Source organism: Elgaria multicarinata, chromosome 7, assembly GCF_023053635.1.
Source record: "Elgaria multicarinata webbii isolate HBS135686 ecotype San Diego chromosome 7, rElgMul1.1.pri, whole genome shotgun sequence".
NCBI classification, from domain to species: Eukaryota; Metazoa; Chordata; class Lepidosauria; order Squamata; family Anguidae; genus Elgaria; species Elgaria multicarinata.
Genome location: NC_086177.1, coordinates 88,294,732 through 88,438,910, shown reverse-complemented (window position 1 = coordinate 88,438,910; position 144,179 = coordinate 88,294,732). Strand labels below are relative to the sequence as shown.

General features: G+C 42.6%; 1 protein-coding gene across 1 annotated transcript; it reads left to right on the top strand.

Annotated features, from left to right (window-relative positions):
• Positions 1–73,828: 73,828 nt before the first annotated feature.
• Positions 73,829–141,804, top strand: NCALD (neurocalcin delta). Its single transcript, XM_063131036.1, has 4 exons — positions 73,829–73,910; positions 130,604–131,000; positions 136,767–136,872; positions 140,250–141,804. Exons 2-4 carry the CDS (start codon positions 130,623–130,625, stop codon positions 140,345–140,347), a joined length of 582 nt encoding a protein of 193 aa, XP_062987106.1. The 5' UTR covers positions 73,829–73,910; positions 130,604–130,622; the 3' UTR covers positions 140,348–141,804.
• The last annotated feature ends 2,375 nt before the right edge of the window (positions 141,805–144,179 follow it).

The window sequence follows — 144,179 nt, the reverse complement described above, 5'->3', positions numbered from 1 at the left end:
ATTGGAAAAAAACTTCCTTAATATAGCAATATATTATTAAGTGTCATTTTCTACTCTGTGATTTATTTATCTTAATTCTTACAAGCAAATCTCAGGTCACCATGAGGGCTAGTAGTATGAGGATGATTGGATAAAGATATGTTGCAATTGGAACAATTTTACACTTTTAAAATAAATGTACTACAAATAAACAGGCAAAGGTGAAAAAATACATTCTTTTGCCATTTCTTGAGGCTGAAAATACATGACGTAAGATTTTGCTCCCTCTGCTCCCTCTGGTGTCCTATCGGCTCTTTCTCTTCCACTTCTCTTCCTGCTCCTCTATTTATCACCAACTGACTTTTCTTCAGACCCTTTCCCAACATTCTGTGTGTGTGTCCTTTCATTTGTCCAGAACTCCAAGAGCTCACAGGAGTAAGCATTATTATATGTACATGCACACACTGTTACATTGCATGCACAGTGTGGGGCATATGCCTCCCCCTCTGTTTCATTCCTCTCCCTTCTCCCTTCCCAAATTGCCCACTTTTTCAAAGTTTCAACATTTTCTGTGTGTCTACACTGATCAAGCTTCAGTTCAAAACAAAAATGAGCAAAAATTGAGCAACTAGAGAAACTTGGGATGCCTTTTATGTTGTCTTCAGTTGGTGCTAGCCAAGAGGGAAAGCTGCTTCCCAGCTTCCCTAATTCCTACATAACTTTGATATATTAATATAGAAATCCTTTACACATCCTTAGTACAAAGAAAGGAAGAGGACTCGTATTTAAGAATAAGGCAAGGATTTCCTTTCCTCTGTAACATCCCTCTGCACAAAATCACTTGTCCTTATCCCAAACAAAGAACAGAAGGGGAAAAGATAAACTGTTTCCAATGTCCAAGACTGACCTTTTCTTTCTTTCTTTCTTTCTTTCTTTCTTTCTTTCTTTCTTTCTTTCTTTCTTTCTTTCTTTCTTTCTGCTTAGTTCAGATGTCATACTAAGCCATGGTTAAAGCAGCTTAACCTGGGTTAGCTTTAACCAGCACTTCAGAAATGGAGACCATGACCAAAGATTTGCAAACTGTAACTATGATGTCTGACCTGATCTTACCAAACATCTTGCAATGAATGTGACCCTTCTTGCCTTCTGTGCTACCTCCAGTAACAGAGGCAGTAAGTCTATATACACCAGTTACTGGGGAACATGGGTGGGAGGGTGCTCTTGCACCGTGTCTTGCTGGTGGGTCCCTGGTCGACAGCTGGTTGGCCACTGTGTGAACAGAGTGCAGGACTAGATGGACACTTGGTCTGATCCAGCAGGGCTCTTCCTATTTCTTATGCCTTATTTTTAGGTTTGGCTAACTTAACCCAGAATCCCAGTTTTATAAGCCCCCACAAAACACACAAGCTTAATTGCTGATATGCATATATTTTATTTATTTATTTATTTGTTACATTTATATACCTCCCCATAGCCAAAGCTCTCTGGGCGGTTTACAAAAGCTGAGTTTCCTTCATGTGCTTCTAACTGACACCAAGTCAGCCAGGCCTATGTCCCTTTCCCCCCCATACATCCTTGTCAAAGAGAGATTTCTTGATTCTCCTGCCACTGCTAAGCAGGCATTTTCCCCAAGCTGTTGAAGAAGCCTACCATAAAGGAAGTACCTGTTTTCCTTCTTGCCTTTTCTCACTGGTTTGAAAGAGTTACACTGGCTACCAGTAATCTGATCCATCTGTAGCGGGTACCCACTAGGCAAGGTGGACCAGTGGTTGCAGCACCACGGAGAGCTCCGAGTGAGAAACTTTCTGCAACAAAACCTGGTGGTGAACAGAGGACTTGCAAGCCCCTCTGCTGAGTGTACCCACTTTCTAAGCTCCACCCCCACTGCCTGAAGAATGAGGATCCTTCCAGGGCCAAACATCTGGCCTGAAGGCGAGCACACATAACCTAGGGACACATTGGTGCTGCAATAGTCACATCCATATCCGCTCCATCGTTTTAAGGCAATAGTATCAGTAGAAATCTGCACACTCACAATACACCGTCAATACACAGCTAAACTAATCTTCCCAGCTGGTTGAATCATTTTTCTACATTGATCAGCATTGGCTTTGTGCTAGGCGATTGGTCAAAGAACCATTCTGAGCCTGAGGAACAGAACCCTATTTTGCTAGATAAAAGGCAAGTTATTGCTAATTAAATTTTACTCACAACAGGCTGCAAAAAAACCCAGACTGTTCAATTTGTTGCAGGAGTTCGCAGATCCATAACATTATGTTTGCACAGGGGTTGCGTAATAGGATTAACTGGAACTCTTCTCAATTACACTCTGTTATTCATACTGAAAATCTATACTACCACTGCAAAAATAGGACAAAGACTGTTTGTAGTGTTCTGAAATTCAGCTGAGGCTGTGTATCTTCAAAAATCAAAATTAGCCCTTCTGGAAGATTCATCGAACTCCTCCATTGGGCTCCTCCTTCAAACTATCACCAGGTAGCAGCCATTCTATCAAGCTGCAGCAGACTGAGTGATGGCAAGCAGAACCATTCCATCAGGTATGCTGAAAGACTGTCTCTGCACAAGCAATATATGGCACGCTCGTGACTAGCCACTCATGGAAGTTTGTGGGTCTTTTAGATGATGTCATCAACCTCCTTCATTTCTCCCATGCCTTCCTCCAATTATCACATTCTAACCTCCCCCCTCTGGATATCCTGATTCTCCTAAAATATTGTGGGATATCCTAACGTATGCAGCCGAAGTTGCATTACAAAACACCCACTATAGGGCACTGAAAGGAGGGGAGGTTTTCAATTACAGACCATGTGATCAGCAATTCAAACCATGTGATCGCCCCTCTCTTCCCATTACAATTATGCAAAAGAAGCAGGAAGCGCAAAGCCCTGGTAAGGCAACGCAATTTCCTCTTACTGTAGAGACTCCTCTGTCACGCTCCTCCTTTCCCTGAACCGTTTCCAGCTGGTCATTATATGAACTACTATTTTATTTTAAGAATTGGTGTCCAGGTTTGGTTTGTTCTTGGTGTCCAAGTTTGCTTTGTTCCCCTGCCCCTCCCTTTTCCCTTTTGTGCCAAGTCTTTTAGATTGTAAGCCTGTAGTCAGGAACTGTTTTATTTTACCAATCAAATGTGAATCACCCGAGGAGCCTTTTTGGCTAAGCAGGACACTATTCTCTCAACCTCAGTTTCTCCACCAGCAATATGAAGATGATAATATTTGTCTACCTCAGCACTGGTGTCAAGATTACTAAATGCAGTTTGTGTGAAATGCCTTGGACACTTGAAATCTGATACAGAAATGTGCTGTAGAAATGCTCAGCATTACATTATAGAAATGTGCTATAGAAATGCTCAGCATTACATTATTGTCATCATTATTAAATACAGACCTCACCTTACAATTGCATGCTAAGTTGCCCCCATCCAGACAAGCTGGTGGGTTAAATGGGAGGATATAAATATAGAAGATCATTATTTTTCTGAATATGGAAATGAGATGCCAGTCCAAAAATAATGTGTTGACACATAGAAAAATGGAGAATGCACCTTAACAAACTGTATAATCTTATATAAGAATGTAAAGCTTATTGCTACCAGATCTAACAGATGGATTTGTTTAAAGATTTAAAGGCACAATTCCTGCATGTTTAGAAAGAAAAAAGGCCTACAACTCCCAGCATGCCCCAGTTAGCCATGCTGGTTGGGGAATGCTGTATGTTGTGGGCCTTATTTCTTTCTAAACAAGCATAGGATTGTGTTTAAAGCAACACAAGACCCCAAATAGACATTGCACTCTTTTACTCTTGATTAAGAGCGTCATCAGACGGGTGGATTTTCATGTTTCCCTACTTTTTCTATGGCCTCCTGCTGCTGTCCCACAATAGCAATGGTCTCTTTAAACAGGGAGAGAAGGAGGAAGTAGCAGTGACCACATGGCCCATTTAGGGGGTGTATATATTGCACCGCTTTTCCTGCACACAGCAGGAAATGGTGGCACATTCCGTTTTTTAAAAAGAAGACGGATTAAAAGGGGTCTATTTTGCGGTGGAAAAATGAGCAGAAGGAGCAGGAGGTGCGAGGGAAACGGAGCCTATTGCCTAGAGGACGCGTGAACATCGTAAGTGGGTAGTATCAAATGTGCAATAAAACTCTCGTCTGATGATGCGCTAAGTGTAGGGGCTACCATCCAGATTGGGACACTAGGATGGAGGTAGGCTTTAAGCATCTCCCCACACTGTGGTCCCAGATCCAGATTGGGCCACCTATGCCTGCATCTTGAATTGCAGGTGTAGGACCACCACTCAAGACTGGGATCACAGTAGGAGGAGTGTTAAAAGCCTCCTATTCACAGATCTAGAGTCCCAATCCAGATCAGGATTCCTGAGCTTCCTCTAGAGTAAACAAACAAACAAAACAAAACCCACTGCTAGCTGCATCTTTAAAATAATGTATGCTTTGAGTCTAAGAGGGGAATGCAAGGACCTTGAAGATGCCTATGAACAATTAGCATCTAGACAGCAGACATATAGGTCACCTGGTCACAATATTTCCCACTATAGAAGGATAGATGAAATGGATTTCTATGTAAATTCTAGTAATTCTTTTCACATTTGCATCTTCACATATTAATCAGCACATGCAAATTTATGCCAACCTCTCTCCACTTTTGTCCTTTTTGGACAGTGTATATGTGGCCGCCATAGTAACGCCTTCTCCAAGCTGTAAAACACACAATTTGTAAGAATTCCTTGTTTGTGTCTGGAGGCCGGATCCTTGACTTCCTCTTTGGACGGTTGATCCCTGGAAACAAGCTTATGCTGCCAAAATTGTCCACCTTTTCCTGCAAGATCTAATATGAATAGCTTTAGCAGAATGTTTTGCCCATCTGTAATGCAGTTTAGTTTTCTAATGTTAGTCCTGGGACAAAACAAACTTGCATAACTTTCTAATATTTGGTTGAATTAACATGGACATTTAAAATCTCCTCCCCCCCCCCCCCAGTTGAAAATGTAGAAACATAGTAAGTGAGTCTAATGCAACAGCCTGGTCCTAAACATGATTTATTTATTTTTAAATCATGGTTAATAATAACAATAACAAATTATTATTATTCTCTCTTTTCTCACCCGTGGTTTTTCAAGACAGACATGATGGGCTTTTCCAAATCATGCTGTCTTTTAGTGATTTAGGAATTTCCTGACTATTGAGCATGTTTAAAATATGTCTGCTTTCTGGATGTTGGTGTGGATGTATTTAGGTAGTTTCTGAAGGTTTTCCATATAGTTTTTTGATGTGATACCACTGACTGATGTGACTAACGGAATAATTGTGTCCTTTTCGTGTTGCCATAGTTCTTTAACTTTCATAGCCAGTGGTGTGTGTATTATTATTATTATTATTATTATTATTATTATTATTATTATTATTATTATTATTGCCTCAGTGCACAATCCTATGCATATTTAGAAAGAAAAAGAAAAAAAAAGTTGTACAACTCCAAGCATTCTGCAGTCAGCCATGGCTAGCTGGGGAATGCTGGGAGTTGTAGGACTTTTTTCTGTCTAAACATGTATAGGATGGCATTTTAGGAGTGTAATCCTATGGGAGCCCTTTGTCTTTATAGCACCAGTCCCCTAGGATTGTGCTCTCAGGTAGTTCTAAGAAGGGATGGGGGAGAAATTTGTTCAGTTTGCATTTTAATTTGAACTTAGCTAATTCCATGCTTTTTAACCACTGTGTGAACCAAAATTCAGTTAACAGTCTTTCGTGCTTCTCTGAAGTTTGCCATGGAGTTCTCCAATAATAATTTAAAAAATGCATACAAAATGCATGTGTTAGGGCAATAATGTTCAAAAATGCATTGTATTTGGAAAGTTGCTTGTAGAAAATATGCATGTTAGGCAAAAATGCATGTATTATGAGAAATGTGCACAATAACGGTTATTAATGCCTATGAATTTCCATGCAAGCTTAATTCCCCCCTCCTCAAACTATGGGATGAATTGGACAAGATTGGAAAAAATGAAAAATGGAAACAAATGGAAAAGGACTGATTCATTTATCCCTACTCCTAAGCCCTGCTAGGCTGAGTGGGAGGCACAATGGTCTTGGATCTTGCAATTTTTACCAAATTGGCTTCTCAGTCCATCTAGCTTGCTTACCTTTCCAGGACAGGGATGAAAGCTGCAGGGCCTGGAAAGGTCTCTGCCCCCTCCGCTCCTTATCTGTGCCCCTCCCCCCCCACCATCACCCCTTATTTCCGCCTCCCCACATACAATTTGACAGTTCTGAGGTTCTATGGTCTTTACAAATTAACCATGTTTACGAAATTAACCATAACAGTTTCTGATGGTGCAGGCCCTTTTGCGCCTGCCTGTTCTGTCTCTGCAGTAACAGTCAAGATCAGCTGCTCTTGACCTAGCCCGCACAATGGAACAAATCACCTGTTAAAATTCAAGGGCCTTTGAGAAGGAGCTCAACACCTTTCCTCTGACTTATTAGATCTGTGTCTCCATTCTACAGCATTTTCGGTTTGTTTTGAACTAACACTTCACCGTGTCTCTGTGTAATAGGAAACGGGGGTTATTTTCCTAGAATTATTTGTTCCTTGTCATAGACTTCCTAAAGCTTAATTTATATTTCCCCCACCTCTCCTAGGCAGGGTTATGTTCTGTAGAGCTTTGAGATCTGGGTAAATGTTGTTGTGCAGTTTAATAACTATGTTTGAATTAGGCTGTACAAGCGGAACCTACAACAAAATGTTGCAGTGTATTCTTACCCCCTAATGGGAGTTTTCCCATTCAGGATTCTGGCTAGCCAGCCAATCATGCCCTCCTCCAAATCAGCATAAGCTGTAAATTTGTAAAATCCTCAGGCAGGCCAATTTACCCTCCCCGCTGATTTTCCATTTTTCTTTTCCAACTTTCAAAATTCCATGGCTGCTGTAGACTGCTGAGCACGCTTGGTCTTCGTTGGGTTATTTCAGGGAGTTTTCGCCAAGATTTTAAAAAGGATTTGTACTTCTGCATGCTTCGGTATTAACCCCAGCGTGCCAGTTCTCACTGGCCCTGTTTTAGCTCCAGTCCTGTTGGCACTGAACTACATGCATTTGCTATTAGAGGGGAAGAGGAGGAGGAGATTAATTGTTGCCTCTGAAAATAAGACTGAAGACTACTGTTCCAAGAGGTATGTTAGATAAGATTTTATCAATATTGCCAACCAACGTGTCAGGGTGTACTGCTGGTGATGTGTGAGTTACCAGCTATAAGCTGGACACATTCATAAATATATGTAGGGTCAGGCCATTAAGCTGACCGAATGCTGTGTGCTTTGAATGGGTTTTCTTTTGTCTCTCTGTTGTCTCAGGTAAGGGCCTTCCCCACTTGGGAAACATGGGGGATTGAACTTTGGGTTTCAGGGAATGTGGTTTAGCAGTAAATAGTGCCACAAACTAGAGTGAACATTCTAACTAGCTGGTGATAGGCAGGCGGGAGAAGAATTATGCCCTTTGTTACATGAAGTAATTCCAAAATGCTCCATTTGCCCTGGGGTAACTGTCCAATTACCTGGCTGAATCACAAAAGCACATCTTCTTCTGAATTAAGTATTTCACAACGGGAAAGTAAAATATTTATCTCTCTCTCTTCCATATTAGTTTGGCTTTGTGAACTATTCCTTTCCTTTCTCTGCATGCTGCTTTGAAGCAGTGCAATATTTCCCCCCTTGAGAGCCTGTCTAACACAGCGGGGTCTCGTTTTAATGGTCAGGGAGCCTTCATTCCCTGAGCTGATCGAGAGCAGGCTCAGCACCACGCAACGTGTACCCTGCAGCCTTTCAGGATGAAAAGTGGCATGGATCTGTCGGAAACGGTATCAGGGTGGCCATTTATGTGTCAATGAAAAAGAGGAAATGCATCAGTGGACAAAAGAGCAGATGATTTGCAAAAATATAAAATAAAAAAATTAAAAGTGCATGTTCTAATTTATATGTATAGATGCACATTTGGAAATAATTGCTGTAATTTGAATATAAACGCAATACGTCTTATTAGAGTGGGAGGACACACGATGTGCCCTTTCAGTCTGCTATCCAGGTACTAACTCTTGATGGACAGTGGCAAGGCCCATTCTTAAGATTCTTTAGATTTAAAATGGAGGATGTCTTCATGTCCCCCCCACCCCCTGCAGCTTACATGTGCTGTGAAGTCATTTGCGGCACATGACGTCATGACCAGCATGCTCCCAACCAGCCACTTCTTTCTGGAAAAGCTGCAGTATCAGAGCGTCCTTTTGCTATGTTCTTTTTAGTTAAAGCAGCTCCCAGGTGTTTGCTCTGCAGTGTGCCCCCATGTCTCTGCATTAAACCCTGGGCGTCCCCGTGACCTGTCTGTGACATGGGCTGCCTTTCCCCCATTTACTCCTTTCCTTAGCGTTCCCACTGTGATGTCTATGTGCTTCATTATTGCTGTGTTAATTCAGTTCTCTGATGTAGTGTTAACTCCAGAGCTACAAACAGGGAGCTGTGCTAATTCGCTTTTCTGATATGGTATTAGCTCTGAAGCTGTGCATTTCCAGATTTGGGAGCTGCATTAATTTGCTTCTCTGATGTGGTGTTTGGGGTAGTGCAATACTTTTTGGAGTGGGCCTTATTTGTGCTGGTGGGATGCTCTCATGGGGAGTCAGTATTCTGAGTTAGTTACTCCGCATTCCCATTCATAAAACTGTACTGGCAGGGGGAACCTGGAGACAACAAGCCTCTCTCCTTGATGACGTTGGTTATACTCCACCTCCACTCCAGAAGTATGTTTTCTCTGGCACTGAAAAGCCGGGTTTTAGGGACAGCTGGCTCCACCGTGTAACATGGACCAGAGCCAATTTCAACATACTGCTGAGATGGGGGCCTGGACTCCAACTGGAGTCCAGGCCCCCATCAAATAGAGCACAAAACAGAGGGCTGTCCTCTCACAGCCCTTAAAATAGAGGATTGCCCCCTCTAAAGTAGGACCCATGGCCAGCTGGGTGGGTCAGACACGGTGAGGAAAGGGTTTTCAAAGGGCCAGTTCACATCCCTATTAAACTATCATGCATTACTGGAAGGCAGCATTTGCCTGGGCAGGGAATTTTCAGGCTTGTTTCGGAAGGTCCAGGTAACCTCCAGCTATTGCTTCGTGATAGCTGGATGCTCCCAATAGCTAAGCGATTGCTAAATAAGTAAGCTCCCCTTGGCATCTGTTCTTAGGTAATTTGAAAAGTGTGATAACAGTTGCCTGTTATCACACAGGCAACACCAAAAAGAACTATTCAACTGACAGCTAATTACTGCCACTGATTGTTGTTTGGAGAGTGCTGCTTTAGCGATCTGTTTCCTTGAGAGCAGCTGGATTAGAAGCAAATACGCAAGGTGGTGTCTCCTCAACCTCTTGTCATAGGATATTACACACATAGCAGATATGCATGGCATCTATGTTCTTGTTCAAATCTTTGTTCCTTTTTTGTTGTCGCCAAATTAAATTAAAAAAAAAATCCTTCTGAAATATTGCAGCACCCACAATAAGGCATGTCAATGCTGATTTAAGAAGGCAGGCTCAGAGGGGCAGAAAATCATTATTTTTCCATGGATTGGGCTTGGTGCAGAGAATGATCACCTGTACTACAGCAGAGGTAGCCAGAAGATAGGCTGGGATCTGCCACGAGATCATTCCAGGAGGATTAGTGGTAGGGCTGTGCACACACACACCCGAACCGCTTTGGATCCTGATCCGGACCTTCCAGATCTGGCCTGAACCACTTCAGGCTGATCCAGACCTCCCCACTCCGCTCCAGAACTGGGCTTTGGAGGTCCGGATTGGCCCACTTCAGATATGGGGATGCGTAACGGAGCGGAGCACACCCCTAATTAGCAGTAGGCCAGCAAGGGCTTCTGTCTTCCAGCTGTTTAACAATAGGAATAACTAAAAGGCTTCATCTTACCAAGCTGGGTTGCTGAAACAAAGCATGCTAGTGGGCAGGTGGCAGTGGTGGAGCAGGGGGAACCACGTGTGGCTTTTTGTGTGAAAGGAGTGTGGGTTCAGGGAATGAATTCTTGACCTCAGCATGTGTTCAAGAGGCATGCTGTCCTTTACTTTTAACAGTGCAATCCTATACACGTGTACTCAGGAGTAAGTCCTACTATCTCAGAAGGCCAGGATAACATTCAAACTTACCTTGATAGAATGGAGAACTGAAACTAACAAAACAAAATGCAACAGACAAAGAGATCTGCATTTAGGACAAAAAACAAAATCAAGTCAAATGTACAGGTATAGGATGGGGGATACTTGGCTTGGCAATAGCACATGAAAATGGTACATGTAAAAAGGCTCTCGGGATTGTTGTTGAGGGCAAGCTGAACTTGAATCAGCTGTCTGATGCGGCTGCAATAAAATAAAATAAAATGTTGATGTGATTTTAAGCTGCATTAATAGAACCATAGTTTCGAAGTCATTGGGAGTAACTGGTCCACTTTATTCTGCACTAGTCAGACCTACTGTGTCCAGTTCCAGATGCTCCAATTTAAGAAGGCTGTAGGCAAAATAGGTTCCAAAGGAGTGCAGTACACAATCATAAAAATACAATAAATATGCAATTGAAAATGTTAAAAGCTTAAGAATGCAACATAAAATCAGATAAATTACAGTCCCGGAAAAGCCTGTGTGAAGAGGTATGTTTTTTGGGGAGCGTTAAAAGATGTTCCAGATTCCTCCTCTTGAACTGCATGTGGGAGAGTGTTCTAGAGGGTGGGTGCAGCTCACATGACCTAGTGAGTGCCCAATGAGCACAGGCTAGTCCACCCATCCCTAATTAATACCCAAACAACCTGTAGAACTCTCAAGGGGGGGGGGAGAGTTAAAGGCACATGTTGCTTTTGTTGCTCTAGCTCACTGCAGACAGAACACCCAACAAACACTGGGTTACCAAGCTCTGTGCCCCGTTCAGCTTGGTGCTCTGAGTTGAGCACCCAGCTTCCCCACTGATATGATCGGCTCTGTCTAAGTGTACATCCATTATGCTGAACTCTTCATTTGCACCTAGCTTGGGCAGTAGAGGATGGGGGCTCCGATGCCAGTGGGGAGGTGAATCCGCTCCAGGTTTCAGTCAGAACCAGTCAGAATTCTAAAGGAGCTTGTTTACAGGTCTGATTGAAATGTGGAATAGATTCATTGTGTGAAGTACCTTGTGAGGACCTTGGAGAGCGCCTTCAGATTTAGGTCTGAAACCCAGAGTGGATTCACCGCTCCACTGACATCAGAGGCACCAGCTGATGGGCTGATGAACTTCAGGATTCTAGTAAAAATCCAAAGTAGATCCCTCAGGCTTGAGGCCTGCCTGCCTGCCCCTGTTCTACAGCTGCCTGAAAGATCAAAAAGGGGAGAAAACAAGTCAAATGAATGACTCAAAATCTTCACATTGCAATTGCTATTGTCAAGTGCAAATTGCAAATAGAATTATTTGAGATTGGTTTAATATTCACTTCCTAACCTGTCACGCAGATTTAATTCTCCAGGTTCCAGGCGTCTTTCTGAAAATAATAATTTCCCCTGCTGATTAGTCTCTTGCTTCAACTTGTCTAATTTCTTGCTCTGATGAAGAAGAAAATTGGTGGAACCATTTATTGCCTCGTCAATCTGGTGTAACTAAAACAATTAACATAGAAGTGATTGAGTTAATTTTCTCACTAATGCAAAAAAGGCACAGTCATACCTTGCCTGTGGTGTCCACTTCTTTCTCTACCACTCTCCCAGTCTCATTTAAATTACATTTATGGGGATGAAAGACCAAGAAGTTGGAAATATTATTGGCTCTGGGTGAGGTCTGTTGGGGGGGGGAATTAATGAGTAGAGCCATCTGCTGTGTGAGAAGTCTTGTTGCACTAGGGTCTCACAGGAATGAATGAGCTTCTACAAATGTTGATGGAGAAGACAGTGCTTTCACTTTTGAGGGCTCATTGGGCTTTTCAAAGTTTAAGGCTAATTATTTTTCTCTGATAAATACCATAGAAGGGGCAGGACTGCTGACACTATACAAGTTGGATCATAGTTCTGCTCTGAGACATGGTAATAAGAAAAGCTTTTACTGAGAAATATTGGCTCATTACTGGGCAGGTTAGCTGAGAGAGGAGCAGTTAGTGCTTATAGAAAGCCCAAATTAGCACAACATGAAGTTCGCCAAGGTGGACATAGCCTACCACTTGTTGTCTGGTTCGGGGCTGGCCCTAGGATAAATAGTGCCCTGGGTGAGGAGTGCCTTTGCTGCCTCCCCCCCCAGAGGGTTTATGAGGCCTGGTGCAAGTGTGACGTCCCACAAAAACGACATTGCTCAAAACTTTGACCTTTCAGCCACTGTGCTAGTTTTCACAAGTCAAAATTTTAAAAAGCCACATTCTGAGCAGTGCTAATGCACTTTGCAAACAGCAGAACTATCAATGGTTTTACTTATATTTATATTTTTTTTAGTTTTGTATTTTGGTAAGCATTCTTTATTTTGGAATATCCATTATTTTATCTTTAAAAATAATAAAGCGAAAGTTATAAATGAAAAGGGTATCCAGCGGACCTCATACAGGTCACGTCTTTATTTTTATTATTATTTATAGAATGCTTATAGAATTTACAGCATTTGAAGTGCTGAGTGTTCGGTAACGTTACCTCAAAGGAAAGCTGTGTTCTGGTGATTTTTTACCTGTTGCAAATGACATCAAAGGGGAAATGGAAAATGAGACCTGCATTAAAGCAATTTGAAGGAAGAGCATTTTTGTAGTTAGCACCCAAACAACCTGTCGAACCTTGAGAGAAAGGTTACGGGGATTTGTTTTTTGCCACCCTAGCTCACTGCAGATAGTACATTAAAAAAAAACCAGAGCCTCTGAGCCCCCTCTCAGCTCAGCTTGGTGGCCCCCTCAGCTCTGTACCAACTCGCCCACCCCTAAGGCTGGCCCTGGTCTGACTGGTGCTCAGCAACACCCTCTTCCTCTGTTTTCTCCAGTTCTAGGTAGAGATAATTGAGAAATTCACTCTGTCAAGGTTTTTTTAAAAATGGATTCACCCAATTTGCACATTCGAAACCTTTAAGAAGTTGAGATAGAAATCTGCCTTTTAACAGGTTTTACAGTGTCCGTTGTATCAGGGGGAAATGCACAAAATTGTACAAATTAGAGAAAAGTCCTCATTATTATTTTTTTATTTATTGCATTTATATCCCACCTTTTTTCCTCCAAGGAACCAAGGCAGCATATATATTCTTCCTCCTTTCTATTTTATCTTCACAACAACAACCCTGTGAGGTAGGTTGAGCTGAGAGTCTGTGACTGGCTCAGTCATCCAGTGAGTTTCCATGGCCGAGTGGGGACTAGAACCCGGATCCCTTGACTCCTAGTCCAACACTTTAGCCACTACACTACACTGGCTCTCCATTAAATGTTTACATTTGGGGAAGTCTGCACAAAATGCATTATATTCATTATTTTATTTTATTTAAACCATTTCTTGTCCTTTCAGGGCAGAAGCCCTCACGAGGTGACTTACAATATTCATGTAAAAGTGTACAATAATGTATACATTAGGGGAAATATATAGAAAAAAGTACAAATTTCCATAGAGATGTCTTTTTAAAATAAATAAATAAATCACAAGCTTATGAGGAAATCAGAAGACATGAGCTTGACTGTAACAATCTGGCAATGTTGGTGAGACTATGGCAAGATCTACACCTTGTGTTGAATCATTAGGATCCCAACATGGTAACGCTAAGTCCGTCTTGTGCATTTATACCTTGCAGGACACACAACTACATATGTTGCGGTAGTTTGGATAATGTGGAATAAAAAGCGGGAAATAACACTATCGGCTCCTTCAGAATTGTGTTTCCTTCACGTCGCTCTGCTTCCTCCTTCTCTTCCGCAATAGGAACGAGCAGAATCACACAGGGAAGAAAGGGAAAGAGAGCAGTGACCACGTGGCCCATTCAGTATAGTGGGACAGCACCCTTGAACCGCCTTTTTATAGAGTGACTTTTCTTGAACACAGCAGGAAATAGAGACAAATATCGTTATAGTTTAGAATATTCGGGTTTTCAGAGTCGTATTTTGTAACAACAACAAAACAACAACAGCAGGAGTGGGAGATACACAGGAGGATCACTGTGTTGTCAAAATGACCCGAGAACATCCATGAGTCAAGAGTGTGCTATAAAACGCTTGTCTAGAGAAGCTCTATGAAAACGGTATATGGAATGTGTAATGTGTCCAACAGTTATCAGTGCACTTCAATACCGCTATAAAGCAGTAGTGTAGACCTAGCCTAAGATTGACAGGCCTGTCCCAGGTGGGTCACCATACATGACTGATGAGCCACCAGTCAAGCAGGCCTGCATTTACAGCAAGACTTGGCCTTGTTTGTTAGAATGCACACACAATTACAGGGCTGCTTTATTGCTTTAATACAGGCTCATAGGGCACTCTCTCATGCGGGCCTTTGATGTTTTAATCTAATTCCCATCCATCTTTTATTTAGAGTTCAGAGCAGCAGACGTCAGCCGATTGATGGATGGTAAACAATACACAGCCACTCTTGTTCTATTAAATTAAACCACAAGCCAAGAAACGGTATTTAAAACTGTGCTGAAAAATATCACTCCCCACCCCCACCCCCACCCCTCTTCTTGCAGGATTGCATGTATAATCGTGGTGTGTTCTTGCTGTTTGATCCTATGTGCTGCTGCTGCTGAATTAAGCAAAGGCTCCTATGGTCCAGCATGAGGCCATTTTAAATGAAGAATTTCAGGGAACGCCCTTTCAATTGCCCACAGTGGGCAAAATCCAACGTAAGTCCTACTTAGAATAAACCCAATGAAGTGAATGGGACTTTAAGTTACTAACTTAAGTTCCATTTATTTCAATTGGACTACTCTGAGTAGGACTTATATTAGTTTTTGCCTAGTATGTACTGTTATGTGTACTTAGGATCAGTCTAAATTACCCCAGGGGGTGCCTTACAACTCATTGCCTCTGATTACAAAAAGATTGAGGGTTTCCCTGAACTTTGTTACCCCGTTTTGATTACATTTGTTCTAGGCCAAGGCAGTGAGGCTGGGGCAGGGGTGGATCTAAGTCAAAGGGAGAGCTCCCTTTGCCTCTGGGAGGAAGATCCGTAGGCAGCTGAGAGGGAGCAGGGATCGATTGGAGTGGTGATGTGGTGGGATCTCAACTGTTTGTAAAAGAAATTCCAAAAGCCTCCAGGGCCCTCCTGCTAGGAAACTGAAGCCTGAGTAAGTGCTGAAGGCCCTGCAATGTCTCCCCTCTCTGGAGTGGGGTGGGTGCAGAAGCCTAACAGTACAATATACAAAGAGTATATACTTGGTCAGATAATGGACTGGATAAAAGCCAATAAACTGAAACTCGATCCAGACAAGATGGAGATACAGTTTGTGTGTACTTGTGTCTGTCCACCCAAGCGGTGCTTATCCAGCACTCCCTCTTAAGGATCAGGTTTGTAGTTTGGGGGTGCTCTTTTATCCGTTCTTGGCATTTGAGGCCCAGGTGGCCTCAGTGGCTCGGAGTATCTTTTATCAGCTTCAGTTGAAATACCAACTATGACCCTACATGGACAGAGATAGCCTTGCAACAGTTATTCAGCACATAGTTAAACTATGGAACCCATTAACAAAAGTTGTAGTGATGGGCACCAGTATGGATAGATTTAAAAGGGGATTAGACATGGAGAAGAAGGCTATCAATGGCTATTAGTCATGATGGCTATATTCTACTTCCAGTATTAGAGTCAGTATACAAGTTGCTGGGGATCACGGGCTGGCTTGGGGGCTTCTCACAAGCGAATAGTTTACTTCTGTGATCAGAATGTTGGATTAGATACACCCATGGTCAGATCCAGCTTGGCTCTTCTTATGTTCTTGAAATGCTGGTTTTAATCTTTAAAGCCCTACATTGCTTGGGGTCAGGTGCCTCCTTTCATATTACCTAATCAGACCTAAGATGGTTATCTGAGGCACTTCCCCTGGTGCACCTGCCAAATGAAGCATAGCAGTTGGCTATAAGAGAGAGCACCTTTTCCATGATGGCTGTAAGACTATGGGTTGCTCTCCCCAGAGAGGCTTGCCAGGTGCCTACATTATGCTCTTTTCAGCACCAGGTGGAGACTACTTCTCATGAATTCTAGGAATTGTTTTCAGATCTTTGCACTGATTTATCCCCACTGCTAGTTTTATTTGCTTGCAATTTATCTTGTAATTTTGTTTTTAATTTGTATACTTCCCAGGAAACTTTGATTAGTAGGCATTTTAAACATATAATAAATAAATACATTTATAGTAATAACCTTTATTTGTTTTATACCATTGCAGCTTTCCCCAAAGATTCCCTTCAATTATAGTTTGGTGTTGATTGTTGTTACAGTAATAGTTAAACTAGAGGAGTACCCAATGTTAGTCCTATGTAGAACAGACCCACTGAAAAGAATGAGACTTATGATGCAATCCTATGTATGGTTAGGCAGAAGAAAAGCCCTACAACTCTTACAAGTCCTACAACATGCTGGTTGGGAAATGTTAGGATTTGTAGGACTTTTTTCTGTCTAAACTTGCATAGGATTACTATACTGATGACTAATGTAAGCCCCATTCATTTCAATGGGTCTACTATATGTAGGACTAGCATTGGGTACTACCCCATGGATATACCCACCAGGACTCCATCTGGCTACATGATGAACTGAATGACATTTGAGCAAGAGACTACAGTCTAATCTGTCCTGGAGTTTACATTAAAAGAGCCTTTCCCAACCTAGTGCCCCCCAGATGTGTTGGACTGCAACTCCCAACATCCCCAGCCAGATGGGAGTTGTAGTACAATGCATCCAAAAGGCACAAGGCTGGGGAAGGTTGCCTTAAAAAATGGCCACCTAATGCCATCCCTTGGTTACTTTCTCTTTCTCGTTCTTATGCACATTTCAGTAGCATTATGGACTTCCAACCAACTGCTTGGTGAACGATTCACAGATTAATGAATACTCTTATCCAGCCCAAGGCATTCTTTGCTTACAGCAGAGTGGCAATTCTGCAAGAAGTGAATTATTTTGCTAGCTGGAATAACTGGCACGCTCATTTTAAAATGATTTTGCACGTAGGAGTTCTGCCAGTTCTCCCTATATAATGTGCTCATAATGTTGCTGCATTGTTTTAAAAATAAACTCCACTTGCTCTATTCGACAACCAAAGAAGGATCTAATGTGGGCAGATGTTGTTTTGTACTGGAACGGATGAATTGGATCCCCATTCCTCTTTATGCAAGTGATGCTGGTGAATTAAACTATATAATAATAAAAGAAGATATGCGTCTGCCCATCCATGATTGCCAGAACTCCAAGACAAAGATACCTGAAACTTGGCATGCATAGTAAGGAGACTGTTAAGGTTATTTTGTTTTTGTGTTTGAATGCATTAATTAATTTTAATTAACATGTGTCCCATGTGTCTATGTGATTGAAGCCTGCAAAAACAACAACAACCCCCAGCCACTAGGGACAGACCTCCCTAACCAGTACATAGTTTTGCGGTCCATAGAGTTTGAAGCCAGCTGAGATGAGTAGGCTGAGTAGGGTGACCATATGGAAAGGAGGACAGGGCTCCTGTATCTTTAACAGCTGTATAGAAAAGGGAATTTCAGCAGGTGTTATTTGTATGCAGGCAGCACCTGGTGAAATTCCCTCTTCATCACAACAGTTAAAGCTGAAGGAGCTATACTAGAGTGACCAGATACAAAAGAGGGCAGGGCTCCTGCAGCCTTCACTGTATCATCATAAGGTCTATTTCCACCCAGGTGAAGCCATGTCCTTTCACAAGACTAATGTATACAAGCCCTGTGAGGCATTTTTAACATTCCGTATTTAACATCTGGGCGACAACATCTTGCATTTAAGGGCACTAGATATGACACAAGTAAACTGTGATCAAGGGCTTGTATCCAATGTTAGCCGTACTTAGAGTAGACCCACTGGAATGAAGAGAACTTACGTTAGATTAACATTGGGTACAACTCAGAATCTCCTCTAAATTTTTTAAAAGAAAGTTCATAGCAGGTACTGGAGACCTGAATTAGATTAGGTGTTGAGGAAGTGGGGCAGTTAGTTAACTCACTAGTCCCCTTGGTGTTTTTCCCAATTTAGGTGCTGCCTCCAAAAACTGTTATTTACTGCACTGGGAAAAACATACAAGTATTGTATAGTATGTCAAATTTGACTCTAAAAAATACACCTTTGTTGTTACAAATTCATGAAAAGGAATATCTGACACTCTGTGTGTGTGTGTTAGCAGCAGAGCATACTTGAGCACTAAAGACAAAGGGATTGAGAGAAACTGTTTTTCCCGCCTCCTCTCATTAAAGCAAAGTAGCATTTTTGAAAGGATTTAGTCTTTATGCCCATGGGCAGAAAGGGTGTTTAGAAATGTTTAAGGAGAGCAACCTCTTCTCCTTGTAGAATTGGATTGTTGTCATGAAGTTCAACAGTGCATTTTCTATTTTCTTCTTTTTCTTGCAAGCAAATACCAAGAGGATGCGTGTGCAAGCTGATTGTACCAAAAATTGAGGTTGATGGAGACACAGTTCGTAGCCATAGAGATGCAAAGTACTTTATTCCTCCAGTTCATTGATGTGAGATGTTTAGGGAATTTCACATGATATGCAGACATACAATAGTCAACTATATTTTTAAAAAATTGTTCCCATCCCCCAAAGCGAATAGTTTCCTCAGAAGAGTGATTTTTCTAAGGAGTGTAGAAGGGAGGAAAGTGTTAAATGCTCCTTCCATTTCTGCTGCAACCCCAATAATTATCCTTGTTGCCTCCCCACCCACTCCCACCCTAGTAGACTGATGTTATTAGCAGAGATTCGTCAACTTAACAGTCTTCTGGATTTTAAGAAAGCTATAAAGACTGATCTCTTCCGGCAGGCCTACCCAGTTGAATTTTAAGATGCAATGTGCTGCTTTTAATAATGTATTAGCTTTAAATGTTTTAATTATATGTATTTTATGGCATTTGCATTTATGTTGTACACCACCTTGATCTGGAAGGAGAGGTGGGTAACAAATAATTTATTATTATTATTATTATTATTATTATTATTATTATTATTATTATTATACAGCCCATACTTTGAATGCAAAGACACATTCAGGGCTCCATCTAGTTTGGCCGATCCCATATAGAATTCAGTATAAGCTTCTTTTGCTGACATTCAAAGCCTGTCATGGTCTTGCACCTTCTTATCTTTCCTCTCTCATTTCACTTTACCATCCCCCTCGTACCCTCCGTTCTTCAAATGTTATGTTGCTCTCCCACCCAAGAGTCTCCATCTCTCTTGCCCGGCTTCGCCCATTCTCCCCGGCTGCCCCGTTTGCTTGGAATGCTCTTCCAGAGCAACTATGTACCACGAGTTCCATTGTAGATTTTAAAACGCGTTTGAAAACTTATTGTTTTCAATAGCTTTTGGTATTTTAGCTTGATTTACTGTTCTTATTACTATGATTATTCTCTTATTTCTGCTTTGTGAACCCCTTCCCCCCCTTCATATGTTCTAATGTGATTTTAGATTGTAAGCCTCTAGGCAGGGTATCACTGTTTAATTTGTATATTTTGTACAGCACCAAGTACATTGTTGGTGCTATATAAATAAATAAATAATAATAATAATAATTGGCCCCGAGTCACGCATATCAGTCATCCATGTTTGACTTGTTGCTCAGCTATGACACAGAGTCCCTCTTTCGTCATTAGCATTTCCTTTAGATTGAGCCCTGGCAAGAAAGGCAAGTCCCAGAACTAACTCTTGGCTTAAATGCAGCCCTGTACACTCCAAATCTACACTGTAGCAAAGATTTGTTTTGTATTTATTTATCAAATTTATATACCGCATTTCACAGTTTCAAAAGTGTGTATATGTGTGTGTGTGTGTGTGTTCTGTTGGGTCCACATTCCCTTGTGCATAATCTGTTGCGGAGTGCAAGTCAGCAGTGGGCTTGCCCAGAGCTAAAAGTCAGTGGCACACTTCCTTTTTTCTTTCTGCCACACTTTTTTTTTTATCTCACCCCGATTTAGAGTTTCAACTAGGGCTGTGTACACACACACCTGATTAGTTTTGGAGGCGGATTTGGAGCTTCTGGATCGGCGCTGATTCTATTTGGGGTGCTTTGGGCCCAGACTGATCTGCTTCAGATCTCCTTCTCCTTCCCCCTCATAGGTGGCACAGAAAAAAATTGCACCAGTTGCCCTCCAAGGTTGGGAACTTGACCTTGGAGAGGCAAAAGGGGAGATATTTCAGTGGATAGGGAGGAGAAGAGACTGGAGAGGCCAGGATATGAGTTATCCTGAGCCCTCTCCAGCCTTCCTTCTACTTCTGAAACAGCCTTGCTAGATGGGAAAAAAGCCCTTCTAGCTAAAAATAGGGAGGCAATGGTGGCTCTGCTGCTCCTCCCACCTTGCATATTATGAGCAAAAGCCTCTGTGTTCAGGGTCTTATGGTCATCAAGGGCGTAACCCATAGGTTTGCACACTAAGGAGCTATTAGATGCATCAGTGAGGCGACAGGGCAGCTGCATCTCTAGCATTGAAGAGGATGACCATGCAATCCTAGACATGCTGACTCAAAATTTATTCATACAGGATCCAGTGGGGCCTACCCCTAGGTAAATGTGCATAGAATTTCTGCCTTAGGGCTAGATCCATACTTAGCCATACTTAGAGCTGACCATTGGAATCAATGGATCTTAAGTCTGTCATGACTAACTTGTCCCATTAATTTCAATAGGTCTGCTTTAAGCATGAGTAACTCTGGATCCAACCCTTAGACATCTGTTTAAGCATGAGTAACTCTGGATCCAACCCTTAGACATCTGTTTTCAATCACCTATGTAGTGTTTTGGCATATTAATAGACCACAACCAAATGAACAGTATAGAAATCACAAGACAGCCTGCTGTGATTCAGTTAGGAAAGCAAATTTACACAAGCTGAAGCTTCTAAATTGAGTCACTAGACACAGAGGAAGGCAGGAAACCTACACCTTTCCTAATTGCACAGAAGAGAGCATTTTAGTGGGTGTAGCTTTACATGCACCAGGTTACATGCTGCACCAAGTTAGATTAAGAGCAAAAACACAAAAAGAGCCCAGCTGGATCAGACCAAAGGCCTATCTATATAACCACATCCTGTTTCCCACAGTGGCCAGCCAGATGCCCCAGTAGGAAAGCCACAAGCAGCTCAATTCTGGGTTTGCTCTCCAGCAACAGGTATTTGGAGGCATGGTGCCTCTGATTCCGGTGGTAGCAGAGAGCCATCATGATTAGTAGTAGGGTGACCATATGAAAAGGAGGACAGGGCTCCTGTATCTTTAACAGTTGCATGGAAAAGGGAATTTCAGCAGGTGTCATTTGTATATAGGGAAAACCTGATGAAATTCTGTCTTCATCACAACAGTTAAAGGTGCAGGAGCTGTACTAGAGTGACCAGATTTAAAAGAGGACAGGGCACCTGCAGCTTTAACTGTTGTGATGATGAGGAAATTTCACCAGGTTCCCCATATATACAAATGACACCTGCTGAAATGTCCTTTTCAATACAACTGTTAAAGATACAGGAGCCCTGTCCTCCTTTTCATATGGTCACCCTAATTAGTAGCCATTGATAGCCATTTGTAGTCTCAATCTTCTTGAATTTGTCTAATCCCCCTTTAAAGCCATCTAAGTTGGTGGTGGCCACCACTAAATCTTGAGGAGTTGAGTTTCATACTTGAACTAGGTGGTGTGCGAAGAAATACTTCCTTTTGTCTGAACCTCCCAACTTCATTGGATGCTTCTGGGTTATAATTTTACGAGAGAAGCAGGGGTGGGGAAAATCTCTCTAGCCCCTTTCTCTTCACTAAGCTTGCTTCTATGTAGCTCTATTGTGTTCCACCCCTTCATACTCACTTTCCCCTAAAATCTGATCTGTGTTATATATTGCCGCTTAGTTTCTACTATTGTGGTTTTGAATAACTATCAAGCATTTTGGAGATACTTGACCCTCTTGAACTTCCCTTTGAGCTTGCTTTTTACCACTTTTTCCATTTCTTTTTAGAAAGTTAAATGTGTTGCGTTTGACTTCCTCAGCAATTGACCACTTAAATTTAAATTGAATTTGACAGTATGGTAGTTGCTATTTCCATTCAGTTCAGCAACACATCTGTCTCCCACCAGATCCTGGGTGCCGTTTAGGATCAGGTCCAGGGTTGTCTCTCCTCTGGTTGGTTCCATAGCCAACTGTTCAAGGGCACAGTCATTTAGGGCAGGAGTAGGCAGAAGGTAGATCTCCCCATGTTTGGACCAACTCCCAGAAGCCCCTGCCAGCATGGTTTATTGTCAGCAATGCTGGGAGTTGAAGTCCAAAACATCTGGAGATCTACTTTCTGCCAACCCATGCTTTAAGATATCTAGAAAATTTTACTTCATTATGACCTGAAAATGTATTTATCCAGCCTATGTGTGGGCGATTGAAATCACCCATTACTAGTACGAATCCTCTCTTTTACAGCAGTATTAAAAATGCAGGCACAAATTATGATATTTGGATATATATAGGGTGATCATATGAAAAGGAGGACAGGGCTCCTGTATCTTTAACAGTTGTATAGAAAAGGGAATTTCAGCAGGTGTCATTTGTATATATGGAGAACCTGGTGAAATTCCCTCTTCATCACCACAGTTAAAGGTGCAGGAGCTATACTAGAATGACCAGAATTAAAAGAGGGCAGGGCACCTGCAGCTTTAACTGTTGTGATGAAGAGTAATTTCACCAGGTTCCCCACATACTGTATACAAATAACACCGGCTGAAATTCAATACTGCTGTTAAAGATACAGGAGCCCGGTCCTCCTTTTCATATGGGGTGTGTGTGTGTGTTTGTGTACATATATGTATGTGTGTGTGTGATTTCTCGTGTGATATACTTAATAGGAAATATTTTAGTAAGAAAAATAGGTAAAGGATTACAGATTCATTGTTTTCCTCAGAAGATTGACTATTTTTATACTGTTAGTTTTATTCTACCCTGTGTCTGTTTGGTGCATTCTCTTCCCCTTCTTATTGTTTTATTATGATTCTATTAGAATGTAAGCCTATATGGCAGGGTTTCGCTATTTTATTGTTTTACTCTGTACAGCACCACGTACACTGATGGTGCTATATAAATAAATAAAGAAAGAAGATAACCATCTCTGCTTGGAACATTTTCAGTTCAGTTTGAAGGTCAACAGATTTTATTGGAATTCTGTTATGTCACAGCAAGAACTTCAACTAGAAGTTTTGGGCAAGCGGCCGTCAGAGTTTTCTGCCTTTTCATCTGACAGGCAGACAAGGCCTGCAAAAACACTCGCTTTGTTGTTTTAAAACAAATGTTTTCTAGAAATATAAATTGTTTCTCATTTTATACTGTCAAGGTGCTCTGGGAATGTTTGAATTGCAAAGCAGAATATTGAAGGTTAGATCTAAGAGTCAAATCAAATGGATGTTAGTTAGTCATGACCAACTGATTTCAATGGATCTATTCTGAGTATGACTAAATCTGGATCCAAACCCCAAGCATCCAAAGTTAATCAATATTATTTATGTATTTTATTTTAAACACTTGGGGCTGGGTCCAATTTTAGTCAGAAATGGTGGCACCCTATCAGATTTGGATACCAAGGGACACAGATTTCAGTGGGGGGTAGTGAGATTCACATCAAGGTCTGTCTTTGGATATATTCAAGATTAAAAGCACAGAATTTTAAGAATGTTAAGGAATAACTGTACATGGCCTGAACTATTGAGCAGGAATGTGGTTGGTCTCTCCTGGACCTTTTCAAATGGTGGTTCTATTAAGGAATTGAATACTTGAAAGCTCTCTTTGTCTTTGGTAAGGGTTGCTTCCATATTAGTACCCTTTTCGCTGCTAATGCCTTGCTTTTCCTCAGTTGGAAGTGAAATTAGGATGGAGGTTTTGCACACCACTTAATATGCCACCATACCTAGAGATGGGGAGAAATGAATTTGGTTCACCTTTTAATGCAAATGTACATTATTTACAAATCCCGAATCAATAAATGAACTGAAATGTAATTATACTTCAATATTCACATTTTTCTGAATTTTGCAATGCAATTCACCAATGGCCAATGCTGGTTGGGGATAATGGGAGTTCTAGTCCTACACTTCTAGAAAGTACCAGGTTGGGGGAAAACTGATGTAGAGGGTGGCAGGGGGTCTAGAATGAACTTTTTATTTGGATGTGTTGGCCTTCTAGAGGAAAACTTTTTCTCTCTCTCTCACTCCTCCAAGCTCTGTATTTTGAAATGATAAATCATAAGGCCATTGAGTCCAACACCCTGCTTAAGGAAGGAATCCACATTAAAGCATACCTGTCAGATGGCTGTCCAATTGCATCTTGAATGTCTCTAGTAGTGTGGGAGAGCCCACAACCTCCCTAGGTAATTGGTTCCATTGGCATACTGCTCAAACAGACAGGAAGTTTTTCTTGATATCCAGCCAGAAACTGGCTTCCTGTAACTTGATCCCATTATTCCGTGCCCTGCACTCTGGGATAATCGAGAAGAGATCCTGGCCCTCCTCTGTGTGACAACCTTTCAAGTACTTAAACAGTGCTATCATGTCTCCCCTCAGTCTTCTCTTCTCAAGGCTAAACATGCCCAGTTCTTTCACTCTCTCCTCATAGGGCTTTGTTTCCAGACCCCTGATCATCCTGGTTGTCCTCCTCTGAACCCCTTCCAGCTTGTTTCCATCCTTCTTCAAGTGAGATGCCCAAAAGTGGACAAGTACTCATGATGAGGCCTTACCAGTGCCGAATAGAGGGGGACTAGTACCTCGTGCTATTTGGAAGCTATACTTCTATTAATGCAGCCTAAAATAGCATTTGCTTTTTTTGCAGCCACATCACACATGTGGATTTTTGTTCATTATAACACATTTTCCACATATGCCTCAGGCTTTGGTGAAAGATGGATCTTCTTGGACTGAAGGAAAACATGACAGAAACCTGCCTATATTTGGCATGTAAGGAAAAGATGGAGCTGTGTTTGATTGAAGGAAATAATATCTCTAGTTTAAAGATTTTATTCAGCTTGTTCCACTCATAGGAAATAGGAAATGCTAGCACTTCCCTAGCCATTTTCCTTGGTTGTCATAACAGACTTTATAGATGATTCGCTGGGGTTGTTATGCAAGTATGGGTTATCGCCCAAAGAGTGAACAAATGGGTGTAATTATATCCATTCGGTAGCTTCACAGCAGCGGGACTGAAAGCATGGCAGCTCTTTTCTGTACATAAAGTACTTCAGTTCTGCCCCCCTCTTTATGTTCCACCCCCTTTATTATGCACTGCTAGGCCTCACATGCAGCAATTCCTATGGTCATCCAAGAAATTTGTGGGAGTCTGTTTTTATTTAATACTCCTGTTGCTATTGGCGAGTCACTTGTTAAAAAAAATATCTGTAGGTTTTTATTATAGCTATTTGCAAATAGCATGATTCTTTTAGAAAATTATAGTGTATGCTTTCAAATTTACTTCTGGTCTTACAGAGTTGTGAGAGCACGTTGTGGAGAATGTATATTTTCCCCCTTCCTGTCTGAACCTTGAATTGTTGACAAATTTACTTCCGTCTTACAGAATTGTGAGAGCATATTGTGGAGAATGCGTTCTCTCGTGCCACCCCCTTTCCTGTCTGAACCTTGAGGGTTTTTTTTGACACTTTCAAAATAGTTTCAGTTTGAAAAACCTGTACGGGTGAAGTAATGAGGGAAAAGGCAGTCATGACAGGATTAGCTATCATGTTAAGTACACTAGAGGCTCATCTACACCTTGGGGCTTGCGTTTAAACGCTGCTGCCGTTGCCACTGTCAATATGCCACTGATGTGGATATTGGAGATTGAGGGGATATTGAAGACTGAGGGGAGACATGATAGCACTCTTCAAATACGTAAAAGGTTGTCACACAGAGGAGGGCCAGGATCTCTTCTCGATCCTCCCAGAGTGCAGGGCACGGAATAACGGGCTTAAGTTAAAGGAAGCCAGATTCCAACTTCCTGACTGTTAGAGCAGAACGACAATGGAATCAGTTACCTAGGGACGTTGTGGGCTCTCCCACACTAGAGGCCTTCAAGAGGCAGCTGGACAACCATCTGTCAGGGATGCTTTAGGGTGGATTCCTGCATTGAGCAGGGGGTTGAACTCGATGGCCTTGTAGGCCCCTTCCAACTCTGCTATTCTATGATTCTATGATAGAGCAGGCTTTTGACTGAATACACATGAAACTGAAATGGAATGAATATACACTGATTCGGCCATCCCCGACTGCAATAAATATAACTTGCTCTTCAGGGCCTTAGAAGGATTAAGGAATATCTGAGATCTATTTCAGATAAACATTTCTGCTACTACTGCTGATAACCCATGGGTGCAAACCAGCTTACAGATATATGTGCTTAAATCAGCTGGCAAATAATGAGACATGAAATCCAGCCAGCACCTGTGGTCTGGATAAAGACGGTAGTCATTATGTCCCAGATTAATTCTGTATCTTCTCACCATGTCGCTAGCGCTCTGCGTGCCTAGAGGGTCTCTGTAAAGATATCCTTTGATCCAAGTGTTGCTAATCCTTCTGACTAATGCTGAGGTATTTTTTGAAAGAAGAAGCTGTCATTTGCTCAGTATGAAATCTAATCAGAGAGGGCCGAACATAACTTTCTCACTATCCAAAGGAAAGGAAATGCTGTACAAATGGGACACGCTGCTTAAATAATTCAATTTTGGATCTAAAACCGATTATGTCGTTTTGGAAGAAAACAAAACCGCTGAAGGAAACTCTCCTGTATACTTGCAATCAACTTTATTCCGGTAGAGGAGAATGGCAGTGGCATATCTCTAGCTGAGATGTTTAAGCAGAAGCAATTTTTCTCCCAGGTGACATTTCGATGTAATTACATGGTTCTTCAGTTATCCTGGAGATAATCATCAGTGTGACCTTGAGGAAGCGATGTGGAAAGCACCTTACAAAAAAATAGTAGCATTTCTGGTTTTAAGTTTTCTAGACGCAGAAGCCAAATTGTAAAACTCTACTGTATGCTATTGTAATTGGCGCAAAGAACGGATTTCTGCCATTTGTTTGTAATACACTATCCTTTCTTGCTGCTCTATTCTGTACTTTTGTGCACACACAGGGGAAAGGAGCCCACTCAAAATGCTGCCTTCCATTTTCCTGCGTTAACCCTTCATACTGTCTTGAAGTACACAAGGATGGTCCTTCCTTCCTTCTTTCCTTTTTCTTTCTTCCTGCTCATGAATACAGTGTTTTACAAAGGATACAGAAAACTGCCCGAGTTTTTGTTGTTGTTGTTGTTGTTAATGAAAAGCCAGAGTATAAATGTAACAAATTAATAACAAATAATAGAAATACAGTCCCAAAAGAAAAGTAGATTTTAGAGATGTCTGAGGATTCCGTTTAGGGGGTGAAGCTTGATAGATTTCCCCCCAGTTTACCCTGTGGATATCCTTCTGCTTCCCTCTGCTGGCATTGGCTCGCTCTGTAGTGAGTCAAGCCAATATGCACATTTGTGTTTTTTTAATGGCTGCAATTTGTGCCTCTCCCCAGTTCCGCCATTGGCACAAATTGTAACCTGCGCATTTTAAAAATGTTTTTCATCTTGAAAGGTGTGCAAATGTTGTCATAGTATATAATATATATACTAGCTGTACCCTGCCACGTGTTGCTGTGGCTCAGTCTGGTTAAATTGAAAAGAAAGAAAAGACAAAGCGGATGATTCTAATATGTTTAATTTCACAATGCTTGTGGATATACAATATTTTTAGTTGTTCCATTGTCTGTGTAGATATAGAGATTGTCTGGTTTGCCCACTCTAGAACACGCAACATATAATTGTCCATGTGAGAAGCAATCTGTGTCTAGATCTAAACCGCACAATTCTAAAGATTGGCCCTGAGCTTTGTTGATGGTGATTGCAAACGCCAATTGAATTGGGAATTGCAATCTCTTAAATTGAAATGGCATATCTGTTGGAATCATAGGAATGCGAGGAATGAGGACATCTTCACCTTTGAAAGGTCCTGTCAAGATTGTTGCTTCTATGACCTATAAGAGAAAATATGAGAGAACATGCAAATAGGAGAGGAGGCAGAGGCAGTGGATTGGCCTACTGTTTGGTTTTTTAAAAAGGATGTTTTTACAGTGAGGAGGTTAGTGGAAACTCCTGGCAGTTACCTTTCTTCAGAACGTTAACTGTCACAGGTGTGACATCTATATTCACTCAGCCAATTGTGAGAGAACATGCAAATAGGAGAGGAGGCAGAGGCAGTGGATTGGCCTACTGGTTGGCGATGTCACAATGACCTATAAGAGCAAATAGGAGAGAACATGCAAATAGGAGAGGAGGCAGAGGCAGTGGATTGGCCTACTGGTTGGCGATGTCACAATGATCAGCAGGACTGGTTTTGAGGAGGCCTATTTCTTTGATTTTAAGACAAACTTTTGTCCCCATATAGAACATAGTTACATAACAACGCTCGCGTATTCGAATGCAACGTTGTGTCAAAATTTCAAAGCAATCGGTGAAGAACTTTCGGAGATATAACATCTGTTTCGAACAAACATTTACATTTTTATTTATATAGATATATATTGCCACTCTTGCACAACTACGCACCATCACACCATTGTGGCACCCCGGCTGTGGAATGAGCTCCCTAAGGAGGTTCACTTGGCACCTACATTATATGCTTTTAGACGCCAGGTGAAGACTTTTTTATTCTCCCAGCATTTTAACAGTCTATGAATAAATTTTAACTTAGTGTTTTAAATCTGTAATTTTGCATTGCTGCTGTTTTTATCTGGTTGAGCTTTTATATTGTATTTTATGTTATGGTTTTATACTGTTGTTTTATACTTTGAATGCTTTTAATTTTTGTGAACCGCCCAGAGAGCTCCGACTATTGGGTCGTATAGAAATGTAATAAATAAATAAATAATAAATAAATAAATTGCAGGTCAGGCTGTATTCTATGTAGCCCCAGAAAGATATATTACCCTCTTGCCAATATCCTTGTCAGTTTCATCCTCTCTACATGTTACTTCATTTAGGCCAGAAGAAGCATATTCTGCAATTGTCAGACAACTTGTCAATTCCCCCACCCCCTCCTTCTCTTGGGAAGTGCTCCATTGTTAATGCAAGTAGGAGCAAGGAAAAGAGGGTGGAGGTTGCATCTGTGTTATATGCACTTGCTTGAGAGTTGGGCAAGTGTGCAATGAAACCAGGGTACCCCCAAGTGTCAACTCAAGACTTCAAATCCTGAGGATCAGGTTGCAAAGAGGCAATCTGGTTCCCTTTCCCCGAGCTGTTAGTGTCAATTACCCACTGACAGGACATTTTGCCATTTGTGCAAAAGCAGCAATTTAAAAATTTTTACGAAAACATTTGCACACGTTTCAAGATCCATAAAATAATTTGAAATACTGTGCAAATTACAATTTGCGCAAATGGCGGACCCTGGGAAAAATGCACCAATTTTTCCTGGAATCTGAAAAGAAAACCTCCCACTGCAGTCCGTACCTGCTTACTGGCCCAGAAATGCTGCAGAAATCCATCGGGCTTAAATGGAATGGATTTCCCAGCATAGCACATTCCTAGTAGATTTTGCAGTGGGTGGATTTCAATAGATGGTCTGATACAATGGTACAATGTGAGCAGAGCTGAAGACTGAAAGGCCTGTACAATGTTTTGGCAGTGTGTGCATTGGCAGTGTGCAGTGGTGCTGCTAGCACTGGGCCTTGGGGCCAAAGTTTGGGCCCTTGCTTTCCAGAGCCCTGCCCACATGACCACCCAGAGAGCAGCAGGTGAAGAGGGCAGCTGAAGCAAACTCCATTTTGTCCCTCTAGTCATTATGGTGCTATGGTTTAAAATGCAAAATTGTACTTGCTCAGAGATATATTTTAAATTGGGATTTTTATTTTTATTATTAGATATTTATTTATTTATTTATTACATTTCTATACCGTCCAATAGCCGGAGCTCTTGCAAGGAACCCAAGGTGGCTTGTATGATCTTCTTCCTCTCCATTTCATACTTACAACAACCCTGTGGGGTAGGTTAGGCTGAAAGTCAGTGACTGTCTCAAAGTCACCCAGTGAGCATCATGGCTGAGTGGGGGTCCCAGTCCAACACTCTAACCATTATACCACTAGCTCACCACACTGGCTGGCAAGCTATTGTGGTAGTAGAGTACTAATAGTAGTAGTAACATCATACCAAGAATATAGAAGCAGTTGCAAAGCATGAAATGGTGGGGGGTGGCGGGGGGGGGTAGAAGAGAAACGTTAGTTGTGTGCTTCACAACTTAGATAATACTCATGGCCACAGTAAAAGCAGGTTCACTAAAGAAAAGAAAACTATCAGGCTCAGCTAAATACAATGCAATGAATGTAACATGTGGTTTGGCCCTCCTATCTGCTTTTGTATGTGTACTTTTCCCTAAGGTACACATTTTTTTGTTCACAGAACTGCACTGCAAACTTCTGAGGAGTATGAATACTGAAGGATAATAACCGTAATCAGGTTCTCATGTTGAGTCAGACAGTGCGAATTTGGCAAGTTCTTCTCAAAATGTGAGTTGCATGAAATTCTCCCCCAACTTTACTTAAGACCTCAGAGGAGGAGAGTAAACAGCCATTGCAGTGCAGAAACCAACAGAAAGGAGGCGTCTGTATTTCAGAGTTACAAAGGACAGGTGATGTTTCAGGTTTCTACAAATAGGAAGAGAAGGAGGGGCAGGTTGCAATCCCTTCAGAGACAAATAAATAAATATTTAACATTATTTACTTAACTGTCTGGTAACAATAATATTAAGAAAATGACAATTAGAACTATAAACCAAATTTGAACAACTCAAGCTTTAGCTCACAATTCACTTTGTAAAATACCGACGCAACACTTGCTTCTCCCAGTTCCTTTCATCTTTGGTTGCCAGTCTCTCTTGCGGAGAGGTTCTCTCTTCTCCTGGCTGAAGGCTGCCTTATCTGCCTCTTTCCCTTCTTCACCCTGCTGCTTTGCTCCTTGCCAGCCCTACTCCTTTATTCTCCTGCTGCCTCTTCCTGCTCCCTGGCAATGAGCACCTTCCCTTTCAAACGGGCATTTTACTCTTCCCTCCCTCCATTCCATGCCCCACCCACAATACAGAACCTACATTCCAAGGCCCTTAGGGGCAGGCATTAGAGACACAAAGCCATTGTAGCGTGCGTGCGTGTGTGTGTGTTACCAGGCCCAGCTCCACGTATCTTGCCACCTCAGGTGAGAACACCACACTGCTGCTACCTGCCCACCGGCCAGCCACTGCTCTGTGCCCGTTTTCGGTTGCGGGGCTCTTGTGAAAGTTGAACTCTCACAAGACCTTGCAGCTAAAGGCCCCTGGGGCCACAGTAAGGGGAAGCAGGAGGTTGTTCCACAGAGCCCTGCCAGCCACTCTCTTGCTGCAGCAAATGCCACAGCAAGAGAACAGCTGGGGGGGGGGGTGCTGTCCAGAGTGCCACCTGCTGGAGGAGGCAAAGAGCCAGTAGCAGCCCTTTGTGGTGGTGGCAGGGGCAGGGTGGCACAGTTCACCCCTCCTCCCACTCCGCAGCTTCAAGTGGGTGCATGAGCCCACATAAGGGTAAGGCCAGCCCTGACTGTGACTATCCTGGTTGTGTTTTTTATACTGCATTTTGTATTTGTGCTTTTAACTTGTTAGTTGTTTTATTACGGTTTTAATTTTTGTGAACCGCCCAGAGAGCTTTGGCTATTGGGCGGTATAAAAATGTAATAAATAAATAAATAAAAAAATAAAAAATAAACAAAATAATCTTGGCCTGTCTTCTGATAGGGGCTACAGAAATGTTGGTGTAATAGCACACTGCCTTTGAAATGTGTAGAGGGCAAAGACAGCCTATTTAATCTGCAGCTGTTACAGGAAGGAAGTAGATTGCTTTTTCATAGCCCTGATATTGCTTAAAAGACTCCAGTGGTTTCTCGGCTGAGCTTTTGTTAGATCAATGGCACTTTTCTTTACATACCAGGATGACTACGGCCATGGTAAATTATAGTCGGCTCATAGCTAGGTGAAACAGAACGTTGAAATGGAAATAATCCGTAAGTGGAGACATAATTTTATATATATATATATATATATATATATATATATATATATATATATATGCGCCATCAGCTTCTGGATTGTATGAGAGGTTGGGAAAGATCCTAATACAGGAGAACAGAAGAACTGGGTTTCTGCAGGGCTATTGAGCTGGATATATTCAGCAATTCAGCTGGGAGAGCTATATTTTGTAATTGTAAGGTCTCTCATGTGCTATTGCTAACTTCAGAATTTTACCGTTGAGTAAAATAACAAGTAGATGGCATTGATGAAAGGATGGTTGCTTTCAGTCAGAATATCTTTTCAATTACTAGGTTCAGACAACACAATAAACAACAGTGGTTTAAATAGTCAGTGGTTGGTTATTTAACCCACTGTGGGTTATCGTGCTGTATAGTGGGAGTTTTTTTAACCAATGGTTGGTTATTTTGCAAAAATAACAAATGCAAATATCCAACGCTGTACAGAGTTGGCTATTTGAACCACCATTGGTTATCATGTTGTGTGAAGGGCACCATTAGTTATTTCCTTGGCCGCTGTTGGTTATTTCATCAGCCACAGTGTCATAAGGCAAGAGCGGTCAAAATGGTGGCTACCGCTCTCGTCCAGCTGGCAGGATAGATTTTTTGGCAACAGTGGCTGATGGGATACTAGTGGGAGGACTGAGGGGGGAGGATGAGTGAGTCAATTCAGCATGGACTAATAGTCAACTCAATCCTGATCCTAATCCATACCATGGTTGATTATATCACGTTGTGTGGGGAGTACCCCCTAGATAAACCACTATTGAGTTGATTATTAACTTACCATCGACTATTGTGTTGTCTGAATGCAGCCAATGTCTTTGATCAGTTGGCTAATAGCTCTCTTTCTCTCTCTCTGGCTTTTTTGTGTGTATGTACTCCTGTTGAGACATTTGGGGCTTAGCTACACCAAGCAAGATATTCCACTATGAAAGCGGTATATAAAAGGCAGGAGCCACACTACGGCTTTATAGCGGTATGGAAGTGCACTGACAACTGTTGGGGCCCATTGACACATACCACAGACTGCTTTCATACCACTATATCCTGCTTGGTGTGGCTCCTGCCTTTTATATACCGCTTTCATAGTGGAATATCCTGCTTGGTGTAGATGAGCCCATGGTGTGGATTATTTGCAAACAATCCCTGATTTAGAACTCTGTTTCTTGCAAGGTTCTAAATCACTAGAGAACACACACACACTGCTCAGATCTGGATCAGCATAAATAAACTCTGACATTATTTCAAGTGATACATTTAAAGTAACATGTAGTGAGGTTGGTGAGTGTAATATAGGGGAAGAAAGTTCCAAAGCCAGGGCACAACCACTCAAAAAACCCACATCTATTTCAATCCCCCCCCCCCAAGCTTTAGGTTAACCTTCCTCAATCTGGTGCTCTCTAGATATGTTGAACTACAACTCTGAAAATTTCCAACCAGCATGACCATTAGCCATGCCAGCTGGGAATTATGGGAGTTGTAGGCCACCGGGGGGTATCAGGTTGGGAAAAGCTACTTTAGATATAGGTCTCCAGAAGAGCCCAATAGTTCAGTAAGCTTTTTCTGGGATAAAACAGCCCTTCAGATAATCCAGGGCAGTATCAAATGGTAATCGTATGTAAACTTGGCCCATTCACTTCAATGGATGTACACTGTATAGGAGTACGATTGGATACTGCCCTTAGTCCCAAACCATTGGGAAAGCTCTTCTTTCTGAAACCTGAAATGGCATCCTTGTCTTAACCACGGACGAGCTATGTGATCTTGAAGAAGATATTGCCTCTTTCCATCTTCGGGTGCAATCCTAGCATGTTTAGACAGAAAATAGTATTACAGCTCCCAGCATGCCTCAGTGGGAGTTGTAGGACTCCCCCCCCCTGTCTAAATATATATAGGATTGTGCCGTTCATTTCTCATCTGTAAAATGAGAATTATAACTATTTTAACTTCGTGTGGGTTGTCCTGAGATTCCACAAGTGCATTGCGTACACAAAACACTTTCTTTTAAAATTAATGGGGCTAAAATGGACTTTATTTTGGTTGGTTGGTGCCCAGAGTTTGTGAAGCATTTTGCAAAGTACCAATAGTTTAGAAACTCTTGATTATCGTTCAGTGTATCCAATGCACTCTTGCTTTTTTGTTACAGAGGGGGGAGCAATCCTATGACCCCGAAATGGCAACTGGGGGGCATAGAATACTTTGGATCCTTGGATCCAATGGCGAAGACAGTGCTCCAACCTCGGATTCAGGAGCCTGAGCTGCCCTCCCTCTCCCCCTCACAGCTGGCATGGAGGGTACTGGGCCAGCTGCCTCTCCAAGACCACAAAAGTGATGTTGAAGAAGGGTTAAAAGGGGGGTTCCTGTGCATGGGCAGGAGGAGGGACCGGGGAGGCCAGGTTATGCTGTATACCCAGGCCTCTGGATTAGGGATGGGTGAGGTTCATTTTTATGTAAACTGACCTAATTTCACAGTTTTGAACCAACACGCAAATGAAATGTGTATGCACACATTCAGATTTCTCCAAATTATGCAATGCAGTTCTCCAATAAAAAAATAAATTGAACTGTATATTCGGGGGAAGCACACACATAAATAAATGCATATATTCATGAAAATAATGTTAAAATGCACTATATTCTGAAAAATACCTGCAGAAATGCATGCATTAGGCAAAATTGCATACAAATATATAAATTAGGAGAAAATGCACAGAAAAATTTGTACAAATTTTCATGCAATTTTTTTTAAAAAAATTCTCAGACTTTTTAGGATCAACTGAATTTAAGGCTGGAAAAATGAAAAACTCAGAGACCTGGATTACACGACACAATGGGCTAACTATGGGTTATTTAACCCACACAGCACATGCCGAGTGTGTGCAGCCACCTTTACGAATATGCAATTCCCAATGAGGTTGTGCTGTGTCACCCAAACACGGCCACCGTGGGTTATTCAAGAGTTAAACAAACCTTGCATAAACCTCAGTTTGTAGTAGGGTTGGCTGTTCTGAGTCCCTTGAAGGGAATGTGCAGTAAGGGTTAAATAAACTGTCCCTATTAATTCATTCTATATGCCCCTTTAATGGCCCTTCAATTGTAGGGAGATATCGGAATACTCAATTTTTTTAAAAAAATATTTATTATTGCATTTATATCCCGCCTTTTTTCCTCCAAGGAACTCAAGGCAGCGTACATAATCCTCCTCCTCTCCATGTTATCTTCACAACAACAACCCTATGAGGTAGGCTGGACTGAAAGTCTGTGACTGGCCCAAAGTCACCCAGTGGGTTTCCATGGCCGACTGGGGACTAGAACCCGGATCTCCCAACTCCTAATCTGACACTTCAGCCATTACACCACACTGGCTCCTGCTAAGGTGTCTTCACTGTATACATTTAGATGCTGCATCAAGACTTTCCTTTTCCTAAGTCAAAATTCTTCTGGTTATTAACTTTACTTTTATATTTTCATTGCTGTATTTCTAGTTTTGGTTGTTACTTTATTGTTGCTTTGTTTTTGTTTTTTTTATGATAGTAAATCACCCTGAGGGCACTTGCCAGTTGGGCAGTACATATACAATTAATTAATTAATTAATTAATGCTGCAATCCTATGGATGTTTAGACAGGAAAAAGCCCTACAACCCCCAGCATTCGGGAATGCTGGGAACTGTAGGACTTTTTCCCTGCCTAAACATGCATAGGATTGCAGCTTAATTAGGTTAAACACTCTTTGTAGCAGGGTGTTTTGGAGCCTCTGCTCACTATTCTTCTATCAAATCTGGTTGATTCAAATGTGATGCTCTTCGCAGCAGAGAAATCCCATTGCCAGCATTGTGCTGCTATGTGGGGCTGACTTGATTCTTTGTTTGTCTTTTCCCTTTGACAGCTGACTGGTGAAGCCCCTCAGAGTTAGTTCCATGTGGTGTGATGTATTGTCCTAGGACAAACGTGGTCTCCTTTGTTCATTTTTCAGCCGGTCAGGTCCCTTTCTTTTGCTCTAGGAGTTTTCATTCTGGCCTAGCTGGCGCTCAAGATTTCAGAAGCCCAGTTGTACATATGGTGTGTTTACATATGGCTAAAGAAAACCCTACATTGTTAATGATCCAAGCCTTGACAAGTCCCTTTTGTCCTTCCAGGTCTTGAACATTACATTGTCTTCGGTGAATGGTTGTGTTTTTGCAGTGAGGTTCAGATTGGTTTCTTGCAAAGGGTGAAATCCAATTCTGCGTGGGTTTAGAGCTTCATACATTTTTTTCTTTTCTTTTCCATGGCTTCAGTTCTTTCTGAGTTCCAGCCAATTGATTGTGCTTAGGCTGGAAGGCTTGTTTGAAAAATGGACTTTTTATATCTCTCTGAACTGCAGTCTTAAAACGTTCTGTTGCGTGCTTTCTGGAAAGAGTTTCCATTGATTCTGCTTCACTGGAGCTGTATATCAAATGAATTTGGTTGGCTGTATTTTCCCAGTAGCCAAGAGCTGTACAAGTGATCTATTTCTCTGGATGGGTTAGCAGTATAAAAACAGAGCTATAATCTCCTAATCTCTGCATTGCGCTTCTTTAAAGACACTTCAGAAATAGGCTTTCTGAATGCACTTGCTAATATTACTCCCATTAGCCTTGAAGGGGCTGTGCAAGTTATGTGGCAAACATAATTCTTGTGATTACATTAAAGATGTGCAAGAATTTCATTTCAGTTTGCAAAGCATCCAGACCTGCCCCATTCAAACATAAACAGGAGCACATTAAAAACAAAACCAAACAAAAATAGTTGCACATTTCCGCAGTTATGATTTTGCTAGAAAAATGCATATCTTATAAAACAATGTGCAGTTTGAAACATGCATTTCCCAAAACATACAACACAACAATGTTCATACTTTAGTCAATTGGAGCAGCGAGGGGTGCGCTTTTGAAAACTGTGCATAGAAAATGTCCACTTTTCCCAGTGGAGTCTGGTGGCTCTGATGTCGGTGGGGGTGAATCCACTCCAGGCTTCAGTCAGAACTGGTCAGAACTCTAAAGGAGCTGTCTACCATGAATAGCTCCTTTAGAGCTCTGACTGAAATCTGGAGCGGATTCGCCACTCTACTGACTTGGAGCCACTAGCTTCCACTGAATTTTCCTGTTCAAACAGGATGAGCCCATGTATACGAGCCCCTGGGCTAGCGGTACAAATTGGGCTGCTGGAAGGCAGCTTTCTTTGGGTGGCATCCAATATTAAATTATTCATTCCAATGGGTCTACTTTAAGTGGAACTAACATTGGATACTACCATATATTCCTAAAGCAGCTTGCCGTGGTTTTCTAGAGTTGCATTGGACTACAACACCCAGCATCCCCCAGCCAGCATGGGTCAGAGATGTAGTCAAATGCATTCCGAGGGCACCAGATTGGGGGGAGTCTGGGCCATACATAACCCGTATACAAATTCAGCTGCATTTTGGTTCCAGCCTTACATCTATGTCCCAAAATGCAAAAATAACACAAGAGCTTGACAGGTTCTTGTGATTGCTGCTATTTGGGAAGTTGTTGTGTTGGCAGCTCATTGAATGCCGGTAACATGTAATCAAATACTTGTTCTAGATGGAGTTTCCTTGACAAGCAGTAACTTCAACTGCTTGGTATAATTGATCTTAGGAATTGCACAGCATGAGATTTATGCTTCATTCCTTTTGTTATGCTTCAGTCCTGCCCCTGAGTAGTAGGAAGGTCCCCCCCCCCCCATGACTTATTGAGAAAAAATTCAAAAATGCAATAACCACAAAAATGTATGATTTATATGTAGGTTTAAAATACTGTTTCTCACTCATATGCTGCCAATTCTGATCATGGGTGGAGGTGGATGGATGCTCCTTCTGGCCCACCACAGTTGAGTGGGTGCTTTGTTATGGTGTGTGTTTGAGGGAGAGGGAAAGAGAAGTATCCTCATTGCACAGAGATCATATGGCACAGAATTGGGGAATGACTGCATAGTTAAACTATGGAATTCGCTGTCGCAAGGTATAGTGATGGCCACCAGTTTGGATGGCTTTAAAGGGGGATTGGACAAATTCATGGAGGAGAAGTCTATTGATGGCTACTAGTCCTGATGGCTATATGCTACCTCCAGTATCAGAGGGAATATGGCTCTGAATGTCAGTTGTTGGGGAACATGAGCAGGATGGTGCTACTGTGCTCATGTCCTATTTGTGGGTTTTCCACAGGCAATTGGTTGGCTACAATGTGAACAGAATGCTGGCCAATGTGGACCCTTGGTCTAACCCAGCATGGCTCTTTTTATGTTTCTTATGTAAGTCGGGGTAGGCTGCTTTAGTTTCTATGCAATAATTTAAATTCAGTAAATACGTATTCAGATATCTAGAGATGTAATTCTAATATTTTATCCTGGTTGCACTTTTTATACTGTATTTCGTAATTGTGTTTTAAACTGTTGGGTGTTTTACTGTGGTTTTAATTTTTGTGAACCGCCCAGAGAGCTTCGGCTATTGGGCGGTATAAAAATGTAATAAATAAATAAATAAATAAATAAATATTTATAAACATTTCCTCTACTGTTTGGAGGAAAACCAAATGTGATTGCACCAGTCCTTTCTAACAGATCTCCTTCAAGAGTATGGTACAGAAAACTAGTGTAGGGCATCTGAACTGATATATAATTTCCTCCTCCTCCTCCTCCTCCTCCCTTCTTCCCACAGCACATAGTCACATAGCAATATGGAATTTGCTGCCACACAAGATGTAGTGATGGCCACCAGTTTGGATGGTTTTAAAAGGGGGCTGGATAAATTCCTGGAGGAGAAGGCTATCAATGGCTTCTTGTCCTGATGTCTACATGCTACCTCCTGGACTAGATGGACCTTTGACTCGACTTTCATCCTCTTTCCCCCTGTGTGGTCTCAGTCTGTATCAACCCCCCCTCCTCCAATTTACATTACCAAAAAGGCATCCAGTTGTAATGTAAATTGTATGCATAAGGGGAAAGGGTTAAAGCCCCCTGCCCACCACTCTAGAGTTCTGATCGATTTGAGATCTCATGAGCTTACTTTTGAGAGAGAAAAAGGGAGGGAATCCTTCCTATACCTTTAAATAACGTGCAGAGAATTCCTACACCTAAGAGAATTTGGGAGGTGTAGGGATGAATTGCAGAGGTGGAGAAAGCAAACGGATCAGGGCCTCAGAAATGCAGCACAAGGACACCAGTCCTTGCTCTTACTTTCTCTGAGGTGGGAAAAGAACATGCAAGGGACATGTCTCACACAGGGGCATATATTCATATGTGACACTGAATGTGCGTTCACACTCTGTGTATGCTCATTAAGATGCTTGTAAGAATCTAGCCCTAACAAGTCATTCTCCTTATGTGTAAGCTCTGCATGTGAGGAAGGGAAGCGGAAGGTGCTCTCTAGCTACACCCCCTCCATCACCATCTTATCTCTTTCTACATGTGGAAGGCAAAGTTCTCTCCAAGATTTTAGAATTCTGATTCTTGAAAAGAAATCATGTTTACCATCAGTTAAGTATTTATAATCCCATTTATCATATAAGTAAATCTGCAAGAAAGTAGATTTAGAGAGCTTGGGAAGAGGGTAGGATTGTCAGCATTGTCATTATAAATTTCCTTTTCAAAAACCAGGGAAATTCAATGATCCCAAAAACCTGCCAGTTTGAGATCAGACTTAAGGCTCATGGTGTCATGGGTTGATGGAAATTTGAAACTGGAAACTAATGCTTTAACGGCTTTGCCCCTAGATCAGTGATGATGCTAAAAATGTTACAAACTGGGCTTGTTTACAATCTACCCTGCATGCACCCACACTTTTCCTTGGTCAGCAAAGATGCCCCATTTCCTGGTTCAAAGCACCTAGCCTTATTGCTAGAAGAGGGCTTCCTTTCACTGTTTAACCCATCCTGCCAGCTACATCTTAAGCAGGAAACTGGCATGGATCAACTCACAGGAGCATCTCTCTAGCAAAACAACATGGGGCATCTTTGCTGGTCCCTGGCACTCCATCCTCTCCATCTGGATTTCGGCCTGAAAGACCAAGGAAAATGGTGGGTGCATGGATGCTGAGATTCCAACAGGGATTCTAATTGTGATTTAAAGGTGGGAGAGGAAAAAGAAGAATGAAGTATGATGACATTACATAATGGGAGGAATGAAAGGATGGGTAAGTTGCCTAGGTAACTAGATTTCCAGAAATGACTTCACACTTGATAATGTATGGCCTTAAAACATTCACAATGCTTTTATTATAATGAAACTTTTATTGTTTATTGGTTCTTTCCCAGAGAACAAAGAGTTCCATCATACTAAAAGGCTTTATTAATTTCTGTGCCTTTTCTAAAACAAACCTGCCTTCTGCAAGAATGTTGTCTTTTTGTGGGGGAGAGATCCTGTGCTCCCTGCTTCCAGTGAGGTAGCGCATTCACTTTCTGAGGTACTCCCAATGCAGTGGCAGAAAACTCACCTGACGTGCTGTCCAGTCAGCAACGTCCCACTTGCAGTGGGGGCCAGAACAGGGCATGTAGGGGTTGTCCCAGGGAGAGTGTCAGGAGAAGCCATGGATCCATAGTATCCTACAGACCCTCATTCCCCCATCACAGTCCCAGACTGGCCTGTAAACGAGACCAGCCTAGGAACTGGGGTGGTTTATTCTCTCTGATTGGAGACAATTGGAGGGAAAATGAGAAAAAAATGGGACGGAAAGAGAAAAAAATGTGTTTGTTCAGAAGTAAGGCCCAGAGTCAGCTGGGCTTACTCATAGGTACGTTGATTGATTGATTGATTGATTGCATTTATATCTTGCCTTTTTTCCTCCAAGGAACCCAGGGCGGCGTATATAATCCTCCTCCTCTCCATTTTATCCTCACAACAACAACCCTGTGAGGTAGGTTGGGCTGAGAGTCTGTGACTGGCCCAAAGTCAACCAGTGGGCTTCCATGGCTGAGTGGGGCCTAGAACCCATATCTCCCGACTCCCAGACCAACACTTTAGCCACTACATCACACTGGTGTAGTGGTTACATAGGATTACATAGGATTGCAACCTAATTGATCTAAAATATTTATTTACTGCTTTTTTCTTGTTAAAATATCCAAAGTAGTTTACATCACGACGTCATTATAACTAAAAATGAAATGTTAAAAAATATAAAAGGAAACAAGAAATTTAGAAATAGTGACAAGGAAACTAAAAGCAGTGCTAAAACGATGCAAGCAACAGCAGTAACGACTAGACTTTAAAAGCAATAAAACAAAACACTGAAATGCCCTGATTTAGGGTGACCATATTTGGGAAACCAAAAAAGAGGACACCTAGTGTGTGTGTGTGTGGGGAAGCTTAAAGAACCCGATTAGAGTGGAGGAGGGGAAAGGATTTCATTCTGCACCACCACCATTCACTCCAATTGGGGCCTTTTCTATAATGTCCACGAATGACCCACTTTCCCCTTTAAGACCTCAATTGGAGCTCGGGTGGGGGAATGATGTGCCTCAAGAAAGCATGTCATTCACTCCTGCCATGCTAATGGCAGCCTTAAAGGGGAAGGTGTGTCATTCCAGGACATTATTGAAAATTATAGAAAATCCCCCCTGACACCATGGAAAGAACAAAAACCAGGACAAATCCGGGGAAATCCTGACAGTTGGTCACCCTACCCTGATTAGGCTCAGACTGGTTTGGAGGCTAGCCAATTCAATTCATGCCCAAACTTGAATCCAAAGCTTTGTTACTCCCATTGATTGTTATTGGAAATAAAAAGGTGGTTCTAATTTGTTGATTTTAGAGATAGCTCCTGGGTAGTTCCTTTAGAGTTCTGACTGAAACCCGGAAGGGATTTGTTGGGATATGATGGTCTAATATTTACAACCTTATTTTAGTTATTGCCAGACTGGGCTTCTGGCCAATAACCTTATAACAGAGTTTTGCAGCGGTTTCCAGCAAAGTCAGCACAAACACAGATTAAGACTGAGACTTTCAGTAGGTTTAAACAAACCTTTACTGGCATATAAACATATAATTTAGTTATGGCAATCACTAATACAAATACTTACATACGGTCAGTCAATACAGCTCTGATACATAGATGGAGTGATACAGTGATCATCTCTGAGACATGTACATACAATCCTTTTTATAAGCTAACTGTACAGTGATGCAACTGCTTGCAATCCCTTAATTGAAACAATCAAGTCACCAATTATTCAATCATGACATCAATGTCCAGGTGCAACGCTGACCTTTAAGTTTTCTGCTGAGTCTTCTGATTCCTCCAGCTCCTCAGCAATTAGTAAATCCCTGGAAACATAACCAGGATCCATTCCAGGATCCAACAGGATTCACTGTCCCACGATCATCGGAGCCACCAGCCTCCATTGCTAGATACACAAACACACACATGGGGCAAAGAAAGAAAGGGGGGGGGAAACGCATGGGGCCCCTCTGACTCCTGTGTGACTTGAGTCCCGGGGCTCTTAGCTTAATCCCACGTGCCTGTTTCTCTCGAATTATCCCTACAGCGCTAAGCTGTCGGCGTTGTTGTTGTTGCTGCTACCGGGTGGCTAGATCCTTTGCATACCAGGAAATGGGTTTAAGGGGGGGGGGAAATGTAAAAAAATCATAAAAAATCGATGGATGACCCAATCCGATTCAAATTTGGATGCTTAAAGCTCACCTTAATATCTATTACTGTGCCAATTTTGAAGTCTTTATCTTTAAAGCTTACACAGATGTAAGCATTTGTATAATTCTTATCAAATCCTGCTCCCGCGCCCCAGTGGCTGCTCGGATGATACGCTCAAAATCTAGTATCTAAATACAACAAGTCTTTTGCTTTTATAGCACAATTAAAGCAGGATGCGTGGGAGTACTTCACAATAAAAGCAGATTATAAACTGGAAAGCTTTGGAGTCCTTTGCATGCAATTTGCAGTGATTGCACAGTATAACGCTGGTGTGATAAAGCTCTCTATCTGCCCTTTAAAAAAGAACAATAACAGTGATCTGCCACTCTCTTGCCTAGTTGTGCTGCTCCTTGTAGGAAGTCCAATGTACAAATCTATATTTTCTGTGGGAGAAGAGGTAGCACATTCCCCTTGGGATTTTGACACTGCGGGGGGGGGGGGGGGGAACGGTAATTAAATACATGTGAATGTATACAGGATGCAATTTTGACTAGCAGTGTCAGGGCCCAGCTTGGGAGGCTGATGATGACTACAAGTCAAGAATTGTGGAGTGCCGGGGAAGGATGGAAATATTGTTTTGTGTCTGGAACAAAAATATCAGAGGCCCCGTTGGACTGAAGATCTTGGCTGCATGAGTGGCTGACCGCTGCAAGGTAAAAGGTCAGCCAGCTGCTTGGTGGAGGCCAAAAGACGCAGCAGAGAGGGAGCGAGGCTGCGAGTTACAAAGAAGCCGGGAAAAGGAAGGGCTGCCGGGCCTTTCTCCCTCTCTGCTTTACTAACGCTGCAATCCTATGCACCCGTACCTGGAAATAAGTTTTCATGCTGGATGTACAGTATTTGTGGTTTGCTCTAAATTCCCTTTATTTCCTCCTCTCCAGTTGTGTGTAGTGGTGAATTTTGGAAATCAGAAGCTCAGCATGAGATTGTATGGAAGCCCTGTGTAATTTGTTGAACAAAGCAGGATGGCTGCAGAATAAAAAGCTTGTCTGGAAGCACCTCATGTATATTTAGGCGCTTCCCTCTTCTCCCCCCCCTCCCCAACACAAGTCTGCACATTGTGAGTACACACTAATGTGCACCACGTTTCACTCCCCCGCTGGCTTTCCTGTGCCCTGTGGAATCCCTTCTGCAAGCAGAGCTTGCCACTTACTCAAATGAGATTTAGCGCTTCTGAGGTGTGTCTGTGTGACAGAGAAAGAGAGAAGTACCTTCAATGCACAGAAATCACAGGGCACAGGAATGGGGCATGAATGCGTAGTTAAGCTATGGAGTTCACTACCCCAAGATGTAGTGCTGGCCACCCATTTGGATGGCTTTTGGACCAATTCATGGAGGAGAAGGCTATGGATTGCTACTAGTCCTGATGACTCTACGCTACCCCCAGTATCAAAGGAAGCATATGGGAACACGGGTAGGAAGGTGCTGTAGTACTCATGTCCCGTTTGTGGGTTTCCCATGGGCATCTGGTTGGCCACTGTGTGAACGGAATGCTGGACTAGGTGGACCCTTGGTCTGATCCAGCAGGGCTCTTCTTACATTCTTCTGATATATCCCTCCCAGGGGCCATAGAATTGCAGCCTAAAAGTGCTGGATAAATTTTGATAATGATGATGATGATTAAGCTCATGAGAGTTCAGTGTATTATCCTAAGACAGTGGAGGATGACAAAACTAATTTTCTCTCAGCCCCAAGTTTAGATTGGTTTGTTCTGCAATTACTACCACCCTGAACTCCTGTCTGAAATTAAAATTGAACTGGAATTGAACAGGACAAACGTTCAAATAGAGGTTGCCCTCAAAAAGAGGATGGTCCTCCAGCAGCCCCTCAAAGAGAGCACTGTCCTCCATAAAAGAGGACACTTGCCCATCCTATTCTCTCTCATACCCCACCACCAGGGTTTAAGGAAAGAGAACTTTATTCTAGCCAACATTTCAATGTCAGCAGAGAAAGTGATCTTCAAACCTGTTTCTCAGCTAGCGAGAGTAATTATGCAGTTCCCCTTGGCATGTGATGTGCAGCCAGGGAAATAAACTTATTTCTCCCTCTGTCTGTGGTGGCTGGAGCTCATTGTGGTGGTGGGGCAGAGGTTAGGGCAGATATTCAATATTTTACTGAGAGGGCAGAAGATCATGAGTGCCAATGGGCAACTTCATGCTATGCATATACCTAGGGCTCTTCCACACGTCGTACTGAGGCTGCTTCTATGCGACCCCAGTGCGACCCCAAAACGATCGTGTAACTTGCCTTTGGAAGAGCCGAGGAAGAGGCGTCCTTGCCGCCACCCGCCACCCACAGACCTCCTTGCCGGCCAGCGAGGAGAGCTCTGCTGAAGAAGGCAGGGTGGAGAGCGGAAGAAGCTCTCCACCCCGCCTTCTTCCCCCGAGCTCTCCATCCCAGCCGGCGAGAAGGTCTGTGGGTGGTGGCGGCGGCAAGGACGCCTCTTCCTCGGCTCTTCCAAAGGCAAGTTACACGATCGTTTTGGGGTCGCACTGGGGTCACATAGAAGCAGCCTCAGTACGACGTGTGGAAGAGCCCCTAGTTGTGGGGGGATTTCTCTGCCACAAATGGGTGGGGGAGAGACAGAGGGCCAGCACCCCATTTCCCCCAAATATAGAGCCACCTCTGCCCTCTGTGATCATGTATCTTGATGTTGCTTTACCCCAGGGTGGCTTTGAATCTGCACTGTGTTGGTTAGATGCACAGCTGAAAAAATGGGGACTTACCCCGACTTTTTCAGCCAGAGTGAGGCCAGCCCAGCTCGTCCAATGGTCTGTCCTCGCTCGGAGCAACTCCAGGGGTGTTCCCGGGTAGAAGATGACATCCTATTGGTCGCCGGAAGCTGTGGGAGAGGGAAGGGCAGGCCCGGCCAGCCTAATGGCCACCAGAAAGCCCGCACTGCCTCCCCTCGTTAGAACAACTGGCTGCCACTGCGCACCAGGGATACTGCAGGGTTTGGTAGTGGAGCGCCCCCCACCCCTGCATCATTGTTTTCAAAATCTACAGTAAGGCATGTCTTGCCTGACTGGATTTTGGCATTTTTCTTAAGGAACAGCACAGCTTAATCTGTTTTATGAGTAACGTTATGCTTTGTTTCACTGTTAGATGGTTGTGGTATGTGGTGTGGATCTGCTAGAGAAGGATGCATCTGTTATGTGTGAAATGTCAATATTTTGCTTTGGGCATTGACTGTGCTTAAGGCAGGCTTTGGCTGAAGCTAATTTTCATGCTTTATTCGTTCCTAATTACAGAAGATTTGCATGAACACAGGTTTTCATGCTTGTAGAGAGGAACCAAACAGACTTCAGAACGCAATTATCTCATTAATCTATCCAAAATGGAACAAATGTTTTCTTAATTATCTCCGTTTCAAAGAGGTGTTGGAGGTAAGATAATATCTCTTGGAAAAGGGCAGGAGGTGTGTGAACCAGTGAATGCTTTTTGTGATGTATAAAATCATGTTTTTAATATATTTAATTAAAATGGAAGGTGTCATGGTTATGGCATTTCAGTTATTTCTGCTCTTAATAACTACTTCTGATTCACCAGTTTTATTTTCAAGGCTTCCAGGAGAAGTGGGAGATGAAATGACTATCACCCATGTATAAAGAAATGTCTGATGATTAAAAAAGAACCCTCACCAATCTGTCTTATTGGCTTCTTTGATCTCTTTCTTGGTTTTTATTTTCATTTCAAAGGTAATCACACTGCAGATATAATGTGGTTCCCTGCCTCGATCCAGAGGGAGAAGCGGGTAAGAAATAAATAAATAAATAAATAAATAAATAAATAAATAAATAAATCCAATTAACTAGATGAGGCTTTATCATGTTTTTTCTCTTTGTGATTATATCGAAGAGATTTCAAAGAGAGCATTGATACAAACATGTTTCTGATTCCACATACCTCCAGTATTTCAGAAATGAAAATAAGGGATCACCCCAACAAATGTTGCTGCTGGGATACATTATTCATTTTGAACAAAAGTACATTGATTTACTTAATACAATTTGTACAAGTACAGGCACACGTTGGTGAGGCAGTTTTTGTACATTTTTCTGGAATTTGTGTTTGGTTTTGTTTGCCAGGAGTAGTAATTAATGATTGGGAAAATGGGAAAGTGAAGTAGAAGGACAGGGAGAAGAAAGAACCGAGTTAGAAACAAGGTTTGGGGCCCCATAGATACAGAAGGCCAAAATATACATTATGCTGAGCATATATATTTAAAAGTATATTTTGGAACTGGACACTTCCTTTCTTTACAAAAAGCATGCACTGAGGGTGGAGGGACCCCCATCCTACAGTATGCAAGAGGTTGTTGTTGTTTTAAAATCTTTTACTGTGCTGTTTTTCCACCACAAAATTTCCCAGAAGGTTCTGTTTGCAGCATATTTGCCAGCTCCTGCATTCTCTACTTCTAAATGGATTGTGTGTCAAGGGGCATGTCTACACCAGCCCTATATCCCAGGATCGTCCCGGGATCGTTCCTGTGCATCCAAATGCCACACGAGGGGATCTAGGGAGCAGACAAGGATGATCCCTCCATTTTCCTGGGATAACCCTTAGGTGTAGAAAGGGCCAAGGTTAATGTCTTGCAGACATCAAGACTCTAGGAAAAGTGGAGTTTTGCATCACTAACTATGGGATCACACTAGCTGTCTCTTGCCCACTTCTCTTCATTTTGTGACCACAAACTATAATTACTCTGTTGTGTCCGCTTTTGAGGAGAGCAATCAGTTGCAGACATCTTGCAGAATATGTCTGTGTCATTGAGACTGCAATCCTATGCATCTTTCCTCAGAAGTAAGTCCCACTAGGATTGCAGCCCAAATCAATAATAACTACTATTTGTATCATTACTGCCATTAGGAAGCATTGATGAGTGCTTTAGGGGTCAATCTGTAGAAGTTATAATGGCTTGAGAATGACATGTAAACATATACTTTTTTTAAAAAAAGAGCTAGGGCAAAATGAAGATGGTTTTATTGCTTTTACATTGCTTCATGTTGTGTGAAGCAATGTAATAAATTTCACAATACTAAAGTTAGAGTACAATTCTTTTCTGGACACAGGCAGCTGATCCAGCAGTCCATGTTGAAGTGGTCCCCAGTATGGGGATGCACACATACAGTTCCTGCATGCATATGAGCTTTCGGTCTCCCCATCATTGCCCATCCAAAGGTCTTTCCCTTAAACATTTATAGATAATGTTGTGCATCCCTTTAATCTAGAATCTGGGTGAGTGATTACTCCATTTTGAAGGTGTGACCAGAGCCTGCGGTGAGTTTCCAAGTATCCATGATCAATCAGGAAGTGAGGTCCATTTGAAAGTACACTCAATTCTAATTAACTTGCAAAAGTGATTTAGAGAAGAGCCAAGAGTATGTGCTGGGTTTGTGACACCACAGGTAGTAGTCAATCAGGGCTATGCACAGCTGGCTTCTTTTTGCAAACTCACAGAACCAGTTTATAGTGTTCCAATCCTAGACAAAATTGTAGCATTAGAACATGGAGAGTAAATCTGCAGAGCAGGCCTACCAGTCAAATCATGATGATGATGATTTGTACACCATCAAAATTTACCACCCAGTCATTACTAACCAAGACAATTGCACATTCTGTGAGAAGCCTGCTTTCAGAATTTTATATTTTGTAGGCAATCTGGTTACTTTCTGGATCAGCCAAGAAGAAATTAGTATTTTAGCTGCTTAAACATTGAAAGTTCCCAGCTACTGGGCCCCAGGCAAGTCTGATGAGCAAACCTAGGTTACCCCAGGCAAATCTGATGAACAAATCTAGCTCAATGCTTAGTGCTCCAGAGACCTGAATTTTGAAAACTCTCTGCTAATGAAATTTTGTGTCTTAAATATATGAGCCCCCACTCTACCACATGATGTTACTTGCTGCCCTAGTTTTCCATCTTGAGGACAAATTTCATGTTGTTTGATCAGTCTGAATGCATCTATCTATCTATGTCATAGCTTATATGTCATTTTGCCATGTACATGATGCTTATTTTACCAGTAAATCTAATGAATACATGAATCCTGAAACTAAACATTCCTGCTTGGATCCAAGAGAGCCAATTACCTTTCTAGTTATATTTTACTACCCTAATGAAGTGCATTGATTTTAGTCACAAACTTACAATGAGCAATGCACAACAGCTACTGCAGGGAGTGTTCAGACATCTGAAACTCAAACATTCCCAGCTGCACAGAAACAAAGGACGCTGCCTCATACCAAGAAGTACCATTGCTCTGTCTTGCTCAGTTTGTCCACATTGATGGGCAGCTCCTCTTCAAGGTTTTAGACAGGAATCATACCCAGTCTTACGTGGAGATACCAAGGTTTGAATATGGGACCTTTTGCATGCAAAATAGATAGGTCTTCAATGAGCTACAACCCTTCCCTAAAAACAGGGTAAGAATGATTGTTCGGGTTTGGGGCTCCAAGGTCAGAAACAGAAACATAGCGTGGAGATGGAAAAAGAGGGTGCTCCGGGGGACGGGGTGGGAAGAAGACTGGGGCTATGGCTATACAACTTTTCCTATGGCCATCCCCCCCCCCCCCCCCGGCCAAAGTGCCACTGCTAGACAGGCAAACATGTCCATCTAGCAAAAATGAAGGGAGGCTGGAGAGCTGAAGAGAAGATTGCTTCCATCCTCCAGCTGCCCTGCATTGGATACTCGGTTTGGAGGCTGCTGACTATCCTCATAGGATTGTGCCTCATATAACTTAAAATACAGTCTTGATTGCATACGATTTGGTCATTTGAGAATTTGAAGTATAAACAAAGTATATTCTCATTTTAATTTTGGATTACCGTCCCAAGAACCTGGGTGGAGTCTCTATTCACCTGCATGATCAACCAACAGCAGAAGCTGAAGGTTAAGTTACTTGAGAAAAAAGGAAACCATTGCTGCTCTCTTCCTTGTGTAATTACAGCTGGTTGCAGAAGCATAAGAGAGGTGGGAAGCAGAGCCATGGTAAGGGAATGCGACCTACCCTCCCTGCGCGCCTGTCTGAAGGAGCTCATAGTTACTATTTTACAGCTGCCCTAAGTTAACAGGAGCCTTTTTTTTAGGCATGAATGCCATTCTCTGATATTATTGCTCCTGTGTAGAAACAACGCCTGATTAACCACAGGGCTAAGGGGGCTGTAGCCAGATGACAATTTTACATGCTAGGGAGGCTCATTATGAACATAGTGCAAGACAATTAGGTTTTTCTATTACAGAATGATTTACTTTATTTTAGTAGATTGATGCTTTGTCTTTCCTCCAAGATCTAAAGATCTCCCTATTTTAATGCTCACAACAGTTCTGAGAAGTAGGACTGACTGAGAGGTAGTGACTTGTCCAAGGCCATCCAGTGAGAAATGGGAGCCATTTGCTGGTCCTCCTCAGAGAGCAAAATGTCCTAGGCCAGTCCTGTGTCCTGCTTGGCTATTGTGTTTCATGGAGTCAGTGAGTCACTCTATGTCTTCTTTTTTCGAGAGCGTGTATGTGCATGTGTATGAGAGAGAGAGAAAACATTGATGTGTGTTTATATTTTTGTGCCTGTGTGCTCTATGCTGTAAAATGGAGAGCTTATGTTTGTATTTGAGTTCTCTACCATGGAAGCAGTGTTAGTCTTTGTTTTGGGGAAAGCATGGAAGATGATTTCCACTACAATATGTTTTGCATTATTATTATTATTCATTGCTGATATTCTCTCTCTCTCTCTGTGTGTGTGTGTGTGTGTGTGTGTGTGTGTCCCTCCACAAATGTCTTTTGTGAATTCAGTACTGGAGGCAGAGTAGTGGGGCCCACACTACAGATGGCTAATCCTAAAGCCCATCATGGCCCTGGGTGGGAGGAATGTGGGAGCAGGGAGTGGGGCCATGCCATCTAGCCTGCCCCAGCTTTGCTTGCACAGAGTAGCTCCTCCCCAGGCATCTATGCATACAATGTAGAGCAGGCGTCCCAAACCCTTTTGCACTTTTGGGCAACTTTGGGAAATTGAGAAATTGCTGTGGGTACCAGCATAAAACGGCTAGCATGGAGGATGTGGCTAGTCACATAATGGCTGCTGTGGGGGACTGGCTAATCAAAAGTGAGCTAAAGAGGTGATGGGGTGGAGGGGGGAGAGCAATAGAGACTGGGCGGGAAGGGGAAAATAACAAGGTAAAAGGGTAGAGGAGAGAAAGAGCAAGGCTAGAGACTGAGAGGGGGGAAACAGCAAGACAGAGATAGGGAGAGAAATAGTGAAGCTAGAGGGCAGGAGGAAGAGGGAAACAGCAAAGCAAAGGGGTAGAGAAAGAGCAAGGCTAGAGATTAGGAGAGGGACAAGCAGTGAGCTAGAAGGGGGCATTAAATAGCAAGACCAGAGGCTGGGAGGGAAAGGGAAATAATAAGGCAAAGGGGTAGAGGGGAGAGAATTGCAGAAATGCACAAGACATTTCTAAATAATAACAGGCATTTGGGGGGAACGCAACAAGGGTTGCAAAGCCCTGGAAGATGACAACATCATGTAAAGGACCCATAAACTACTGTGAGTGAGCAATTGCAAGCACACAATAAAAACCGTGTGTAGAAAAGCTCTTGGACTAATAGGCATCAGTGGTGGGATTCACCCATTTCGAAAACAATGGCTTTGATTCCCAGAAAGTGGAAAGAGTTTGGCTCATGCAAGGGGGCTTTCTCTCTACCTTCTTTCTGCAACCCCTCACCCCCCCCGAAAAGCCTCTCCTCAGGGTCGGGCTCCCTCCAGAACAGGGTGCGATGGAGTAGGGGGGCTACAGTTGGTGAGGAGGAAACAGTAGGAATCAGGTACATTCCCCAACTGCCACCTTGCACTCATGGAAGTGCCTTCCATTCTCACAGGACTTCCAATCCACAGGAGAAGAAATGCTGGTGGTTAATCAGGAATTCATGTTGAACTTCATTTTTTAAAGACATGCATGTCTAACTTCCTTTATTTTATAGGGCTTTACACAAATGTCCACCCACTCCCAATCCTGAGGTGACTTCTTTTCAGTACGGCCTGGTTCTGTTATGTATTTATTACTCTTATATCCTTCCCTTTCTCGAAGGACTTCAGTTCAGAGCACCACACATTGGCTATTTCTCCGTCTCAAATTTTAATCTTAAAAGAAGCCTGTGGGATCAATCTTTATTTTCAGCTATTTTTTGTGCTTCTGTCTGAGAGAGTTGAAAGGTCTTTTTAAAAACAAAACCATCATTATATTTATTGATTTTTATTAATGATGCATATCAGAAAGCCCAATTAACTTAAGGAAAAAGAAAACATGAAAGGCTTCCTCCCCCACCCACAACCCCCAATACACTGCAAGTTTTACTCCCAGTAACAGAGGCCTTCCTTTTTATTCAGGAGTCGTTCTACAAAGAAGTGTGCTTTCATCTCCACAGGCGTTGAGCCTGTATCTTTAAATGCAGCTGTGGTATTTCGGTCTTCTCCAACTATTATCTGACCCTTTCAGTCAATATTTAGGAGAGGAGCAGATGTTAGTGTTTTCACATTATTAAATGCTCAAATGGTAGATTGTTAGGAAAGGCTTTTTGTTTTGTTTTTTGCTCTTGCCTTCTGCCATCTTACATGTGTTGACCTCAGGTCAACTAGGTGCCTCCTTTGACAGTTGGGTTGTGAGGAGTTTCGCTCTGAATAAGGTTTTTCTTTCCTTCATTTCATGCCTGCTTGGTGTGAGGGCGAGAGCGGAGTGATTAAGTGTGACACTCGGGAGTTCTGCTTCCTCTCTCTCAGGTTCAGCTATGAATCTTCTAAAGCAGTGGTGTCCAATCTCCTTCCTCCATCCCTTACATCCCACAGACCATGTGAAAATGATTGAGGGTCTCGATGGACCACAATAACCTGTTTTTTCTTCTTCTTCTACAAACCAAGTACATGCACAATTCATGTTTTTGTGAGCAAAGTTCTGTGACTTTGGGTGTAATGTTTGTTTGCTTTCGCCTCAGGTCAGGTTGAGCATTCAGCCTGCTTCTGCCTTAGGAAGTATGGTAGTTGTCAACCTTACAGTACATCAACCGAATCAATTGTGTGTATCACCAGAGGTTCATAGGCCACAGTTTGAAACCCCTTGTTCAAAAGGGAAGAATTCATCTGAACATTGTAACTCTCATTAATATCTTTTGTTGTTGTTAACTGTAAAGAGATCTCTTTGATATCCATCAGCAGAATTTTTGACTTGCAATGCATCACACAGCAAATATTCAGAACACGTTGTCCAGCAAATGAAAAATAATTCCTGCGATTGTGGTGTTTTGTTTTAGCTTCCCCTTTTTCTTCCCTCCCACTTTCGGGCCTAGTTCTCAGAGACAAAAAAGCCCAGTTCAAATATTACCTTCCCCCCTCATATGATCATTAATTCTGTGAGGGAGGAGCAGTTGAGATGGAAAAGATTTGCCTGCGGGATTGCTACTGGTGGAGGCTGGTGGCTCCAATGTTAGTGGGGCAGTGAATCTGCTCCGGGTTTCAGTCAGAACCAGTCAGAACTCTAAGAGCTTCATCCCTCGTACCCATTTCCCTCAAATTATCCCCTACAGCACTAAGCTGTCGCTGTTGTTCTTGTTGTTGCTACTGGGCGGCTAGATCCTTTGCATACCAGGAAATGGGTTTAAGGGGGGAAATGTAAAAAAAAGCATAAAAAATCAACGGATGACCCAATCCAATTCAAATTTGGTATGCTTAAAGCTCTCCTTAATATCTATTACTGTGCCAATTTTGATGTCTTTATCTTTAAAGCTTACGCAGATGTAAGCATTTGTTTAATTTTTCTTCAAATCCTGTTCCTGCACCCCAGTGGCTGCTCGGAAAACAACAAAAGATACACTTGAAAACTAGTAACAAAATATTGCACTTCTTTTAGTTAAGAAGCGCAATTAAAGCAGGATGCATGGGAGTACTAAACAATAAAAGCAGATTATAAGCTGGAAAATTTCGGAGTCCTTTGCACGCAATTCGTAGTCATTGCACAATATAATGCTGGTGTGATAAAGCTCTAAGGGAGCTAGAGTTCTGACTGGTTCTGACTGAAACCCGGAGTGGAATTAATTAATTAATTAATTAATTAACAGCATTTATATTCCACTGAGTATGGTAAAATCTCTCAGTGGATTCCCCACCCCACCCCCACTGACATTGGAGCCACCAGCCTCCACTGCTTGCTTTCTGGTTGGTGTGATGCTGTAATAAGCTCATCATCACTCCCAATCCCAAAATCAGTTTCCCCAATACAATTTTAATGTCTGCACGATTACAAATAATAATTAAATGAATGTCAAGGTGGAGCAATAGGCACCTGTCAGAAAGGAAGCAGGAGCCGTGCCAGGGTCAGAACTGAGGGACCAAGCGCATGTCTACACCAGCCATTTATCCCGGGATCGTCCCGGGATCATCCCTGTGCATTCAAATGACACACAGGGGATCTTGGGAGCAGACAGGGATGATCCCTCCATTTTCCTGGCATAATCCTTAGGTGTAGAAAGGGCCCAAGGCAGACATCAGCGTTAAAGAATACACCGAAGCTAGATAGGCCATTGTCGCTCAGGCAGTCCACGGTGGCCAGCTAATCATCTCCCCGAAAAGAGGAAATGCATTAGCCAAGAGATTTGCATACAATTTGCATGCGCTCATTTGCAGGTATAGCTATACATTGGGAAAGAATGGTTATAGTGTAAATAAAAATGCAATACACCTTAGCAGAGTGACCTATGTGCTTGCTCATTCTGCTCTCCATGGGGCTAAGGGTTGATGGGCATTTTTAGGGCTTCTGCTCTCCCTTCTTCTGGCTGTTTATCTTTAATCCAGACTTGGACCAGATAGCCAGGGCTGGCGACAGGGGTAGGCAAAGCAGGGCACCAGCCAAGGGTCCACATCCCAGATTCCACTGACAAGAGTTGACTGGCCTTGCTGCTTCTCTTCACCGTTGCAACCTGCTCGTTCACCTGCCTCTAGCTCTGGCCCAGACCACAGTGATGGTGAGAAGGAGGAGAAGGAGTAGTGGTGGTGAGAAGGAAGAGGAGCAGTAGATGCCGCTGCCTACTAGTTCCCTGGCTCTCTGCCTGTCAAGCAAGCAAGTGGTATCAATGATGAGAAAGAGGAGGAGGAGCAATAGCGGCTGATGACAGTGGTGGTGAGAAGGTGGGCTCACTGATGGAGGAGGCCCATTGAGGGTGCTTTGTCCAAGGGGCTTCAAAACCTAGGGCCGGCACTCACAGGAAGCTGCCTTATACTGAGTCAGACCATTGGGCCATCTAACCTCAGTATTGTCTACACTGACTGGCAGCAACAGCTCTCCATTGTTTCAGATGGGGTCTTTCCTTGCCCAAAGGGCCTCAAAATCTTGGAGCCAGCATTGCGGATAGCCCTTCAAATATAGGATGCATTCAAAGAGAGGACTGTTATTATTATTATTATTATTATTATTATTATTATTATTATTAATTTATTTATTTATTTATTTATATAGCACCATCAATGTACATGGTGCTGTACAGATTACACAGTAAATAGCAAGACCCTGCCGCATAGGCTTACAATCTAATAAAGTTGTAGTAAACAATAAGGAGGGAAGGAGAATGCAAACAGGCACAGGGAAGTGTAAACAGGCACTGGGTAGGGTGAAGCTAACAGTATAGAGTCAGAACAAACTCAACATTTAAAAGCTATAGGGAAAAGAAAAGTTTTTCACCTGGCACTCCTTCAAGTAGAGGACTGTCCTCTGTAAAGTAGGGAGACATTGCTACCCAAGTGCAGAAAAAATGTCCTTGTGTTACTTTAAAAATATTTTTTTTAAAAGACGTTAAAGGACTCCCACTGAAGCATTGTGGGGACGGACAAAACAAATGGTGGAACACACAATTGATTCATGGGAAATCTGACGTAAGAATTTGGGATCATACTAGGTGAAGAAATGGCTCTGATTGCTCTTTCAGCATTGTACCTGTTGTCAGCCTCAGATATTTCTCTCCCCCCCTTACCATGTTGCTGAATTCAGATTTAATTATGTATTCTGCTAGTGCCATTGTGGTCATTTCTCTAGTAATCTTGATCTTCCCTCTTTTCAAGATGGTCTTAATAAAAAAGAATAATCCAGCTTAATTGTAATAGGGAAAAGATACGTGTGCACAATGTTTTAATTTTTTTTTAAAAAAAAATCAAATTAATGGAAATGCAATCACCACTAGGATTCTCCATATTGTATCTTTGCTTCAGGACATGAAAGATGTGTCAAGTGAAGATCTTTGCTGGCTTGGCTCCTTCAGAGTGTTTCAGATGATATTGTCATTCAGTTCTTGAGCAAAACAGGGGCACAGCTTTGCAAATTTGCATTAATTTCCCTCCTGTCCTTGTCAGCCTGTATAAATAACTGCAATGAAGCTCTAGGCTAGGAGGCATTGGAATGGGCAATGCCATTTACAAAAATTATGTGGCAGCTCTTAATTTTTTTAAATTGTTTTGAGCAGCTTCATCATCCAAAGAAGAGGAAGAAACCTTCTTTAGGGCAGTGGGAACAATGATCATTCTCAAAGAAGCATCCATGATGTCCAGATGGTAGTCCTGACAGATTTTAAAATTGAAGGGTGAGGATCTAGAAAACAGGTGGTGGTGGTAGGTGGGTCTCAGACCTCCAAGCAGCTTGTCCACATCTTCAAGTTGTGCGGTAAAATCCATTAAACTGTCCAGATCCATCATTCCTTGATGTCGAACAATCAGAATTGATCCTCTACCCCTGCAGGGACTTGACATCTCCACAAGGAAGCCAGATTCTGGCTGGACATCAGGAAAAGCTTCCTGACTTAGAGCAGTATGACAATAAAACCAATTACTTAGGGGAGGGTGTGGGCTCTCCCACACTAGAGTTGCTCAAGACGGCCATCTGTCAGGGATGCTTTAAGGTGCCTGAATCTTCCATACTTTTTGCAGTGAAATGGTAGCAAGCCTAGCCCTGAGTGAGGCATTTAACATTTGTCTTTCAGAAACCACAACCCTGAAATTCAGCTGGTTAAATTATGTGACCCGCTTTTATGTACCTGGAAGCAACATGCATCACAGTATCAGTGACACAAGTTGTTTCTTAGCTTAATACCGTGTAAATGTCAAAGATGCAACGAGGAGTGAAGTGATGCAAACTTATTGTGCTTTTGTTTCTTTCTGGATGTCATAGAGGCATGTTTGCAACATCACTCCTACATTTCCCTGGCTGAAACAAACATATTTTTTTCTGGCTATTTGAAAATAAATGTGGCTGAGTCTGACTGCAGTACTGTTAAGACAGTACTTAGTTTCTGGGTCGCTTTGATAGTCCCTATTCTGTTAGAACGTGCTCTTGAAAGATGTTTTTAACTTCCATTGATTTTGACAGGAAGGCCCAGCACTTTGACAAATTAAGGCTGAAGGTTGCTAAGTTACAGAAGAAGTGATGTGTGTGTGTGGGGGGAGAACATTTCTCTCTGATGAGTGAAAGACTTGATCTAGGATCTCTGCTAGGCAGCTCTTCTGGGAAGGACTCCCAGGAGATTTTGCTAGGTTTTAAAATGATTTTATGTTGCCATGTCTCAAGTGTTGCTGCAAGTCTCACAGTATTTGGTGTTTTGTTTTTCCCCTGAAGGCTTTAAGGTTCAGATTGCAATTGCATTACATTCCACTAAAATTAACCGGTCTTATTTTGTGGGTGAATGTAAAACATGTGGCTCATAGAATTCAGATTATACCTCAACCTCACAAGTCCCGCTGAGGACTGCAATGCCTGAGGGATCATGAATTCAATCAACAGAGGCTCTGATCTGGGGCTCTCAGCCAATAGCAACAAATGTTATCAGCCAATAGTATCAAGAGGCAGGGCAGGGAGAGGAACTTCCTGGAAGAATGAAAATATAACAGCCTATGAGACTGTGCAACCTTCCCAAATCTGGTGCCTTCCAGATGTGCTGGACTGCAACTCCCATAATTCCCTGTTGGCATGGCCATTGGGAATGGGAATTATGGGAACTGCAGGAGCCCAACATATCTGGAAGCCACCAGTTTAGGGAAGGTTGATGAATATATATTTGATGTAGTATAGCACATCTTAAAATGCTTCTGTGTTTGTGAAGCACACAAGGTTCTATGCTTGAACCCATCAGTGGTACATTGTCCTTCTGGTTCTCCTTGTACTGATTTATTTACAGGGTGGCTACATCAAGGCCAAATCAGATGTGATGTTGACCTGGTGTGCAAAGGTGTTTTTTTTTTAAATGGATAGCTAGAGTGAGGGGGGCAGAACAGATCATGGCCATGGTGTGGCAAGGAGCCTTTAACCCTGCTACACTCCTGATTGAAATCCCCACCACCAAGGGCAGCAGCAATAAGTTACCTCTGTTTAAAAAAGAAGCATTGAGATATCTTTCAGCCCTTTACGATACACAGTGATAATAAGAGCATCCCTTCATAAGAGGAAACGTCATGACAACTGGCCATAGGGTGGCCTTGTTTCATACTTTACAGTGGGCAGTTCTCTATTCGAAGGTGTCCTCTGTTTGAAATGCTGTCCAGTCCGTGTCTGGTTTAAGCATTAAACCAGAAGGTAGAGCAGGAGCCTTGAAGTTAATTTTTTTTAACCCCAAACAAACTAGGGGCAGAAAAAGGCATTGCTAAGTCCAATCCAATTGCTTTCAATGAGGATTTACATTCTGGGGTTTGCAAGGAGCGGGTGGCTCCGGTTGCATTTTTTGAAACAAGGGATAGTATTCAATAGGGCCATGCGCATGTGGCCAGCCTTGCTGGGGCCTGGATCGCACATGTGCAGCCCCACCAGCCTAGGTCCATGCATGGCTGTGATGCTGCGCTTCCAGGGGCAAGCCCTTTAGCTACCATTAGTTAGTGCTTCCTGTTTTAGGATGCAATCCTATGCATGTTTAGACAGAACAGCTCTGTCTTTTCTCCATGGCTGGCTGGGGAATGCTAGGAGTTGTAGGCTGTTTCTTTTTTCTTTTTGTCTAAACATGAATGGGTTTATGCATGGAGAAAGCAATCCTGTGGCCCCTAGACAGCGTCTGGAGGGGGCTCATAGGATAGTTTAAATGGAGGGAGGAAGCAGCAGCCAGGCACCTCTCCACCGTGCCTGGGTCCAGCTCCAGCTGAGAGCCCCCTCCCTCCTGCTACCAACTCTGCAGAGGCCACCAGTGAGGGAGGAAGCAGCAGCCAGGCACTTCTCCACCGTGCCTGGGTCCAGCTCCAGCTGAGAGCCCCCTCCCTCCTGCTACCTACTGTCTCTGGAGAGGCCACCAGTGAGGGAGGAAGCAGCAGCCAGGCACCTCTCCACCTTGCCTGGGTCCAGCTCCAGCTGAGAGCCCCCTCCCTCCTGCTGTCAACTGTAACTGCTGAACTTTGCAACTAAGATTGTAGTGCCTGAATTTGCTTTCCTTTTCCTCCTCCTCCTCCTCCCTCCCAATCCCCTTTCCTTTTGTGTCATGTCTTTTAGATTGTAAGCCTGTGGGCAGGGACTGTCAAGAAATACTTTTGTAAGCTGCCGTGAGAGCCTTTTTTGGCTGAATGGCGGCATAAAAATTCTTAAATAAAATAAATAAATAAATAAATAAATAAATTCCTGGATCCGAGGTTGAAGTCAGATCTCTGACCTCGGACTCAGGAGCCTGAGCTCCCCTCCCTCTCCCCCTTGCGGCTGGCATGGAGATAATTGTGCCAGCTGCTTCTCCAAGGTCTCAAAAGCGACTTCAGAGGGAAGGTAATGGGGAGTTCCTGAGGACAGGGAGAGGAGGGGACGGGAAGGCCAGCTTCCCTCCCCCTCCCCAATGCCTCAGCTATACAGGCAAAATGCCCATTAGCAGAAATGCAGAGTGGGAGGAGCACAGAGGTGAAGATTGCCTCCACCTATCCTTCCGCTCTGCATTGGATGGCCGGAAGCCTCCAAGCTTGGAGGCTTAGGGCCATCCCCATGGGATTGCGCCTTTAAAGGATTATGGAGTTTTACATTCACATTCTTAAATTCCGTATTTGATAGGGATGAATAGATCAGTCTATTTTCAGTCCGTATCAGTTTTACACATGTTCATTCATAAGCCCATTCTGTTCAATTTCTGCATTTATTTGCATTTTTTTAAAAAAATCTCTCCAATGCATATTTAAAGACACATGTTAAAAATCTGTATTTTAACATATGTTCTCCTCATAAAGTATACACTTCTAAATTCATTTTATCTCAAAGTGTGCATTTCTAAAATATACATAATCATAAAATATACATACTAAAACACATTTGTTTCATTTTTTTGAGCCAAAAACTGCATCACAAAACTTGGAGAAATGTGAATTGCACTTCCGTCTGGATCAGATCAGTTTGCATCAGAACTCATAAAAACTGAATTCCTCAAGGATCCCTAGTATTTTATTGTATTCTGCTTCTGTAATTTTGTTGTATGGAATAGTATGGCTTAACCAGGAAGCAGAGTACAAATAGGAGTAACGAACAACAAACGTTGTAATGTGATTCTGTTCTCTGAACCCCATTGTAAATTCCCAATCACCCCCTCCCCATAACTCCAAATTAGATACATTTTGCTTTCTCTTGCTCTGTAAGTATAATTATTGACATTTCAAGGTAATTTTAATGAAGTAATATTCATTGAGCAATGGCAAGTTTGCATCTGGGCTCCATTTGGTACGTCCTAATTGACAGCCAGATAAGCTCTCTGACAATAAGTGAAAGAAATTGCCTTTATTAGTACTAATGACTAGCTTAGACAGCATGGCCAGTCCTATTTCCAGCTTTGGAGTGTCTCTCCACCCCCCCCCCATAAATCTTTTATGTTTAGTTAGCTATTGCCATGATCAAAATAACGATCATGTTCATAAAAGTGTGGATGTTGACTTTCCTTTTATATTAGCCGATACATCAAGCTCGAAATAGCTATATGAAGACTCTTGCTGCCTGCATATTTTCTGGAGTTGATGCAGTGAGTCATTTTGGCTCTCTTTATTACTTAGACACTCATTTTCAGTTTTTATGTTTGCTTCTGAGCTTCCTGTGCACTGTTGCTAATCAACATACAGCCCAATAATTCAATAAAATTGGCCTCACAGCAACATGAACTTCACAGACAAAGCCCCGTGTGCAGGCATTCCCTCTCTGTTAATTTTTCAGCGGCTTTGAATTGGGTTGTTTTCTTCATTTTTCCATTGTGTGGTTATTAAAATTTGCATTGCAGAGCACTTATGAAACAAGTCAACTAATTGCCAGCCAAACAGCTTTTTTAAAAAAACAAAAAACTTTTATGCATTTGTTTTTCTCTTGCTTCTTTAAATGTGTTTCTGACCTTCTCCCAACCCTTCTCTTCTTGTAAATTCTTGTTTATCAAGAATTAAATCTTGGTAAACAAGAAACGGGGCTATTTAAGATATTCTACAGCTGCCTGTATATGCAGAGGGAGAATTAAACATTGGATCAGTTCGCTCGTGAATAAGTGCATGGCAAACTCTAGATGTGACGATCTGAGGCTTAAAACCAAACATTTGAAAGGACATTTGTACCATGAACACCTGCACCCAAAGGTCTCAATGGGTAATTAGAATGCATATGGGACATTCAGCTTCTCTGGCATCCCTGATTGACAAACTGCTTCCCAGCCCCCAAAACTCCTGTATCTAGTACTTCCTTCCTGGAAACACCATGTAGCCAAGAGACAGTATGGTGTAGTGGTTAGAGTACCCTTCCCCAACCTGGTGCCAGCCAGATCTGTTAGATTACAACCAGTGGAGGCAAGTGGCTTCAATTTTGGTGGGGCTATTAATCTATTATGGGTTTTAGTCAGAGCCAGACTGAACTCTAATGGAACTATCCAAGGTACTGAACCTATTTTGGGGCAGTAGCACCTTGGATAGTTTCTTTATTATTTATTTATTTATTTATGCAACACATTTGTATCCTGCCATATATCACTAGGATCTCAGGGCAGCGTACAGATATAATCGTACAATATAAAACAATAAATATACACAGTTCCTTTAGAGTTCTGGCTGATTCTGACTGAAACTGAGAATGGATTCATAGGCCCACCAAAATCAGAGCGACCAGCCTCCACTGACTACAGCTTCCATCATGCTAAGTTGGTAGGGGTGTTGCAGCCCAACACACCTAGAGGGAACCAAGTTGGAAAAGTCTGTGTTAAGAGTATCAAACAAAGACTGGGCAGTCCTGTGTTCAAATTGCGTCTTGCTATATCTCAGCCTAACCAACCTCACAGGGTTCTAGCAAGAGGGGTGGAAGAAGAACCATATTCACTTGCTTTTGCAACTTGGAGGAAAGAATGGTTATAAAGGAAATAATTTTCTCTGACTTTAGTCCACGTGTAAAAGCATTTTCCAAGTACATTTTCTCCTTGATCTTTTTATATTTCTTCATAGTCAGAACTAACTTAAATTCCATTGATTTTCATGGATTTGTACTAAGTATGATTAAATCTGGATCCAGCCCATTGTTTTCTCAGGTCTGTGCTTTTTAGAACACTGCCAACTTATGTCTCACTCTGATGCTTTGCTTCTAAATTCCTACTCAGCTCTACAGAGCCAAACTACACATGACATTATTTTATTTATTTACAACATTTGTATACTGCTCCACATCTAAAAACAGTTTTCAGAGCATTGAACAGTAGAGGCAAAATAGTAAAAAGATAAAAAGATTTAAACATATTAAAATTATTAAAAACAACCATAATAAAAACCATGGCTGGTCATTTAAGGAATGCTTCCTGAAACAGAATTGTTTTCAGGAGGTGCTGAAAACAACATAGTGTTGATGCCTGCCCTGCCTGACCTCCAGGGGCAGGGAGTTCCAAAGAAAGGGGGCCATCACACTGAAGGCTCTTCTCTGGGTGGTCTCCAATCAGGCTATAGGTCCATGCGGATAAACCAGGAGCATCAGTCACATGTTCAAATAAGTAGATGGGCAAGCGTTTCTGACAGTTTATTTGCTTCTGTGAGCCACCCAGAGAGCTTATGGTAATAGGTGGTCATATCAATTCAATAATAAATAAAACAATGCTGCCAAATTGGAATGTATTGCCAAATTTGGAATGTGGTCTCAACAAATCTTAGGAATGGGTAGCTTGCTGCAGAAAGTAATTGGGTGCTTCCAACTGGAGAGGTCCTAGCACTAACAGTTAGAAGGCATTTTTTCTTAACGGATTTTCTGCAGTAAGAAAAAAAGACAGAGGAAGCAGTAGAAAAATACAGGAGAGTTAAAAGTGGAAGATGACATTGCCTAGAGACCCTGCAAAATTCTGTGGGTGACAGTGATGGCAGAATAAAAACTATCTCTCACATTGCTTGGCTGTTTCATCTCACTTTGTTAAATATCAAAATCTATATCTATAACTTCTCTGTAGACTCAGAGTATGCCTGTCCACACATGGCCACCCTTCCATCATCTGTCAAAGTAGGCTCCAGCACATGAAACCTTTTTCATCAATAAATGTGTTTTAGTGGAATCCTATATATGTTTACTCAAAATTAAGCCCCATTTGGTTCAGGCAAGTGGGTATAGGATTGTAGCAGTAGTCTTTACTTTTTTGTTTCTGATGCAATGGACTAACACAGCTGCCACTCTGGAAGAGAGACTGGGTTATTTAAGAGAACAGGGGCTGAGCTACACAAGTTTTCTTTACTGGCATTGTAATGCCTATCACACAAAACCACCACCAAGCTGCCTTCTTCATGCTATTTCCCCCTCAATATTCCATTGTTTTTCAATCTACTATACAGCTTATTTTTAAACCTCTGTTGTTGTGCACCATTGAAGGTGTGCATGCTGTCAGCTGAGGGTGAAAAAAGGAAAGAAGGAAACTCCTCTTACTTTTCCACAATTGCATTGGTGTATGACACTCTGTCACATTATAGACATGATGGATTCTGCACTGTAGTCATTAGCATGCGCTAACACAGCAATGATTCTGTTTTGCAGCAATGCCTGACACACAAAAGGAGCTCTAATGTAGATCCTTCCCTGCAGACATTTCGGTGGCTGTGGCTGGATCTTAGACTTAACAAATTTTCCAACAATTAAACTGTTAGCTTTTGAGCATTGCAGGTAAGAGTATCCTTTTTCTAGACAGAACAAGGAACGGTTATTTAATTGATACCCCAAACCAGGCACCACGTTTCCCTCCTCCCATTACTATCTCTTCTGTAAATCCTGTATGATGTGACATTTTACCTATTATCTATGCAGGGCAGAGGGGAGCAAATGCAGCATCTGATCAAAATAATGCATACCACTGTGCTGTATAGAACCATTTCATCCATGCCCAAGAAGGAAGCACTATTTCTTATACTTTTCAGACTAGTTTGAACGACGCTGGCCGTGTAATGAAAAGGAAGGGAATCAAGGAACTTGTCTGATTTGCTATGACAGCTGGAACTTACTTATCCAGACAACAGAGAAAAGCAAAATATAGCTGCCTTTAGTGAAGAAGAAAATAACTTGAAGAAATACATAGGAATGTTGTGATCGGTACCAGCAAGAAGAAAGCAGAGTCAGTTGGCTGCTGTGTCCAAATTCAACACAGATGATTTTTGTCTCCCTTAGCTAAGTAATGCCTTCAGAGAATGAAAGGTCAGGGCAGATATCATAAAGAGAGACAGCAGTTACTGCATTTTCACATAATAGGGAATTCATTGATAGTTTCCTCACATATCTCCACACACTATAGTTTGAAATGATGCCATATGATTGGCTGAGACACTGGATTTACTATGGACCCAAATGCCTCAACATAGTAATTGTAGGTTAGACAAACCGACAGAGCACATGTAGAGAATCATGGGCGTGCATAGAATAGACAGAAAACCAACTATGGATAATTTCCTGTGGAGAGGGAAAAGCCCTGTTGTGTATGCTTGGGTGGGCAACAGATCCTTATAAATGGCCTTGGATGGTCAGTGGGTATTCCAAACCGCTGGAATTTGTGTCACAGCTCACCTCGCTGGATGGGGCCTTGGGATGGTGGTGGTGTAAATCAACTATCCTGGCAATTTGAATGTCAGTCGAAGAGTGAAAGCCAGTCAGGAAGCAGCCTGGAGCTTGTTGGAAACAATTACTAAGAGGTTTCTGGCTGGTAGATGGAGCTCTTTGGGGATATTGGTTTGGGGAAAATACTGCCAGGCTGCTTGCTTGCTTCCATCTCCTGAAATGGTACCTTTGGAAACAGTTTACTAAAGGCACCATAAGTCTCCAGTGCCTTCTCCTTCCGAGGAAACTGAATCTAGGGCTTCTGCTCAGGAGCTCAGATTCGGCACTTTCAGACTTTACCTTCCAAGCCCCACTGTTATTTTAGGATTCTTAATTAGACTTTCATTAGTCTGCCTATGTCCCTAAAATTAGATTAAATCCAGAAAAACAAAGCTGTAGACGGGGGCATTGAACCTCTTTCAGCCTGAGGACCAAATGCAATTTTGGAGAAGCTCTCATATTTTAATTGTAATATTCTATTGGCATTTGTAATATACTGTACGAGGTTTGTACACTGTTTTAAGCCCACCCCCAATATTTATTAAATTTAAGTTTCTGTGAGGGGGGTAAGGGTTCCAATGGGAAGCCAGCAGGAAGCAATGGGGGGGGTATTGGGAAGGGCCGTGTGCCTGTGCCTGAGAAAGACAGAGGAGAGGTTTGTGGGTGATCCAGAGGGGAGGAGTTTAGATGGATCTTGAAATAGAGCCATCTATTTGGAAGTGGCAGATGTGTGATAGCTGGCAATTTTGGGGGATGGTGGTGAAAGTAGCTCGCCTTGCCTAGGGCGCAAAATAGCCTGGCACTGGTGCCCTGGCCATCTGCCTGGCCACACCTCCGCTGCAACTCCAGAGCAGTGACTGATGGCAGATGCGCCATCATTGCCTTGCTCCACAGAAAAAAGTCTGGGTAAGTCCCCAACTTTTTTATTTCGAAGCTTCAGGGGAAAGCCCTGGAATGGCTCTGCAGTGGCTTCTGCATCATATAAACAACACAGCGCCACTGCGGAGCGACCCTGGGGCTTTCCCCACATATAGACATCCCCCTGTGTGTTTCTATGTTTATTTATTCTCTGTCATCTATCTATCTATCTATCTATCTATCTATCTATCTATCTATCGATCTGCATATGGAAATACTATTATGGGCTTCTTTCTCTCTGCAACTATTTCACTGTGAGCCCGAAATCTCAAAAGCAAATAAATTTGTCACCTTGCTAATACACTTGCTGCTTTAAAGACATTAGGAAGAAAGTAGGAGCTTCACCCAAAGCATTTTGTAGACTGCAGCTTACGCATGTGACTTTGACCAGCTGTAATGCATAAATATAATGCAGCAATTGACCACCCATGAGCAGGTTGCAACATTTCTACAGAGGCTTTTAAAAAAGGAAAAGCATTTCTCATTGCCAAGAGCTAATCTCTCTTTAAGTGCTTTAGAGTAACGGAAAGTATTGTGCCAGAAGCGAGAAGGGAAACATAGCATAACATGCTTGTTACTGGATGTGGTCAATTAAACTTAGCAGCAAAAAGAGAAGAAGAAAAAAAGTCTGTCAACTTGCTTTCCTAAAATAAAAACAGGCGATTCGCAGACCGATTTATATAACCATGATGTGTGGTGTTGTTGTGATGAGAAATCTCACTGTGGGCAAAACAGTGTGTGAATATCAAGACCATTCAGAAATGTTAAGCAATAGCTGCACATTAAATATGATCCACTGTGCAAGTGTAGGCAAGACCGGCTCCAGAAAGCTACTCTCATGCGATATGTGCAGGCAGCAGAGAAAGTAAAAGCAGGGAGTGTGGGAAACGGGAGCAGAAAGCTTAAAAGTAAGGCTGTAGCTTAATGAAAGAAACGTTAATGGATTAACTGTATGCATTTTAGTTGATTCACTTATCTGTTAAATTTGCATACATTCACATATGGGCAAAAAAGGCATTTCTGAAGGCAGAAGCATGCTTGCTTTTTTTTTTTTTATGTGCACAGGTATCATAGCAGGCATCATCTTGGATTACTGTAAGGTAGACTACTGTAACATGCTATATGTGGAGCTGCCTTTGAAAACTGTTCAGAAACTTTGGTAGGTCCAGAATGCTGCAGCCAGACTGTTAACTGGAGTCGGGTATAGGCAACACGTGACCCACCCACCCCTTGTTACAATAGCTGCGCTGGCTTCTGGCTCTGTTTCTGGGCACAATTCAAACTGCTGGCTATGATCTATAAATCCCTTTGCAGCTTGGGGCCAGGCTACCTGAAAGACCCCCTTTGGCCATACAAGCCTACTTAGGTTCTAAGATGTTTGCGGACTTCTCTTGGGACAGCTGCCATCAGAAGTGTGTTTGGTGCCAATGCAAAAGAGAGCCTTTTTGGTGGCTGCTCCCAGGCTTTGGAACTCCAACGGGGGGCTAAGTTGGCTCCCTCTCAGTTGTCCTTCAACCGGCGGGCAAAGATGTTTTTATTCAAGCAGGCCTTTGGTATTCAGGTTCTTCTGTTGGTTTGGGTGTTGCTTTTATTCTTTTATGTTTTCAATTGTGTTTTTAATGCTTTTGCTTTATGATTGTTTTGTGTTTTTATCATTTTTTTTTTGCCTTTTACTGTGGAAAGTTGGGGTATCAAATGAATAAATGAACAAGCAAACACTCAAATACATCTTAAAAGAAGCATTTGTTTCAATTAGGGAAGCTCAGTGGTAGAGCACATGGTTTACAAGCTAAAGACCGCAGTTTCTGTCCCCGGTATCTCCAGGTAGGGCTGAGAAATACCTCTTACTGAAACCCTGAAGCTTCTCCAAAATGGAAATTGACCCTTGAGCTGAGGAAGTTCAACACTCCTGCCTTAAAATGTAAAGCTGTCGGTGGTGGTGGTACTGGGGCAGGATTGCATAATGGCAGTGGCTTTGGGAGAGTGGGTCTTTAATGCTTTCCCCATGGGCTGTTTTCTCAACTAATTCCCCCTTCCCCTGAAAATGTTCTTAGCCCTCTTGGGGACAAAAGACATGTATCTTTATTGTACCTATCTCCCCACCCACTCACTGACACAATAATCGCTTTCCCCATGGTTGCTGTTAATTTTTTAAAAGAGTGTTATGAGTTCCAGTGACAAATCTCTACCACCACATCTAGGTTTTGGACCTTAATTCCATATGTATATAGTTGCATTCTCTAAAGATCAGCTCTATGGAAACACGTATTTCCAAGAAAATAGGGAAAGAAGATAAAAATCAAGAAAATATTGAGAAAATAAGATGCATTTTCTAATCAAGGGAATTGAAATAGCCTCCAACCTTATACTTCTAGGTGCTCTCCTTCCCTCTAACAGCAAACTGAAGTATCTGGTGCGGACAGAAATGGAGGCAAAATGGGGTCACTGAGAATCAAGCGGGAGGTGTATTCAAATTAGGGGAACCCTGAGATCTGCGGAAGCAGAACAAATATTGTTTAAAAATTAAGGGGAGAACTCAACAACCCAAGTGAGGAACTGTGCATGTTCACAGTCGTGGAATATTGAGTATTAGTTGGGAAAGAAAAATGAAAAATCGGTGAGGTTCCCTACAGCCTGCAGTGTCTTAAAATAAGGCATAAGAATAAGAGCCATGCTGGATCAGACCAAGGGTCCATCCAGTCCAGCAGTCTGTTCATACGGTGGCCAACCAGCAGTTGACCAGCTGCTGAGCAGGTACACTAGGAGGTGAGGTTATATTTCAAGATTCAGCGGCAGGCCCCACTTGTTTCTCATATTATAATTTTCCAGATTAAAACCTTAAGTTAGGGCCATTCTCATTTTCTAAGGAAACACTCAGTCCATTTCTATAAGTACAAGATATTGATCTCTGGGAATAATTACAACTTTCTCCCTGGGAACAGAAATCAGTGGTGCTGAAGGCGGGAAGCAAAATGGACGGCTTGGGATTTTTCTTATAATGCCGTATTCATTCAGGAATTACCTTCCACTTGAGTTAACTTAAACAATCATTCCTTTAGTACCAGCCAATATGCAGTGAATGGAAAACCATGAATTGTTTTAAAGCTTTTATTTCAAAGCCTTTCACTACTTAAAATGCCTTCTTAGCTGCATCAAAGGCGTTCATATTTTTATTGTGAACATATAAAATCGAGATAGACTGCATTCTGCTAAATTCACTTCTCTCTCTCTCTCTCCTTTCCTTGATCTGTTGCAACAGACCCAATAAAGGCATTTTAGAAACACTGGCCTTTCTACACCTACAGGTGTAGAGGGAGGGAAAGGGGGCAATCCTGGATTTACCTGCTTCTGGGATCAATCCATCCATCCTTTATTTACAGTCAATAGACCAGAAAAAGAAAGGTACAGTTATTTCAAGCAAAAGATCAATAAGATAACCTAAGCATATTAAACATATCATTAGTAATACACTTTAATACATAAAAATCAAGGGTAAAAGGGAGTAAGATCAGAGCAAGGATGGGACATGTGTTAACATTAGATCTTGAACAGAACATAGGAGGAAAATTCAAGCAATCATATGTGGTCTGATGAGAATGGCCAGATTCAGAAACTTGGCAACCTGTATAGTGATTGATTGATTTTGGCCCTGGAGGAGGCGAACCATCAGGGTCTCTGGGGAGCGGTCAGGCAAAGCCTGTATAATAGGGCGTATCAGCTCTTTTCTGATATCATCATAGAAGCTACAAAAAAACAGGGTGTGGGTAATGGTTTCTACTTCAGTTTCATTACAAGGGTAGCATCTTTTGCATAAAGGAATTTTTTTTATATCTATCTTCCATCAACCTGGAAGGAAGGGCATTAAATCTAGCCAAGACAAATGCCCTCCTATACTTGGGAATAGTCAAACAGCATAAATATGGAGGACCATCTTTATTAGTGTGTCCAGTTAGGCCTAATGAGTATGGGGAGCATGGGCCACAGGCAGCTCCCTGTAGTTCCTGCCGGTCAATATCCGCTAATCACTGTTTAACAATCGATTTAGCCTTTGCTAGGTCCATTACTAGCAGATGAGGAGGCGAGAGCCCGATAGTGCAGATTTTTCTTCAATCATTTTTGCCCAGTGGGATTTACCAGTGTCCAGCGGGATCAGTGAGAGTAGAGAGTTGGAAGTAGTGGCTAAGTGGCAACGAAGCCAAAAGTATATAGTGTAGGTCCACGCTAGACAATTAAGCGAATTAGGTCCTGCTTCCAAATTTAAAACATCTGGGATCATCGCCAACAGTCCACATGGTCTGTGCAATGTCATGGGCGTCACACCAGTTGCGGCCGCCATTTTTTAAAAAAACAGAAAATTAAGGTAAAAAGGAAAAAACCCGACCCCGCTCCCCACCCCACCCTCGATGGCCCTGGACTCCCCCCATCCTGGTTCCTTCCCTCTGATGACCCCTGCTATTTGTGGGGAAGAGGGAAGAAGCTGGGACGGGTGCCCACACCACCCACAGTCCTCGGGATCGTCCCGGGATTGCAGGTAAAACCGGGATAACTAAGGTCTCAAGTTATCCCGGCGAAATGGAGGGATCATCCCTCCCTGCTCCCGGGATTCCCTGTGCATCATTTGGATGCACAGGGATGATCCCTCGAAAAATGAATGGTGCAGAAACGGCCACTGTCACTGAGCAGAACATAGAATCATAGAATCATAGAATAGCAGAGTTGGAAGGGGCCTACAAGGCCATCGAGTCCAAATCAAATCACACATCAAATCACGCATTAGTTTTGGGTATGAAATACTTTGATTGTGTAAAAAGAGAGAGACAGAGAAGGAAGGAAGGGAAACGGAAAAGTTAATTTTACAAAATATTTTCCCTGTGAAGATATTTCAGAGGTGAAACACACATCTACCAATATTATTTCATTCAGTGGTGCAGCTAAGCAATTTTAGGCCCTGGACTTAATAGTTTTATGAGAGACCCCTTTAGATGGCCTTGCGTATTACTTCTGCTATGAAGCTCACAGCTAATATTTCTCTCCAACCCCCTCCAACTGGCATTCTATGTTTAAAAATGATTCTACATGCCTGGTATTTTTGAACTGGGATATGCCATGTTCCCCTGGAACCTTTCTTGGGGCATGTCTACACTGGGCAATATCCCGGGGATCGTCCCAGGATTATCCCTGTGCATCCACATGATGCACAGGGGATCTTGGGAGCAGGGAGGGAAGATTATTATTATTAATATTTACATTTTTATACCGCCCAATAGCCGAAGCTCTCTGGGCAGTTCACAAAAGTTTAAACCGTTAAGAACATAATAAAACAACCAACAATCTAAAAACCAAAATACAAAATACAATATAAAAAGCACAACCAGGATAAAACTACACAGCAGAAATTGATAGATTAAAATACAGAATTAAAACAGCAAAAATTAAATTTAAGTTAAATTAGGTGTTAAAATACTGAAAAAATAAAAAGGTCTTCAGCTGGCGACGAAAAGAATACAGTGTAGGTGCCAGACGGACCTCTCTGGGGAACTCGTTCCATAGCTGGGGTGCCACAACAGAGAAAGCCCTCCTCCTAGTAGCCACCTGCCTTACTTCCTTTGACAGGGGATCACAGAGAAGGACCCCTGTGGATGATCTTCATCTCCGGGCAGGTACATATGGGAGGAGGCATTCCTTCAAATAACCTGGCCCCAAGCCATTTAGGGCTTTGTATGTTAGTACCAGCACTTTGAATCGGGCCTGAACCTGGACTGGCAGCCAATGAAGTTGTAAAAGGATTGGCGTGATGTGGTCTCACCGGCTAGTCCCTTTTAGTAAACGGGGCTGCCCTGTTTTGTACCAGCTGAAGTTTCCGGACCGTTTTCAAAGGCAGCCCCACGTATAACGCATTGCAGTAATCCAAACGAGAGGTTATCAGAGCATGGATAACTGTAGCTAGGCTATCTCTGTCCAGATAAGGGCGTAGTTGGTATATCAGCCTAAGCTGATAAAAGGCTGATATTATTATTATTATTATTATTATTATTATTATATTTGTTTCCCGCCTTTTGCCCAATACTAGGCCTCAAGGTGGCATTACAAAGTTTAAAACATACATTTTAAACTATAGGAAAAGAAATGATTTTTTTTTAAAAAAAGTTTAAAATACACAACAAAATTATAAGTCAGTAGGGGAGAAAACAAAACAAACAAACAAGGGGACAGGCCCTAGCCTTGGTGTCTCCTGACCCCTCTGGTGGCGGACCCGCCCCCAAAGGAGCCTGCCTCTTAAGCTCCCAGTCCCAAGAAGATGTTGCAGCTGGGGGTGAGATGGTTCTGTGCTGGGAGCCTGAGTCTGCTAGAAGGCAGTTGGAAGGTTCCCTTATCTGGGAAATGGAGATCACTCCAATTCCCCAGGATAACACCATACCCTTTCTTTGCGGCTTTTCCTGCGGTCCCAGGATGATCCTGAGGACCGCGAGTGGTGTGGCCGCCTGTCCTGGCTTCTTCCCTCTTCCCTGTGAGTAGCGGGGGTCATCTGAGGGAAGGAGTCGGTACAGGAAGAGTCCAGGGCCATCCGGGGTGAGAAGCAGGGTTGAGGCTTTTTTAAAAAACTTACTTTTTCGCTGGAGCGCAGGTGCATTCCAGCTCCTGTATTCTGTGTGCAGGAGAAGCAGCACCATTACATCAGTGAACTAAATGGGCCTCATGCTAGTGCTGTACTTCTTCTTTTGAAAAGAGGAAGTAACTGAGGAATGAAAACACAGGCGGAGAAGCCAAGGTAGGAAGCGTGTTATGGAGCTTTGTGGCCTAATCTACACCAAACAGGGTATTGCACTGTGAGAGCAGTATGCAAGTGTTATATAAAAGGCAGGACCCACACCAAGCAGGATATGATGGTATGAAAACGGTATATGGAATGTGTCAATGAGCCCCAAAAGTGGGTGCCTAGAACAATTTTCTTTTGAGGGCCATCCACGACTTGACCTTTTATACACCGTGTACAGGTACCCTCCCCAAAACACATCTCTTACTTTGAAATGCACACACCTGTTTAAATTAGCACTATCAACTCAATAAAGATTTTCCCATTGTTTTGAATGCATCCAAAGCTGATTAGGCTTCTCCAACACAAAAGAGCTTTCTTTTCTTTTTAACAAAGTTGCAAATGGCAGATTATGTACACACATGGATTTTTTTTTTATTTATTTCATTTATATCCTGCTTTTCTTTCTTGAAATTCAAGGCAACTTTTCCCCCCAAACCTGATCCGTTGTAGAGCTGGGCCTCATCTACACCAAGGAGGATATTCCACTATGAAAGCGATATAAAAAAGGCCGCTTTATAGCGGTATTGAAGTGCACTGACAACTGTTGGGGCCCATTGACACAGACCATATACCACTTTCATAGTGCTATATCCTGCTTGGTGTGGCTCCTGCCTTTTATATACCGCTTTCATACCGCTTCAGCAAGATTGCTAGATCAAACACCTTCAGACCAAATTTATAAGCTACTCTTCCCACCCCCCAAAATTGGTCCCCAAAGTTAAAACGTTACAAACAAAGCTTACAACCAAATAAGTGCTTGCATATTTCCGAAGGTAGGTAAGTCGGGAGGCAGGGAAGTTGTTTTCCGGTGCGCTTTTTGAAAATCCCTCCTCGAAGTCAAAACGCCCGGCGTCTGGAGGATTCCGCGCGGCCCCGGACGGGTTCCCAACGCGTGCACACGAGCCTGACAAATGACCTCTTGCAACGATTTCTGCGGGCCGGGCTGCGGTTGCTACGGCGACCAATGCTCTTTTGGTTTGCATCGAGCCATGTGACAGTGACTTTGACGTCAGCTGGAGGCAGGGGCTGGGCTTGGAGAGTAGGGAGGCAAAGCCTTGTGTGAGAATCTGGTAGATGCTGGCGGGCTTTTATCTCTCGCTCTCTCGCTCGCTGACCTCGCCGCTTCCTCCCGGGCTGCTAGAGCATGGAGTATTAAAGACGCGCCTTTCTGCAGTGTAAGGTAAAAACAACAGCGAAACAGGCTCTAAGGACCACGACGACCCGGACGCCTCTTTCCCTTTCCCCGATCGCGGCTGAGTAACGCGGCTTCTCCCCTTCTCCCTGCTCCGCGTGTGTTTGTTTTGGCCGCGTTGCAAGTTTTTCCCCCTTCGAGGAGCTGTTAGGATCAGGCAGAGAGCGGCGGCGGCGGCGGCGGCTTCCCCTTGGACTTGTGTGCTCGCGGCGGTGGAGGCTGCCGCAGCAGCAGCGGAAGAAAGTTAAATGCAGATTAGTGGGCAGAGGAAGGGGGAATATAGCGTCAGGAGTCTAGGCTGGACTTTTTTTATTTAAGCCGCCGTGGGATAGCGTGAGGAAGAGAGTGGGTTGCATTCCCACGGAATGCGATTTCTCCCTCCGCATTTTTATCAGGCTTTGCGGGAGCCTCAGACCTTTGGTCGAGGTTTAAATCTGAATTGAATTCCTGATCCGATTAAAGAACCGTTTTGGAAGCTCCTTTTTTTTTTTTTTTTTTTTAAAGAGATCCCGCTGTGTTTGACTTCCGACTCCTCCGATGCAGAAACATTTCGTTGATATCCCATCGATATCAATGCTCCTTCCTAATGAGTTTGTGTGATCGCGACCAGGGCAGGGCTGCTCCGTGGTTAAACAGGCTGGTTTGGAAGGAAGCCCCATTGAATTGCATGGGAGCGAACTTCTAAGTAAGCGCGAGTGTATGAAACCGCCAGCAAAATCTCAATGAATTGATATTTATTTATTAGTTCTCCCGATCCGGGAGGACTCATGTTGTTGTAAGTAGGAGGGTTGTAAACAGAGAGGAAAGGGTCTCAAGACCAGCTTCAAACCATAATCTGAAATATTCCAAGATGCTAAATATTCCTGAAGCAAAGGAGTTGTGTGACTCCTTTGCTTCAGTCCACTTACAGCTTTGCCTTTCAGCTTCTTCTCTGGAGGAAAAGTAAGTTGAACTGAAAAAAGGATTTCTCTTTTTTTGAACGTATAGTCCCAGTTGAAAGTAGTAGTAGTAGTAATAATAATAATAATAATAGACAGACACCTCAAGTTCTCTTTGTTAAGGGGGAAACACAGAAAATAGATTGCTACCATGCACAGAACAGATGTAATCAAAACTGCTGAGCCCCTGTACAGGGTTTGAATGAGAGTTAGTATGGATGACTGCCTATGTAGATTGTTGTCCATCTTTGGAACTCGGGAAGGCTCATGTATGAGAACAATGACATGATTCACCATTTACTTGCCTTTTCTTTGACAAAAGTGTGGGGCTTTATTATTGATAGCAATAGTTGCAACACTTTAAAAGAAACAGCATATCCTTGAAATTTCCTGTGGATCTGTGTACTGTACTTAAACTCAGTCAACTGTTTAAAAACACACACACTAAACTAATGCGTGAAAGTAATGTGATTAAAACTTTTCAGGTATGCTAAAGCATACTGGAAATCTTTCCCTTTGGATGCTTCCTGAATTCCGTTCCCCCCCCCCCCCCCCCCGTTAATGGATTTTTCTTTTCCTGGAAAGGAAAAAGATGGAAGAAAAAGCAGGAAAACGTAACACAATTACAAAATGAAGATGATGCCATCTTGACCTCCTGTAAAACTCTATGAATGAGCGTAGATGATTTCGCAGTAAAATCCTCCTCTGGAAGCAAAACCCCAGTCTCTGGTGGGCTTAGTATGTGAGATACTATCTGTAGATTTGATGTTCTGGGTGGGGGCGAAATAAAGTCATTGTCTTTGATCAACATACTTATGCAAAGACTCGCGCAAATTATTGTTTCATATTAGCTTGTGGTCAGTATTCGAAACTATTAAGAAACTTGTTTTTAAAGTATCGCTTTCGGGTGGCTGCTTATCAATCAGCGGCGAGGGTTGCCACCCAATTTATTTGCTTAGGTAGAATATAATTAAGCAACCTTGCAGTTGCTTTAAAAGTACAATTACAGGCAATGTACTGATCTATTAAAATTCTACATGGAATCTCTCCAGGGGAAAATGAAGCTTTTTAAACACCCCGCTGTGTATATTAATCAGCTCCTAGACTTGAAGGCTAGACGGTGACCCCCTTATGCTTTCAAACAGTAGACAAGTTGTTCAGTTATAGGGAAATATTCCTTTGAATAATTGCTTTCAAGTGTATCACATTTTTACAGTAGTTCTAGCCCTTTAACTTCTTGATCTGCTGCACAGTAGTTGAAATTCACAATGGACTTATTGGTTTGCCTCGTCAACCCGTTATTTATTCTGAAGTAGACCTATTCTGAAGCAGTGGGTTGCAGGCGGCAATGAACGAAGGAGTCGCAGCAACCAGCTCAACATTTATTAAAGCTTATTCAGATGGGCTGGAGGCCAGATTTAGTAAACTCACACTTTGAATCCAACTGCACTCTGGATCTGAGGCCCAGGCAATGAGAGTTATTTGGCTGATCTGTATCCCTTTTGTTGACTAGTGCATGTTTTGCAGATGTGTAAAATAAAAATAAGTCCTGGGACGAACTGTCCCCTGAAGTCCACAAAAAGGTCCCCTTATAACAATGCTGGATCCAGGTTTTTGAGGGCCCTTGGGCAAGGTTCTCGCATTTGGCCAAATCTCTTCTATTTTAGCTCTTGCCAGTGAGCAAGGCCAGATCTACACCTTGTGTCAAATCTTAACAAATGTGGAATAAAAAGCAGGAATTAACACTATGAAAGTGGTATATGAGGATTGTGCTCCAACATTTATCAGAGCACTTCAGTGCCACTGTAAAGCAGTAGCGTGGGTCTAGCCCAAGTAGGCAATGGCATCTCCTGCTCTTCCTCTTCCTCCCCCTCACCACCAGAGTGAAAGGCAGGTGAATAAACAGGTTGCAATGGTGAAGTGGAGGAGCAGGTCCAGAGGACTCCAAGTGGGCCCTTGCTGGGGTGTGGGCCCTTGGCCAGTGCCCAGTTATGCCTACCCTTGTTTTCTACCCTGCCCTAGAAAATTGAAATGGTTGTTACCCGCTTTGCATCCTTAAGAGTGGACTTGGCCCTTTGTTAGGGGATAGGACCAGAGAACCAGTGCATGATGTGGAATTGAGTTTGCTGGTTGGAAGCTGGAACAACTGGGGATGTTGATAGTCCGAAGCCAAAATTAGTGTTCAGAGACCAGAATTTCCCCATTACTCCCATCTCCTACCTTACAGTGAACTCAAATCCTAATGGGTGTGGTGGGAAAACCCACTTTGTGGATTTTTGCAAGGTTACAAAATCATAGCATGATAAGTTCTGTGTGGCATAGCTTGCTTAAGCCATCTCTCTTCATTCATTCTTTTAAGGGCAACTTCAAGTGGTTGCATAGCTTCATACAACCAAAACATTCTTCCGCCTAGTGGGGATCAAGTGCGGTTGGCGTAATGTAGGTTTACCCACTTCCTGTCCTTCAGATTCCTTGTAAGGTTCTGTGCATGGGGGTTGCCTGTGTAATTGGGAAATTTAGATGGGTAAGCCACATTGTAGTTTCCACATTGCAGTACCCACAAGATGACCTAAAACAGCCTTCCCCAACCTGGTGCCCTCCAGATGTGTTAGACTGCAACTTCCATAATTCCTAGCCAACATGGCCAATTGTCCATGTTGGCTGGCAATTCTGAGAGTCGCCTTCCAACACATCTGGAGAACACGAGGTTGGGGATGGCTGATGTGAAGGTGATGATTTGATACAGAGCCACCTTATGCCTAGATGTTCTCTCTTTGCAACACCTAGCTGGATGTAGTAGGCTGTGTGTTACTTGGATATGCATATTTCAGTGTGGGCTGATCCTCTTTCAATTCTTGGTGGTGGAACCAGATGAGATCCTTTCTGTATACTTCAAAGCCTAAATTATGCATCTTTCTATAAATCATTATTCAGCTCGGCTTCCATAGGCGATAACAGAAATGCGAAAATACAGTGCATGAAATGATGACAAGACTCCTGTCTTAAAGGATATTATAATGGGCAAAGAGGTGGATCATCCCCAAATTAGTTTTCATTACAGCAGCCGTGGTAGCAATTGCCAACATGAGATTCAATAAAAGCTTCATGAGATTTAGATAATGGTTTGAATAATACTTGTTGAAATCTGTTAGCTAAGCCAAAAAGCTATCATTTGGAGATAATACCGAATCATATTTAAACATAGGTTTAGCTTAATGGCATATGGTGGACCATATTTGGTTTACTGTATTAGTAAAATAGAAGAGCCTTTTGGTGAAAAGTAACCAATGAGTCATTTTGTATTTTAAAATGATTTGAAAGCAAAACTAGTTGGTTCCATAGACTGCAACCAAATACAATGCAACCTTCGTTCACTTCAGCAGGACTTTGGCACAAACTCCAATTGAATGGAGGCTATAAAGCTGCAGTACTCGATGAATTTATTTATACTTATTATTGTCATTTATATTCTAAAACAACAACAGGAAGGTACTCATGAGCACACAATAAACAGGCACTTTTGTGACGAGTCACTTGTTTTTCTTTTAACATTTATATACCACTTTATTTGCTAAGAAACCACCAAGGCTGTGCACAGCAATTTAAACAATAAAACCGTAAAACAAAAATGACACAAAAGTGTTTAAACTAGATCGTTTAAAAGATTAAAACGATGCGTCTTCACACGCTTTCGAAAAGCCAAGAGAGTGCGGCCGTGTGTAGTTCTTGAGGGAGCAAACTGTGCATTCTGTAGTTTGGAGGTGTGTGTGTACGTGTGCACATGACCCAAGAGAAGGCCCTTGGTGACGTAGGCTGTGGTCTTAAATATGTTTGTTCCTGAGGTGGAGCCCCGGTGATCACTTTGCAGCTCTGCCAGAATCAAGAATATTTACAATTTCCATATCACTCATGGTAGTTATGGTGTTCGGTTACTGTGGTTTCCTGTTGCTACTACAATCATAAAATAAGCGGTAGTTATCCAACAGTTATAAGTTAAAGACAAAGCTGGAATAATCCCAGAGCCATGGTTGCTCAACATCTAGTTATTTGAAGCTGGTGCCTTGGAACTTGTCCCATTTATTCAATGGTGGACTGGGTGAGCCCCAAAATAATCCTCTGATAGCTCCTTTCTGAAGAGCTTTTGCAACTCCAGTCAAGGGTGAGGTGGGATGTGAGTTCTTGAAGAGACATTAGCACTGGCCAACCCAGGTCATACCAGGAAGCCTTGCTCCCCTACACAAGTACGAACACCAGTGTTGCAAATAATAATAATAATAATAATAATAATAATAATAATAATAATAATTTATTTCTTACTCGCCTCACCATTTTGGTCGAGCGGGGAAAGGTGTGCAAAGGACATGCACAACTCCTGCAGGTCAGACTGTTTATCAGAGTGTGTAATCCAGGTATTGGTTCTTGCAAGATTTGGTGCCAGAGGAAGGGTCATAGGACAAATTGTACCTCTTTAATCAGGAAGGATGTGGCTTGGAAGACCACATTGACACTCTCCCTTTCAGTGCAGATGCCAACAATTAGGCATGGGGGATGTCTTGTGGAGGTTGTTCAACTTGGCTGTGCATCACCATGATTTGATAGACTAATTTGCAAGTAATACTGGATGCTGTCAGTAGGATGGGTGGGATGGGTGACAGTAGTGGAAGCTGGTGAGTCTGATGACAGTGGGTTGGTGAATCCGCACCAGGTTTCAGTCAGGACCAATCAGAACTCTAAAGGAGCTATCCAAGGTGTGGTCGCAGATTCACCGCCCCACTGACATCGGACCCACCAGTCTCCACTGGGTGACAGATGATCTTGAGGCGTCTCCCCATCTACCAGCATGCACTCCTGTTTACACTCTTCAAACCCTTCTGAGGTTGCTGTTGTGACCCCGGTGAGAGAAGATTCTCCGGTGCTTCCTGCAGCATTGGGGGTGGGGGTGGAGATCCATGATGGATCCTCCCCTGTGCTTGTAGTTCTGCCCATGGGCATGGCGATCTGCAGGATCCTGTGTTGTCTCAGATGCTGTATAGGGATTTTAGGATTACTCTGACCAAATTTAAAAGAGAATAATACCCAAGTAAATAGCAGAATAAAAGCCAGCAGCAGTTTAGACATGTTTAAAAGCAAATCCAGAGGTGTAAAAAGCTCTATACTCTTAGCTGGGAGTGCATTTGGATATATAAAATACTGGGTGGGTGGGTGGTGGAAGAGAAATCTACTTCCTGGTTTTGGACTTCCTGTGTTATCCACAGCAGACCGTGAGCATGTTCCTTTACAGTGAGATGGGCAAGCTGGAGATAGAGACTTCTTCCACATGTTGCCACATGAGGAGATGTGCAAAGTCTGCTTCCCATGAAAACATGGGAAGAAGAAGCATAAGACTTGCCCCTGCTCTCCTTGTTCATGTCCAGAGATGCCCTGTGGTCTTCTCTTCAACTTCTGAACAGAATCTATTCTTTTAAAAAGAATTCTAGTACTTGTGGCTACTGAGATAAGAGCTGACCTGCATATTCAGAAAGAATGTGGTATAGCATTCCTGATCTGATACTTCCCCATATCAGACACTCCCTTCAGATAGAGAGCTAGCATGTCAGGGGAAAAGGCTAGACTAGAATCCTTTGTCCACAGGTTCCTTTTGATCCTGTGATTCCTCCATCCATCTTCTGAGGTGTGTGCCACCTCAGAAGAACTGTGCCAGGTAATCTTGAAAAATATAGATTGGTCCTCAGTTTGAATATGGGAGGACAACCATTTGCAATGTGGGCCTTAGCTAGACCTAAGGTTTATCCTGGGGTTGTCCCTGCCTGCTCCCGGGATCCCCTGTGTGTCATTTACATGAACAGGGATAACCCCAGGACGATCCTGGGATAAACCTTATGTCTAGCTAAGGCCATAGTCTTCTGTGTCAGAAAACCTCCCTTTTGCTCTAAATATACCAAAACTGGACAAAGTTGTTTTTTTCTTGAATACAAAAAAGCCTTCATCATTTGGCTCCGATTGACTTTTTAGCTAGTGCATCAACTAACATAATTTGGTCAGTAAAATGTGACATTATGGTTGATCCTAATAAGGATATTGCTCTGTTATAAATTTGGGATTCTTTTCCTGTGGCCCAACATGGCTATCTATGCCTTTTCTGCCAAATTTAAAACACACTCCCTTCTCCCTGTCTATAGCTTCCTTGACAATATTTACTCCACAGGTTATACAAGGATTTGGCACATGCCTCTCCCATTAGTCTTAATACGAGTTGCACGTGTCAATCCTTTGCATGCACCTGAGGATGAAACAGCTTGCCTCATGTATAGTCAGGGAGATGACAGGCTCTTGATCACTGTTATAAGAGAAAAAGTAGCATTAAAGCCAACTGGGGCCTTATTAACTGAATTCATCCAAACAGATAGGATTTACAACCATGCTCAAATGCTCTACATACTTTATCTGCATTACTGTATTTTATTTAATGTGTGAGTGGTGACCATTGAAGAGTAGAGGTCAGTGACAATACATGAAATTCCAGAAATAATCTTCATCATTTTCTTTCTCTGTTATTGAAATGTCTGGTTCAGTCGCGTGGCACATGAAACACTGTCTTCATGTTACGTCTGCCCTTTTATCTCAATCTCCCCACCCCCACAAACCACTTTTATGACTTTAAAAAAATGTGCTTTCAATGTATTCTTTTTTATGGTGTGTTCCAACCTTGTACTATTATATCTTGTCCTGTTGGGAGTGGCTTTAACTTGTAGAGTCAGTTTAGATATTTGCCAGCTGGAAAATCATGATGGACTCCATTGGATTGGATATTCCTTTTTATTCTTTTTTAGGCTTGGTTTTAATGCTCGGTTACACACCTGCACAGCTGTGAATAATTTGTATTTTGTATTAAAGTCTTTAATACTGCGCTGCTGTGCAGCTGTATAGAGGAAAAATCCATGCATGCCCACAAGATTCTTACAAGCCTGTTATTTGTAGCAAAACAGACAAACAGTGGAGGAAAAGTGATGTTGGTTACACTATTACTTAAGTGTTTTGCTGAAGACTACCCATATGATAATATAGGCGATATAGACTGGCTTCAACCTGCGGAGTTTGGCAATCAATTTTACAAACATTTGTCTTTTTCCTGGCTGGTGGGTTTAGAGGACAAAGAATTATACTTGACATTATAATGATCACCATAGACAGCAGTATGGTTCTCCATAATGGTAAAGTCTTCATTTTTCAGTGTTTCCTTCTTTTTTTAATGCAGTTCTGCACAGCTGTGCAGCTGTACATGCTTGTTCTTTTTAAAAAAATGCTTTGGCCCATGTGTGCTCCCATTTATCACGCTGATAAAGTGCTAAAACATTGTTTGTGGCACCACATCACATTATAAATTAAGGTGACCAGGGGTGTAGTCCTGGTGGGTCTCACAGGGTCATCAACCTGATACTTTCTCTGCTGCAGAGGAGGTAGCTGGAAAACACCTGAGAGGCTGGAGCAAGTCCTAGTGTGGTCGCTATTGCAGGTTGCAGCAGCAGGAGCCTTCACCCCTGCTCGCTGTCAGGAAAGAGAGCGATAGCGCTGCTTGCCTGCACGGGGGTGGGGTGGGGGGTTGAAAGCATTAGCTCAGGTGTTATTTTTATGGGCATTCTTACTCCCTTCTAACCAAAGATGCAAAACTTTATAATTTCAACATTTGTTGTTGTTTATTCGTTCAGTCGCTTCCGACTCTTCGTGACTTCATGGACCAGCCCACGCCAGAGCTTTCTGTCGGCTGTCGCCACCCCTAGCTCCCTCAAGGTCAAGTTTGTCACCTCCAGAATATCATCCATCCATCTTGCCCTTGGTCGGCCCCTCTTCCTTTTGCCTTCCACTTTCCCTAGCATCAGCCTCTTCTCCAGGGTATCCTGTCTTCTCGTTATGTGGCCAAAGTACTTCAGTTTTGCCTTTAATACCATTCCCTCAAGTAAGCAGTCTGGCTTTATTTCCTGGAGTATGGACTGGTTTGATCTTCTTGCAGTCTAAGGGACTCTCAGAATTTTTCTCCAACACCACAGTTCAAAAGCATCTATCTTCCTTTGCTCAGCTTTCCTTATGGTCCAGCTCTCGCACACTCACAGAAAAATAGATGTTTTTCTGGAACTCCCTGGCGTTCTCCATTATCCAGCAGATATTGGCAATTTGGTCTCTAGTTCCTCTGCCTTTTCTAAACCCAGCTTGTACATCTGGCAATTCTCGCTCCATGAATTGCTGGAGTCTACCTTGCAGGATCTTGAGCATTACCTTGCTGGCATGTGAAATAAGTGCCACTGTCCGATAGTTGGAACATACTTTAGTGCTTCCCTTTTTTGGTATGGGGATATAAGTTGATTTTTTCCAGTCTGATGGCCATTCTTGTGTTTTCCAAATTTGCTGGCATATGGCATGCATCACCTTGACAGCATCATCTTGCAATATTTTAAACAGTTCGGCTGGGATACCGTCGTCTCCTGCTGCCTTGTTATTAGCAATGCTTCTTAAGGCCCATTCAACCTCACTCTTCAGGATGTCTGGCTCTAACTCACTGACCACACTGTCTGAGCTATCCCCAATATTATTATCCTTCCTATACAGATCTTCCATTTTTTTCTTGATCTCTTCTGTTTCTGTTAGGTCCTTGCCATCTTTGTTTTTGATCTTACCCATTTTTGCCTGGAATTTACCTCCGATGTTTCTAATTTTCTGGAAGAGGTCTCTTGTCCTTCCTATTCTATTGTCTTCTTCCACTTCCGCGCATTGCTTGTTTAAAAATAATTCCTTATCTCTTCTGGCTAACCTCTGGAATTTTGCATTTAATTGGGCATATCTCCCCCTATCACTGTTGCCTTTTGCTTTCCTTCTTTCTTGGGCTACTTCCAGTGTCTCAGCAGACAGCCATCTTGCCTTCTTGGTTTTCTTTTTCTTTGGGACGTTTTTTGTTGCCACCTCTTGGACAATGTTGCGAACTTCTGTCCATAGTTCTTCCGGGACCCTATCTACTAAATCTAGTCCCTTAAATCTATTCTTCACTTCCACTGCATACTCATTAGGAATATTACTGAGCTCATAGTTATTCTTTTATTACATTGATATTGCACCTTATTTTTCTCCAAGGGCATGCTGGGAATTGTAGGACTTTTTTTCTGTCTAAACCTGCATAGGATTGCACCCTTAGGCCTAATCTACACCAAGCAGGACTTTGCACTATGAAAGCAGTATATACGAGGCAAGATCCACACTACTGCTTTATAGCGGTACTGAAGTGCACTGACAACTGTTGGGGCCCACTGACACATACTATATACCGCTTTCATACCACTTTCATAGTGCTATATCCTGCTTGGTGTAGCTCCTGCCTTTTATATACCGCATTCATACTGCTTTCATAGTACTATATCCTGCTTGGTGTAGGTCTGGGCTTAGTGACTGAAAGCTCATTTAGTGTATAATCTTACAAGGTTGTATAATCTTAGAAGGGGCATGGCTGTGGCTGCGGATGTCATGAAGGGATCCTGCACTTCTGAATTTGCCGTTACACGACTGAAGGTGACAATGCACACATCACCTTCAAAGATCCTCTCAGTTCTCCTGCAATGGCAACATTTTTACATTGCTGTGTGGCACTTGCTTGCTTTATAAATGAGGTGTATAGACCCCTGAATTCCTTAACGTGTGCCCACAGAGCAGCAATTGCATGTTTTAAAAAAGCCTTGTAATGCAGTACCTTGTCAATGCAAAGGCCTCCAGTGTAGATGATATCCCAGGCTATTTTCATGTTGACTGGGGATGATGGGAATTGTAGTCTGACACATCTAGAGTGCACCAGGTTGGGGAAGGCTGTTATAAATCAATCCCAAATGTAAGGCATATGGGATTGTGAATGCAGATCTAATCGTTGCCTTGCAATCTCTAGGAGCCTCAACTTAAAAAAAAAAAAAAAAGCACTCAGGAATGTTTTTAGTGTTCCTTTTCTCAAGAGACTTTTCTGCAGGGATCTAAAGTCTTTGCTGCCTTTGATACTTCCAACAGTTAAATAGAAAAAGAAACTGTGTGAGCTGCATTCTTGGTACGGTTTTAACAGAGCAATTGTATGCTCACATTACAGTGGGGCAGAGGGGAGATATACCGCAGTTGTGAATATTTATACCCCTCCCCTCTTTCCGTCTCCATTTCTCCTTCTCCCATAATACTAGAACCCAGGGTCATCCCATGAAGCTGAATGGTGGGAGAGTCAGGACAGATAAAAGGAGGACTTCTTCACACAGCGCATAGTTAAACTATGGCATTCACTACCACAAGATGTGGTGATGGCCAGCAATTTCAATGGCTTTACAAGGAGGTTGGGTAAATTCCTGGAGGAGAAGTCTACCAATGGCTACTAATCCTGATGCCTATGTGCTACCTCCAGTATCAGAGGCAGTAAGCCTATATACACCAGTTGCTGGGGAGCTGTTGCACCTGTGTTCTGCTTGTGGGTTCCTGGTTGACAGCTGGTTGGCCACTGTGTGAACAGAGCACTGGACCAGATGGACTCTTGGTCTGATCCAGCAGGGCTCTTCTTATATTCCCTCTTGAGGTTACATTGGAACTCTGTGTGATGACTACTAATTCTGCTCCATGTACCTGGGCTGTGATCCTTCAAGGCAAAAGTGCTCATGAGTGTGAACCGTCAGAGAGAGAGAGAGAGAGAGAGAGAGAGAGAGAGACACACACACACACACACACACACACACACACACACACACACACACACGGGAGATGGCTGCAGCTGTTCCACCGTGCAGGTCGGTTGCCCTCTTCTCTTGCTTACTTATGTGGGATATTCTGTCCTGAACCCCCAGTTTTTGGAATGGGGTTGGGTTTTGGATGTTTCTGTCCAAAGTCCTAAGACAAGGGTACCTCTCACATTTTCAAAAGAGAAGTGTTAGCAAAGTGCTCACGTTCCCATGTTGTTTTCTGGGGCAGGTTGTGTTGTGCAAAGGTCTTTTCCTTCCTCCATTGCTCCCATCACCAAAGTTTCCCTTTGTCGGCTCTAACTGTGGATAATATGAAGCCAGAGAGATATGCTGATGATTGGATGGTTATATATTGATGATTGTGCTATGCTAGGATGCTGAGTTATACCATATTCTATGCTCTGTCCCAGCCTTCCCCCAACTGGTTCCCCAGGCTGGGGGAGGCTGCTCTGTCCTGGTGATGTGTGTGTGGTAGTTATAGGCCTAATCTACACCAAGCCAGATATTGCGCTATGGAAGTGGTATGAAAGGGGGATATAAAAGGCAGAAGTCACACTACTGCTTTATAGCGGTATTGAAGTGCACTGACAACTGTTGGGGCTCATTAACACATACCATATACTGCTTTCATACCACTATATCCTGCTTGGTGTGGCTCCTGCCTGTTATATACCACTTTCATAGTGCAATATCCAGCTTGGTGTAGATTAGGCCGTAGACTATTTTTCATTTTTTCTCTCCATTGAAATCAATGAGAAGAAAATTATTTGTGCCTGGTTTGGGTTTGGTGTAAAGTTGCACCATTGATGGGGATGGGGACTGGGAGGGGCTATGGCTTAGTCATAGATCACCTGCTTTGCATGCAGAAGGTCCCAGGTTCAATCCCTGGCATCTGCAGATTAGGGATGTCAAAGAAATCCATTTGGGGTGGGGGTGGGGGTGGGAGTGGGAGTGGAGTTGGATGAGTTTTGTTCCCCCCACATTTCATTCCAGTTCCTGCTGTGGCACCCGATCAGTCTGCAATGAGTCGGGCCAGTTTGTAGATTTTCTGCGCATTTTGCACATCCCCCGCCGAAGTTCTGCAGTTCGCACAGTTTTCTGAGCAATTCGCACAAATGATGGCCAAACTTGTACAAATCATTTGTGTCATGATTGTGTCATGAAAAGCATCTTGTGGGTTGTCATTTGTGCAAGATGTTCGGAATTCTGTGCAAATTACGGAACCTGCAGAAACAAAAATGCGCAAAAAATAGTTCTCAGAAAAGCCCACAGCTTGGCTCAGAAATGCAAATTGGGTCATACATGCTCCAATGAACTCTGTTGAACTAGAAAAAAGAACCAGATTTCCCAGCGCCAGACATCCCAACTCCTAGCAGGGCTGGAAAAACTCCTGTCCTGAAACCCTGGGGAGCTGCTGCCAGTCCGTCTCTATAATATTGGGCAAGATGGACCAATGATCCATAGGCAGTTTCCTATATTCCTGTTGATGGGGGTACAGGGAATAACCAGAACAGTGTTCCTCCTGCCCTGCCCACAACTCTACCCTATTATAGCTGTTGCACTGGTGTATCTTCACCAGTAGACCGACTCCACTAACAGTGTACTCACTGTTGCATCTGAGATGTTTTGCCAGTTATGGCAGTGGCGAATATGGTGATCTGGCATTGTGGGGTTATTGCCGAAACATAGAGCCTAGCTTTTTGGACTACAATTCCCATCACCCCTAGCCAGCATGGCCAATGCTGGGGATGCATGGAGTTGTAATCTGACACATCTGGAGGACACCAGATTGACATAGACTGCTACAGCTGGTGAACCTCAAGCACAAGATTGCATCCTGGGTCTCATCTATACCAAGCAGGATATTGCACTATAAAAGCGGTATGAAAGCAGTATATAAAAGGCAGGAGCCACACTACTGCTTTATAGAAGTACTGAAGTGCAGTGACAACCATGACACATCTACACCAAGCAGGATATAACACTATGAAAGTGGTATGAAAGCAGTATATGGTATGTGTCAATGGGCCCCAACAGTTGTCAGTGCACTTCAATACCGCTATAAAGCAGCAGTGCACTTCAATACTGCTATAAAGCAGTAAAAAGCACTACTGCCTTTTATATACCACTTTCATACTACTTTCATAGTGGAATATCCTGCTTGATATAGATGAGTCCCTAGTTTCTTTTCCTTAAAGTTGAAGCTTGAAAGAAAGCAATTTTTGTAATTCTTTTACGCTGACCAAATAATTTCTGCCGTCAGATTTGTATTTCAGTCAAGAATATGTAATGGAAATATAATTAGAAATGGGAGTTCAGGAAGTATGTGATTTAACATTTCCCAAAGAAATCCTTGTGAAGAAGCATCACTCATCAAAATAGGAGCTAAAATCCTAAAGTAAGATGGGGAAAAATATAATCTTCTGCAATTCCTTTTCTGTGATCTCTGTGCTTCTTTCAACTTTCAGCCTGATGTTTGCTACTGGATAGATTTCAACTGTCAATACGGCATTGAGAAAATGTTAGAAATTTTGTCTTTCGGCCTGATATTAGTAGTTCTGCTAGTGCTGGGACTCTGTTTGGGAAGTAATGCACTAAGGCACAATTCCCATGACTGCCAAACTCTTGCAGACATGTTTTGTTTTATTTTTCAAATCAGCCCACAAAAGCATCAGCCCACAAATAGCACACAGCTTGGTTGATTCAATTGCAATGAGTAGGAGATCTGCAAGGGTTGGGCTCAATCCTATGCATGTTTACACAGAAAAGTCATATGCATGTTTAGACATGGAGCCCGTGGCCACCAGAGTGCCTGCAGATATCTCAGGCTCCTTGTCCCTCCTTATTTTTATTTAATTTCCTTAAGTTTTCTCGAAATTAAAGGGAATCAACTGGGAGGCTGACGGACATGCTGCAAAGTGAAGTGATGCGCTCCAGCACCATCTTTATTTGGGTTCAAAAGAGTAATTTTATGTTTTGGAGCTGAAATCCCACCTCTGTCTTGTTCTTAAGTTCTTGGGCAAGTTACTTTTCCCTTAGGCCTTAGCTAGACCTAAGGTTTATCCCGGGATCATCCTGGGGTCGTCCCTGCCTGATCCCAGGATCCCCTGTGGCCTTAGCTAGACCTAAGGTTTATCCCGGGATCGGCCCGGGGTCATCCCTGTTTGTGTAAATGACACACAGGGGATCCCAGGAGCAGGCAGGGACGACCCCGGGATAAACCTTAGGTCTAGCTAAGGCCTGTGTATCATTTAGATGCACAGGGATGACCCCGGGACGATCCTGGGATAAATCTTAGGTCTAGCTAAGGTCTTAGTTTCTCTAGTTTGCCTTCCAGGAAATGACTGTTTTGTGATTGCCCACCATCGCCCCCGTTTTATGAATGAGGAAGTCCCCCCCAACGCAGCCATTTTGTGAGAGTACTCATGACGCACTTTCAAAATTACAGATGTGCTTACCAGCCCTCCAAAGTTGGAGACTCCTATCAAGGCTATGTTTCCCCAAGGCACCAAGACTTGTGTGCTGCTTTACAGAGGACAGTCCTCTATTTGAATGGTTGCCAGAGAAGGGAGAGAAGAGGCCTGGAAGCTGCCCGTCAACAATTAGTACCTGGTCATCTGACTGGGCAAGCACATAGGACCCCTATGGTGAAGCATAATGTTTAATTCCCCCTCATTTTATTGTGAATTTAATAAAACAAAACAGTAAACAAATCATGAAAAGAAAAAAATGAAAAACCACAGGAAGTTACATTCACAGAAACATCAATATTCCATCAAGTACAATGTTCTTTAAAAAATACACCACTTTTTATATTTTATAAAAACATTATTTTTATATTCAAACCATAACAGCTCTTTCTAAATTTGCATATATACGTATAAATTAGCACATGCAAATTTTGTGCAAATTAGTGTCTTGAGTTGCATCTCCTCTTTTTTGAGTAAGTATGCACGTGCAGATGGATGTGAAAACCCTATGATGCAGTCAGTCTGCCTGCCTGCATAGAATGCTATTTCATATTCCTATAGTAGTTGTGCATTACTTTTTCTGGACTGTGTTAATAGCTTACTGAAATCCCATGTGAAACATAAAGCTGATTGAAAGATACAAGAAAGCTTCCCAAACTAAAAAACTTTTATAGCTTTTACTGAGTTGCAAATTTAGAAATAGCTCAGCGGTATCTTCCTGGGAATGTTTAAAATAGAAATGTGAGCATTTGTTCCAGAGCTGGAGAAACACCAGTGAACTCTCAAACATAATAGCTCTAGCAGGTGCTGTTGAATAACCAAGAATCTGTCTTTAAGGGCTTTGTGGTGATTTGCATGATATTTTTGTTAAAGTGTGAATTTGAAAGGACACAAGATTAAGTAGCAATTATATTATATTAGACAAGCCTGTAAAGTAATGGCATTACCAGCACTTGCGTTACTGGATGGTGATGGAAATGTAACTTGAAACGAGATCATAGATGGATTTTTGGCTTTTAGGGTCCCTTTGACTTACTGGCACATTGTTTTAATTGTTTTTACTGCTTTTAAATTATATATTGTTTTAACTTGGTTCGTGGTTTAATTTGTTTTTAGCTGTGTATATTTATTGTTTTATACTGAATGCTTTTATCTGTATGCCGCCCTGAGATCCTAATGATATAGGGAGGGATACAAATGTTTTAAATAAATTAATTAATTAACAAAGGCAGTGGCGTGGAAAGGCTTGCCGTGCAGGGGTTTTGTGTGTTTGTGCGTATGTGTGTTTACCAATGTTTTAGAAGTTCCGAATACTCCTGAGGAAGTTGAGCCCTGGAAGCATTTCAAAAGAAACATTCTGCATGAACTTGTGTCTGATAGGAAACTTAAAGAACAGGTCCATGTCGTTGGGGGGGGGGGGGAAATGGACGCTGCAACTGTTGACATTCTCCATCTCATTGATGCCTCGCTCGTGGTGCTGTTCTTTTGTGCGGGGTGGCCTCGTTATTGCAGGTTTCTCAATCACTAGCTTTGTCATTTGGGTTAGTGGAGTCCCAATTAAAGCAATTTATATTTTGGTGGTGAAGCTAGACTCTGCCTTCAGTCCAGGCTTTCACCCCCCCCCCCAAACTTCTCCACCCCATCGCAGTTGTTTGGCAAGTTGTTGAGAAACCATTTTGACCTTGCTAATGTGTTCCCATTGACAAGTTTGTTTGCATCCTTAGATACACATTAGGGTGAGAAGTGAGAAGTGTTATCCAGTGGAAGAAGACTTCTAGGTCACCTCTTCTGTATGTAACCTACTTGAGGCCAATTCACACACACAGTGTCTGGGCTTGCTCCAAACCGGTTGACTTTGCTTTGTCAGCCTGGATGGAATTGGCTCCATAGTTACTGGTCATATAATTAAGTTTGTTTGATTGTTATATTTTTATCCCATTTTTCCCAGACAAATAATTGTCTCCCAAAAAAGGAGACTTGGGCCTTGACCTCAGATTTACAAACTAAAGACAGAAAAAAAGGGAAGGGAAAGGGAAACCGTAGAGGAGGGAGGTCAGTCTGGCAATGCCAGGATGAAGGGGTGAGTTGTAAACAGACGTCTATATCCAGTTGCATCCAGGCCGACCTTCCCTTGCTTGTGTTCTTTCTTGGACAGAGATGGCACAGCTACCCAATGGGCCGTAGTCCTCTCGAATGTGACAGATGCCGGAATGTCCTTCTCCTCAGCTCTGCATTCGCAGAGCAAGCGGTGCAAAGGAAGAACCTAGTTGCCTCAGCTTTTCACTCTGGCTGACAGCTGGGACTGGTCTTCCTGGGAGGGAGAGGGTGTAACCAGGGTTGGTATCAAGAGTAGGCATGGTTGGGCAGCTGCTGAAGGCCCACATCCCAGCAGGGCCCTGCTGATAAGAGCCCCCCTGGACTTGCTCCTCCTCTTTTCCATTGCCATCTGCTTGGTCATCTGACTCTTGCTCTGGCCCAGAAAATGGTGCTAGTGTGACAGGAGAGCAGGAAATGCCACTGTCTATTTCCTCACTGGCTTTCTGCCCATGAAGCAAGCACATGGTGGCAATACTGAGAAGAAGGAGGAGGAGGAAGAGCAATGGCAGGTGGGGACAATGGCGGTGCAAAGGTAGACTCTCTGAGGGAGGAGGCCCATTGAGGGTGTGTTGCAAGAGGGCCCTCAAAAACCTGGAGCCGGCACCAGGTACAATCTTCCCATGGCCTTTGTTCTTCTGGCTGAAGTATCCTTCCCCATATTCATATCCCCAGACCATATATCAGCAGTTATAGGAGTCTTTGCATGCAACTGCTGATGGGAATTCTAGTGAACTGGACATCCGACAGACCTTTTCACACAAGCAGTTACTATACCCTTACTCAAATTGGATTCACACCAAAAAATCAGAACGAATTGAAGTAAGCCTCTCTCAACATAGTTATGACACTTATCCTTAAAGTTTGCTCTTGGGAGTTACAGAGAGCATCCCTTGATTATCAGCAGACCCTTAAAATAAGTATATTATTGATTTTAGCCCAACCTTCCTAGGCTGAAAAGAGTTTTATTGAGAGAAAAATTGCTTGCAATAAATTGCAAGGTGGGGAAAATAGTGCTCTGTGGTACATTAAATCACTATTGGATTTCTCAAGAACACCTGAGTACTGATGTAAACTCTGGAAAAACTCTATAGCATATGACCTTCTGTCTCAAGAACATAAAAGTGGGCCTCATTGAGGTCCCCCAGGCACATTTTCACAGGCTGCTGGAGATATTCTTTCCTTTGTTCTGTAGGATTTGTTGACAGCATCATCCTTTCATTAAGGCATGTCTTATTTATGTATTGATTCTGAAGAGTTATACCCCACCTTTTGATCAGATGATTCTCAAGGCAGCTTATAACAGATTGGGATAATACAAAGCAAGCAAACAAAGAACTCACGTGTCCACTTCCAACCCAGCAGTCCCTCATCTTCTGGGTGATGGATGGGGCTAGAGGGACCTTCTCTTCAGCTCTGCAGTCCCAGGAAAACTTGCAGTTGGAGCCAAGTATTCTTTCTGGGAGGGCAGTGAGAAGCAAACTCCCTGCAGCTGCTCCTTCTCTGGTTGATAGATAGAGCCAGGCTTGTTCTCCCCCTTGCTGTGATGTTCTTCTTGGGAGGTGGGGGAGCAACCAGCCGGTGGTCCTTAGTTCTCTGACAGATGGATAGGGCCAGAGTGTGCTTTCCTTCAGATCTGTTTCAATCTTGTCTCTGCTTTCTCAGTGAGCTTCTGCTCATTTATTAACCCCTCAGTAAGGTTTCTCCTATGTACCAAACTTATGGCTCCCATCAAATAGTTTCGCAGGTATTATCCCTTGGTGTTCTTGGAGATAACCTCTACAGAATGTCTGAGTTTTATTTATATTGTATTGTGTTTGTTGCAGTGAAGAATATGACATTTATTGGCTGAGCAGGTGTTTGGTGTGATGTCATCAGTATTCCAACTGCTTAGTAGAGAGACCACTCTCAGAATGTTTGCATTTGGTTCAGTGAGGGAAGGGAAAGTTGTCCCTTTGGCTGGGATTAAAGTTCCATACAGGCCCTAGGGACTGGAGTTACTTTGTGAGGCAGGCTAAGGATTGGGAAGGAATTCTGGGAAGCAGGTGAGTTAAAAGCAGGGAGTCCAAGCAAGTTTGGCTGAAGCAAAGTAGGCAATGAACTGAGAACATGTATGTGAGAGGATACAACAATACAAGGTAGGTGACACAGGACATATTTGGTGTCTAACAAATGGTTTTTACATGTCTGGTACAATCAGTATATAATGAAAATATAAAATGAAGGAGGAATATGTCTGAAATGGGAGTTAATCTCTGAACCCAAAATTAGGGGAGGAAAACAGGAAATACCAGGATGACAGAAAGACAGAGAAAGCAGAGGCATTGCTCAGACACAGCTCATTCAACTAGGCGTGGACACAAATCTTGGTGGTATTTTATTTATTTATTTGTTACATTTATATACCGCCCCATACCTGAAGCTCTCTGGGTGGTTTACAAAAGTTTAAAACAGTAAACATTAAAAGTATACAAAATTTTAAAACATAAAAACAACAGTATCCATTTAAAAACATGGTAGTGGGGAGGTGACAGATGTAACCATATGCAGAGCACCTATTGGAGGAAGAAAAGGAATGAGGAGGACACTGTTGCTCTGCAAATTCTCCTTACAGACAACGTGCCTTCTATTTACATTTTCGCATGTGAACCGGAACTGAAGTGTTTTGTTATGTGTGCTGAACTGCTTACAGAAACCTAACTGGCCTGAGCTCTAACCAAACCAGAATAACTTCACCTGAACCTGAACTTGAACTGGAACCAGAAAATTTAATAGTCGTCTTCAATTAGTTACATCTGGCCTGACTGAATTCGTATAAATCTTCTTGGTCAACATCCAATGTCAACATAGGTGTCAATATTGAAAGTTGGCCTTTGTGACCATGAGAAGTAATGATGCCCAAACATGGATGTTGATGCTGGAATGAAATAAGTTAAATTCCAATGCCTGTTATACCATTCTTAGGACAGGTACCTTAGCGGGAATGACTAGGGCAGGATGTACGCTACTGCTTTATAGTGGTATTGAAGTGCACTGGCAACACATCTACACCAAGCAGGATATAACACTATGAAAGCGGCATATGGCCTGTGTCAATGGGCCCCAACAGTTGTCAGTGCACTTCAATACCTCTATAAAGCAGTAGTGTAGATTCTGCCTCCATATACCACTTCATGCTACTTTCATAGTGTCCTGTCCTGTTTGGTGTAGATCTGGCCTAGGTCATTTTCTTTTTTACACAGAATGCCCATGCCACTTTCTTCTGGTTACATCAAATAAAGTTTTGCTTTTAGTTAAGGAAAAGCTTGAGGTTTTGGAGCTCCATTCACTGTTGATTAAGCTACTGGAGTGTTAGGTAGGAAGGATGGTTAAGAAGAAGGATACACCAGTCAAGGAGAAGAGGGTGTTTTATTTATTGATTACATTTGTATACCGCCTTTCTGCCAAAAAAGGCACTCAGGGGTTTCATTTTTCTAGCTCTCTCTTGCAGCCCTGGCCCCTTTGGATCCCTTAGGAGCAAGAGGGTTTTGGTAGTAGATTATTTGTTTGATGGATACTGGATTGTCCTTGCTGGCCACCTGTTCAGAGTCTTGTCTGCCAGCTTCTAAACTGAGTAAATTGACCCCTGCAGGTTTTGCCATTAAAAAAAGAAAGAAAGAATTATGGCACAATTCTGCCCAAATCAAGACATTACTAGCATGAGTGTGTTGAACCAAGGGGCATGTGGATATTAGCCTCTAGCATACATCTACTACGCCTCCAGTGACATGAAAGTAGCAGTGTTGTTAATAATATAAACAAATCTGGCAGCTCTCTTATCAGTGTGAAGAACAGAAAATGAAAATGCTTACAGCCCTTTTCAGTCCTTTCTATATGGGCTAAGATTATGATTGCCTTTTACAAAGTGAATCTGGTTATTCCTCTGATGATTGCAACTATGACCATATATTTTTACCTCATAAAGTCTGCTCAAATTAGAATTGGGCAGGGGTGCTAAAACATTATTGAAATAGGAGGGAAAGTAAATGCTAACGCCAATTCATAATGAACAGATATATTTATCGTGTAAATGTGTTGGTTCTTTTCCCAAACACATTCCTGGTTGTGTTTTCAGAGCAAGCATATACAGGACCAGTTTGCACATAACAGTAGCCCATGATTTAAACAACCCATGGGCTGTCGGGGATGAGCGAGAGAGAGCAGGCATGTTGCCTGCAGCATGGCAGCCACTTCCGCTTTTATTCAACAACCTATGATTGGCCCATTTGTAGGTAGTTGAACGTGACATGCGAAATTGGAGCAGTGGGTTGTTTTGGGGCTAAAGAACCCATCAGTTGACCAAACAACAAACCAGGGTTAACCTCTGCATTGTTTAGTGGCTAAACAACCTAGCATTCCAGGTTCTATGAGCTGGTTGCTCGGGGATTATTGATTAAAAACAGAAGTGGTGGGCGTTTGGGAGGCAGTGCCCCCGGTCTCTCCCACTTGTGTGGGACAACTCATGGGTCATTTAAACCATGGGCTGTCATTACATGCTAACCAGATCGCAGTGTACTTTTATTCATTTTGTTTGAAAATAATTTAATTTGTATTTCCCTGCTTAGGAGGAAAGAGCATCCTTCATTAAACAGGTGCTCTTGTTTACCATTCCAAGGATCCACTTTAAGGAGCAAGTAAATATAGAAACATGAGCGGAGTTGATTAAACAGTATCACATTCATCTGTTTTTTGCAATTGTTCCAGAGCACGCTATTTTTAACCTGTCATGTTGATATACGTTTTATTCCACAAAGACAAGGATCCAGTTTTCCATGGGCCACTGCAATGACGAAAAATGGTCCCACATTGTATTGTGCGTTTCACATACTTTACAATGAGTGACAGGCTCAGTGTATAACAGATTTACTCGGTGTTGGCAGTGCTTCTACACATCTCTCTAATGTCTGCATTTCAGTCCACAGCGATGTGCAATAGGTTAATGACAAAGTATTCACATCGGTCATTAGAAAAGCTGGTAAACTATGGGCTTCTCTAACCACACACATGTTTCAAAAATATTTTAAGCTTTTCTTCTCTATTCCATCTCTACTATTTTAAATGGAGCATCTAAAGTTGCAGTTCTGTACACACTTACATGGAAATAAACCCCTTTTGGATAGGATTGGGCTGGAAGGGGTGAAATACCTGTCATTGTAATGGACAGTGGCTGAGGCAATTGTAAGAATCTTGACCTGGAGTAATGGGAATTGTAGTCCCACATCTAGGGGGCCTCAGGGCCCCTCTGTTTTGGTAGTATTTGATTATCGATTTATTATTTAATTTGTTTTTAAAGACTTTTAACCCGCCTTTCAGGGTGCACTGCCCTCACAAGGTGTCTTAAACCTTGCAAATTCAAATTATACATACAGCATGCAACATGCAAATTAAAATTATGTATAAACACAAAACAACAGCAGTAGCAGCAAATGATTTTTATGCAAATGCAGACTGGAATAAAAGTAGCTCTGCTTTTTATATAACGCTAGCAGTGATGAGGCCAGAGGTATCTCCCTAGGAAGGGTGTTCCAAACCTTTGGAGCCACCACTGAGAAAGCCCTGTCTGTAGTATCCAGCAGCCTAATGGCTCTTTCTGATGGACTGTAGAGTTGGGGCTCTGATGCTGTTCTTAATGCTTGATCTTAATCCAACTCCCATTTATGCTTAATGCTTACCCATCGTTCTCTGGTGTAGTGTCCAATAAATGTTCTTGTTATATCAGCCGTACGGGAAACAAATCCATTTTAATGGTTCTAAACCCCAAACTTTAAAAATACTAATTATGTACCCCCTTTGAAAAATACTAATTACGTACCCCCTTTTAATTAAGTTGTTTGTGGTAACTTCTGTGGGAACGAAGGATATTCTGGAAACAGTACATGGCCATGATAAATTTGGTAATAAAACCTAGCCAGCTGGCCTTCTGCTTCATCTGTGTTAGTACACATTGTTCTTCATGCTTTTCATTTTTGCTAAGACCTTTCTATTAAGCTGTCAGTACTACCCAACTTGCAAATGATCGCCTGTCTGTAAATCACTATTCCTTCCTAGTCAACGTTTATCTGATTTTGCTGGTGGGTAATTTCATTAAAATTTTACATTGTTTTGTTAACATGTACAAATTTAGAACAATGATGTGCTCGCCCTCCTTTCCCTAATATGAACGTTAGAAAACAGTTTGCTTCTTATTTTAACATTTCTGAGACTAACTTTGTAGATATCTCAAAACAAAAGCGAAAATATTCTCAGGTGCCTGAAAAATACTTTATTATGCCCAGCGCATTTCAGAAAGGACTTTTCTTCCTCAGGAGCCACTCATCTTTCTCCAGATGTGTTGCAAAGAATCCTTCCAATACTTCTTTTGTCTTAAAATGCTCCATTTTAATAAACTTTTGTTTTCAGGCACCTGAGCGTATTTTCTCTTCTGTTGTGGGACATGCAGGTGCCTCCCCCTCTTGCAATTTCCTTGTAACTTTGTAGATGGCTATCTGAGATTTCTACATGAGGACCCTACAAAAGAAGTGAAATGAAATAAGTCCAATGAAATAGTTAAATTTTATGTGTGAACAGCTTTATTTATTTTAAACAATTTACTCCACCCTTGTGTAACTTAAGGCAGCTTCCAACCCTGGATTTAAACCACAATGAAACAAGCTAGCTCCTTAGACAAATAACAAAGCTATATGACAAAGCAGTACTAAACAGGGTGGGCCCTACCATTAGGTAGAGTGAGGCAGCTGCCGCAAGTGGCAGATGCTGGGGTGTATGGGGAGGCGGTGACAAGCTGTTCTTCCTGAGCTGTTCCCCTCTGTTGGAGTTGTGTGCCACACAGCTTGCCCTGCCCAACTCTAAGCTTGCTTTCTTCCCTCAGGTATCCTGGAGGACACTATCCAATCGCTAGTCTTGTGAGCTTCTGGTGATGGAATGAGGTGGTTGGGCGCCATCTTGTCTTTCAACTCCAGCAGCAAAATGTCTTGGGCTGACCTAGGTGCTAAAAGGCATTCCCAACAATGCTACTTCTGGAAAATTACAGACAGTCAGCAGCAAACAGCCAGCTCAAAGCCTTTATGAATAAGTGGGCCTCTCATTACATTCCAATGACCAGGAGAGAGGTGCACAAGCACACCTCTTGCAAGAGATAATTCCACAGTTCAGGGGCTACTACTGACAAAGGACCAAACTGAAAGGGGGCAGGGGCATTGCTCACAGGGCTGCAGCTCTGAATTTGTTTCTTGTAGCCATAGATCTATTCCGCAGAGACCTGAATGTCCATTGGTGCCAATGGGAGGCTTTTTCTTAGCTTAATTACCATGCAAGGGGGGGATTTTCAAGCATGAGGGAAAACTCCCCACTTGATGAACACATTGCCTCCCACAAATTTTCTCTGCATGGCAATTAAGCTTGGAAAAAAACGTTTTCCATTGGTTTGGGATGATCTGGGGCAGCCTGCAAATTAATTGAGAATGTATTTTATTTTGAAATACTTAGATGAGAGAAATTAATTGGCTGGCTTTGCCCCTGTGAAATTTAAATAAATCCTAGTAAATATGTATATTTGCATATATAGGTATAAATCAACATATGCAAATTTTATGCAGATCTGTGTTCTATGGGCTTGGGCTCCAAACAATTTTAAATGCCTAGCAACACCCCTGATTGGAGGTAATCAGGATAGAAATGGTTCTTTGACCATGGTTCTTACTTTAAAAGGAAAGGCAGTGTGTGGTAGAGGGGCACAAAACCTTCCCCCATTACACGTTTAAGCTTCTTGCATTTCATCTCTTTTGGTGCTCAATGTTTGTGTATGAATTAAATGTTTTTACTTCAGTTTTCCATTTAAAGCGCTGGAGGTAGCAAGGTACAAAATAAAAATCCAATCAATTGCAAATGCAAAGGATGAAACAGCAGGTGAAACAGTTCACACTAAAATATCAGGGAACTGGAAACGTAACGGATCACCAGGCCAAAGAAGTATGGTCTTCACACAGTAATGGAAGGCCATCACACAGAGGAGGCAATAAAAGAGTAATAAAGAGAGAGAGAGAGAGAGAAGAGTCTAGGGGGGCTGGGTCATGGAAGGAAGTTCCATAGCTTGAGCTGGGTCATAGAGAAGGCCCTCTCTTGCATCCCAGCCAAATGCAGTTCAGAAGTTGGTGGGATGCGAAGGAGAACTTCTTAAGAAGTTTTTAATGAGTAAAGACTCATATGGGAGAGAGAAAGATGATTCCAACAGTTTCAGCGGTGGAGTGGGGGGCGGGGCGGAGAGGCACTTTTCATATTATGTAGGCTGTGGAGGGCTTTGATGACCAAAACCAGCACCTTGAATTGGATCTGGATGTCAATGGTTAGCTAAAACCAGTTGAATATCAATACATTCATCTGTATCCATCGAAAAGTGCCCCTGAGTATTCTGCACTAGCTGGTGAACAGGATTGTAGCTCAAATAGAAGTAATGTGATTTCAAAATATGTTAGCTCCAATATGCTTTTCTGACATCTCAAAATGTATAGGAATTCTAAGTCACCCCCCACTACCCCATAAATGCTAATAAATAATGTTTTAAGCTTGAGAATGCCTCTGGCATTCTCTGTGTTGCAGTCCACTGAAATTTCTTATCAAATGCTATTGTCTCTAATGGACAGTAGTAGAATTGTCTGTCGAACAACAGAGAAACTATCTCCATAAAGCATGCTTAAGCTAATTGGGTTTTGGATATCTAATGGGAACATCGGATAATTCAATTACACTCTCCCTGAAAGACATTGGCATCAGTTTTGCTCATTGACTTTTGGTTTTTGGGTTTTTCTGGTGACAACTGTTTGAATGGATAATACTTGCCAATGTTTTTAATGCCCTGGAGAAATTAATGAATTTGGAAAATGTTACTTTGGCAATGAGGAAGCATGATGTTCAACTGTTAGGTGGCCTGTATTCAACCACATCCTCAGCCAATTTCAGGATTTGTATTGATATTAATTCCTGTTTAAGTCAACAGCCTGAAACCTGCTTAAATCTTAATACTTTGGATATTTTTTTTGGTCCATCAACGTCGGGAAGCTTGGATTGCCTAAAGCAGGGATGGGGAACTTCTGGCCCACGGGCCAATTCTGGCCTGCTAGGCAGTCCCATCTGGCTGGCAGGGCTGTAGACAAGGCCACACCCCCTCTGCAAAGCCTCTCCCTGAACAGCAAAGCCAGGTGCGCTCTTAGCTGGCACTTTTAGAAGCCAGCTGAGTCACAGACTTAGCTGACTCTTGAGAACATCAGCTGAGATCGCTTCATTTCTCCCGTACTTTCTTCAAGCAGAGGAGGAGCGTAGTGGCTCCCAGCCAAAGTGCTGGATGAAAGAGCTCCAGCTGGCACTTTGGCTTGGGACCTGGTGAAGTCAAAGGGCAGAGCTCCACCTCCTGATTTCATCCCAGTATGTGGGGGCAGGGGGTAGGCAATCCAGCCCCAGACTCATGTAACGCCATCTAGTGAGTTCATGGCAAAGGTGAGTTTCCAGCCTTCCTGATGCTTAATTCCTTATGCCCTTTATTTTCTGGAAGTTTGCCTCATTGAACACAGTGGGACTTATTTCCAAAGCCTCCTGTGCCCTGCCTGTGTCCTGTCCCCAAAATGCCTTGGGAAATATCACTGGTGAGTATAGAAGGGGCTACCACAGTGACGGAGCCTGACCTCCTCCTGTTGGCTGACCCTGCTGTGGCTCAGTGGTAGAGCACATGCTTTGCATACAAAAAGTCCAAGGTTCAATCCCATAAGGCTTGGAAAGACTCTTGCCTGAAATGCTGGAGAGCCATTGCTGCCAGTCAGTGTCAACAATACTGGGCTAAATGGACCAATGGACTGAGTCCGTATAAGGCAGCTTCCTATGTTCTTAAATATTATGGGCCTAGGATTGCACACTTGGGGATAATATATATAAATAATATATAAATAATTATGAGCTAGGATTGCTCACTTGGGGATAAAGTTAATGAATTTTATATAAATAATTATGAGCTTTTGTGTAAGGAATGGAAATTATTAATTTATCAATGAGAAAAGTTATATCTATCATTCTCAGGAAGAATTTCAGCAATAAAATGACAATATTATCAAAAAAGTTTTTTTAAAAAATTTCAATAACTTCCAAATAAACTTTTATCACAGCAGATTAATAAATGGCAACACCTCTATATATATGGAATGGGAAAAATTAAGATTAAAGACTATGGTATTATATTATTAAAATGACAAGGGGTGGAGGCTGTAAGGCTCTAATCTGAATTTATATTGCAAACTGTATTAAATGAATATCAGATATTGGAACCAAACAATTTAATTTCTTTGCTTAACACTACCAGGGCAACCCTATAGATGTCTACTAAGTAGTCCTGCTGAGTACGGCGGCTTACTCCTAGATAAATGGGTAGAGATTTGCAGTTGATATGATAAAATGGACATTTTTTTTGGTGGGGGAGAAAAATATATGTTTAGAAATTTCAGGAAGCTTGTGGAGTAATGATAATTCTTCTATCAAAGAAAATCTGTGTAAAGTAATGGCAGGATGGTACATAACTCCAGTTATCATAAATAAAAGAACTATTCAATTAATTGCTAGATATGTCGGAAACAAATGGGACATTTCTATTGTATATGGTGAGAATACCCAGTGAGAAAGAAATGCTAGAGAATGTCTAATTGTCTAATTGAGAGAATATTGGGTAATGAAATTTCATTAGACTCTCAATATGCAAGGATTTGTTCACCAGTCACAAATAGTTAACATCATATATGGTAACTGTGACAATAATACTTCATGCAAAAAACCTTCAGATTACACCGCCCAATAGCTGAAGCAAAACTCTTTGCTTTTACTGCATTGGGGTGGTGGCATCTAATCCTGATGCACAGGAATTCTGGTGTCCAGGCCCTCCCCCTGCCCACGTAGACAGTGAACAATCGGGCCGCCATCCACCTGGCCACACTTCTGCATTGAGGATGGGGCGAGGTTAGAAAGCCAACGAGTTGTGTTCACCTCACTCCATCCTGTAAAGTCCCCAACTTTTAAAATGTGGAGCTTCTCTGGAAAGCCATGTGGTGGCTCCATGTTGGCTGCTGCATCATATAATCGGCATAGTGCCACTGCTGAGCCACCTCGGGGCTTCCAGACCTTATAGACAGCCCCCTGGGCAAGCTTCAGGGTGATAGGGGCATTAGATTTGTGGGTCTCAAACTCACCACCCTGTGTCAGGGGGCTCCTTCTGCTGTCTGGTGATCATCATTTATTTCTCCCCAAAACTTCCAAGAAATGATGCCACGGTTTCGCTTCTAGTGGGGGAAATTGTGAACTCTACTGGAGGAATTTTGTCAAAGGGCAGTGAGTTTTGCCTCCACCCCCAAATTTTCCCTCCAAATCACCCCAAATGCTCTGCCCATTTCACCCCCTGTAAGTGGAGTGGTGGCATAGGAGTCTCATTTCAGCTTGTCCCAAAAATTATGCAAAGGTACACTTAGAATTAAAGACACACTGGATATAATCCACCCAAAGTTGAATGCTTGAAAAGCCTGTTGAGTTCAATGGGAGAATTAAATATGCTTGTGTGCGTCCCTCTGCCATTGAAATTGGTGGCACTCAGAAGTGGCCAGATTATGCCCATTGTTTTTACAGATATGGACAATGCATTATACAAGCTGCGTTAGTGCCGAGGTTAAGGGCAACCGTCTGCGTTTTTGTTTGAGATTACTTTAAATCCTAATTTCAATTAAATTTTGTACTAATGGCATTGGTGCTTCTAATGCTCTCTAATGCTTGAACTGACACAACATGCCAACTCTTTTGACCTTTCCACTTCGCTCTGGCATGCGATCATCCTCTTACATAATGCTGTTTTTACACTTCCTGGGCAATGCTGCCTTCATTGGCTTCTATTGATGGAAAGCCTGTCCATTGCAGGAAAAGGGTGTGATAACAAAACAAAACAAGCTGGTTCCTGATGCATTCCAAGTGTTTGCGATGGACATTGGCGGCCATTGACGTGGTTAATGTTAGGGAAATCAGGGAACCCTGCAGAGAGGACTCCCATGTTAGACTTTACTCTTTTGGGGTGACTGTTATTTTTGCAGATTTCGCTTCTGGTTAGCGGGCTGAAAAGAAGAAAAACTATTGCCAGCCAGTCTCCAAGTTGTTGGCTAATTTTGTTTGAAATGCTGGTTGTTGGGGCTCTGCATTCATTATGGATCGTACAAACAATAAGCTGTTTTGCCCAGGGGTATATAAAAGCTTTGATGGCCCAGGCCCAAAGGGCACAAATCTACATGAAATCTGCATATGCTAATTTATATCTTTATATACAAAATTAGAAAGAATTACTTGGATGTTTATAAATTTCACAGGAGGTAATTTGCCAGCCAGGTAATTTCTTATCCAAATAATCTCAAATAAAATAAATACTTCATTTAATTTGCATCTGGTCCCAGATCATCCCAGACCAACAGGAAAAGTTGTTTTTCTAAGCTTAACTGCCAGGCAGGAGAAGATTTTTTTTTTAAAAGGGGTATGACGGCATGTGGGGAGGGGAGCTTCATCTGGCAATTAACAGAGAAAAAAGCCTTTCCATTAGTGGACACTCTGGAGAATAGATCCGGGCCCTTGTGAAATAGATTCAGGGCAGGATCCCCCATGAGCCCAGGCCCTGCTTTTGCCTATCCTTTTTTTTACAAATGACTTTGCCATAATTTGCCCAGTTTCTTGTGCTTTTCTTATTGAAACCTCTGTCATGTCCCTCTGCCCTTTGGCTTTATATTTCAAAAATGACCATCATGACCAGACTGAATGTATTTGTTTTGATTCTTCGGTATCTTGTCCAAGGCAATGGTGGGATCAGCCCAGTAACTCTCAAGGCCCAGTTCAGATGTAATGCAAAGAGTAAGAATGTGTCACAGTGAGTTTTGAGTTCATGTATTCCTCCCTTCTCCCCTCTTTTCTAGACAAGGGGAAGAGCAGTTTTCCATTTGGTATTAGCAAGATGAGCTAGCTAGTGGTTCTCAACTCTGGGTCTTCAGATGTTATTTTATTTATTTATTTATTTATATAGCACCATCAGTGTACATGGTGCTGTACAGAGTTGAACTGCAATTCCCATCATCCTAGCCATGCTTGCTGGGAATTATGGGTATTGTTGTCCAATGTCTGGGGACCAATGGTTGGTCCTAGATGGTCCCTATAAGTCGTACATGAGGCATACTGAAGGTCAGCATAGCTGCAGAGATGGTGTTGGTGTTGGGCCATCCTGAACCACATTATATGGGGACTTCCTGTTTTAAGCTAAGCTGGTTGCAAAGGCATACAGGTCTTTCATTATATGGTGCTCTACCAATCCAAAGGCATTGTGCATCTTTTGCTGGTAAAAATAAAGATGGAAGAAACAGTGGGAAAACATGGGAGGGTTACAAATGGTAGACATCATTGTCTGGACCCCATAAATGAAGCAGGGGGGTTGCAGGATTAAAGGCTCATTAGGAAGCAACTGTAGAGATGGAAGGGATAGGGCAAGATCTCTATCAGCATCGGTACCATCATGGCCAACGGCAGCTTTCAGTTCAATACCAGACATTCAGGCTGTGTGTTGAGTAGTCTTTTTCTGTCTCTGTGGTTTTCAAGATACAAACACAGCTGGTCCTTCCACTTCCTGCCATGCTGGAACATCAGAGAGGGAAAAGGCAGACACAGTGACAGACATGACAGCTCTAAAGTGTCCCTTATTTTTTGAATCTGTTTCCCCCCCCTTTTTAATGGACATTTTCTGGCAAAGAAAAAAGACAGAAGAAGTGATGGGTGAACACAGGAGGGCCACAAATTGAAGATAATGTTGTCCCCTTACGCCTGAAAAATTCCATGATTGGGTGTGGGCGATCGCACATTTAAAACCTCATCTGGAAGCAATCTGAGGGACTCATAGAGTTGTACATACTTCTTTTGGAGAATGTGGAATGGGAGACATTTTTCTCCCTCTCTCAAAATACTAGAATCCGGGGTCATCCCATGAAGCTGATTGGTTGGAGATCCAGGACAAAAAAGAGGAAGTCCTTCTTCACACAGCGCATAGTTAAATTATGGAAGTCACTACCACAGGATGTAGTGACGGCCACCAATTTGGATGGCTTTAAAAGGGGGTTGGATAAATTCCTGGAGGTGAAGGCTATCAATGGCTACTAGCCCTGATGGTTGTGTGCTATCTTCAGTATTCGAGACAGTAAGCCTGTGTGCCCCAGTTACTGGGTCACATGGGTAGGAGGGTGCTGTTGCACCATGTCCTGCTTTGTTGGTCCCTGGCCAACGGCTGGTTGGTCGCTGTGTGAACAGAGTGCTGGACTAGATGGACCCTTGGTCTGATTCAGCAGGGCTCTTCTTATGTTCTTTTAAGTTCCCTTTCTTAATTCCCTCAGTACTGGGCTGACTTGAAATTTAAAAGATCTGAAACCTAGAATTGCTCTTTTTTTTTGTTATGTGAAAGTGGAAATTCTTAGACCTGTAGAAAAAGTGGATGAGATCTATATATAGCAAAAAATAAAATAAAATCCACCCGGTTGAAGGAATGAGTTCATATTTCAGCCCATTATAAGCATTGCTACAAGATTCACAAAACCTTCAGTTCAGCGGTGAATTGGAGGAGGGATAGTGGTTCACAGCTCACGATTTTCCTGATTCCTAAGCTTGAGGAGAGCCATAGATTCAGGCTTCCCCCAGGTAGCTGTTCAGCTGGCTAGAATGTTCTCTTTGTTGCAGTCAGGGGGAAATGTAAGTCGATCTCACAAGAGGAAGTAAATAGAGCATCAATAAAAAGCCCCCCTCCTTTGCTTCTAAACATCTGTTCTAACTTTTGACAGCGCGGATACGAGAGTAAAATGCAAACCAAGGAATGGGAACAGTGATTCCAGTGTAAATAAAAATCACCCCAAACCTCCCATCATTCAAATCAAACTAAAGTAACATACCTTTTTTAGGTTCACACACATACTTGTGTTTAGGGTGACCATATGAAAAGGAGGACAGGGCTCCTGTATCTTTAACAGTTGCATAGAAAAGGGAATTTCAGCAGGTGTCATTTGTATATATGGACAACCTGGTGAAATTCCCTCTTCATCGCCACAGTTAAAGCTGCAGGAGCTATACTAGAGTGACCAGATTTAAAAGAGGGCAGGGCACCTGCAGCTTTAACTGCTGTGATTAAGGGGGAATTTCTCCAGATTCCCCACGTATTCAATTGACACCTGCTGAAATTCTTGCAGGCAGAGGTCTTTCCCAGCCCTGCTGACAGGAGGTTCTTTAACTGGTAATGTTAGGAATCGAGGGTTGTGCCCAATGTAAGTCTAACTGACATCCCACTCATTTCAATGGGTCTACTCTAGAATCATAGAATAGCAGAGTTGGAAGGGGCCTACAAGGCCATCGAGTCCAACCCCCTGCTCAATGCAGGAATCCACCCTAAAGCATCCCTGACAGATGGCTGTCCAGCTGCCTCTTGAATGCCTCTAGTGTGGGAGAGCCCACAACCTCCCTAGGTAACTGATTCCATTGTCATACTGCTCTAACAGTCAGGAATTTTTTCATGATGTCCAGCTGGTATCTGGCTTCTTTTAACTTAAGCCCGTTATTCCATGTCCTGCACTCTGTGAGGATCAAGAAGAGATCCTGGCCCTCCTCTGTTTGACAGCCTTTTAAGTATTTGAAGAGTGCTATCATGTCTCCCCTCAATCTTCTCTTCTCCAGGCTAAACATGCCCAGTTCTTTCAGTCTCTCTTCATAGGGCTTTGTTTCCAGACCCCTGATCATCCTGGTTGCCCTCCTCTGAACACGCTCCAGCTTGTCTGCGTCCTTCTTGAATTGTGGAGCCCAGAACTGGACGCAATACTCTAGATGAGGTCTAACCAGGGCCGAATAGAGAGGAACCAGTACCTCACATGATTTGGAAGCTATACTTCTATTAATGCAGCCCAAAACAGCATTTGCCTTTCTTGCAGCTTGTGATCTACAACAATTCCAAGATCCTTCTCGTTTATAGTATTGCTGAGCCAAGTATCCCCCATCTTGTAACTGTGCATTTGGTTTCTATTTCCTAAATGTAGAACTTGGCATTTATCCCAATTAAATTTCATTCTGTTGTTTTCAGCCCAGCACTCCAGCCTATCAAGATCACTTTGAAGTTTGTTTCTGTCTTCCAGAGTATTAGCTATCCCACCCAATTTTGTGTTATCTGCAAATTTGATAAGCGTTTCCTGCACCTCCTCATCCAAATCATTAATAAAAATGTTGAAGAGCACTGGGCCCAGGATTGAGCCCTGCGGTACCCCACTCGTTGCCTCTCCCCAGTTTGAGAAGGGCTAACATTGAATACTATAGGGCTAACATTGAATGCAACCTTGAACTTACAATCTGGGCATGCAAACTCTGCTGAGCATGTATTCTACCAATGAGGGGCAAGTTAGATAGGGTGATCATATAAAAAGGAGGACAGGGCTCCTGTATCTTTAACAGTTGCATAGAAAAGGGAATTTCAGCAGGTGTCATTTTTATATATGGAGAACCTGGTGAAACTCCCTCTTCATCACAACAGTTAAAGCTGCAGGAGCTATACTAGAGTGACCAGATTTAAAAGAGGGCAGGACACCTGCAGCTTCAACTGTTGTGATGAAGAGGAAATTTCACCAGGTTCCCCATATATACAAATAGCTCCTGCTGAAATTTCCTTTTCAATACAACTGTTACAGATGCAGGAGCCCTGTCCTCCTTTTCATATGGTCACCCTAAGTTAGATGTTCAGTTAATATGTAGCATGCAGTCATGTATCTTATTTTTACTTTAATTAATTACAGGGAGAGTGATCCTCACTGGGAATGCAGCCTGTGGGGAGAGGAGGTTTATTTTCCCCCACCCAGTGCAATATGAATCAAAATAGCCCCTCCCCCACCCTGCCTGTGAGGTTTTTTCCTAAGTCTTTTTTCTAGGCACACTGGGAGGTGGGGGGTGGGAATGAGCTTGTCATACAGGGAGATGAGAAAAGTTGCAGCTGCTGAACTCTCTTCCTTTACTAGCATATTAGCTCTTCATTTGTGGGCAGAGGAACAGGCTTTGTGCATCGGAGACAAAAGTATCACTCTGTGAACTGGGAGGATTAACACACAAATGGCTCAAACTCTGAATAATCACTCAGTCATCACTGTTGGTGAAATTTGTTGGAGGGATCCAGAGCATTTGTTTGAGGGCTGCATTGGCTACTTCATTAAGAGGTGCCTTCTCAAGCCGTGTAGACAGCATGAAGTTTAGTTGCTGCAGAGTAAGGGTGATATTTTTTGCTTTTTGAAGATTCACATTTTTGTTCTAATTTCATTTATAAATTATCTCCTTATCCTCCTCCTCCTCCTCATCTACTAATACAAAGAAAATTGTTTAGCATTGTATTAAAAGAAAATGAGTATGTATTTATTCTTCTGGGTTATATTTCATACTTGGGGGAAAATAATTTTACCTTGAATTGTAACTGCATTTCTACTCCTTATTGCTTAGACTAGTGTGTCTTGTTGCCATGACTACAACCTTCACCATATTGTGCTTATTTTACATTCATTAATAAGAGTAAAAGAGCAGATGTGTAATTATGCTATTCTTATTCAATCCACTAGATTGCAGATGTATCATAAAACTGTTTATTTTTTATTTATTTATTAATTTCTGTACTGATAGATTATTCACTAAAAGCCAAAGATACTCAAAGAGAAATTTCTACCTACTGTATAAGGGTGAGAGGAATATACATCTACCTATATCCAAAATAGAAAAGAAAATTATGCCTTAAATTAAGAGACTGCTATCCATTGTAGAGATGGAGAACATGGTCTTCATATAAACACTTTCAACTTGAAACCTATGTCCACCAATTACACTTTGAGTAGTCCCACAAAATCCAATAATCTGACTAAGATAGGGTGACCATATGGAAAGTAGGACAGGGCTCCTGTATCTTTAACAGTTGTATAGAAAAAGGAAATTCAGCAGGTGTCATTTGTATGCATGCAGCAACTGGTGAAATACCCTATTCATCACAACAGTTAAAGCTGCAGGAGCCCTGCCCTCTTTGTATCTTGTCACTCTACGTATATAAAAGAGGGCAGGGCTCCTGCAGCTTTAACTGAAATGGATTTTTTGCTCACCCTTCTCATTACCAGTGCAACTGCTCTGCAGATCTGTGGCTTGAAGGTTATGTCAAGGTTCATTCAGTTCTTGAGAAAGCAGCTTTGCCTGTTAACCTCAGATCTTCCCTCCTCCAGGAGATTTGTAAAAGCCTCGTGGGTTACTCTTCTCACGCTGCCAAGGCATTACTTCTAGGGCTTGGCAGTGCCCAGTCAGGAGGCAACAGTATTACAGAACATATTCTGACCTCCATTATTCAAGGTCTCTTGCCCTCACCTTCTCTCTCTCTCTCTTTCTCGTTTGTATCTGCCCTTTTTTGTATCTGGTCACTCTAGTATAGCTCCTGCAGCTTTAACTGTTGTGATGAGAAGGGAATTTCACCAGTTGCTGCATGCATACAAATGACACCTGCTGACATTCCCTTTTCTTGACAACTGTTAAAGATACAGGAGCCCTGTCCTCCTTTCCATATGGTCACCCTATTTTTAGTTTAGGGTGGGGGGAAAGACAAGTAAAGGGAGAATGGGAGGTTTATACAATTTTGTGAACTGCCCAGAGAGCTTTGGCTATTGGGCGGTATAAAAATGTAATAAATAAATAAATAAATAAATAAAAAGCCGAGTAAAGGGAGTTTGCTTAAACGTATTAATGGTGTGGCAAAAATAGATAGAGCCTGCATTTTCGTCCCTTTCGCATAATACTAGTACTCAATTAAACTGATGTGCAGGAGATTCAGGCCTGACAAAAGAAAGGATTTTTGTCACACAGTATGTAATTAATTTGTGGAATTTGCTGTAAGGGGATGTGAGGAGGGCCGCAGGTTTAGATAGTTTTAAAAGGGGATTAGGCAAGTGTAGGGAGGATGTGTCTGTCAACAGCTATCAGCCATGACAGCTAAATGTCCAGAGGCGATATGCATTCAATACCAATTGCTGTTGTGGGGGGCGGGTTCAGCACTTTGGACAGCTATTACTTTTATGTCCTATTTGAGTGCTTCGTGGAGACATTTCCTGCTTGGCCTCTGTGGAAAGCAGAATGCTGGACTAGTGCTGCTCACTTTCCATTTTCCCATTGAAATTTATTGTTGCCAATAGGACCGTCATAATGGAGCCTTTTTCTTGTGGAGGCCACATTTACATCTCCCTCAAGAAGGACTCAAAGAAACCCAACCCTCTTGCTTCTCACTGATTTGGACATCAAACTACATGTTGTGTTAATTGTGCGCAATCTACAATGTATAGTTTTTCTGCTGGTCTCTGTATTATCTTTTTCTTCTATTTTTAATCTGTCAAATGACAAGAGTTTGCTGGAAGGAGACCGTAAAGGTAAAAGAATAAAAATGCAATATAAAAAGCAACAAACAGCACAGGAAAAACAATATATAAAACAGCCATAAAATCCAGTCTAAAAGTCTAAGGCCTAATCTACACCAAGCAGGACATTGCACGATGAAAGCAGTATATAAAAGGCAGGAGCCACACCAAGCAGGATATAGCACTATGAAAGCGGTATATGTGTCAATGGGCCCCAACAGTTGTCAGTGATTTCAATACCACTGTAAAGCAATAGTGTGGCTCCTTCCTTTTATATACCTCTTTCATAGTGCGATATCTTGCTTGGTGTAGATTAGGCCTAACATGCCTGGGAGAAAAGAAACCTTTGCCTGGTGCCTGAAAGATGACAGTGAAGCAGCCTCCCAAGTCTCCTTGGGAATGGCGTTCCATATATATGGTGCCACATCTGAGAAGGCCCTGTCTCTTCTAGCCACCCATCTAATTTTCTTTGGTGTGGGCACCTGGAGGAGATGTTCTGAAAATGACTTAAGGGCTTGAGCAGGTACGTATGGGAGGAGATGTTCCTTTAGATCAGCCTTCCGCAACTGGTGTCCCCCAGATGCTTTGGTCTACAACTCCTGGATTCCTGATCATTGATTTTGTGCAGTAAGAAGAAAATATAGAAGAAATTGTGGGGAAACCTGGGAGGCTTATGAGTGGAAGTTGACATTGTCTGGACCCCTTGTAAAATTCCGTGAATGAGGCAGGGTGACAGTGCAATTAAAAGGCCGTATCTGAAAGCATCCAGGTATAGGCTGATAACAGTCTTGCCTCTTGCGAGTTTGCAGTGTGTTTTCTTTTTCTGTGTTGCCCCACATCCCTCTCCCTCACGAACGGCTTGTTCCCTTGACATGAGCAACAGCACAAACCTGTTAGAGATGCAGTTATACCAAGACTGAGCATGGAACCACTGCAGCCACAGAGGAATTCAAGCTCTTCGCCTGCCAGAGTCTTTTGTCAGAGGATTCGACACACCATCTTCCTATCTTTTGGGATATGGAGTGTGGCGGGGGTTGATGGCTCCAATGTCAGTGGGGTGGTGAATCTGTTCTGGGTTGCAATCTAAAGGATCTATCCAAGGTGTGGAAACCTTGCTCAGAGTTCTGACTGAAACCCGGAGTGGATTCACCACCCCACTGACATTGGAGCCACCAGTCTCCACTGATGGAGTGGGCTATTGGATGGGCACTCCTGTCTTCCCTACCTGGCACTGGCAATTTCCATGTTAAAAGTGCTGTTTGGAGGCTGTATTTGGGTTGCAGGGGAGCCCTAGAGCTTGCGGCTGCAGGAATTGGCTAATGCTCTCCTAACCGTTGAGCCATCAAGGCCTTCGATGAATGAGGCACTGAAAGTTCTTAGCCTGCTCATTTACATTGTGTGTGGGAGGTGCAAACAGTGTACCATGGTGTTGTCATGTTCCTGCCATCGTATGGTGATTGGTGACCTGCCTTCATGGATCCTGTGGGCGTGTTGATTTCTCAGCAAAATGCCATGATTTCCCGGGATCACTGTGAGAGTGGCTATTGGTATTGTTACATTATTTCTTGTTTCTTCTGCTTTGTTGCTGGGAGTGCATAAATTTGCAACTAAGTGCATAATGCTGTAGTGGCACCATAGATTAGGCTGCAAACTGAGTGTCAGCAATGCAGGGAGCCAATATGGTTTCTTCACTATCATTTCTGGAAAAGAGATGCGATGGGCTGTAATGCATCTGAACATATGAATAAGAACTGGTTACTCTTGCATATTGCATGGCCCATTTTCAGTGGTTCTGCAAAACGCTCATTTAGTGTTTGGGGAAGGATCTGTCCCCAAGCTCATAGCACTTTCTATTAAATACAAGGCACATGAAATACCAGCTGCACAATTAGATTTCCCCTAATGTTATAAGCATCTTGGTCTCTCCTGCTGGACTCAATTTTACTTCTAAATATAAAAATCGAAAGCTGTTAGGACTTCTTTATCTCTTGTTCTTGCTGTATGGGAACAAGCTACGTACTATTTGGGGAGGCAAGAGGTCTTGATGCACTGAGCCCCCCTACATATGTAGAGAAGGAGGAGGAGAAGTGGGAACACGTACTGCAGACACAATCATTTGATAGGTTTTGTGCATGTTTTTCCCCATCCTGAAAAGTTGAAATGCTTCTCCCAAGACTTAGTTATTGGAGGTAAGAGCTTTACGTCTTACTTACTTTGGCCATTTGGGCCCCACCTCCTTTGCCTTTGCCTAAACTACCCCTAGAATGTGGCGTCCTAAACCTTCTCCAAAATTGAGTTCTGCCCTCAGGCTGAAAAAGCTTCAACGCCCCTGATGTAAGCTAATAACTGCCATTATGGCAGAACCATGATTTTTTTTTTTTTTTTTGGCCAGATGAAACACCTGGTTATGAATGTTCTGATCATTCTGGGAGATCCAGTGCACAAAAAAACAGGCAACTATTTCAGATTATTACTCAGCATTTCAAAAAAAGAGAATTTGTATCGAATAGCAAGCAATAAGATGTGCCTGTGTGGATTAATTGCATTACTGATCCTTTTGAGTCATATTCAGAACAGACACATCATCATGAGTCTTGGGACTTGCAAACCGTGCTACATTCTGAAATTTCTTCTTCTGCTGCTTCCAATACCTGAATATTAAAATATTCGCAAACAAGCAACATGATTTGGGTATTTTCCATACTTGCTTGAAGCATTTATTGGCTTTGATCTTCCTCTGCACAACAGAAGGGCATTGGCAAACTGGCACATGTCCAGAGGAGAACAGCCAGGGTGGAAAAGGGGCTGGAAAGTCTTATGGGGAAAGATGGAAAGAGTTGTGCATAGAAAAGATTAAGGGGAGATTTGATAGTGGTAAGGATGTTGGACGAATCTGTCCTGGGGGGCTTTTAGCAGCTCCCCCCCCTGGACTTCAGCTCAACTCCCCACAAACTGGGGAGTTGGGCCAGCTTGTGGATTTTCCAGGTCTTTTTCCTTGTGCAAATTCAGCAAATTATGGCCAGAATTTGAACAAATTTTGCAAATCACAGTAGGAATTTGCGCAACTCTGTATTGATGCGAAGGAAGAAAAACACACATGACAAGTTGCCAGATTTTGGGATTGGCTCACAAATGCAAGCCATGCTGGGTAGGCCACAGCAGGGATCCGTCGAGCTGCAAAAGGGTTTTCAAATGACGGACTTCCCTAGATAGCAGTCTTCAAATATCTGAAGGGACTTCACACAGAGATGGAGCAGACTTGTTTTCTGTTTCTCCAGGGGGCAGGAGCAATGGGTGAAAATTCCAGGGCAAAGGGGGAAGAGGTTGAAAACAGACTAAAGGAAGAAAAGGGGGGAAATTGGAAGAGGGACTCCAGAGTTTGCAGGGTAGAGAAACAGAGAAAATGGGGTGGGTGGGGGGCAGATGAGGAGTGCTGTGGGGTGAAGAGGAGGGAAAAGGGTATCAAAACTGGAGCTACAGAAATAGAGTAGAGGAAACAGAAAAAGAGGAGGCAGCTGAGAGATAAAGGTTTGGACCTGTGCAGGAGAGGGAGAAATGGGGTTGGTGGGGAGAGCATTCACTATGAGGTTCAGGAAGAGTAGAGTGTGTTGTGGAGTGGAGACAGAGGGCTTTTCTACATAAAGCTATTATTATTATTATTATTATTATTATTATTATTATTATTATTATATTTATTTGTATCCTGCCTTTTGCCCAATACTGGGCCTTTTAACCTGCACCTTTACTGTGGCTTCTTCTTCTGGACTTGTCGTGGGATGAAGATCGGACCCTTTCCATGTTCCCCTCCACCCCAGGGGTTTCCTTTTTCTGCTTTTCTATATGTTCCATTATACAACCACTAGGTGGCGCTGTGGTATAGTGGAATTGCACAATTACATGAGATTTCTGTGGCATTATAGAGGCCATTCAGAAAAAGTACTGTGATTAGGGGAAAAAACGTGATAATGGTCACAAAGCACAGGAGAGGTCCTAAAGGAGGAGGATGTTATGTAAAGGACTCTTAAACTACTAGGAGTGAGGAATCACAAGCACACAATAAAAGCCTCCTGAAAAAAGGCTCAGAAGAGGTGGCATGATAAACAAAGAAGGGAATTGAGACAGATCTGTAGTGGTACATGTGATTGGGACAAATGGAAAAAATGGATTATTAGAGGTCGAGTTAAAAACAAAGCTGTGGGTTAAAATTGCAACAAAAATGCTTCCCCGTGGTTATTGTGGTGATGTAGCCTTTTGAGTTAGTACAAAATATAAAATTGGTCTTCAGAGTGCTTTGAGTTGTATACTCCTTACCCACATTAACAGGAGCTTAAGGGCAGTATCTAGACAATCCGTCATTGTCATTGGTAAAGTGCAAAGTGTTGCCTTAGTTCATATAAATGGATGGTTATTGTCAAAGTTGCAGTGTGTATGGTTCAGCAATACTGCGAATTTGTTAAAAGAATGCTGGGTTGATCTTTCATGCAGTCTTTTAAAAAACTCTAGAGTGGTATGGTCTAGTGGTTAGAACATATATCATCTAAAGGATTCTTCTTCCATATCACCAATCCTCAGAAGACAGTGCCCTTATCAATCCATTATAGCAAAAACAAGGATGTCTCCATGCATCTTGTAAGTGTAATAGTGCGACTTTATGTAAGGCCCTGTGTGTTCAATGGGGCACCCTCTCAGCTAAGCGTGCATAACGTTTTGGCCTTAGAAATGAATTCTGTCATGAGCTTGTTAGGCTAGAACTAACAATGTTAGACTACAGGATAGTGAGAAGAAGCCTTTGGGAACATGCTCTGACGAATTTGCTGATAAAATCACTCATATCTGTTCCAATTTGGACTCCGCATTGAGAGCAGATTCTCTGATGATGCAATTGAAGCAACGACTTGGTCAGAGCAGATTGGACAAATTACTTGGAGGTCTAAGGCTATCCACTTGTTCCTTAGTCCTGGCTACTAAGTCCCAGCTGATAAGATGTGCCAGAGGGGGAGGATAGTCAATGGGGTAGTGAAGGGTTTCTTCGGATGAAGTTGATTATTTGGATCTTCTTCAGTCTGGATTTAGGCATGATTTGGGGATGGAAACTGCTTTGGTGGATACATGCCCTTTTTGGTTCTGCTGGACCTCTCAATGGCATTTGAGACCATTAATCATGGTATCCTTCTAGGGTGTTTGGATGATATACATCTTGGCAGCATTTTGCTGTGGTTCTGGTCCCATTTGGCTCAAGTGGTGCTGGAGCACTATCACTCAGCCCCATGGCCATTGGCCTATGAGGGCTCTGTTTTGCCTCCTATTCTTTTTAACATCTGCATGAAGTCGAGGGAGAAGGTCAACTGGATGTTTGTGGTCCATATCACCATAATACCTTTATTAGAGAGCTTCAGCTATTTGGCGGTATAGAAATGAAATAACAACAACAACAACAACAACAACCTCATCAAACAACCTACACTATACTATACATACTCACCCAAAACAATCTTGGAAAATGCAGACCATAAAATACACTGGGACGGAACAATTCATACCGACAAGACAATACCTTGCAATCAACCAGACATTAATGAAAAAGAAAACACACCTCATCGACATAGCAATACCTAATGACAAAAATGTTGTGGAAAAGAAAGGAAAACATACATCACTGGCTAGGGAGGTTAAACAGCTATGGAAACAAGAAAAGGTCACAATTATTCTGTTAGTCACATAAGTCACTGGCATCACATCAAAAAACTATACAGAAAACCTTCAGAAACTGGGTCTACCAAAATACATCTGCACCAACATCCAGAAAGCAGTCGTACTTAAAACATGTTCAATAATCAGGAAATTCCTGAATCAGTAAAAAAAACAACCCAGCAGGTCTTGGCAAAGCGCGTCGTGTCTGTCTAGAAAAACCACCACAAGCGAGAAAAGAGAGATAATAATAATAATAATTAGGGCCATCTCAGGTCATAAAATACTGTGCATGTTTGCAGAGTATTTTGTGACTTCTGAATTGGCCTAATAATGGTGTTGCAGCGATAAGGACTTTGGAATGTTTCTTTTGGGCAACCCAGCTACCTTCGTTTCTCTAAGGCCCTTCAGGTTCCTAACTTTTTCCCATCACAAAAGCCAGAAGGAATAACATTAAAGAACAGCTACCATCTGTCACTGTGCTCTTGATAGGCAGACTTCTTTTGAAAGAATGGCCCAATATAAAGTCACCGCCAGCTGGAATGAGGAGAAGGATATTGCCAGCTCCCCTGCTGTGCTCTTAACACTCATGCCTGGCCTGCACTTGAGTGAAACAGATGAAGGTACAAAAGTTGTGCGAGTTCCCATAATACAATGATATGGTTCGGCAATCGCTTTGTTCCCTGTAATGATCAGGCTGTAGCAATGGATTCTATAAAGTCAGCTGGTTTTCAAGCATCTCCGCTCTCTAGAAGGCAGTAAAATACATTGTGTAGGGTGACCATATGAAAAGGAGGACAGGGCTCCTGTATCTTTAACAGTTGCATAGAAAAGGGAATTTCAGCAGGTGTCATTTGTATATATGGAGAACCTGGTGAAATTCCCTCTTCATCGCCACAGTTAAAGCTGCAGGAGCTATACTAGAGTGACCAGATTTAAAAGAGGGCAGGGCACCTGCAGCTTTAACTGCTGTGATTAAGGGGGAATTTCTCCAGATTCCCCACTTAATCAATTGACACCTGCTGAAATTTCCTTTTCAATACAACTGTTAAAGATAAAGGAGCCCTGTCCTCCTTTTCATATGGTCACCCTAACATTGTGATTCTTCACATGATCACTTCAGTGCCCTTTAGATATTGCAATGTATTTGGTCATTAAATTCTGGTTTTGTGCTGTTTTATTGGCTTTCATTTGAATGCTGTTGTATTGACTTTGTTTGCTGCATTTAGCATAAGGGCCGAGACAGTTCTGAGTAACAGCAGGATTTTTTATTTTCAAAAATTGTTTGCTTCTTCATCCCGTTTGTCCTAGGAACAGTTCTGGATGCAACCTAAAGCCATCACAGCACCTCGTAGATCCTAATTTGAATGTCTGCAGCGTCCCCCTACTTTCCATCTTTTGACTTTGACTCAATGTGGACTCCGCAGTCTCAACATCAGACACTTTTTAATTCTCTCCCCACCATTTTTGTTTTGTTTTGCAATGGGGGTGTTTATTTATTTATTTAAAATATTTATATCCCATTGGGATGGAGAATTCAATAGGAAGCTGCCTTATAATGATCAGGTTTGCATGATCGCTGCAGGCTCAGTCACATTGCATGATAAAGGGGTGGGCGGACTCACTCATGCCCGCTGCCCAACCCTGCTCGTCCGGCCATGCGAGCCTCTTCTGAAGCTCAGCTTGGCCTGGCAAGCCACATCAGGCTGTTTGATCATGCAGACTGGCCCACTGAGTCAAACTATTGGTCCATCTATCCCAGTACTGCTAACACCGACTGGCAACAGATCTCCACGGTTTCAGGCAGAATTTTTTCCTAGTCCTTCCTGGAGATGCTGAGGATTGAACCCGGGACCTTCTGCGTGCAAAGCACGTGCTCTGCTATGGGGCTGCAGTTTGAATACTCATCTTTAAGACAATTCATGGCTAAAGCAACAAACTGTGATTAATCTAAAATAGGTCTGAATGTTACATGCAAACACAGCCACAGGACATTGCTACTATTTGCCACCTACCCTGTTAATCTTCCATCTTGCCTCTTATCTATCATAACTCTGAGTGAAATAATCAAGCTGAGAGAATTGTATACAAATTAATGGTTTTTTTTACTCTACGTGACACCATGAGATCTTATCTCTCCCTCACCTCCCACCCCTGAGTCAGCTGCTATTACAGAAGCAAAGTTCCCTTAAGATGCTAAGAACTGCTGCGACTATTAGAGACGGCTGGAACAGGAACTTGTAAATGGCACTGGTTCTGCAAGGGGAAATCATAATAAAATTGACTCTAGTAAATGTCAAGGTCAAGAGCAGCTCAGGGTACCGAGGAAAGGAGTAGTAGTGTGAAACCTTCGCCCCTATGACTGTCCGGCACTATGAAGTAGCACTGTTCTGCAAGGTCTCAAAAGAAAAGTTTCAGCCAGATGGACGGTGGGGGTTGCTTGATAATGAAAGGGGGGCAAAGCAGCCTTCCTTCTTTTGCATTTCAGGGGTCAAATTTTGGAGATGGGCGCAAGATTCACTGGCATGGATGAAGCCTCATTGTGGCTTGGTGGTTGCTATTTTTATTTTCTAATAATACCGCAGAATGATATTGCTTCACAATGTCACATAACTCCAAGCTATATTGCAGCTTCCAGAGTGACCACTAGGAGCACTGGTGAGTTCCTCTTCTTGCCCTAGAAATTTGTTCCAATGTCCGCGCAGATGCTGAAATGACCCCCATTTTTGCTGCTATAAAAATGGAGCAGGGTATGTAGACTGTAGATAGGCAAGATGTTTGCTGTTTACCTCTGGCATTGTAGTTGCCCGGTGTTAGATTGTATACCACACTGGAATCCAATTTGAAATGTTTTAAATACATTAATGACTCCATCAATCCAAAGTTAATTGGGTTGATTTCATGTGGTCATACATAATTTTGCCTTTATACAAATCAATAGTGCGACCACACTTGGAATACTGTGTACAGTTCTGGTCACCATATTTAAAAAAAAGATATTGTAAAACTAGAAAAAGTGCAGAAAAGGGCAACTAAAATGATCAGTGGGCTGGAGCATCTCCCTACGAGGGAAACAGCAGGGATTGTTCAAATTGGGAAAAAGAAGAGTAAGGGGAGACATGATAGAGGTGTACAATAATGCATGGTGTGAGGAAAGTGGATAGGGAGATTTTTTTTCTCCTGCTTTCAAAATACTAGAACCCAAGGTCTTCCCATGAAGCTGATTGGTGGGAGATTCAGGACAGATAAAAGGAAGGACTTCTTAACACAGCACAAAGTTAAACTATGGAATTCACTACCACAAGATGTGGTGATGGCCACCAATTTGGATGGTTTTAAAAGAGGGTTGGATAAATTCCTGGAGGAGAAGGCTATCAATTGCTACTAGTCCTGATGGCTTTGTGTTACCTCCAGTATCAGAACCATGTATGCCTATGTACACCATTTGCTGGGGAACATGGGCGGGAGGGTGCTGTTGCACTCATGTCCTGCTTGTGGGTTTTCTGTGGGAAGCTGGCTGGCCACTTGGTGAACAGAGTACTGGACTAGATGGACCCTGGTCCGATCCAGCATGGCTCCTCTTATGTGTTCTTATGTTCTAAATTTCTCACATTGAAATCGCTGGAATTTAAAGTGCTTAACATTGGCTCAGTCATGTCACTCACTTTCTGGCATTCATGATAACATCCCATCTGATAAAATGGTGGCAATGCAAGCATTACCATCCCTAAGTGAGGGATATAAGCAAGCCTGAAAACTCACTGACGCTGTGCTCTTTGTGGTCCAGATGCTAAAATCACACACTCTTACCGAAGAGAGTCCTGTTGCCTCCTGTTGCCTCTTCGACAGCATCCCGCTGGGAGACCACAAAGGAATGATAAACATCTATGCCAGAGTAAATCCAAAGGGACAAAGCCTTCTCTTTTGATGTTTGAATTCATAAACATCTCTAAAGCTTGCAAAAGAAAACACTAGCTGTATGCAGCTGCTCCTGTCTGGATTGTCCTCACTGTCATTATCAGGACAAAGATTTGGGAGGTGAGGGGGGTGGGTGAAAAGGGGTTGGTTTTAGGCTATACAACACAAGCCCATCATTAGCAGATAATGAGGCACAATTTCATGTATCTCCATATGATATTAATAGAGGAAGCAACACAGACCCCTTGCTGGCTGGGGTATGCAGGAATTTTTAGGCCTTTTATCTATGTAAACATGCATAGGATGGCGTCCTAAGTGACTCACATTTAAAAAGAGAGCGAGAGAGATAAAAAACAAGGTTGTTGTTTTTAAAATGCTTTGTGGATTTTTTAAAGAAAATTTATTTATTTATTTATTTATGAAACGTATGAACCAGCTTTCATCCACAGGATTCCAGGGCAGTGTTCACAGCATCAAAAACAAACAAATCCAATATAGAACCATACAGTTACACATTAAAAAACCAATTAAACAACATTTAAACAAATTAAATAAACATTTCTCTTTGCATGCTGTAAATTACTGTCGTCTTGTTTAAAATACATTATTTTAATTTTAATATGTTTCATCTATTTGTCTACATCTTACATTTGTTGATTGTAAGCCTATGCGGCAGGGTCTTGCTATTTACTGTTTTACTCTGTACAGCACCATGTACATTGATGGTGCTATATAAATAAATAATAATAATAATAAATAATCAGTCGTTTCCGACTCTTCGTGACTTCATGGACCAGCCCACGCCAAAGCTTTCTGTCGGCCATTGCCACCCCTAGCTCCCCCAAGGTCAAGTCTGTCACCTCCAGAATATCATCCATCTTGCCCTTGGTCGGCCCCTCTTCCTTTTGCCTTCCACTTTCCCTAGCATCAGTCTCTTCTCCAGGGTATCCTGTCTTCTCATTATGTGGCCAAAGTACTTCAGTTTTGCCTTTAATACCATTCCCTCAAGTGAGCAGTCTGGCTTTATTTCCTGGAGTATGGACTGGTTTGATCTTCTTGCAGTCCAAGGCACTCTCAGAGTTTTCCTCCAACACCACAGTTCAAAAGCATCTATCTTCCTTCGCTCAGCTTTCCTTATGGTCCAGCTCTCGCAGCCATAGGTTACTACCGCATTGCTTTAACTATGCGGACCTTTGTTGTCAGTGTGGTGTCTCTGCTCTTTACTATTTTATCAAGATTTGTCATTGCTCTCCTCCCAAGAAGTAAACGTCTTCTGATTTCCTGGCTACAGTCAGCGTCTGCAGTAATCTTTGCGCCCAGAAATACAAAGTCTGTCACTGCCTCCCTTGTAAATGTTGTGTGGTGTTTATTGCTCTCTTGATGGTTTTGCTTCCCAGTTTTGCTTCATATTGCGCTATGGGTCAATGCTTAGGATAGGAAGGACTGGGTAAATGCAGAAGTCTGTTTTGTACTCTTTGGCCTTTAGGCTATACAACACAAGCCTAAGATTTATCCCAGGATCGTCCTTGCCTGCTCCTGGGATATCCTGTGTGTCATTTACATGAACAGGGATGACCCCGGGACAATCCCGAGATAAACCTTAGGTCTAGCTAAAGCCTTTGTTAATCTGATCAATTGCATAGTCTTGCCAGTCTCTTGCTTGATTGTTTACTACACTTCAGCACCTGTTTTGGCTTCTTAAAGTTTTAAAACTTTTTTGTGCTTGATATTAATGACCTGTTCAGATGACATGCTAAGCCATTGCAGCAAATGGTTAGTGAGCATATTTAAACCTTGGTTATGTATCCACCATGGTTAGGAATGGTTCACACAACATGCTGAGCCATAATGTTTAGCTCAAAATGCTTCGCCATAATGTTTAGCTCAAAATGCTTCATCACTGTGGCTTAGCGTGTCTTCTGAACAAGGTCATTCTGATGTGTTTCGTGCTGTAATTGTATTACTATTACTTATATGGAATTTTAACAGTATTTATATTATATTATAATATATGTATGTATGTTATATTATATACAGTTATGGGGCAGCATAGAAGTACTACCAATACATAAATAAATGATCAGAAATCTGGGAAATAGGAGTCCCATTTGGGCATTCACCCTCATCATGTGACTGGGGAGGGAGGGAATGGGGCTGCACCCTCGCTGGCCCTGCACTCTCTGCCATGCTCTCATTGCCTGTCCATACCACCTTCCACATGTGGGTGGGGAACTCTGTGCATGTCAGCTCCCCGCATGATTTAGAACCCTGATTGCTCAGGGAGGGTGCGCAAGGATAGTCAGACCATCTCCCTCCAGCACATGAAATATGGCGGAGATGATCCCAGAAGATACGGCTGCCCAAATAAAGTTATAGTGATGGTGACTAGCTTACTAATTGGTTAGAACATGAGAAGGGCCATGCTGGATTAGACCAGGGTCCATCTAGTCCAGCATTCTGTTCACACAGTGGCCAATCAGCTGCCCATGGGAAACCCTCAAGAAGGAAGGAAATGAGTGCAAGAGCACCCACCCGCCAAAGTTCCCCAGCAACTGGTGTACATGTATACTGCCTCTGATGCAGGAAGTAGCATATAGCCATCAGGACTAGTAGCCATTGATAGCCTTCTCCTCCAGGAATTTGTCCAATCCCTTTTTAAAGCCACCCAAACTGGTGGTCATCACTACATCTTGTGGAAGTGAATTCCATAGTTTCAACTATGGACTACCACAAGACGTAGTGATTGTTACGTGCACAGGGTGGTATGTTACTGTTTCCTAAGTGGTTATGTGTATTATTCACCCACTGACAGCTCTGCAAGTGCAGTCAGCGCACATTACGTTTACAAGGATCTTAATGGCATCACTTTAGGCAGATGCTCAGGAACAAATGTTTATAAGTTGGGGGATTTATATTTCGTATGTTTTTGGCCTCTGTGGTGGTGATGGGGGACACAGTTCTTTTCCTTCTGTTTGAAAAGATCACGTTGTTTTCAATATGCTTATTTTTCATTCAAAACAAATTCTTCTGGTGTGCCAAGTGTAGCGGGGGAATGCTGTTGCTAGGAATGAATCAGCATTCCCAGGGTAATAAAGGCAACATAAAAATAGAATGTTTGAATTAAAGCCTTCTAATACAATACAAGGGATTTTGCTTTTGTTAAAAGCGCCTTTTCCTTACCCTGACTAAATTCCGCTTGGAAAATGCTGGCCTGGAAAATGAAGCCAGTCTGTTGGACTCCAGTGGAAACTGCGGGGTAGATTTGAAGTGCGTTTAATGGACCGAGGCCTTGTGTCTCGATAGACTTCATTTGCAGTGTGTTAGCTATGGTTTTGTTCAGTGGCCCCTGAAAGAAAAGAGAGCAGCTGGAAAGAGTAATAATATCTTGAGCTTATGAACAGTGAGACGATGAAAATTAGAGAAACTGGAGAGCTTGAAGTGGTAACCTGTTGTGAATTATTTACAATCCTTCGAATTGATTCGGTGTTAATCGGTCACATACAGCTCCCTGCATTCAAAAACAAGGGCTCATAGGGGCACATTTGTGTGATGCACACGCTAAAATGCAGGGCATTGAGTGTGCATTAACTATCATTCCTTGGCAAACCTCAGGACTCTAAGGCCATAGCTAGATGGGGCGATATCCCGGGGATTGTCCCTTGTCACATGATGCACAGGGGATTCTGGGAGCACGGAGGGATGATCCCTCCCTTGCCCCGGGATATCGCTCTACCTTTCTATCCCACTTTTTCTGCGGTCTTGGGATGACCCCGAGACCGCAGAACGTGTGGCTGGGCGTTGCGGGTTGTCCCAGCTCCTCACGAGTAACTGCAAGGACTTGGGACCCGGGCATGGGGCATAGAGCTCTCAGGATCTCTGTGCCCATTGTTTTTTTTAAAAAAAACAAACTTAGTGTTTGCGCCCGAGCGCCCGTGCACTCCTTCTCCTTTAAAAAAACAAACAAAATGGCGGCTGTGATGTCCTCTTCCTCCTGGGACGTCGCGCGCTGCGTGTAGACAGAAGGGAGATCTCATGATAACCATATTGCAAGATCATACCCCCTCCGTCGTGCTAGACTTAGTAGGTCTAGCCATGGCCTAAGCTGTGGGGAGAGAAAGGAAGGACCTTCAGAAAAGGAAAATCTGTCGATGTAGCTAGGTGCTTCATGTGAACAGGGAAACAAACCCAGTGATTTGTTAGATACTTGTCTTTGCCTGTTTCTTGATATTGTTATGACTTTGATCTAGGAATGTTGGTCGCTGGGAAATCTGGTTCTTCGTTGACTCAGTGGAGTTCTGTATTGTATATGACTCACTTTGTGTCTGCAACATGAGCTGTGGGCTCTTCCCCAAACACTGCACTTTTTTTTAAGGTTCTGCAAATTGTGCAAATTTTTGAGGAATTTGTGCAAGTTACGCCCAAAGTTGTACAAATTGTGGCTGTAATTTGCACAAATTACTCTGAAATGTGCACAAACTGCTCTGAAACATGCACAGATTGCTCAGAAATGTACATAAATGCCTCAGAAATGTGCGCAAATTTCAGAACCTTAAAAAACCTGCAGAACTCCCAGAGAATCCACAAACTGGCCTGATTCGCTATAGATCAAGTCGGGCGCTGCAGCAGGAAGTGAAAGGAAGTCAGGAGGGCCTGAGCCTAGGATAACCCATCGAACTCTGCTCCCCCAAACAGATTTCTCTGATTATTATGCAGTATGACTTCAGTCACACAGTAACTAAATATGATTCTTGATTGTTGGCTATGGAGTCAGGTCAGAGAACTCTGTTTGAAGAAAGTCTCTATTAATGTCCTCCTTGCAGCACCAACGTTGGTTTTGTTGGAACCAAATCTTATGAACCTGTTTGTTCCAAGGAGTTTTGTGGTCTAGAATGAGAGGCTTGCATTAAATTTGTTTATGAGCTCCCAGACAAGATGGGACACATTGAGCTGTCAGATTGGGGCTACACAGTGCTGTAGTTTGGACATTGGGGGGAACAACTCCCCCAAACTGATGCAAAGTTCTTGTTCATGAAGTGGGATCTTAATAATTTGGGCTCTCTTCTTAATTAAACTCTCTTAGCAATATAGGTAGGCAAAATTAAAGGTATCAGCTTACTTTATGTTTCTGTGGCCATCCTCTGTTTTGCTTCTTAGCTTTTGTGATTGCTTATCTAATCTTTCACTGCTGCTGAAAGGCATTTAGTTTTCTCATTTCCTTTCCTTGCTTCTTTACTGCTGAGTTTTCTGAAAGTTGGGTCCTTTGTAAGTCCTATTTGGACAAACGCACCAAGGAACAGCCAGACCGGCTTTGAGAGTTAACCCAATGGTAAATAATGAAAACAGTTGTGTTTAAGCAAGTGAAACCTAGTACTGGAGAGAGAGAGAAAGAGAGAGCACATAAAGTTGCAGGCAAGTTAAACAGATGTGAGAGTTCGGTTGGAGGGCGGAAAGGCCAAGGAAGTAAAGACAGAATTTAAATATATAACACAACCCACATTTCTTAGTATACCCTAACTTACTGTTAAAACAGGATCTACATTAAAAAAATACTTGAAGCCAGTAAGAGCCAGTGTGATGTGGTGGTTAGAATTTCAGACCAAGGTCTTAGCTAGACCTACCTTATAATCCGTGATGGAGGAGGGAAGATCTCGGGTTGCGATTAATGCGAGATCCCTCCGTTTACACGTGAGGTGCAACGATCTCAGGAAGAGAGGCATTGTGTCTGCCATTTAAAAATTATTTTTAAAGGAGAAGCAGCGCACGAATGTTCTCGCGCTTAAGGTAGGACTTTTTAAAAATTTAACTTAATTTCCCTGCTCCCCTCACCCTACCCCTGATGGGCGCAGCTCCTGATTCCGCGCGAGGAATCACACGGAGCTGGGTCAAACTGCGGCAACGGGCCACATGTTCTGTGGCCTTGGGTTCAGCCCGGGACCACGGAAAAAGCGGCCCCAAAGGGGAGGGATCTAGCCCAGGGCAAGGGAGGGATGATCCCTCCCTGATCCTGGGATCCCCTGTGCGTCATGTGGATGCACAGGGACGATCCCAGGGTTCATCCCGTGATAAAGCCCGGTCTAGCTGAGGCCCAAGACTAGTGGGGTCCCACAGGGATCTGTATTAGGACCAGTGCTTTTCAATCTGTTCATAGTTTGTCGGTAATTAGGAATAGGCAGTGAAGTGGCCAAGTTTGCTGCTGACACCAAATTATTTAGGGTCGGTAAAACAAAAAGGGATTGTGAGAAGCTCCAAAGGGATCTCTCCAAACTGGGAGAATGGGCATCTAAATGGCAAATGCGGTTCAATGTAAGCAAGTGTAAAGTGATGACGTTGGTGCAAAAAATCCCAACTTCAAGTATCACATGATGGGATCTGAACTAATGGTGACCAGCCAAGAAAGAGATCTTGGGGTTGTGGTGAACAGCTTGATGAAAATGTCAACCCAGTGTGTGGCTGCTGTAAAAAAAAAAAAGGGGGGGGGAAGGCAAACTCCATGTTAGGCATATTTGGAAAAGGAATTGAGAATAAAACTGCCAATATCATACTGCCTTTATACAAATCTATGGTGTGATCACACTTGGAATAAGGCATACAGTTCTGGTCACCACACCTAAAGAAAGATATTGTAGAGCTGGAAAAAGGGCTGAAAAGGGCAACTAAAATGATCAAGGGGCTGGAGCATCTCTCCTATGAGGGAAGGTTACAACATTTTGGATTGTTTAGTTTGGAAAAAAGGAGGCTAAGGGGTAACATGATAGAGGTGTACAAAATTATGCATGGCATGGAGAAAGTGGATAGGGAGACATTTTTCTCCCTCTCTCAAAATACTAGAACCCGGGGTCATCCCATGAAGCTGATTGATGGGAGATTCAGGACAGATAAAAGGAAGTACTTCTTCACACAGTGCAAAGTTAAACTATGGAATTCGCTACTACAAGATGTAGTGTTGAGCACCAATTTGGATGGCTTTAAAAGGAGATTAGATAAATTCCTGAAGGACAAGGTTATCAATACCTACTAGTTCTGATGGCTATGTGCTATCTCCTGCAGCAGAGGCAGTATGCCTATGTACAGTAGTTGCTGGGGAGCATGGGTTGGAGGGTGCTGTTGCACAGTGTTCTGTTTGTGAGTCCCTGGTCATCAGCTGGTTGGCCACTGTGTGAGCAGAGTGCGGGACTAAATATACCCTTGATCTGATCCAGTATGGCTGTTCTTATGTTCTTATTACTGGGGAATCCTGGGTTAAACTCAGGCATGAAACTGTCTGAGAGGTCTTCGACCAGTCACACCTCTCAGCCTACCATATCTCACAGGGTTGTTGTGAGGATGATATGGGGTGGTGGGGAATAGTGTGCACTGCTTTGAGCTCCTTGGAGGAGAGGTTGGATTTAAATGAAATGCAATGCAATAAACAAAAGATATGCTGGCAAAAATCCAACAAGTGAATAGGGGCAATCCAGTGTTTTTGCATTCAGTGTCACTTGTACGTCTTGATAAGAGTTCTTCCATTGAATTGCACATGCTCTTAATGGACATTTGGTACCGTGCGTTGTTTTGGGACATTGATTACCTGCATTCAATCCTGGTCCTAAAAATGACTTTCCACAATCCAGTCCTGTCCTGGATTAACTAGCTAGTATCTGAAAGGACCATTTTTGAACCATGAAATTGAGGGGCCTTTTCTTTTGCAGGTGCTGTCTTGTAGAGCTCTTAGAAAAGCTAATCTAAGCTGCTCTTTAGAGCTGAGTTTGGCCTCTAAAATGCTGTTTAATGGCTAAAAGGCAATAATCTTTTCTAAACCCATAGCGTAACGTGGCTGAGCAATTTTCTTGTAACAAAAGTAACAGTGATAATTTAATTGAAAAATTGGACCTAAGAGCTGCATTTGAGATGTATTTTTTCAGAGTTATTTTAAAGGGAAAAGGCTTTCCAGTTTTATATATGGTATACTTTTATGTGGTTTTGATTACCTGGCCACTAATGGATATAAATGGTTAAGAAAAATACACTTCATATTTAAACCTTGAGCTTCTATCTTAATGACATCCTCTAATTTTAATTTTTACTGTTAAAAAAACTATGCATAGGGAAAAGTAACCTCATGAGTATATGACTTTAATGTTTATCATCATAAGAAGAGCCGTGCTGGATCAGACCAAGGGTCCATCTAGTCCAGCATTCTGCTCACACAGCAGCCATCCAGCTGCCCACAGGAAACTCACAAGCAGGACATGAGTGCAACAGCACCCTCCCACCCACGTTTCCCAGCAGCTGGTGTCCATAGGCAGACTGCCTCTTACATAAGAATACAAGAAATAAGGACATTGGAGCCTAATAAAGAATACAGTCCACTACTCGTATCAAAATAACTTTGATTAAATGCAGAAGGTGTCATCTTTAGAGTTGATTAACATCACTAGAGCAATTGGTGCTTAATATGATTTCAATCATTTCTGTTATTTAAACTGGCTGTGAAAAGATCATAGGAAGCTACCTTATCCAGAGTGAGATTATTGGTCCATCTAGCTCAGTATTGTTTACTGAGAGTCCCCACCCCAGCTCCCTCTAGATGTTTTGGCCTACAGTTCCCATTATTCCTGAGCATTGGCTGGCTGGGGCTGATGGGATTCCAAGGCCAAAAGTTCTGGAAGGACCCAAGTTGGGAATTGCTTAGCCACTCTGACCGACAGAGGCTTTATAGGGTTACAGATGGGCGTCTTTCCTAGGCCTACCTGGAGATGCCAGGAATTGAATGTGGGAGCATTTGTATGCAAAGCATTTGTTCTAGCTACCCACAAAGGTCTTGGAGCTAATGGAGCTAATCTGTGAATAGATTTGTAGCCATGGGTTGTGGTGAGCTAAGAGACAAGGGACATAGTAGATAAGATAATAATACTTTCACATCTTTAAAAAGACAGAACCTGTGTGTGTGTGTGTGTGTGTGTTTGTGTGTAGAGGAGGGGGAGGAACCATGCTGGCTAGCCCCCCCCCAATGTTAGCATGCCTGCCTGCTCCACCACTGACCCATGTTGCATTGTGTAGAACACATTTAAGAAAACGCTGTGCTCATACAGCTGTACATGTGTATGGCCTTCCATCCATTTGGGAACCTTGCATGATCAGCTAGTTGACCTTTCCCTAGTCTGGTGTCCTCTAAGTCTTTTGGACTACAACTCCCAGCATCCCTGGCAATTGACCTGGGGCTAGGGCTGATGGGAGTTGAAGTCCAAAACATCTGAAGGGCACCAGGTTGAGGAAGGCTATACTGGATTCACCTAGAGATGCTTTCTTTTCCCACTAGCTGCAGCAGCATTGGTACCAAGGGAATGGTTGAGAGAGCTACCTCCTTTGGAGGCTGCTGCTGCTGACACCTTGTTCTCTTGGCTCTGTTGCTGAGTAACAAAGGGCCCTGCAGCCCATCTCCTCCAGTCTCAGGCAAGTTGCTGTGCAGGGCTTCATTCCCTCAAAAGGAGGAGATGGCAGCAATGAAACAACTGGCCAAATGCTTGCAGCCCAGAAGCTGTTCATTTGCTGCTCTGCTGCAGATACACGTACGTGACACACGCCTGTCTCGCCCCAACCTACCTGTAAATGAGCTGGAGTCAGGGGTGAAAAGTAAGGTAGCCAAGTTTGCAGAAACCACACTCTAAAAAGAGAAGAACATCAGAAGAGCCGTGCTGGATCAGAACAAAGCTCATTTAGTCCAGGATGATAGGTTTAGGTCAGAGAGATTGAAGGGCAAGAGAGGCAGGATTTTGCATACTAATTAACAATAACCAGCAAGATCTTGGTGGCAGTTCTTCTTTTATTGGAAAGTTTTTTTTAAAAAAAAACTATTTTACTGAAGTCTTCCTTTTCGCTGTATTATGAAGTAACATGCAAAATATCATATTTTATCATCGGTCTTAATTAAAGTGTGATCCTCATGCCTATAACTAAGGCTAGCTTCCAAAGGGGCTTTACATGGTGTTTCATGTATTCCCCAGGCCATCTCTTGCTTCCACATACTGCAGCCTTTCATGCCCCTCCCAAAATACTGAAGGTCACGGACCCCCCTGCCCCCATTCAATCTGATGCAAGGGGCTTCAGCCAGAAGCGAAAATCAGCTACTCCTCATTTGCATGTGCAGTCTTCTTTGGGATCTTGGTTTCAGTTACACTCCATGGACCACATTGAACTCATCCAATGACAATATTTAATTATCACCCACAAAACCATCTTTTTGTAAGCCTCTTCTGAGGCCCACGATGTTCATCATCAGCCTCTAGTTTTGTAAACAAGAAATTAACTTGTTTTTCTCCACCTTTCTTTTAGATAAGATCCTGACACCAACATGGGAAAACAGAACAGCAAGTTACGCCCTGAAGTGATGCAAGATTTGCTAGAAAGCACAGACTTTACAGAACATGAGATCCAGGAATGGTACAAAGGCTTCCTGAGAGACTGTCCAAGTGGACATTTGTCCATGGAGGAGTTTAAGAAAATCTATGGGAATTTTTTTCCTTATGGGGACGCTTCTAAATTTGCCGAACACGTGTTCCGTACGTTTGACGCGAATGGCGACGGGACAATAGACTTCAGAGAATTTATCATTGCCTTGAGTGTAACGTCCAGAGGGAAACTGGAGCAAAAGCTGAAGTGGGCATTCAGCATGTATGACTTGGATGGAAACGGATACATCAGCAAGGCAGAGATGCTGGAAATAGTCCAGGTATGTACCACTTGCAAGACGTCTATTTGTTGTTTTTACTTCCTTTCCTTTTTTTTTTTTAAATGCTCTTGATGGTTTCACAAACAAGGAACAAGAAATAAATCCTCCATTGTTCTTGGCTTTCCCTTTGGTATAAGAATATAATACATTCAAATCTGAGTAATGTTTCATTGCTGGTTAAAATGGAACCCTCTAAAGGTGCAACCCTATGCACGTTTAGGCAGAAAATAGTCCTACAACTAAAAGCATTCCCCAGCCAGCTGTGTTAACTAGATCTTTTCTAACTGCTTCCTTATTCTGGTTTAGCACATCAAGCTGATAAATTGTGAGGCTCTGCCAACTGGGATTCCTGTCTTTATGGCTAAAGATGTGGCTTTGTGAACTGTATGGCTTGGGACCAGGCCACTTGAAAGACCACCACCTCCTGTATGAGCCTGCCTGGGTTTTAGGACCACTGGGGAAGGCCCTTCTTTCGGTGCCACTGGAGGTGCATTTGGTGGGAATGCAAGAGAGGGCCTTCTTGGTGATTGCTCTGAGTCTTTGGAACTCTCTACTGAGGGAGACTAGGTTGGCTCCATTTTTAATGTCCTTGCACCAGCAGGCAAAGATGTTCTTTTTCAAGTATTATTCAAGTAATAAATAATAATAAATAATAAAGGGAGCTCAACCCTGGTCCTTAGCATTAGAACCGAAATGAGAACCCTTCCTTCTGTGGGTGGACTAGTCTGTATTTCACACAGTCCACGATTCCCTCTTGATGACTGTTGGGTATGTTTGTGTGAAGTGAAGTCAGTGAAGAACCAGTGTGATGCAGTGGTTAGAGGGGCCATAGCTCAGTGTGATAGAGCACATGCTTGACATACAGAAGGTCCCAGGTTTCAACCCCAACTTCTCCAGGTAGGACAAGGAAAGAATTCTGCCTGTAGCTCTGGAGAGCTGCTGCCAGTTAGTGTTGACAATACTGGGGTAGATAGACCAACGGTCTGACTCAGTATACGGCAGCTTCCTGTATTCCTAGAGTCTTGAATGGGGACATGAAAGAACAGGGTAAACATCATTTAGGCGTGAAATTCAGGTGACTTTGGGACAGTTATCCATTTGTCAGCCTAAGATACCTCACAGCGTGAGGATAAAATATGGTGGGGAACAGCCATATATATTGTCCTGAGTTCCTTGGTGGGATAAACATGTAATAGATAATAATGTCCCATGACATCACATTTTTACAACATGGGGGCTCATCTCTGCATTTAAAACAGCATGTATTTTTCTAACAAATATAAGGTAGCAGGAGTGAATTGTAGGGGTTTTTTCTTGTTGGGTGGCCAGTCTATGTTGTAGTTCATTGATGTTTCTATCAGGGGCAGAAAACAAAACTGCATAAGTTCTGCTTAACATCATCTTGAAAATGAGAACAAGCTTAACTTCAGCAGTACAGGTTTATCATATGCCTTCAGGCCATTATATTCCATGTATGTGTTTTGTAGCTGGTTAAGAGGCCAAGGCTCCTGCAGCTTTTACTGTTGTGAAGAGGGACTTTCACCAGGGGCTGCATGCATACAAATGACACCTGCTGAAATTCCCTTTTCTCTACAAGTGATAAAGATACAGGAGCCCTGTCCTCCTTTCCATATGGTCACCCTTATACTATTTGATGGTGGATTTTGCTGGTGTTTCTGCAAATCCCTCCTCAAAACCCAACATTTCCATGAAGCCTTTGGCTAATTCCCCTGCCCTGCTGCAATTTTGCCTGTGACTAACCCTTTTTATGTCTGACAAAAGCAATCATGTATTCCTTCCCTGTTTAGCCCTGTCACCACTTCCTCTGCTGTCAAAGTTTAGATTGTAAATTCTTGAGGGTAGGTGCCTGTCCTTTTCTACTCTGCTAAGCATCATGCACATTGATTGCGTCATCATCAGAAGAGGATCCAGATTAGCCAGATGTGGACTTTCCCCATCCCTTTATTTTCATGGCACCCATTCCAGCCCCCTGAAAATACTACACAGATATCAAAAGGTCCCTGCTGATTGGAGTGTGTGTGGGATCTACAGAAGGCAGAACCTGGATCCATCCCCATCATCATCATCATCATCTATATAACAGTACATTATATTATATGTATTATATTGTGTTTGGTGTTGTTCCCCACCTCGATCCAGAGGGAGAGGCGGGTAATAAATACAATTATTATTATTATTATTATTATTATTAGGCTTATTACTCGACTGATTTTGCTCATTTTTAAAAAATAATAATAATACCTGAAGGTTGAGCAGTGTAGACATACAGAAAATTTTGAAAGTTCGAAAAAGTTCAAAGCCTGAAACTTTAATAGCCAAACAGAATGTTTCCGCGCCCTGGCCAGGGAGGAAAACACAAAGACGGTGACAGAGGGAGGGACTTGGACTTTGAGCGTCGAACTCGCTCTCGGAGCGGCCATATTGGCAATAGGGCTGGTGGTGGAGGTGGCAGCAAACTCTCTGAGGTGGCGGAAGAGGAGGAAAAGAAGTGGGCTCCTAGGAAAAGCCAGGTTTTAAAATGTAGAGGAAGAGGGAAGGAGACGGGCATGAGGTCTGAGGGGAAGAAATGAATGCCGTTCAGCAGCGATGGGTGTGAGGAAGCGAGGGCCAAAAGTCCCTGGTTGCATTGAAGGAAAGTAGCCTCCATACAACTTCTGGACTGATATAGCGGGAGTCAAGGAGCAGTGTGCTTCCCCCTCAGACTGCCAGCGCCCATGGCAACATAGGCTTTACTCCAGTACTACTAATAATACCAGAGTAGTTTTGTGGGGGAGGCAGTATTCAGCCTAGGGCGCATCTGTTCCACGTGACTTGCCCAGGTCAAATGAACCAAAGATATGTATTGAATTTATCCTGTGCCTTTGTTCTATCGCTGTCCAGGGCAGTGTACATAGGGTGACCATATGAAAAGGAGGACAGGGCTCCTGTATCTTCAATAGTTGTATTGAAAAGGGAATTTCTGCAGCTTCCATCGAGACACCCAATGTTTCTTTTTAGCTCCATGAGTAGCCGGTTGTAACAAGCTTTCCGAAAACCCCGTTTTTAATGAAGGGCTGCTGTTCTGTTCAGCTGTCATGGCTAGTAAGCCTCTGCAGCTTGTTCTCATTTTCAAGATGGAGTTCCAAGCGTAAATGTTGAATTTCATTGCTTTTGACAGTCTGTGTCATGGCCACAGCATCGCGCAGTGAAAATATACTGGGTGTGAATTTCCCAAGGTAATGGCAAGATGGAGAGGAACAGCAGAGGGGAGTGTTGGTTCCTTCCCAGCTAGTTTCAGGCCAGATCTACACCAAGCAGACTATAGCACTATGAAAGTGATATGAAACAGTACATAAGAGGCAGGAGCCACACTACTGCTTTATAGCGGTATTGAAGTGCACTGACAACTGTTGGGGCCCATTGACACATACCACTTTCATAGTGCTATATCCAGCTTGGTGTGGCTCCTTCCTCTTATATACTGCTTTTATACCGCTTTCATAGTGCTATAGCCTGCTTGGTGTAGATCTGTCGTGTGCTGGGGGGATTAGCATAATTACCCTCAACAGTGCAGCTTCTTATGTCATGCAATCCTGGCTAGTGTGGCTTGTTGCTATGGGTAACAAGCTACCTAGAACCCATAGGCTGTTTGGGGTTGAGGGTAGCTTATCAACCACCCCAACAGCCCACCCTCACCAGGTTCACACATAACGAGAAGCTATGGCACACCCCTGCCATGCCCAGACATTCAAAATCATGTCTGACCCCCTCAAGAAGAAGCCCTGTGTGGAAATTCACCCACAGTGAATTCACCCACAGAATCCTAATCTACCTCACGGTTATTCTGAGGATAAAATGGAGAGGAGGAAGACCATGTAAGCCGGCTTGGGTTCCTTGCAAGAGGAAAAAAGCAGGGCTACAAATGTAATAATAAATTAAATTTAAAAAAAATAAAAAAATAAAGTTATGTTCTGTTTAAGGGTTAAAAGAACTCCTATGTGTGCTGGATCTGAAAATGGAAGCCAAGGAGCTTGGAAGTCCAGGGATGCAGGATTCTCTGTATGCTGCAGGGGGTGGGAGGATTAAGATTGTGATCCTAGGCACTCTGACTTGGGAACAAGCCTCATTGAAGTTGTGATGTTTTACTGCTTTTGACTATGTGTAAAGTATAAGAATTTATTACGGTTTGCAGAGTTTTAAGTAAGTGCTCACTGTATGGTTGTTGCAGATTGGTAAGTATGAATCAATGAGTGCTGGATGGAAGGAGAGTGCTGATTGGATGTTTGTGTAGAGCATCTGGATTGGCTGTGAGAAGGGGAGGAGTTGGGGGACTGCGGAGAATATATAGGCTGCTTCTGAGGAGAGAAGGTATGGAAAGGAATGCTTTGGGATAGAGAGAGGAGGGGTCTGCGTGTTTGCTGTTTTGGTGGATTAGAGTGTGGGAATGAGAAAAGTGTAGTTTAGAAAGGGGTAGAGTAGGTAGGAGTACTTGAAGTTATATATTGTGAAACATTAAAGTGAAGTAACCTATGAAACCATACACTTGTCACTGAGAGAAACCAATAAGCTTTGAACCTGCATCATCATCTTGCTGAATAAATAACGTTCATTTATACCTGGTGTGGACATTGGAGTACCTGGGGAAGGTAATCATTTGGTGGCAGCGGAAGGGAGAAGGTTGAGTCAAGGGTGCTGATCTGTGCTGCTGTGGGGGCCTAAGCAGAAGTAGGCGTGCCACAAGGACAGAGTTGGCATCTCTAGCCCTGACGAGTGCACCTGAGCTGGGTCCTTTGGAGTCATAAGAGAAGGAAAGTGATCCAGAAGTAAACCCAGCGGACGGGGTGGGTGGGTGGCGTCACAGAAGTCAATCAGACTTTTGAGTCAACTTGCATGGGATTGTGCCTGAGTTTGCGGAGGGAGTTGCATTGCAGTTCCCTGTTTGACATTTCTTTTCCTGTGCTTTAACCTGCTATGCATTTTCCAAACAGGGCAATTTAATGGGGGTGAGTGGAGGAGATGGAGTAATGATGGTCGAGGTTTGTACAATGTTTGGGATAATGAACTGAGTGACATTTTTCAAAAAGCCATGTTGCCACTTATTTGGAAGGGCCTGATTGAGCAAAGACTCAGAGGGCCATCTAGAGAAGGGGGAACATGGAATTTCAATAAGATTAGCAAATATTTCTTGGGGTGGGTGTGAACTTTCTGCAGCTAGCCCATATTTTGCCGGTGTCCTGTAACAGGTATAACAACCAAGGAATTTTGAGGGAAGGGAAGGGAATTTTGGCAGGACTAGCAAAAGGCCCATATTGATCCCTAGATCAAATCTCTTTATTATTTGGTGCATTTCTGTCCTACTATTCTCTCAAGCAAGTAATGGAGTAAGTATTGCCGTCTGTGCAGACTCTTTTGGGATTCCAGTGTACCAGTTCATGCGCTTTGTACGTTAGCCATTTCCCAGTACTCAGAAGCATGTACAGCATAATTTGAAACCTCACATGTGACCCTTGCACACATGTGTTTTTCTCTGTATTTATACACATTGAGAAATTTGTTGCAGCTTCTCAGGACATGTACACTGCTAGGACATGTACACTCCCAGGGATGATGGGAGTTGTTGTAGTCCAATACTTCTGGCTGGCACCAGGTTGGGGAAGGCTGCTTTAGCTTAGCTCTTAAAAGTCACCTCGGGTGGTTCTGACAGCCTATGATTCACCCTATAGCAGTCTCCGGAATCATGACCCTTCCTCGTGTTCCATTTCTTAGGCAATCTACAAGATGGTTTCTTCAGTTATGAAGATGCCAGAAGACGAATCGACACCAGAGAAAAGGACAGAGAAAATCTTCCGCCAGATGGACACTAATCGGGATGGTAAATATCTTTGGATGGTTTTCTTTTTAACTAGCTTCTGTTTGTTCTGCCTCTCAAACTTGTGAAAGAGCTGGATGGATTGAATAAACAGAAGGATATCACTATGTAGATAGCAACTGGCCTCCAAGGATCTGTGAAATGCTGAATGTTTACATTATTATGGGAAAAGACATGAAAGAAAGACGTGATAGTACTCTTCAAATACTTGAAAAGTTTTCACAGGGCCAGTATCTCTTCTCAATCATCCTGGAGTGCAGGACACGGAATAATGGGCTCAAGTTACAAGGAGCCAGATTCTGGCTGGACATTAGGGAAAAAATCCTGACTGTTAGAGCAGTATGACAATGGAACCAATGACCTAGGGAGGTTGTGCGCTCTCCCATGCTAGAGGCATTCAAGAGGCAGCTCGACAGCCATCTGTCGGATGCTTTAAGGTGGATTCCTGCATTGAGCAGGGGGTTGGACTCGATGGCCTTATAGGCCCCTTCTACCTCGACAATTCTATGATTCTATTGAATGTTAGCCAGCAAAAAGCCCAATCCATAGATCAGAGCTCTAATTGCACAACAGGAGGCATCCTGGTGATATCGTGCTTCCTGGCCCCTCCAAGCCCTATCCTTTCTCCCAAATCCAGGGCTAGGAAAGAATTCTACATGCTCCCCCACTTCCACGAGTCTCTAGCCCATTGTCACTTACAAGTGAAAAATAACTGGCGGATATTTATATAGGACTAACTCAAGCAAGGATTTACTTTTGAATATCGTTCATAATACAACCCACAGTCAGAAATACGTACAAAATTAAAGGCATGTGCCATTATGAAAGGTGGAGTAAGTAGGTATCATTGCTAAAAGCAACGACAACAATGCCCACTGTAGGAGTTTGTCAAACATTTTGGCTGGCTCAAAATACTATTTTTCTCCTGGATTCTAGATATCGCAGGAGATCAGTTTCCGAAAGCCTCTTGGAATTGCGCAAAATATTTTCCCGAGCTAAACCGCTCCAGTGTGGGAAGATATCCCTGTGACAAAAGATTTTAGTTTGTGGATCTGACCTGCTGCATGTAAAAATGATGGCTACGCAGGGGACTCCCCACCCTATTGAGCACCAAAGAATAAGTGCCCAGTTGAACGTCATCCTTTATTAATGTTGTGGCGACGTTGCACCCCTGTTGCTGATCAGGTAATAGTCAGTAGACTTGGGTGGCTCTGATGTCAGTGGGGTGGTGGATCCGCTCTGGGTTTCAGTCAGAACCAGAGTTCTGGCTGGTTCTGACTGAAACCTGGAGCGGATCCATTGCTCCACTGACATTGGAGCCACCAGCCTCCACTGGTGATAGAATTGCTCATCTGTTTAGTAATGGGAGAGATGCTTGCTTAGGAGCCTCTGTTAGGTTGTCAGATCACCACCTGGAGGTAGGGGAAGGAACCACATCTTAGTGGTGGAGCTCCTCCTTTGCATGCAGAAGGCTCCAGGTTTAATCCCTGGACATCTCCAGTTTATAAAAGATCAGGACAGAAGTGATGTGAAAGACCTCTAACTGAGACCCTGGGGTTCCAGTGCAAGTCAAAGTAGTTTATGCTGGACTTGATAGACAAATTGATCTGGTTTAAGGCAACTTTTGGTATTCCCCCTATGCCTTTCAATCTGCCATAGAATTGTGGCCTTCCCTTGGCCACTACCACATCCCCAGTCCTTTCCGCTGCTCTTTTACCCGCCTGGTGTAAGTGGGACATCAGGTGTGCTACGTAGCGGGGGCAAAAAAAATGTAGCTGAAAGGACTGGCGGAAACGGGAAGAAAATGGTTTCTTTGCATAATTCAGTCTTCTTGTAATTCAGTCATGAATTTAAAGGTGGGGTGGGAGGCGATATATCCGTGGTGCAGTGTGGCCACTTCGCCCACTGCTGTCCTGAATGGGGACTTGGTTTTTGATGCACAAAATTAAAGAAGGCAGTAGTTGATAAGAATAGCAACCAACAAGTGCCGAGGGCACACAACTACAACGATGTACAATATCCTAAATACTAAACAATATTAACAGCGGGAGTGATCGAAATCTCAATAATGTTTTTTTGTTTTTTAATTTGACATAAAATTCTTTCCACAGAATAACAAAATGTCACAATATTTTTTGAACTAACATAAATTTCTTTCAATAGTCTTTTTTAACATAAATTTCTTTTAATTGGCCTAAAAGTCAATTGAAAAAAAATTATGTTTAAAAAGCCTATTGAAAGAAAATTATGTTTAAAAAGCCTATTGAAAGAAATTTATGTTTAAAAAGCCTATTGAAAGAAATTTATGTTTAAAAAGCCTATTGAAAGAAATTTATGTTTAAAAAGCCTATTGAAAGAAATTTATGTTTAAAAAGCCTATTGAAAGAAATTTATGTTTAAAAAGCCTATTGAAAGAAAATTGTTTAAAAAGCCTATTGAAAGAAATTTATGTTTAAAAAGCCTATTGAAAGAAATTTATGTTTAAAAAGCCTATTGAAAGAAATTTCTGTTAGTTCAAAAAATATTGTGACATTTTGTTATTCTGTGGAAAGAATTTTATGTCAAATTTAAAAACAAAAAAACCTTATTGAGACTTGGTTTTTGAACCAAACACTGTTAGCACAACTTTTGCCTTTCGATATTTTTGTGATAGCTAACATTTATTTGACTGACTGCGTGGCCAGCACAGTCAATCTGATACCTTGAAGATTTCTAGGTTCACCATGATAAATTATCTTTTAATCAATAAGGGAAATTCAAAGCCTCCAAATTCGAAGCCTCCATGTACAATTGGGAAGGTCATTCTGAGAGGGGCAACGTAGATGATATTGTGCATTTGGTTAATAGGAAGCTTTGGCACAAGTGGAGTTGGATCCAGATTTAGCAGAGGGCAACTGTGCTGGCAGGAGTGGCGTGCCCCACCCCTTCTACCCCACAGCAGCCCTTCTAGCCCTCTGAAAATGCTACACAAAGGGTCAGGGGACCCTGCTGAATGAGTTGTTGGAAGGGGGAGTGGAATTTCTCAAAATTGGGTGGAGGCATCTTCTGTGAGCATATTATTATTATTATTATTATTATTATTATTATTATTTATTGCATTTTATACCGCCCAACAGCCAAAGCTCCCTGGGTGGTTCACAAAAACTAAAACTATTCAGAGTATAAAACAAACAGTATAAAAACATGATATAAAATCCCTTTCATCAACAGAAGGCAGACCCTAGGAAAACCCTAGGAAAACAGGTGCTTTTGCAAGGTTTACATATGGCGGCATACATATAGGAATAAAGAGAAGCAAGCAAACCTTAAAATGTTAAGCTTCATGCGTATGCTTTTATGTGTTTTAGAATTCCAAACCAGCATCTCTATTTATTTTCTAGGAAAACTATCTCTGGAAGAGTTTATTCGGGGAGCCAAGAGTGATCCGTCTATCGTCCGACTCCTTCAGTGCGATCCCAGCAGTGCTGGGCAATTCTAAAACAGTTGCTTGGATTATCTCGTGTCTCTGTTTTTGTTTCTTTTCTCTTTTTGCCAAAACAACATTCATGGTGGTGTTGCCTCTGTATGGCCAACTATGCCTTCTTTTGTGGCATCTTTAGCTTTCTTTGTGGCAGATCAGTTAGACGTTGTGCTCAACACTCTCCAAAACTCGTCCCGGACGCGGAGAGGGCGGTCTGCACAACAGTGTCGATTTCCAAGTGGTTGTAAAGATCTGCAGCCTGATCCTAAATATGTTTACCCAGGAGTAAATCCCGCTGAGTTTTAACAGGGCTTACTTCCTAGCATGCTTAGGATTGACGCCTTAAGTTTTGTTTTGTGTTGTCAGTTTCAAGCTTAAAAGAAAAAGAAAAGAAAGGGAAAAAAAGGAGGAGATGTGGGCCCTGTTCCAAAACTCTGTAGGGCTCTGAGGCACACGTGGAGCAATGCGCAAGAAATATCTGCCACATTCATTTCAATACTGGGGGATGCTGAAGAACATTCTCTGACATTGTAGTGAATGAAGAAGCCTCCACTTATGAGGAGCTTCATGTGTGCACCAGAGGCAGGGCACTTAACATTTGTATCACAATCCAATCCAGGGTCAAATAGTTTTCTACGCAACGTTCTGTTTCCACTTTATGCTAGAAGTAGACTGCCATGACTCGCTGGTAGATTCTTACTTATCTCTAATACAAGGATCTCTGGCTAGGGCTTATTGGTAAGCTCACAGCTAGCTGCCTAGCGATAAATGCTACCCTCAACTCCTAGTACAGCAGCCCAAAAGCAAATGAAACACATGTGCACAAATCCTAAGAAATTCTCAGCAGTCTGCAACTGGTAGGTGTGAAATGGGATGTTGTAATAGTTAGAGGATTCACTCAGCCAGTCTGAATGACAAAGGACCATCGGAAAGACTGGCTACAAATTCCACCCGTGAGCAACGACTTTATGGACAGTGGTGTGCATTATGGTAGAAGGCAGGGCCAATAAGTAATGGGATTGGCACGAGCTGCTAACCAGTGCTGATCCACCACTCCATAAAGGAACAACCACCACCATCTTTCAGTGATGCCTTCAGTGCGTTGCTATGCTCTGAATGCTGTTGTAAGGTGAACAAAGGAGAACCAAGTTGTTCAACTGTCTTTATAACAGGTTGTGCAGCTGAATTAGAAAACAGAAACAGGATAGTCATTCAGGGTGAGGGCAGGTGGGAAAGTGAAGCGGAAGCTGTAATCCATGTTATTGATTACCATTTTGGATCAAGAAAGACGATTGTGCATGTTGAAGACCGAGTTCAGGAAACCAAACGTAAGGGGAAATGCATGTTTTATGGGTTGATGGTAAAGAAGTTGCTTCTACAGCTTGAAGCTCACATGCCTCAAAGAGAGCGACAAAGAAATGGCAGGGTTTGGGTGGCTGAAGGACAGAGAAATTGTTTGGGAAGGTGTCTCCCCCCTTCTTGTTTTAGGTGGTAGAGGCTGGTCGCTCCAGTGTCAATGGGGCGGTGAATCCGCTCCAGGATTCATTCAGAACCAGTCAGAACTCTAAAGGAGCTGTCCAAGGTAAGCTCCTTTAGAGTTCTGACTGGATCTGAACGAAACCTGGAGCAGATTTATCGCCCCACTGACATCAGAGCCACCAGCCTCCACTGATTTTAGATAAAAGAAAGTTGAGGATAATCAGGTGGATCTGGGCAGAGGATAATCAGGTGGATCTGGGCAGCGCTGGGCAGAAAGTAGACTGGGATCTGCCATTTGACCTTTGGGTGATTTTCAGTAAGTTGGCAAAGATTTCTGTCTCCCTACGTTTAACCACAGGAGCGACAAAATGGCTCCCCCCTTTCCTTAAATTAGACTGCTGAAATGAAGAAAGTTTCTGGTGACGAGGAGCAGATTTTGGTGTGGAAGGGCTTTGAGCTCCGCTCAGTCCTGGCACTCAGAACAAATTCCCAGGCTAAGAATTCTTGAATTCTGAGCGCATGTCTTTTGCACCAGACTCTGTTTGGTGCATCTGGGGTTTCTAGTGGAAAACAAAGCTGTTTTTGCAATCCTGACATCTCCCCCGCCTCTGATCTACAGTGTGCCAGAAAATGTGTGTTTCCTAAGCATATACCTGCCAGCTTATGTAAAAGCAGGATGTATTTGCAAGGGGTGAATCAGCAGGCTAGAAGACAGTACTTCTGCTTAACCCTTCTTTCACCTGCCAGTCTTCTGTAAATGCCCCCCTGCCAAGGTTATTTCCCCTTGCCACTCTGGTCTAGAAGCCTGGCTAGCAGAAAAACAGTAGGAAAGGGGAGGGGGCCCATTTGCAGGGGAGAATCGGGGGCATTAAGCACAACCTTCAGGCTCACCAATGTTCCCCTCCAAGTATCCTTCCCGCCTGTCAGGAAGCGGGCCTTTGTCTTGTAGCATGTATTTCTGCCCTGAAGAAGAAAAGAAGATGTTGTAGGCTGAGTAAAAGTGGTAGGGGTAGGGTAACCATATGGAAAGGAGGACAGGGCTCCTGTATCCTTAACAGTTGTCTAGAAAAGGGAATTTCAGCAAGTGTCATTTGTATGCATGCAGCACCTGGTGAAGTTCCCTCTTCATCACAACAGTTAAAGCTGCAGGAGCTATACTAGAGTGACCAGATACAAAAGAGGGCAGGGCTCCTGCAGCTTTAACTGTCGTGATGAAGAGGGAATGTCGTCAGGTACTGCATGCATACAAATGACACCTGCTGAAATTCCCTTTTCTAGACCCCAGGAGCCCTGTCTTCCTTTCCATATGGCCACCCTAGGTAGGGGGAGCCACTTTAGCTCAAGCCCTTGAAACTGTGGCACAATGTAAGCAGCTGACATGAAAGGAAGCATTTTGGTCTGAGTGCAATTTGGTTTGACAAGTGCAGAGGGAGAAAAACTCAAGAGGGGGAAAAGCTCATCACAAGGTGACTGACCCCATCCCCTGCCCCCATTGCAAAGTGATCTTGTGAAATGGCTAGTTTTCCATTCAAATGTGTTTCAGGTTCCAGTGATCATGTGTTCACACCATGCAGTTGCACTTTCACATTACCACCTGAATCACGGCTCAAACGTGGGCATGTGATTCCGCCGTGAAATAACCATCCTGAATTTATCATGGAACACCTGGGTCCACAGGGATTTTCAAGGGGGCAGTGGGGAGGGGGAGGGACACACGCAGGAACACTACCATAAAGGACTGTTTTAATTATAAAATTGTAGGAGTCATGCTTCAGTACAGCTTCTAGGTGTCTACTGAAACACAGAAATGGTACCATTTGTGATATATTTATATATACATATATATGTATATTAAAATGTTTTTAAAATATACAAAAAAGTCTATAGGAGAAAGATGTTGAATGTTTTCTCCTCCTCCTTCTCCTTCCCCTCCTCCTCCTTTTCCAATACAAAGTTCAGATACTTACGTGGGCAAGGCTGGAGGCACAGGACTGAGCCCAAATGCATTTCATAAACATGAATTTGAAAGCCCTCTAGAGGCCTGCAAAAAGGAATTTGCTGGTCAGCAGTTTTTATGCAGAGCAAAGGTAGAATGCATTCATAGGTAGAACTAGAACTGCTTGTCAAAAGAAGGGACTGACTGGGAGTTGTCACATGAGCTTGTAGATGCTGGTGAGCCTTAATGCAAAATAATTTGGAGCAGATAGGCTAGTTCTGCTGCTGCTAATTTTACATAAGTGTGGGGTGGGGGTGGTGTTTCCAACCTAGGGTTGGATCCAGAATGAGACATACTTAGAGTAGGCCCATTGAATTCAACCCCTAATGTTTAACTAAAGGAGTATCCACTGGTAGTGATGCTTTGTACAATGTA

Bases quoted from the DNA above. Each gene is read 5' to 3' on its own strand.
- NCALD (XM_063131036.1), top strand. From the start codon at position 130,623: ATGGGAAAACAGAACAGCAAGTTACGCCCTGAAGTGATGCAAGATTTG. The intron at 131,001-136,766 runs GTATGTACCACT...TCCATTTCTTAG, and splicing joins AGATGCTGGAAATAGTCCAG to GCAATCTACAAGATGGTTTC. The intron at 136,873-140,249 runs GTAAATATCTTT...TTTATTTTCTAG, and splicing joins GATGGACACTAATCGGGATG to GAAAACTATCTCTGGAAGAG.